Source organism: Amblyomma maculatum, chromosome 9, assembly GCF_055883805.1.
Source record: "Amblyomma maculatum isolate TAMU_Amacu chromosome 9, ASM5588380v1, whole genome shotgun sequence".
Classification (NCBI taxonomy): Eukaryota; Metazoa; Arthropoda; class Arachnida; order Ixodida; family Ixodidae; genus Amblyomma; species Amblyomma maculatum.
Genome location: NC_139352.1, coordinates 127,578,615 through 127,706,691, shown reverse-complemented (window position 1 = coordinate 127,706,691; position 128,077 = coordinate 127,578,615). Strand labels below are relative to the sequence as shown.

Here is a 128,077-nt window from a genome sequence, read left to right as displayed (position 1 = left end):
GCCTGCCTGCCTGCCTGCCTGCCTGCCTGCCTGCCTGCCTGCCTGCCTGCCTGCCTGCCTGCCTGCCTGCCTGCCTGCCTGCCTGCCTGCCTGCCTGCCTGCCTGCCTGCCTGCCTGCCTGCCTGCCTGCCTGCCTGCCTGCCTGCCTGCCTGCCTGCCTGCCTGCCTGCCTGCCTGCCTGCCTGCCTGCCTGCCTGCCTGCCTGCCTGCCTGCCTGCCTGCCTGCCTGCCTGCCTGCCTGCCTGCCTGCCTGCCTGCCTGCCTGCCTGCCTGCCTGCCTGCCTGCCTGCCTGCCTGCCTGCCTGCCTGCCTGCCTGCCTGCCTGCCTGCCTGCCTGCCTGCCTGCCTGCCTGCCTGCCTGCCTGCCTGCCTGCCTGCCTGCCTGCCTGCCTGCCTGCCTGCCTGCCTGCCTGCCTGCCTGCCTGCCTGCCTGCCTGCCTGCCTGCCTGCCTGCCTGCCTGCCTGCCTGCCTGCCTGCCTGCCTGCCTGCCTGCCTGCCTGCCTGCCTGCCTGCCTGCCTGCCTGCCTGCCTGCCTGCCTGCCTGCCTGCCTGCCTGCCTGCCTGCCTGCCTGCCTGCCTGCCTGCCTGCCTGCCTGCCTGCCTGCCTGCCTGCCTGCCTGCCTGCCTGCCTGCCTGCCTGCCTGCCTGCCTGCCTGCCTGCCTGCCTGCCTGCCTGCCTGCCTGCCTGCCTGCCTGCCTGCCTGCCTGCCTGCCTGCCTGCCTGCCTGCCTGCCTGCCTGCCTGCCTGCCTGCCTGCCTGCCTGCCTGCCTGCCTGCCTGCCTGCCTGCCTGCCTGCCTGCCTGCCTGCCTGCCTGCCTGCCTGCCTGCCTGCCTGCCTGCCTGCCTGCCTGCCTGCCTGCCTGCCTGCCTGCCTGCCTGCCTGCCTGCCTGCCTGCCTGCCTGCCTGCCTGCCTGCCTGCCTGCCTGCCTGCCTGCCTGCCTGCCTGCCTGCCTGCCTGCCTGCCTGCCTGCCTGCCTGCCTGCCTGCCTGCCTGCCTGCCTGCCTGCCTGCCTGCCTGCCTGCCTGCCTGCCTGCCTGCCTGCCTGCCTGCCTGCCTGCCTGCCTGCCTGCCTGCCTGCCTGCCTGCCTGCCTGCCTGCCTGCCTGCCTGCCTGCCTGCCTGCCTGCCTGCCTGCCTGCCTGCCTGCCTGCCTGCCTGCCTGCCTGCCTGCCTGCCTGCCTGCCTGCCTGCCTGCCTGCCTGCCTGCCTGCCTGCCTGCCTGCCTGCCTGCCTGCCTGCCTGCCTGCCTGCCTGCCTGCCTGCCTGCCTGCCTGCCTGCCTGCCTGCCTGCCTGCCTGCCTGCCTGCCTGCCTGCCTGCCTGCCTGCCTGCCTGCCTGCCTGCCTGCCTGCCTGCCTGCCTGCCTGCCTGCCTGCCTGCCTGCCTGCCTGCCTGCCTGCCTGCCTGCCTGCCTGCCTGCCTGCCTGCCTGCCTGCCTGCCTGCCTGCCTGCCTGCCTGCCTGCCTGCCTGCCTGCCTGCCTGCCTGCCTGCCTGCCTGCCTGCCTGCCTGCCTGCCTGCCTGCCTGCCTGCCTGCCTGCCTGCCTGCCTGCCTGCCTGCCTGCCTGCCTGCCTGCCTGCCTGCCTGCCTGCCTGCCTGCCTGCCTGCCTGCCTGCCTGCCTGCCTGCCTGCCTGCCTGCCTGCCTGCCTGCCTGCCTGCCTGCCTGCCTGCCTGCCTGCCTGCCTGCCTGCCTGCCTGCCTGCCTGCCTGCCTGCCTGCCTGCCTGCCTGCCTGCCTGCCTGCCTGCCTGCCTGCCTGCCTGCCTGCCTGCCTGCCTGCCTGCCTGCCTGCCTGCCTGCCTGCCTGCCTGCCTGCCTGCCTGCCTGCCTGCCTGCCTGCCTGCCTGCCTGCCTGCCTGCCTGCCTGCCTGCCTGCCTGCCTGCCTGCCTGCCTGCCTGCCTGCCTGCCTGCCTGCCTGCCTGCCTGCCTGCCTGCCTGCCTGCCTGCCTGCCTGCCTGCCTGCCTGCCTGCCTGCCTGCCTGCCTGCCTGCCTGCCTGCCTGCCTGCCTGCCTGCCTGCCTGCCTGCCTGCCTGCCTGCCTGCCTGCCTGCCTGCCTGCCTGCCTGCCTGCCTGCCTGCCTGAAGCGGAGAAGTGGACCGATCGTAACTGAAGCAGGTCGAAGGCGGAAATACCGACAAACGATCATGGACTTGTATTGGATGCGATGGTTGATGGTCGTAACTGAAGCAGTATGGATGCGATGGTTGATGGTCGTAACTGGTCGTAAGCGATGGTCGTAACTCAAGCAGGTACCATCGCTTACGAGTTACGACCATCAACCATCGCATCCAATACAAGTCCATGATCGTTTGTCGGTATTTCCACCTTCGACCTGAGTTGGTTGCACTGGCCGAAGGGATTAACGGATGCTGTTTTTGCTCCAGGCAAGTTGATGAACCGTTTTCCCGTGACCAGATGGGAGGGCATGAGAACCACTGGTTCTTCCGGTTCTGGACTGTGGCACAGTCGATATGTGAGGTTATTGAGTCCCAGCAGTGCGATATTTTTGTTTTCATTCAGTTTTTCAAATGCGTCTTTTCATGGCAAGGCAACTTCATAGCGCTGGCCTTTCTTTTTAAACTTTGCTTAGTGCTCTCATATTTTGGGTGTCTCTGGGTAATCCTTTATACCGATGGCATCTAGTTCCCAGAAATTCTGAAGAATAGTATGGAACTGGTCTGCCGTTTCTAAGCTTTTTCTTAGTATGCAAACATTGCGAGTACGAGATTAGAAGTCACACTGAACAGTCCCTGGATGACCCAACTTAACTTTCCCGCTGCTAATCCTTCATTATCGTCGCATCCTTGCAGCTCTACTGTTAGAGATTTCCAAAGGTGGTCGGCTCCAATTAGTTATCTGTAAAGAAGACGAAGAAGAAACAACGCTGCAGCATCGCCATCACCATCGCTGGTCTCCGGCGCCCATCTCTCTCGCGCTGAAGCTGTGCCCTGCGGCCGGTATTCCGATCCTGTTGTGCCCGAGTTACTGTCAGCGCTAGACATTCTAATCAACTATTAAATCCACATATCACTTGGTGGAGGTGAAGCTGAGGTTCCCTGTACCCATCTCGCCCTGGAACTTCGCAGCAGAACGTTAACTAAATCCACATATCATATCCAATACCTGGTACTGAAGACATGCTGGGACGGATAAGTTTGTCTGCGAGCAGTGCTCCTCGAACTTCCATCTTTTACATAAAACTGTAATCTGCGGGCACTTGCCTGGTGCCCTTGCATGTGAAGGGCACCTGAAAAGCCTCTACTGCTATTTCATGGTTTCCGTATTGGCTGCGTAGGCGAAGTTCTACCAGCCAAGCTTTGGACTTGCGCTGCCGCCATTCCAAAGGTGTTCAGATGAAGTCGGCCTTTCCAAAAACCTTCAAATCTAGCGTTTTTGACACATTCGAATGAATGTTTTTTTTACTTCCACCATCCATTAGGCCCCGGATGTAGCCGGATTTGGTGCTCCCCAAAGGAAAGGCACGAAACGTCTTGAAAGTTTTCTCCGGTAGATGATTCTCCAATTCGTCGTTGATCATCCACAGTTCTGACTTCCAGACTGTGAAGGAGAACTGCAGTCAACTCATTGGACATTGGAGAGAGGGCGCCGGATCACACGATTCATTTTGTCGCGAAGCTTTTTTTCTTGGGAAATCGGTGCTGAATCACTGTGTTGATTTTCGTAGAACTTCTAGTGCAGCCAACAAACAATACTAGCTACCACCCGTGTGAGCTGAGAGTGTGAGCTGAAACTAGTAATTCCAAAATCTATCCTCTTTACAAGCAAGCTGTCGGCCGTGTCTGCATCGTGCCAGGCTGTCTAAGTAGTGCCGAAATCGCCCTGCCCCTTGGAGGCAACGCCATACCGTAGAAGTCGCGCCCTGTAGTTGCATAGTGGTCGTCTGCTCAAAAAACACTGCACGACTGTGACGTCATCAAGCAGTGTTGGCCGTAAAAATTCCTCGTCAGGCAGCGCGAGTCACAGGTCCCGAAGCGTCATCTTTAAAATTACTTTGTGGGAAAACTAAAGCGCCCTCAACTGTACTTTTTGGAACACGTAATCTTGACGTTAAGAACGTCTGATGCAAATTTCGTTAATATCTGCGAGCTTCGAAAAATCGCCGCAGTTGCCCTGTAAAGCAGCACAATATTCACCATGTTTTATAATGTTCCCAACACTGTCAGAAAGCTGAATGGCATTTAGTTCTTTTGGTCTAAAAATGCTTCAGAATTTGATGAAATAGTGGAAAGGGGTGAAGGCAGTATGTTCAGAAATATATGCTTGGCTTCTTTGATAGCTAATCGATGAGTTCGGAAAACATCAAGGTTCCTGAGTTTTTAAGCGTTTTGCAAGGCAAAAGAAGAATTTCTTTTTAGAAGTCATTTCATGTCAACGGTGAACGAGGGCGATCATTTTTTGAAATTTTGGCGTATTGAGATGTATGTACTGGCTAGTGACGCGACTGTATATTTAAATAAAGTCCAGTTTCAGTGAACTATTCTCTCAAAGACAGGCATGGAGTTATAAATGAAAAGAGCAAGTTCGGTGTTGACTGATGTATGGTCACCTCTTGAATAGTCACAAATTATCTTGATACTGCTGTTTCTTGCAACAGGCGCTGTTACTTTTAAGTGAATAAGAAGTGATCACTCAAACCAGACATGTAAGTCATATCACCCAAGAGGTGAGAAGTGGTAAGAATTAGGTATTTCAAGTTAGAGGTACCGGAGCCAAACCTGTAGGTCTTGTAATAAGCTGTGAAAGATTAAACTGTATTAATATATTCAAAAAAAATTGGCGGACTGCGGAAGCTCCTCTGACAGTTTGAAAGGGCCACACCAATCTATTTTCGAAAAATTAGTCACTTAAGAATATAAAGGCAATGAAGGGATGCAACCAAAATATTCAATAAATCGTCCAAATCATCACAAAAAATGGTGTCTTGTTTGGTGACCTATAGCACACACAGAATAATACATTGGCAGTTAAGGTTTATGTGCACAAAGAGCAATTTAAGGGCAGCAGCAACAATGACATCTGATAACAGGTAATCAGCAATGGCAATCAATACACCACCTCCATATTTAGCAGTCCGGTCTTTGTGGTAGATAATTTTTTTCACAGTCAAGTAATTTTGTAGCATTATCATTCTAACTTATGCAAAAACAACTGATGCATTTAAAAAGGCGAAGCATTTATGGCACTGTTGGATCACAAATCCAATAGCACCGAAGTTTCTTTTGGTGCTCTAAATTGTGGCTTTAATGACAAACACGTTCATAGCAAGGAAAGCAAGTTCTGAGTAAGCAGCTTCTTTGTTTTTACAAAAGTGTACTAACTCTAAATCTAAACAAGGTACTGATTCTGTGGCCAAGTACTCAGTGAGCTCATCTGGATCATCGTGTGCCTTTCATGGGTGCTTTTCACAGTACCGTCAAGGCGTACTATGGCATTGCCTGTGTCAAGAAACAATTGGAAACTCTAACTGCGTATGCTTTGAGCTATACCTCACTTCAACCGAGGTCATGTTGAGGGAGAAGGCCACAACAAATCCAAGATAGGTGACAGCGTGGTGTCAATCTCAAGACAGATACCTAAAAATCTGTGCTGGAGTTACCAAAACCCTGCTGGAACTGCTCGGTCATTAACAGTTAGCAAAGGTTTGTTCATGGCGAGAAGGCACGAAGGAAAGGCGGGTCAACGAAAAGAAACACTAAAGCTCTCGCGTGGAGGACGTGGGAAAAAGCTGTGCATTCTAGATGCCTGTAGAAACATGGCCAGAATGAATGAACAAGAGTTTACCATATATAGCAGGAAGATGACAGCTCCACTTCTTTCATGCAGATGATTCCTGTACAAAAAACTGGCAAGCAGAATCTTGTAAAAATGTATATACTAGTGTTTAGTAGTGCATACACTTCTGTGCATTTCTAGTGTAATTCTATTTGCAAACACCACATGAAGTGTGATATAAACAAGATAAATAATGTTTGCTAATTTTTACTGATCAGATATTGAATATGATACTGAAAGACATTTTCAGCACATTTGCATTCAATTCTTAACCAAAAACTTCAATATTCACACACCCCTAGTTATAAGCTATCAAGGCTTCTTGTGTAATTGTCTTTTTCCTTTGCCACTGTCAGCATGATGGATGCCTTCTTTAATAAATACCAACCTACCCAACCTATGATGTCAGCAGAATTAAAGACTTGTCAAAGTTTTGCACTTTCCTTTAGATAATTTATTTGAGTTCGCCTCAGCAGCCAAGTGACCTAAGCGAGTACATACTAGGTCAGATACATCATAAAGACAAATTTAAAAACATCTAAAATGAGGCATGAAAACATAAATTAGGCAAATATATCCTTGTCAAAAATGTAGTGTTACATTGGATTTGCAAACAAGTTATCGGATAGATGGCATGCAAATCAGGGTAAAAGGTGCCAAAACATTTTGAGGCCTTTGCAAGCGGTTTTGATTTTTGAGAAGGTAGTTGCATAGTTTACAAAGTTAATGTATGCTATCACATGTATTAAGTTCATGCCCTTCGAATACTGTATTGAAGTTTTCACATTAACCGTCAGATAGTTAAAATTTAGTGATTATATGGTGCTAGTTTAAGTGCACAAAACATGAACAAGGTTTTGAAGAAATATTGTAGATTACATACATGCAGGTGTCACATAGCTCCACAACTGTCCCTCAAAGTGACCATTTGCCCGAATGCTGCATAACATGCTGCGAATCCATGGAACAGTTGGTGACTTTAAGTGAACTTTCTGTCCATGGCACAGGCGCTGTGTAAATTTCCAGAATAAAAGCAACACACAAATCATTTTTCCTTCTTGTGGCTTCGTAAATGACGATTTAAGTTTGTTCTCTCTGCAAAGACCATGGGACATAAGTTGCACCCATATGGCCTCTCGCCAGTGTGGATGCGACGGTGAACTGTTAAGTGACTTGAAGTAAAACTCTTGCTGCAATGTACGCACTTGTATGGTCTTTCACCTGTGTGGGTGCGAAGGTGATGCACCAGATGGCTCTTCTGTGTAAATGTCTTGCCACATTCACTACACTGAAAGGGGCGCTCTCCAGTATGCGTCCTCTGGTGGTTCTTGAAACAGTCTGATTTATCGGTGGCATACCCACACTCAGAACATGTGAACCGCCCTTTTCGTTCCAATTTCTCTTGATGAAGTGAGTTTCTCCAGCTTTCATTTGCAGGTGAGTCTACAAAATAGAAAAAGCATGAGTTAAAAAATACATGAGATAATTAGGAGCTGTCTACCCCACAGAAAGGATTCATGAATAGTGAGGATACTCTCAGCAGCAGTCTCTTAGGTTACTGGCATATGTGGTGTAAAAGTCATAAAATTCAAACTCGGGATTTCAGCTTTCAAATAACAGATAATCGAATCTGAAGCAAACAAGCATATCTCAAAATAAACATCAGACGGAAAAAAGACTGCAGTAGACAGAGTGACTCAGTAAGACCCTAAATGTTCAGAAGCACTTCATAACCTCACTAAAGTTAAAAAAATTGCAAGGACAAAGTGCATGCTGTTTTTAGCACTGTCACCTCACTGAAGTTAAAAAAATTGCAAGAACAAAGTACATGCTGTTTTTAGCACTGTCACCTCATAAATATAAAAGCCATGAAGCATATCAGAGAGCACTACTTTCAAGTACCCATGGCAGACCCATGGCAGACAATCAATCTTCATTCACCAAATACAAGTGATTGATAGGTGCACCATAGAAGGGGGAATATGTAAATGCTGTTCCACATTATTAGCAACAGCTGCACACTACTAAAAGCAAAGCAACATCCCTCACAACAATGTACCAACTAAATTCACACTGTCTTTGCATTGCAACCAGGGTAAGCCTGTTCCAAAAGCACAGCCCAGGAAATCAAACTGCAAAGATACACGCAGAAGCAAGGTAATAAAAAAGAACTCAATTTCTCAAAGCTAAAGATGCCATTAAAAATGGATGTCTATGTCGAGCCCACTTATAACGATACCGGTTATTACAATATATCGGCTATAACAATGAACAGCCATGTCGCCGTCAAATTTACTATGTATAAAAAATCCATTTACTACAACGATGGGTTGCCGCACTAACGGTTATAACGATTAAAACTGGCTACTGTGACCCAGCTTCAAAATAAAATACGCGTGATTCCGACGAAAACGCGAGCGTCCGCAATCGCGCATTTCGCTCCGCATGTCACCCTTCCACCCCTCGAGACGAGTGGACTGCGCCCACGATACGAAGAGTGGAGAGCACTCCGTTTCTCTACCCTTGCCCCCCTCCCCGCCCCCCCCCCTCCGTGCTCCGTCACATGGTCGCGTCCCCGCCGCCGTCCCGACCGACTCTCTGGGCCAGGGGGCGCTGCGCCGCTCTGTGCGTCAGCGCCCTCCATGGAGATCCCGTCAAAACCTACGCGCAGCTTGCGCGCAGTGCGGCCGCGTCGTCTGCTCCCCGCCGCATAGAAAAGCATGCTGTCGTCTGCTCCGCGCTGCTCTCCAGCACGTGTTTGCACGCGCGCGCTCGGTTCTTTCTCTCCTCCTCCGGCCGCGTTCTGGCCGCAGTCGCGCTCCAACAAACGGGGCAAAAGTAAAAAAAAAAGAACTGCAATGAAAAACTAACGGTGCGCTTTTTCGCAAAACTTGGGTTGAAACGGTAACGGGATGGTTGTCGGCTTTTTGTTTTTTTTAGGTATCTCGTACCGCTCGTATCTCGCACCTCTGTTTGTAACTAGCGGTGCCGCAGCAGCCATCACGGAACCAAGTCGACCTCAACAAACAGATATATGTCATTAATGCCATCACTTGGCGTTTATGAAGGAAAAACACATACGTCAATCTTTCTATCCTCATACGCGATCTTGCTTCGAGAGCTCAAAACTGCGCATTAGCTAGAGGAGATAACTGAAGGAATTGCACAGCGTAGCTGTGGAATTAAGAAAACAAAGGTTTACTTGGAGAGATGTCCCCGCCTGCATGGAAGGTCGTCAGGCATTTCCTCGCTCTTCGTCTCGTGGAGAGGAAACTGCCGCAAAAAATGGCATGCCGCGGCTTCTCATCAATGACCCAGGTCGTTAAGAAACCCGGCCCTCATCGTTAAAGGCAGATAGGTCATTGATTTCGGATGACAGCGCCGCAGCAGGGAACTCCCCCTGACCACTGTCAGCAGGAACCAAAGGGTAAGGCGACATGCTTTGTGCCTTTGTAGGGAACGCGTCCTAAACGCGCCGAAAACAGGCCGCACGGCGCCGGTAGCATCGCCTAAAACGTCTGTCCCCAAAGAGTTGAACAGGCCCCTTTCAAGTGCGCAGTCACAAATAGAAAGGAAGCTGCCCAACCAGCGCCCGGAGCACTCATCGCTGTGTACACGCGTATCAATTCTCAACGAGAAGGCTGGACCCTTCATTCTCTGAACAACATGGACAGAGATATCAAGAGGTGCCGCCTCAAGTCCTTCAAAATACCTGTCGCTTGCCTCTGCCTTCGAGTAGTGAATTCGCGTTCATGGTTTTTTTTCTTTTTAATGTCCGAGCTTGCCACCAAGCCTTCTTTGAAAACAATGTCCGCGGCGATCAATTAATAATAATTTCTCACTTTCGAAAGCACCGATAAAAAACGTGCCTCCAGCCAACCTCTATGTCAGCGGGGGCACAGAAAAAAGCGAAAATAAGAAACCCCACTGGCAATGAGCGCGCGCTTTGAGCGCCATTCCCCCTCGTCCTCACTCTCCTGCTCCCGCTCCGCGTGCACGTACGGCTGCCTGTAGCACGCGCTCCCGAGCGAGCGGGCTGCGCAGACTCCGGAGACAGCCGTGCCACCGTAGCCGTGCGCAGCGCGGGCGCGGATGCGCGTAGGTTTTGTAGTTCCTCTCCGCTCCTCTAGAAACCGAGCGCTGACGTCGCGGAGTTCCCTATAGCGGCGGCTGTGTGCGGGCGGGGCGGGCGTCGTACTGCTTATACGTGTGGGGTGCACGTGGTGTGTGTGCAACGCCTGTGGCGTTTTGCTTTCTCGTCGTACAATGGCAGATCCGTCTGCCGTACGCCCTTCACCGGATTGCCAGCAAAAAGAAAACGTACAGCGATTTCATTGGAAACGAAGCGCAGCATAGTTGAGGACCACAAGAATTGACAGGTGTCGGCCCTGGTGCTGAAGTACGGACTGCGTCAACCGACAGTTTCTACAATCATCAGCTCCGCAGATAAGCTGCTTCAAGAAGAATGCTCTGGTTCGAAGAACAACGAACGGAAAATGGCCCGGCAGGGCGCCTACAAGGAAATGGAGTAAGCCTTGTTCCAATGGTTTCTTAGCGCCCGTGCACAGAGCCTGCCCATTAGTGGGCCGATCCTAACGGCGAAGGAGAGTCATTTTGCCTTTTTTCTTCACGAGGACTTTCGTCCGGGAAATGGTTGGCTGCAACACTTTAAAGGCCCACTGTCCACCCTCCGGTCGAAAATATTTTCTTCCCCGGTGACTGTGAGACTTCGCCCCTGGAACGCAAGGCCGCAAAATATTTTTGAAAAGAGTAACTAATAACGCAGTTACAGCCACCGCAATCACCCGATTCTATCCTGCCTCTCTCCTTCCGTTCCCTCGCAAAGGTTTTTCACTCTCCTGCCCGAGGTCGTCTAGCCTCCGCAATACAAATTCCCCTTCCTCCTCCGCGTTTGGCGGGAGGTGGGGCGTGGCTCTCCGCGAGCGCGAAGAAAAAAAACGGTCGAGGGAGCGCGCGCCGCTGGATTCAGTCTGGCCGTGGCGAGGGAAAAGCGCGCTGCGAGCGGTAGACACCCATCCTTCTCCCGTCAGTCAGCGAGACGGACCAATGGACGTCGTTCGCGGTACGTACGTCAATAGAGAGATTTAGCATACCGTGATCCGCGATCCGCCACCGTGACACTCTACCACTCGTGGGCGGGGCGTACAAGCTGATTGGTTCCGATGCGCCAGGTCAATGTGCCGGGGCGAGAGAGAGCATCCAGGCACCCTACCGACATCAAGTATGTGGCGCCATCTATCGTCATGAAAGTGATCTGGGCATGCACAATGGAACGCGCGGTGACGGTTCACGGTAGCGGATCGCGGATCACGGTGTGCTAAATCTCTCTATTATCGGGGCCCGTCGGGCTAGCGCAGGAAATGGTGAAGCTGGCTTCTCAAAGGAGAGCATGAGGGAGCTTTGAATTGTATTTTCGATGCTTTGCGGCGCGCGTGTCGCTGTAGAATTTTGCACAGACTATCTCCGGTACCTGATCGAAACACTGGGCTCCTTTTCTTAAAAGGGCCTTCCCTGGACAGTGGCCCTTTAAGGATAGGCACGGGATTGTATATAAAGCAGTCACCGGCTAGGGAGCTTCACTCGACGTGGAAGCGAGACACCGTTGGGAAGAAGAAACCCTGCCACGTATCTTCGAGAAGTACGCCGACAGCGATATCTACAATGGTGATGAAACTGGACTTTTTTTTCAAATGCTTCCCGCGAAAACTCATGCGCTTCGAGGAGATCCATGCAAGGGTGGAAAGAACAGTAAGGTGCGTGTGACCGTATTTCTGTGCGCAAGCATGGACGGAAACGATAAATGTCCAGCATTTGTCATCGGAAAATCCAGGAATCCCCGCAGTTTTCGAGGTGCCGCCAGAATCCCCGTACGCTACCGCCACAATGGTAAGGCGTGGATGACACGAGCGCTTTTTCATGAGTGGCTCGTGGAATTCAATGACCGCATCGAACGCCAAAAGAGGAAGGTTGCATTGGTATTGGATAATTGCAGTGCGCATCATTCCATGCCAAAGCTTTCCAGCGTGGAAATCTTCCTTCCGCAGAACACCGCTTCAGGTTTGCAGCCTATGGATGCCGGCATTATCGCTAATTTTAAGGCCCTGTACCGCCGCCGCGTCCTGAACAGGTTAGTGCTTGCCATGGACATGGCTGCGCAGAGAAGTGATGAGCAGCCTGATTTTAAGATTAGCCTACTGATGGCAGTTCAGTTCATCTTCGGTCCATGGTCATAACTCAATGCTTCGACGGTGCAGAATTGTTTCAGGGAAGCAGGCTTCGTTCGGGATCGCACGACTGCCGCGGCTGATGCTTGCGTAGTTCCGACCAATGAAGGGATGCCAGAACTGTGGTCTGCGCTCAGCAATGATGCATCGGGACTAGATGAGGTTCTGCATGCAGATGATGATGTGGAAACGTCCGAAATCCTCACTGACGAGGCAATCGTGGAAAATGTGCGAGCGGCGGGCAACGACAGCGATGACGACGACACTGCAGATCAGCCTTTCCAAGTAGTGTCCTCACAGGAGGCCCTACATATGATTTATTCCCTCCGAGACTTCGTTTTTTCAAGGGGCCTTCCACTTGAGCACCAATAAGCTTTCTGTGAAGCAAGCGAAGCTCACGGACTATGCTTTTTTTGTTAAGTAGTGGACAACTTTTTTTTCTGCTTGATTAAAATTTTTGAACCTTATGCTGACTGCATTTTTGGCAAATCCGGTTATAACAATTATTGGTTATAACAATGACATTTTCATGGCACTTGAGCATTGTTATAATTGGGCTCGACGTACCACACTCAATCAACCTTGTATGTGACTCCTTAATTCTAACATTCATCAAGCGTGAGCAGACATGGAGAACTAGCCAGTACATAATGAAAAAAAAAGGTGACACAGCTTTCAAAACAAGTTTAAAGAAACTATCCTGTAGCAAGATATGTGATAGCAGCATCAAATTACAATAGCGATTGATATCATTATAAATTTTACAAACAATAATTACAAGCTAGTTTGATTCTATTAGCACTGCTTTTCAAGTGCAGCATATGCTGCAGACCTTTAACTTCACTCGAGATGTGAGTGAAAAACTGCACTTGACAGCTTATCCATAAATCTTAAATGCAGTAAAGGAGTCACTAAGAAAAAATATACAATTTATAAATGATAGCAGCAAAAACTGTGACACGCTAAATTAACTGCACGCACATGGGGGACAGAACTGCAACACCAAACAACAAAGCATCCAGCAGCTGCAAAAAAAATGTTGCTTTCTTCGGACATTGATAATACCCATTTGGCTTTCAACCAAAACCCTCAAGTTGGCTTTTGAATACCAAGTATACCATGATGCCCCTCTGAACAGCAAAACACTTTCAAAAAAAATGTGACCAAATCATTGCCCAGTGCCTTTTCAACACCACAGATGTTTGTTGGAAGCCTGCCCTACATGGCCGGATAAAATAGATATGGAAAGCACAGCCTTATTACTGGAAAAATGGGTAACCAGAATATCCATTATAAAAGTTTGGCTGAATGTTGTGCATTCAGGAATCCATAGCACCCAAACACGTCACTTTAATGAACAAATCATTTTACAGCCTTTTAACTTATAGCACGTCCAATCCCTTTTTGTGGGAATGCATAGAGCTGTGGCCACAAAAATTTGAGGTACAATATCTTGAAGAATGAAATGGGTGGACAGTATTCAGAGCTGGAAGGGTAACAGGAAATGCACAATATAAATGTATATATATATATATATATATAAGCAAACAATTCAAAGGGAATGAGGGGCTCGTTATTAAAGAATTTAAGGGAGCGAACAGTCTACGAGTGCAAGGCAAATATTGAGTTCCTTTTTCTTTTTTTTTTATACTGTTGGCATTGCAGGAATTAGTCTTATGGTGATTATCGGGATAAAGAACATTAAATGCAAAGCGGAAGAAAAAACAATGTGCCGATGATATATATATATATATATATATACACGCACACACACACACAGTTGCTGACCGTTTTTTGGGGGGGCTTGGTAGAACCTGGGAAATGGTCCGAATAATCGGGCAATCTGCGAAATTCGGAAATTAGAAAAGTCAGCTTTACAAATCCCTAATTTTGCCACTCCCCATGTTTCATTTATATGGTGATAATAGGAAGTTATAGCAGAACATAATCTGCTACTATGATCAGTTTCCATGAGCCACCCATGTGCATGTGCTAGTGTGATCCGATGAGACGGGAGCGGCCACCAGTGCGCGAAAGGTTGATAAGTGCCGATGCGACAAGTGTGCACGCTGCCGGGCAGCATACAACTTGCTCAGGCAGTCACTGCATGCGCAGTAGTGCCCCAAAGAAGTGAACCATGCTATGTTGTAACTACAGAATATCTCAGCCGGTCATGCTTTCATTATGTTAGCCACTTTACAACGTACTGTGACGCAGCTGCAGGCCATGCTCCTGCCGCGAACAAATGCATGAGCTGTATGAAACAATAACAATGTTTTCATGGTTAACGACAGTAGCGAGAACCGTGAGACGAAACTCGTGGGAAGAAAGCAAGTGGAACGAGAGCCTCCGTGAATGTACAGACCCGAATTCGAACAAGTCTGAATGATTGGAGTCCGAAAATTGGTTCGCTACTGTATACATTATGTAAAAGATTGGTAGACATACAGTAAAATCGAGAGCAATACAAGCATAGCAATTGTTACAAGGGTGTGTGAAAGTTGCAATGCATATAACAAGTGATGCTGAGAAATTCTTCAATTAGCTGTACTGCAGTACTGAGGGAAGGCAAGGAGCAATGGCTGGCCAAATAGAAAACCACAAATGGTAAAAGGTTCAGTTTGGTTTAGAGAGTTACTATCCCAAATACTTGGGCTATCAGGGTTGCTGTAGTGATGGGCTCAGGACATCTCAACCGCCGTGGGCTCTTTAACATGCATTGACATCACAGAGTACATGGCCACCTTGCTTTTCACCGCCGTTGGAAAGCGGCTCGGCTTGAGCAGCCGGGTGGCATGACCACTGAACTGCTGTTGCAGGGGAGATAGTAAAAAGTGGGAACTCAAATTTTTTAGAAGGAAACTGCGAGAAGGTAGAGCCGAACCTGCAAAATAATTAAAAAGAGAAAAGTTATTACTAGCCAAGAGGATTTTTCAAACTTGGTAATGAATTTTCCTGCAAACTCTTCTGTTCACACAAAAGAACAAGACATGACAAAAAAGGGGGCTTCTGGATGCCACTGCAGAGTGAAAAAGCAAAATATAAGGGGTAACTCGAATGCTTGTTCAAGAGTTTTACACTAAGCATGAATTTTGACATAAGCATGTGAATTATTCCTATGACTACAGAAGCATACACAGATACTTGTAATTGCTAGAAAGCAGCCTTATCTGCATTGTATATTTTTCTTTGGGACGATATGCAAAATGCATACAACAGACTGCAAGCTTGACTGTTCTGACATCAATTGGCATGCATAGCTAAAAAGAAAAAAAATTTCATCAAGCATTTTCTACAATACCTAAAAGCAGAACAAGCACTGCAAGCGAAACAGGTTTTCGTTGAAATAACTTGCGCTTGTCATTGAAGAGAGGTGTTTTAGCCATTGAGCAGAGAAAACACAAGCACCACACCAGGCGACAACAAAAGCATTCAAGAACAAAACCAAGGTGATCAGAGTAGCCTAGCACTGAGAGATATCCCCAGCATAGAAAGTTAGGTGGCTCCAAAGGTGCACAGTTCATAAATGTCGATATCTATGCGGAGGCGCAAATGACAATTTTGCATGTATGGTACAAAGCAAGCCTCTAGTGCTTCTTACATTATTCACACATCTAGACATCCACATATTGACATAATCAAATCCCAGGGCTCAAATATAGCGAGTGAAAAAAGTTACATATATGCCAGTGCATTTCAATGTGAAATGAACTGCTCCTTATGAAGACTTGAATTTAGAGGCACGAAGGCAGTGTGATCAAAGAGCATGCTCTGCCTAGTTTTGGCCACCATGGCACAAGGTGAAAAAATTTAAGCCAATCGCAGTGAAAAAAAAAACCCAGCACCTACTACACATATATGTGGTACTGGAAAAGTAAATCCCTTTTGCAGTTAGAGGGTCGAATAATCACAAGCAACCAGCTAGGCATGATTCTTGTGAAAATGGCAACAAAAAAATGGCAGGATTCGATGATACGGGGAAAATTCTGATACAAACCACTAGCAGCATGTGATTTTCTGTGACACTGTCACATGCAAATATTCACCGCTAAACTCGCACCTCCATTTCCACAACTAGTGAGTCGGAAGCCTTTAACTGTAGCTACGCTGAGACATGTGATATATGACAACGCATGGCACCGAATTGTGTGATAATACCGTTTGGTGTGAAAAAGCTTGATCCATTGCTGGCCAGTCTGACCATGTTGCGCAATAACGTTTAATAGTCAAACGAAACCGTGTCTAACCTTCTCAATTGAGCTATCGCTCAACACACTCGGTTCAGTCAGGCTGGACCCCTGAAATTTTTTTTTCTACTTTCTATTCGATTACCAATTACGTTATTTCACACTTACATACCTGCCAACTTAGCTATATCAAAATAAGGAGATTTTTCATTTGCATAAAGAGGGAGGGAGAAGGGCTGACCACACTTTCAGACAGTGATGATCAAGTCCTTTTTCACAGACGTTGAGGTAGCAGGCTTTGCTAGCTACAAAAATCTGTCGAAAGTAGTTTTGCTCAAAGCTGGTCGAGACTACTGGGCTTTCACCAGGTCGTGTTGTACAGTGATGAGTGGAATTCAGTTCTACTTTCAGTTTCAAGTCACCTTTGCCGCAGTGACACACTCACATTTCATCGACACATACGCAAAGTGTATGACTTCTTTTTTTGTCACAAAGCATAGAATTTCAAATATATAAGATTGCAAACATTTCTGCAGATACACCTTTGGCTCCGATAGCAACAATGCCTTTAAGCACATGAGAATTTTAACTTTACCCCGTGCACTACACACAGGCAGCCTATCTCACCATAAATGTACACAAAAGCAGCTGCAACTGACAACACATAATACAAACCGCCCCAGTTACTTCTGGCTTGATTTCACTTTGATCGGCTGTACAACCAATGATGCCAATGGTGTGGCTATACAGAGTGGCTGTTAACTGTAATGCTGACGAATACAATGCAGCTACAGGCTCAGCTGTGGCAGTTTGCAAAAACCCATTCTTGTGCAGTTGGAGACAGCTTTAGAAGAACTGCAGATTTGGCTGGTTGGTATTGCTTCATAATGGTGGTTTAACAATGCAAAACAGACACAGACCAAGAAATGACACAAGACGAACCAACGCTGGTTCATGTGTTGGGTTTCTTTCTTGGTCTGTGTCTGTTTTGTGCCGTTAAACCACCATTAGGAGGCAACTTATTGGGAGATATAGGTCAGCAGATGCACAATCGGAAAGTTCGGTGTAAAATCGGGAGGATTGGCTAGTATGAATTCATCAGCAAAAAAAAAAAGGAAAAGAAAAGCTATGCTTTTCTTGGAGACAGTGGCTGTTAAAGGTCCACTGAAAGGGGTCACAAAGAAGGGTAAACAACGCCATAACACTGATAGTTATTGAACCACCCATCATTCTCCCGCAAAAATTTTCGATCAAGCTTCTGCAACACCAGAGATATCGGCGATTAAAAATGACCCTTCCAATTTTCCCTCTCAACTCGTACGCCGAAGGGAGCCATAAAAAAACAAAGAATACAAGCAAGTTCAAAGCTCCGCCCAGACATACGTCACTTCGACGAACTTCCGGTTGCCGCGCGCTCGCTCGCTGGCGTACTCGCGCCAACCCGTCCTCCCTTCCAAGTTCCTCGCTTGCACACGCCTGAGGAGTTCACCAGTTCGCGCAGCGACGGTTAGTGTAACCGCGAACCCGTGGTTATCCTATGTTACACGGCGGACCAAACCATGGTTGCACCACTAACCGCGGTTACCGCAAACCGAGCTTGACGACCTCGGTTTGCGTCGTTAACCGAGGTTATGACGGCGTCTGTTGACGGAAGCTACTCGTCGGCGCCCGAGTGCGCGAAACGTACGAGCGGGTCTGCTTCACAAAGTTATTCATTTGCCACTGTATCACGTTTAAAGATCGATGTATAGATTATGGTGCCGCCCGACGTCTTCGATTACGGCCGACAGCGCAGCGACTGCGTACTGAAGCCTAGTCGTGCCTACAGTATCGTTTGAACGGCTTGTTGCTGAGCAGAACGCCAAAAAATACGCGGCCTTAGCAATGAAAGTACACGAGTTTGCAACGCTTGCAGCACGGGATGCCGCGAGCAGGCTGAGGTACGTTACACAATTACCGCGGGGGTGGAACGTGCGAGCGCGGCGAACGCCGGCGCCGTGCGTGACCGTCCCTAGTCGTCGCTAGGCCTATTGTTTCGCTTCGAAGCCGCGGCGGTCGACGCTTTGGAACATGATCAACGCTGTCGTGACTCGTCTACTTATGAAACTGCCTTATAGTGATTCCTATCCTGCCATAGTAAAATAATTATAGGATTAACTCTGCCGACGCATTAATCGCAGAGCTAGTACGAGCAGATCGGATCAGCCGAAATGCACCAGCGGCAGCTGGCTTGAGCAGAAACTAGCTTGTATCACAGCTATCGCTCTTACCAGCAATTTGCTGCTGGTCAGCGATCCTCACGAGGGCTTCATACTTGATATTCGGCTCAATATTCCAGACGCCAACAAATTTTAGCACGCTTTATTTCGGACATTGGTGCTAACGATCCGCCGTGTCGTTCGCGAACGGTATGCGGGAGGAGGGGCCACAGCGGCGATGTTTACGGCGGTCAAGGAGGTGCTGCCATCGTGCGGTGCTTGACCGTGCTGTTGACGCCTCGTCGGACGACACTCCGATACTCCTGAAACCACGTTATATAAATAAGATATTCGTAAATGCAGCTTCGTTCTGCCGATCCCTGCGTCGCTTCGGTTGTTGCACTTAATGGGCAATGGCCACCTAACCGATACGGGCGGCGAGCTGTAACAGCCCGCACAGAGTTCGAGCAGCGCACGAGCAGACGACTTTCCCAGCTACCGGAAGTGTGTTCGTGACGTCATGGTTGCAGTGACCGCAGCGAACGGCAGCTTCTAGCAAGCCTTGCCAGTCAACCGACCCGTGACGTCACGGGATTAGGAAATAGTTCCATGCGACACCGCCAAGCGACATTCCCTCTGCCCGCGAATTTCAAAAAACGCTGTTTTTAAAAATTTATAATAAATCGCTGGCTTTGTTCCAAGGAGTTATACTTTGCGTTAATGCTCAAAAGGATGTGTTCTACACACTGAACACTTTTATCACTGGTTTTTTGGGGGCCGTTTCCGTGGACCTCTGTTGGTATCTCATAATGAGCCCCTCGTTTCCTTTATATTTGTACATCATGTAAGGTACAGATCTCTACAAAAGAGTCTAGGAATGATGGATCATCCAATTCAAAGCTTACATCCATCTCTCTTCAGCGTGACAATTGACACTGAGCTTCCATAACAAGAAACAAAATCCACTGACAGTGTAGCTCAGTGAAAGCTTAGATATTCTGAAGCACTGTGTGCCATCCAATCCACTACATCCACAAAAATAAAGTGCATTAACAACTCATAAAAGTGAAAATCATAAGGATATCCGACAGAACCACTTTTCAGGCGAAAGGCCCAGAATTACAGTCATGTTCTCTAAAGCCATCTATTTGACAAGTGCAATACTGACAGATATGTAAACACAACGCACCCAAGAAACAGCAACTGCAACTCAATGTTTTAAAAAGGCTACTAACATGGGACCTTCAAGTTACGTAACCAGGTTATGAAAATATGATTGGTACTTTGCAAAAAATGCTGTCTAATAACAAGACTCACAAGTAAAAATTTGAGCCAGTTAATAACACTTACAATCCACGTTCAATGTAAATGGGCTTTGAGGACACACAGCACATGGCTTTTTTTATCAAGTAGACTAACCACGGTGATGTTATCAGGGATGCACGAAAATAGCGAATTTTGTTTTGCATGCAACCGGTAATTTTGCTCGGTTTGAAAGCAAAGTACATCCAGGAGCCTCTCAATGCCCTCATTAGGATAAAGGCTGAACTAGAAGGAAAGCAGTTACCAAAGAAAAGGTAACCTAGGCATATACGAGATAAACATGCACTGTGAAAAGAAACTGCTAACAAAGCACCTACTTTGTTAAATAGAGAGAAACTTCTGTCATTGCATGAACTGCTCGCTTATCCACCAAAAAAAGAGTTAACTGAGAATGCTTTCACATAGAGTTTATACTGCTGACATCCATTCACATTCAATATTAAGCTAGGCCTAAAGACAACTCGGCTCTGAAGCAGAAAATTCCTACTAACAAAGTTGGATCACCTATCACGATGACCAGCTGCAAACAGCTCGTAATAAGAAATATGAAAGACTGCTGAACAAGGGTTGAGTTGTCTGTCTGGGCAGTGCGATCATCACTGCTGCGGTTTAATGCACTTTTCCTTTCAAAGAAAAGCCAGGGAGGGGGAAGAAAGAATCAGGACATTGAGTGAAAGAGTGCTTCCTTGGGTATGAATTTCCAAAAGCCTGGAACCCTGATCCCGTGGCCTGAAAAGAAAGCAAAAAGCTGCAGCAGCAGGAAAAAAACAAAATGCTGGGTGGATGATGAGTCAGCAGCTAAAGCATGTTCCATGCTGACACACCTTTCCTGAAAGGGGACAGGCATTCTAAAGCGTCCTGATAAGGAATACAGGTGCAGGGGAATAGTTATCAAGAGCTTTCCAGAAGGAGAGAAGGATAATTAAAAGAAAAATTCAGAGGGCACTTTGATGATCTAAAGTGTGCAGAGGAGAAAGCCCATTGTGCAATTGTGACGTCACTGCGCGTGTGCAGTTGTGATGGCTACTAGGTGTCGGCTCAGGTTTGCACATGACGACAGTGTGCATGCACAGTGCCTGCCTTTAAGGCGTCTCAAAGAGCACTAATAAACTAGTTACAATTGACTAATTAACTAATCATCACTGACTAATTATTGTTAACCAATGTTCATATACCTAATCCTACATCACTGAATAACTATGCTGGACAACTGTTTTTAGGAGGTTTTTGCCTGTGTTTGCCCCATGACTGTCGTTCAGTGCTCTTTCATACTTCTTTAGTTCTACCCTACCCTGGATCCTTCACGATAAGAAAGGCTCTGGTGGAGTTGTAATCGACACAAAAACCTAGAAACATTTTGGGCCACTGCTTGAGTTCCCAAACCACTTAATCGCAAGAGCAAGTACAAACAACACACCAGGCAGTGTCTGACACACCTTTATCTTTCCATTAGACTCAATTTGCAGAAAACTGAGAACAATGTGTAACACATCTATTACTGTTACAGGTACAAGTTAACCCCTAGAACTCGGCACTCGAGGCATGCATGAGGAAACTCCATGGCAGTGAGGACAGCAAGCAAGACCTTAGCTTCATCAAGAAGAGTAAAAAATGTCATCTCCTGGCAGGATTTCCTTTCTGCACCATTTACTTTTATACAGGATGCATTCGGCCCAAATTTCCAGAAAACTCCAAAAAATGCACTGTGAAAATTTCAGCAAAACCTGAAGCGGTAAAAACTTCCTGGCCTTCAAATGTGGAGCTTCAGTGTCTGAGAAATTGCCCTTTTTTTTGTGAAGCTAGCTGCCATAAAAAGTGCAAAAGTGAAGACTGCTGCATCGGCCCGAAACAGCTAAAACCCACACATTTCAAGAAGGAGCTGCTATACGGCAGCACAAAAAAAATTGCGCAAAGCGCTTTAATAGATTAATAGCTCTGCATTCCACCTGCACATCCTAGATGGTTGCAACTCCTTTGGAGGGCCCATACACAAACCAGGTTGGTTTTCTGGCTGAGGCAGTTGACTTCTACAATGGGAGCACCTCACCTTTGAGGGAAGCTTTGTTTTTTGGGAAGAACACTCCAGTAAAAAGGCAAGGCTAAATACTCGTTACCCCATTTTCCCTGTGCTAACAACTACAGCTGGATCATGCTTACAATAAGCAGGCTTCTTTCCAGTGCCTTCTTCCCAGGTTCAGCAGGGCACCCAGAATGATTTCGCACATGTCGCCACAACATTGAAATTGGCATATGGCGTTGAAAAAGTGGCTCAACCACTGCAGATAAATATAAAAGATCTGAATTGTTGACACTTGCAAAAATTGAAAAACAAGCAATGCTAAACCCCATTTTTTTTCCGGCAATAGCAATGCTTCCTATGCATGAAAAATGGCTAAATTTCATCAAGGCATCAAAAACTGTCGCAACTCTGTAAAATATTTCATTTACGTTTGTATAAGGAAGCATATATTGAACTAATGCTTTAAGTTGAAGAACTTTGAAAAGGAAAATTTAGCCAAGGAAAAGTAAACCTTCAGAGCAATATCAACCTGCTTACTAAATAAAACCTCGATAATTCGAACTCGCTTAATTTAAAATCGCAGATAATTAAAGAATTTTTGTAGTACCGTAATTTGTAATGTAAAGTTACCATACAATTCAAAGCAGCCGCCTGCACCAGCACTGTTAGAATTGAAGTTGAAGTTGAAAGTTTATTTTCGAATAAAAAAAAAACAACGTACAAGAATATACAGTTGAATCCATTGTCAATAAAAACAGCGCGAACAGGAAGACACAAGACAAGATATAAGAAAGCTACAGGACAAGCGCTGGCTCACAACTCAGCCTCAGCTTTTACTCCAAGGCCCAGACAAAAACAAATGTGACAAAAAACGAAGCTTTCGCGTGAAACACCCCTGGGTTCATCTGCTATACAAAAAGTCACTCAAAAAAGAAATCTCTTTGCTTGAAAGAGCAAAAGCCTGGCTGACGCACTTAATGTCCCTTGAAATAAAATATGCTTCAACCAGTTCTCTCGTCAGCTTCTCTTTGTGCTGATACAAAATTCTAACAGGACATGTAGTGCGAAGAGAGGATAACCGATGGTCGCTGAGGGTAACAAACTGGATTCCAAGGGAAGGAAAGCGTAGCAGGAGGCGGCAGAAAGTTAGGTGGGCGGATGAGATTAAGAAGTTCGCGGGGGTCAAGTGGATGCAGCTAGCATAGAACTGGGTTAAGTGGAGAAATATGGAGGCCTTCGCCCTGCAGTGGGTATAATCAGGCTGATGATGATGATGATGATGATGATGAAAATTCTAACCTGGTCAAACAGGGGAGTAGAGTTCTTCACTGTCTCACAGGAATGGCAACCTGAGACCAGAAAGTCCAGACCAGACCACTTTCCAAGTTGTTTCGGTGTTCCTGTAGCCTCTCTGAAGTGGTATCCTTTTCCTGCTCAAGAAGAAACACCGAAAGTGACACATTGTGCATTGTGGGCGAAATCTTTGCGGCCCTCCAAAATGCTCTCTATTACAGTAGGGGAAGGAATATTGATCAATCCTACCATTGCAGAGGAAGTCACTAGTTTTGTAGGAGCTCGTAAATCAACTAAAAATGAAGCCTTTGCACCAGGAACATTGACAACTATGACATCGCAAAAGGGAGTAGGTTGGCATCGTGCAATGGCCTTGCACGAGATGTATGGTGATGAGACCCTCACCTCCGCTTCTGGAACTTCAATGCCAGTTCCATCTGCCAAGGACAACATTGCCTTTTTCCCTGTAAGCACATTTGCAGGTACGACAGCCTGACACACACAAAAGCTATTGCTGCCGGTGTCACGCAACACGAAAGTTGGCTGTCCGAACACCTAACCGTGCATCACGGGCATTTTGGCATCCATGGGGTTTGAAGCATAGACCACCTTTTTCAGCTGGCTTTCTGGGTACCTTATCCCTGGAGGTGCATTGGGGGAAGGACTCTGAGTAGTCAGGCAACAGGAAGATGCCCCACAGTTCCCTGAACTCTTACACCTGCATGACTGGGAATCATGTCCTGACCTAAAGCACAATTTGTAGTAAGCTTGCTTTGACTTCGTCCGGCAATCTGCGACTCTGTGTCCAGCTTTCTCAAAAATGAAGCACCGAACCTAGGACTGTGAGCGAGGAGCACAGGTTTTGGGTCTCACTTCATCTTATTCTAACTTCTCTTTGAAAACCAGTAGATTACTCGGCCGCTGTGCCTCGAGGAAGTGATCGGCTGCCTCCGTCAGTTTGCCAACCGTCTTGCAATCCTGTTCACGTAAAAACACAGCAAGACAGGAGTGACAGTTGTTTATGAACTGCTCGCCCACCATCATGTCACGAACATTCTCAAATGTGCAGCCCTGCCCCCGCATTTCGACCCAGTGGTCAAAGAAGCTGAAAAGCCTACTAGTGTATTGCGATGCTTTTTTGCCATCCTGGAGCTTGCTTTGGCAAAATTTCTCGTGATACATCTCAGCAGTAAAGCAAGCTTAGCCTTCTCAAAGTCAACCGAATCCCCAGACAACAGCCGACCAAATAGGGCTTCCACACCAATGCAAATGCTCAAAGCTGTGGCCTACTTTTAACTTGGCCAACCCTGTCCTGTGGCCACATGTTCAAATCTTTTCAAATAGGCATCTAAGTCATCCTAACTTTCATTTAACGACGGTATAAGGCTATGGGGGTTTATGGAGGGAGCCTGAATGACACTGCATGCTGCCTGTTGCTGAGAAGGAATTGCGCCACCATCCATGAGCCTTACTTGCAACTCCAAATTGCGTGCCTCTACCTCCTTCGTAGCTCGTTCTAACTCCAGTCTCTCCTTCGTAGCTTCATGCTCAGCGATTCCGTCTTCTCGATCCTTCCGAAGCTCTTCTTGCACCCACTCTCACAACTCAACATATTTTAATCCCTTGCGCTCACCTATAGCGACCAACTCCGAAGCGCCCATATTGCCTCCAAAAATCCTTTTCTTGTGTAGCCTAGAGACCGGCCTGGTCCTGCCTTGGAAGCCGAAATTGTGAGGAGGTTCTTTAAAACCCACCAATCAAAGGGCTGATTTAGTGGGACCAAATAAGCACATGACCAGACCAGTCAAACTGGGAACATATCTTCTTATACAAACACATTAGACTAGACACAAAACAACAAACAACAAATAACGAGCTTAACCCAAAACGAAGACGAGTACAAACTAGTAACAGTCACCGGAGACAAGAGGAGGAAGTCTATGCGAACACTCCCGGTCCCGTAGGCTCAAAGTACAAGGAACGCCCGGTGTCCACAGGTACTAGAGTCGGGCCAGCAGGTGGCTTGGCGACGGGAGACGCTCGGCCGAGGCCTCAGGTTGCCGTCACGTGGCAGAGACGCCCTATTTCCAGGTGCGTCCATCCAGCGCACCTAGCCCGACGCCGAACGTGCGCACTGCTTATGTGGCTCCAGGAACACAACAGGAGTCAGCCACTCCCAGGTATGGTCACCTGGATCATCGGACAGGTGGGATGCGATCAGCAGGACCTCCGTGGCCATTCCCAGGTCTGGTATCCCAGGCAGGACGCAATCAGCTGCCACTCTTTGACCACCCGTCTTCCAGCAATGCTGCTCTGCCGATCTCTCTCTTACGTGTCCCACCATGTTCTCCCCCGCATGCGCCACATACTTGCGTCGTCTTGTTCCTCGGTTCCCCCTCGTGCCTAGAGTTGCAGACGCTGTGTGGCGTCAGCTCCTTACACTGGCCACTGGAACTTGGCAGTCAAGGCAATCGTGAGGAAACTGCATGGCAGTGGGGACAGGATGCAAGTGACAAGGAATTAACAATGGGTAATCTATACTATGGTGCAGACAAGACTTTAGCTTCATCAAAAAGCTTGAAAACAAAAGTAAACAGCATCTCTAGTCGAAATTTCCCTTCCAAAGCAATTCTTTTTCACAGCATTCAACATAAATTTTGAGAAAACTGTGCGGAATGTACCATAAAATTTTCTGTAAAATTTGAGTAGAAAAAAAAAACACAGAGTTTGCCTTGAAGTTTGGAGTACATGAAGGTTTTTTTGTGAAATGACCTTCGCAGCATCCCCTAGTTGGCATGAAAAACGCATGTTTTTGCAAAAGTGAAGAATGCTGAATGAGTCCGAAACAACTAAATCACTGTTAGCTACAACCCACACATTTCAAGAAGCAGCTGCTATGTGGCAGTGTATGGAATTTTGTACAAAACAACATAATGGGTTAATAGCTCTCGCATTCCACACACACATCCTAAATTGTTGCAACTCCTTTGGAGGGCACATGAACGAGGAAGATTGCTTTCGCAGCTGAATTCTTTATCGTGAGCACTGCACCGACCCTTGAGAGAAGCCTTGTTTTTTGAGAAGAACACTTCTGTAAAAAACCAATGCTCAAGCTCGTAACGCCACTTCACCTGCGTTAACAACTGGATCATACTTATGATAAACAGTTTCCGTTCCATTGCTTTGCTTGAGTCATTGGAATGCTCAACTATTTCTCTGCGCTTAGCCATGGCAAATGATATGCAGTAGAAACAGTAGAGTTTCTTTTTGGCACCCCACCGATACTGCCACAACTCCTCAAATAACATTTGTCTAAGGGAGCATGTATTGAACTAATGCTCAAGTGACTTGCCTTTTGAGACCCTGCGGAGAGGATAATTTGCCTATAGCAAAAAATAAACCTTTACAGCAAAATTAATCTGCATACTACTTCAAAAAGAATACTTTCAAACCCTGAGGAACACGGGAAGTTTCCCACTGCTTATGGATTTGTATACGATGCAGCTATTGCCGTCTCCAGTGTAGTGAGCATGGGACTGCTGCTGCTTCCAACCACCAACGGCTGCACAAAACTGCCAAGCTGAATCCCCCTCCCACATGTAGCCATGTCTGAAGTGCATGCTTTGCATGGTCATGCATACAAAATAAGCCCTTAACAATGTTGTGGTTCTTGCCCTTTTAGAGATGAGTATGGACGCAAAGTATTGCCTGGAAATGCTGTAAAATGCAGACAAGCAAACACAACAATTCGTGTATGCATTAAAATAGCCGATGCCTTAAAGGCAGTAAGAACACAGGCTTATCAATGTGCTCTTTTCTAACCATCAAGGCAAGGTGTACCAAACATCCTGGAACAAAAAAAGAATAACACAAGAAGCCCACCCATAGTCTCGGGCATGATCACCCACTGCCCTGTCTGCAGTTCTGTCTGCATAAAACCTTGCCTGAGCTGTGCAATGAGTGGCATATTCGCAAAATTCCAAAGGCAGATTTGTGCTAATGTCCCTGCCACAGGGATAATGGCAGAACTCCCTCATTCTGGCCACATTCACCGCATGGTTCTCAAAACCAGGCAACCTATTTTACAGATTAACTCCCAAGACATAAAAAAACTGATGGGAAGGACTGTGCTAAAAGGGCTATTTTAGGCTAGTTCGTATAGATCCATTGCTACGGAGCAGCGCACACTGACGACGGACAAGAAAAGCACGGAGGACAAGGTGTGAGCACCTTGTTGTCTTTGTCCTTTGCTCATCTGTGGAGGTGGTAACAAGACAGTGTTAGCAATCCCATCCCATAAAAGAAAAATAGACTCTGAGCCCTGGCGTGAGCCGTTTGAAGCCTCACAGTCTTCAAAAATCACATGCATGGCTCTGGTAGGCTTTAAATGGCAGAATGCTACTAACCCCATGTTCTAACTGGCATCATATCATCATCAGAAGCAGCAGCAGCAGCCGGATTATACTCACTGCAGGGCAAAGGCCTCTCCCATATTCCTCCAATTCACCTCCGTCCTGTGCTAGCTGCAACCACATGAGCCCTGCGAATTTCTCAACCTCATCTGTCCCCCTAACTTTCTGCTATCCCCCGCTACATTTTCCTTCCCTTGATATCCCATTTGTTACCCTTTTCAACTTTTGGTTAACCTCTCTTTGCACTACATGCCCATTTCCTCTTCCTGATTTCCACTAGAATGTCATTAACTAGAGGTATTTCTCTGATCCACTCCACACGTTTCTGCCTGTTAACGTTACCCCTACCATTTTCCGTTCCACGGCTCTCTGTGTTGTCCCTAACTTAAGTAGAACCCTTTTCGTTTAGACACCATGTTTCAGCCCCATAGGTGAGTACAGGTAAAATGCAACTGTTGTAAATTTCCTCTTGAGCGATACCAGTAAGCAGCTAGTTATGACCTACTGCAAACTGCTGTTCCTTTCCAAGGCTGCCAGACATTAGTTTAGCCTTCTTCATATTAATTGAGGCTATCTCTCTGCCTTTGCTGTCTAGGTCATTAATCATTTTTTGCAATTCATCCCCTGAGTTACTTAGCAAGGCAATGTCACCTGCAATTGGCAGATTACTGAGATCTCCATCAACCCTGATCTTTAACTGCTCCCATACCATGTCTCTGAATACTTCCTTAAGCTAGCTTTGAACAGCACTGGGGGTGATCATTCTGCCCACGTGCTTCCTATGCGGATAATGCTTCATACCCGGAACCAGAAATAATAGAACTTTCAGCAAAAGGTATACAGAAACCCATAATGAAAAGATGCCCCCCCCCCCCCCCCCCCACACCCCACCTAATCTGACTATCACCTTACCTCCATGGCGTTTCGCACTGACTCAAGAAACTTGCAGCAAGGTACAACATTGACATTGTATTTACAGCGAAAAACAAGGTAGGAGGCTTGTGCGCCAGAGTTAGAAAGGGGCTCGACAATGATAGTTTTCATTGCACAGTGTCACACAAGAAAAGGTTCACCACCTGCAGAAAGAATGTGGTTTATCGCATTCCGCTCAATTGTGGCCGGTGCTACTATGGGCAGACAGGCAGCTGTCCAAATGTGCGCCTGACGGAGCACTCTAATTCTCTGGAAGGGAAGGTGAATTCTAATCTGGCGCTACATGTACAATCCCGGGAGTGTAAATCGGAGAATGACCCGTCTCTTTGTATGCCTGATTTCAGTAATACGGGTGTAGTTTACAGCAATGGTAAACAATTCTGTCGAGAGTTGGTTGAGACATATTACATTGCTAAGGCTGAGGACAAGTGTGTGGCTAAGGCATCGGTTAGCCTTCATTGTAAGGAATTCGCTCTATTAGAAAAGTCGTTAGTTAGGCCTTGACTTTGAATTTTCTTCTTCTTCTTCTCAATTGCCTGCATTTTCACCGGTGGGGTTGTGCGCGTGCTTTTCAGAAAGAGTCTTCATTGTCTTCTTTCGTTCAATAATCTGACTTTGTTTATCTGTTCAGGAAGACCTTGCAGAGCTGCAAAAACAGGAATTCCCCGCCACTCTCGGATGTCCCCTTTCTGTGAGCTGATCTCCACTTGCTTACAACTGGAGAAGACTTTTTAATGGTTAACTGTCAGCCCCTCCTTCCTGTGGCAGTCAGCAATGGCTAAAGAATGTAACTGGAACAACAGATGAGATAAGACGGAAAATCTTCTTCCACCACCCCATCACCCTCCATCTCTCATATAGTTCCATCGCTCTCTGACTGCCTCTTTGGGAGAAGAAAATAAGCCGTATCCTTTTAATTGCTATCTCCTCATCTGAGTGTTAATGGCTGCACTTATGATCGGCTGCCAAACTAATCATGACTCTCGCACTAGTCACAGTGCTCGTACCTTGTTCTTTTTCAGTCTGGTGTAGTTAAAATGAAACAGGGTATATTGCAGAAGAGTGCTATGGAAGTGAGGAGGGAGTGCTAAGGGGGCGGGGGCATTGCATGCACTTTACCCAGGGCCCCCATGCTTCTTAATCCGGCCTTGTGCATGAATCTAATTGATCTTCTGTGCATTTTTTCTTTTTCTTCTCAACAAAAGGTCTAATACGTTTGGAAACAAAGCAATGCGACATGTCTTACATGTCTTTGGCAATGATCCAATGTTAGAAGCAGCTGGGCAAATATAATTTATTTGCCTTCTCAGCATCTCTCATAGCCTGAGTTGCTTCGGGACGTTAGACCCCATACACCAAAACCTCTGTACCATCTTTATGCATACTCTGGGTACTTGTTATTTGTCTGGATGGCAGATTAGTGAGGTAAAATATAAGGGCTCCCAGGCTTCACTGGTAATGTAGCTGCGAGCACTAAACCTCGGTTATGTGCCGTTTTTTTAATTAGGCACCCTTGGGGCCTTCAGTGGAATGCTCCAAAAAAATGCCAATGTATTGAAAATTCACACAACTTGGTTCAAAAATCCCTGTTTCTCGCCCTTTTTTCTTTACATGGAAAATTAAAAAAATAAATATTTAGTCCTTGCCATTCTTTAAGAATCAGATTTTCTTTTGCTGAATTTTGCAATTCAAATTTTATCAAAAAGGAAATATGACTAAAAAAAAAAAACATTAATGGCAGAAACCCATTTTGTTGGTGCAAACAGCTAGCTGCTTCTCAGGGCTGCAATTATACCACCACCGCTGTCTTTTCTTTTGCACCATTTCCTTTTGTCCAGTTCTGTGCACAATTTTCAGATATGCTAAGGCACAACCAAATAGCCCGACTTCATGCCTTGACGACTTTCTCTTGGCTCCTGCACCCTTGAGACAACAGCAAAATTTAATGTGTACTGACACATCCGCTGGCTTGGCATTAGCAGGCAGTTGTGACATTTGAGAAAGTATGAGAGGTTTCATCGGCAGTAAACATTTAGAAATTACTGATACTTGTGCTTGGTATTATTTGATACTACTTGTACTCTATTACTGATACTTGTACTGCAGAAACGTCCCCGGTGACAAACCATCAGACAGCATAACGGATATGCAAGCGAACTGGTGCCACAGAATGTGTCCTCAGTAATGCAGATATGAATCTTGCGATCAGCTAGGCACGAGAAAATATTACAGCGGTTTCATTTGCCTGAGATGTTTACATGAACTGCGTAAAAGTATGGTGAAAGATCCATCTGGCTCTTTACACATTGCATGGTTTCTAGCTCCGCAGCTCGTTAAGTAATCATTAAGACAGGTCTAATCAGCTTGGTAATACTGCCCACTGAGAACAGAGGACACAAGTTCCAAATGATGATTACATTTAACTCAAAGCAAAGAAAGAATGGCATAAAATGTGTACTTTTTTTTTTTTTTATGCGAGTTCCCGAAGAAATCATATTTAGTTCCAGTTTTTGCCTTGGGGACGTTTTTTTCTAGTTGCTGCTTCTTCAAGGGCCGTTTCTTTCGGGGACGTTTTTACCTACACCCAGGGCACTTATGTTACTGCAATTGCTAAATATGATCCGTTTTGCTTTCGCCTCACGAAACTACGAGTGTGTACTCGTTTTGTAACGCTAGCTTTAACCATGATACAGCTCAACTATGTTACAACTAACCCTTTTTAATGCCTCCAGCCTTATTGTTGACCTCGGCGCCGATGCTTTGCTCGGAAAGTGCACTACAAATGAGCGCTCCTTCTGTCTCAGCCGTCCACGGCACAAGATTTAGCACGCGCTGGCGTGTTTTCCTCCCGCTCCAGTGTCGACTTTGCAATAAACACATAAACACAACCACTTTTCGACGTCGCTCACATAGTTCACTTTTTAAAATCTCAAGTATGAAGGAAGTTCAACTTGATTAAAATCATAGAAGGTAACTTTTCCACTTCCCATGCTTGAAGACTGAGGAATTGTTGTCACTGTCGATGCGTACTGCGCACTGGCGGCAGTTGCAGACTGGTACAAACGTTGGACGTTAGTAAGTTGCGAGCCGGCTTTACTGGGGCTACTGTCATAGAAAAAAATAAATAAAATTTAAACGGCAGCAAAATTTAAAAAAAAAGTACAGGCAAGTATCATATCAGATCTCACAACATCGCAAATACATGCCTCTTAATTTTATTTTTTTTTTTCGTTTTACGACAACTTAAGCTTTATTTCTTTTTTTCCAAGGCAGTAACCTCAGGAGAGACAGTGCTCAACTATATGGGTACAACTAACTTACGTTTATACCAGTCTGCAACTGCCGCCAGTGCGCAGTACGCATCGACAGTGACGACAACGATTTATTAAGCATGGAGGGTGGAAAAGTTGAACTTCCTTCATATGTCCTTCATGAATCATACTTGAAATTTTAAGAAGTGAACTTTGTGAGCGACGTGGAAAAGTGGTTGTCTTTTTGTTTATGTGTTTATGGCAAAGTGGACACTGCAGACGGAGGAAAACACGCCAGCGCATGCTAAAACTTGTGCCGTGGACTGCCATTGGACTGCCGTGGACGGCTGAGACAGAAGGAGCGCTTCTTTGCCGGGCAAAGCATCGCCGTCGAGGTCAACAATAAGGCTGAAGGCTTTAAAAATGGTTAGTTGTAACATAATTCAGCTGTATCACGGATAAGGCTAGCTTTACAAAATGAGTACAGTCCCTGAGTTTGAAACATTATTCGTGAGGCAGCAACGTAGACGCCCCAGCAAGATAAGATAACACTGATTCTCTGCATGGGTGGGGCAAACAGTTGCATGTGTTAAATTCCTGCTGTGACTTTCACTAATGAGGTGATGGAGCTGTGTTGACATTCATCCGCAACGGCTTTAACTGCTTGCAGCTTGCTAGTGGTATGCCCCTAATTTTTTTTATTTATATTTTTATTTCAACAGAGCAAATACAGCATCTGCTGCAGACGCAGAGGCCAAAGGCTGTGGCGCCTGACGAAGGCCTCTGTCCTGCAGTCGACTGAACTGCAGTCATGTTACCGCATAAAAGAACGTAATGTGCATAAATAGAAAATGTGTATAATGAAAACTAACAATCACATGACACTATATTACACCATAGCAATATGTACAACAGCAATGAATTGAAATTTAACAGAGATTTCCTTCAGTACAGCTATACAAGCTATAGCTAAACACTTATAACAAAATAAAGCAAAATAGATTAAATACCAGGTCAGTATGCAATGCTAGGATATGTTCAGCAGAATCATGGCCAAGATGATATTCAGTCCCCATACAGAACTCCAGATGTTACTAAGGCAGCTTTAATGTGCTTTTTAAACTTACCTGTACTAGTTTCGAAATTTATTGCACCATCTAATTACGAATAGCAACCTTTTGGTATGTGAATGTTTGTTTTGTATAGTTCATTTTTGTTTTTGTCGTGCGTCTTTTATTATGTCGGAATGGATAAACAGTATTTTCTTCCCTGTCGCAGACGTGCGTCTTTCGGTGTTTTATGAGCTGTAGTAATTTGTAGTAGTAAAGCTGGTCAGCCCTCAACATTTTGTAGTTTAAGAACAAAGGAGAAGTTCGTCAAAGCTGCAAAGACCCATGATAATTTTCATACCAACGCAATATTTTCTTCTGTAGTATTTTAATCTAATTGTAATTAGTATATGTTGTGGTTCCCCACACCATGATCCCATAGAACAGTTTCGAATAGAAAAGTGTATTATGCAAAAGTTGCTTTATCCATAGGGGGGCTGTATGAGCTACTTGTATAAGCAACCAACAGTTCTTGCTATTTCATTTTTTATTAAATTGTTCACATGTGGCATTAATGACAATTCTTCCTGGAACCACATGCCTAGGAGTTTTTCTCTTTAACCGAGGAAAGACATTAATAATCAAACTTCAGTGCTATTAGAGTCTGTAATGGTTTATTGACCAGGCAAAATACGATATAGGCTGTCTTTTTTTAATTCAGTTCCAGCATATTTTCCTTGGGCCACCGGGATAGGTGCATAAAGTAGTTGTTCATTTGGTTTTGAGTATATTTATATCATGCGATGTAGAAAAAATATTAGTATAATTTGCATACATGATAACCTCTGGTGATTCGGGTATTTTGACGATATCATTTTTATAAGTTAGGAAGAGCAGCGGTCCCAATATAGATCCCTGTGGAACACCCTGAGTTAGTTTTAGTTGCAATGAACTCGAGCTATTTATGCGTACCAAGTTAAGAAGAGAAACGTTGCAATGCAATACCACGTACACCTTACATCGATAATTTCTTTAGTAAGATGGTGTATTAGGTAGAATCGAATGCCCTTTTGATATCAAAAAAATGTCCCACTGTGTATTTGCTATCCTCTATGTTACAAATTATTTTATCGTTAATGTATAACTGTTTTACCTCTTTTTTTTATATCATTAGGTTTAGTTCTAACATTTTCTCGTACCTAGCTGTAATGTGAATTTTAGGTGCATTGGCATTTCATTGGAGCATTCCACTGGAAGCCCCAAGGGTGCCTAGTTAAACAATGGCACATAACTGAAGTTGAGTACTCGCAGCTACATTACCAGTGAAGCCTGGGAGTCCTTACATTTTATCTCACTAATCTGCCATCCAAACAAACAAGTACCCAGATTTTGCATAAAGAGGGCACAGGGGTTTTGATTTTTGGGGATTAACGTCCCAAAGCAACTCAGGCTATGACAGATGCTGAGAAGGCAAAGAGGTTATATTCACCTCAGCTGCTTCTAACATTGGGTCACTGCCAAAGACATGTAAGACATGTCGCATTGTTGTTTCGTTTCCACAGGTATTAGACTTTTTGTTGAGAAGTGAAAGAAAAAATGCACAGAAGATCAATGAGATTCATGCACAAGGCCGGATTAAGAAAAATGGGGGCCCTGGGCTGAAGTGCATGTAATGCCTTCCCACCCCCACTCCCTTAACAGTCCCTCCTCACTTCGATACCACTCTTCTGCAATATACCCTGTTTCATTTTAACTACACCAAACTGAAAAAGAACAAGGTACGATCATTGCCACAAGTGCAAGAGTCATGCATAGTTTGGCAGCACACAGAACATAAGTGTTGCCATTAACACTTAGACGAGGAGATAACAAGAGGACACGGCCTATTTTCTTCTCCCAAAGTGGCAGTCAGAGAGCGATGGAACTCTTTGAGAGATGGAGGGTGATGGGGGTGGTGAAAGATTTTCCTCCTTATCTCATCTGTTGTTCCAGTTACATTCTTTAGCCATTGCTCACCGCCACAGGGAGGAGGGGCTGACAGTTAACCAATAAAAACTCTTCTCCAACTCTAAGCAAGGGGAGATCAGCTCTCGGAAAGGGGACCTCCCAGAGTGATAGGGAATTTGTTTTTGCAGCTCTACAAGGTCTTCCTGAGCAGCTAAACAAAGTCAGATTAGGCGGGGGGCCCATCTCCTCGTTTTGGTTTTCTCGCTTCATATCTGTTGCTTAAAGTTCCATTATTTATGGTTCCCCGTATGAAGCATTATCCGCATAGTCATAATGATCGCCCCAGTGCTGTTCAGAGCTAGCTTAGAGGAAGTATTCAGAGACATGGAATGGGAGCAGTTAAAGACCAGGGTTGATGGAGAATATCTCAGTAATCTGCCAATTGCTGATGACATAGCTTTGCTGAGTAACTCAGGTGATGAACTGGAAAGATAATTAATGACCTAGACAGTAAAGGCAGAAAGGTAGGCCTAAATTAATATGCAGAAGACTAATACCCCTGTCACATGGTCATTTTCAAAGGCGATTGAGCAGATAGCCTTCGAGATTTTCAATCGCGATTGATCTCGAAGGAGTTGTGCTGCTGCTACACAACAAAACTCTAAGGCTGTTGAAATAACATATTTTCACGATTCTAAGCACCGCCCTCCCGAATCTAGGCCCCCCCCCCTCCCCATTTTAGTAAAAAATTTTGCATACGAAATCTAAGTACCCCCTTTTGTGCGAGGAAGTGCGCGTAGTCAAGACCGCCAATTGCGTTTGCTCACTTTTTCGTCGAGCCGCAGCCGTCGGAGTCCTGAAGTGACTCGGCATCCATGGTGCGATCTCCGGCTCCTTGTGCATGGCCTCTGCCACGGGCGCTCGATGGAAGCGCACTGGGTGCGGCCTGCTACGTCGCGCCGCCGTCAATGGGCAAGCGCGTCCTTGGGGAGTTTACAGTTGCGCCTGCTATTTCTGCTGAGGGCGCCACTGTTCGGGGACAGGTCGCCGCCTGGGTCGCCGGCTCTGAGCGCGCGGTTTGCTTCCTTTCTGGGGGCGTTCGCCTCGTGTCTGCGTGGTAAACGCAAACTTTTTAGTGTGCGTGTGTGCAAGCACGTTAACGTTGAGACGGGATGCGTTTGTTTTTTAAGGCGAAAGCCGCTCTAGGCTCACGGAGCGAAAATCTGTGCGCAGAAGCTGTGGCTGTAATCTGTGCGTCGCATCTGTGCACTGGTGTGTCAGTCGCAAAAGCGGACGTGCAAGGAGGGAGATTAAGAATGAAAATGATTGATAGTGAGAGGTAATCAATAAAAGTTATAAATAGACATTGATAGAGGTAATGACTAATGCTAATGACTAATAATGGTTAATAATGACTAAAATGATTTGTAATGACCGCAATTGATTAGAAATGAGTACAAGTGCTTAGCGATGTGTGGTAATGACTATAATAACTAGGCATGACTCATCATTACTGCTAATGACTGCAAAATGATCAATATGTGAAAGGATGACATGTAATGACCACTGCTGATTCTAAATGAGTAACCTGCTTAGTTATGAGTGGTAAGGGCTACAATGACTACGCAGGCAGACTCATCATGACTGGGAAACGACCAATATATCAGACTTGAAATGACGAACTGTGACAAACAATGAGAGGCAAATGATAGGACAAGGGTAGGCTTTCGCCGTCCTCCGCTTAAGAGACATCTAAGCGACCCTCAAATTTTATCTGCTGAGCTCGCTTCAGACAAAGGCAGTAGCGAGGAGTGGAAATGCACTCGCTTCCTCTGAAATGAAAGCGGCGCTGAGGTTAAAAGTCCAGATGCTGAAGCATAATACCCTATCAGCTGCCATTGAATTTGCTAGAAGGGACAGCAGATTCTACTTGTTGGTGTGTTGTGTTGTGAAGCAGATGAACACGATGAAGTAGCACCAGAAGCTTTTCTCGCAGGTTATGTTGCGAGGACATAGCAGAAAACGGTACGAAGCGTTTTTTTTTTTTTTAATATAAGCATACAATTTGTTCTAAATTTTGCCGCGCTAGTCTGAGCGGCCTTGCAAGCAAAGGAGCCTGTGCATACAACATTTGTTTATGCTCTTGAGACTGTTTGAGTCGACGCGATAAACTGAAAAGCCACGTTCCACAGAAAATCCGGCGCCCGCTCTGTCGGCGGAAAGTCGGAAAAATACCTCTCTGGTAAGAGGCACGTTCGTTGGTGATATGGCCAGTCCCTTTGGTGCAATGAGAACACATGACATGTTCAATGTTGCAGGAGCTGCCAAACCAGAGAGAGTCAATAAGATGTAAGGGTGAAATGGGAATTATTGAAAGTGGGACCCTTAGATCCCAAGTCAGGCACACTATACTCCTATAGGGCACGCTCGTACGGCTTCAGTAAAGAGGGGCTTTATACAGCTATGTGTCGGGTGCTATTTCATATAATGCGGTGGCTTAAGGCTGCATTCTAATGATATGCGACAGAGGCAGCAATTACGGGATACGGTGAATAAGCAGGTAGCAAAGAGCGGGTACTCTAACGAGGCTCTGCAAGGAGATTTAGGAACCCCAAGTTTTGTTTATCACTACCAGGTTGTTGCTTAATTTATGCGACATTTGGTAATGGTTTTGAGGCGACATGTCAGTCGCGCAAAAGCCTGTTGCAGGAAATATGAGTCAACTGTACCAGTTACAGGTTGATGAAAACCAAGGACAATGGAGGCTTGATGTACCCCGCAAAGGAAGTAATCAAGCTTTGTCAGCTTACGAGCACCTTCATTAACAGAATGATGAAGTCTTAAGAGGTCCGGCAAAGTAGCAAGCTGTGTAAACTTTTGATTTCATCATTGTTTTCTCACTGTACACAGTACCCGCAGCTAATCTATGAAAACAATGATCGTGCCCATGCTGAGGCGCTATGCAAGATATTAAGTTGCGACACCCACTGATAGCGAGCTGAGCTGGAAATGTCAACTCAACAGTCGAGCGACATTTATGGCTATGGCATAAACCGCTCTCATGAAAGGCTTTTCCATCTGCGATTGGTAATTTTCTTCCTTTTTTGTGTGGCCAATTAATAAGCGTACTCGGCTGCTCGCTGAATCTCTGCTGCAGTTGCGCTCTGGAGCGGGAACATTGTTGAGATCGCTGCTAAGAGTTTCACAACAGGAACACTCGATGTGCATTCTTCCATTGAAAATTACAAACCAGCAAAAATTGTACGAATTTGCGAGAAGCCAATAAAAATAGTAATCAAAACTTTCGGCGCATATACGTAGCAAGCTTGAGGCAGACCGGCTCTATGAAGCGCGCTTAGTTCGGTCATGCAATATGCGGGAAGCCATGACTGATAGCCTTCTGGCGTAAAAGGTTTAAGGTCTCCAACTGAGTCGAAGATCCCAGGTTATCATGTAGATTTAACCTAATAAACATCTTCATATTTCCAACGTAACATTTGTCAGAATGAGATAGAAAGGTTGGTTACATGTCGCATTTTCACAGAGGTTGTTCACAGTAGGACAATATATTTTTATTGGATAGCGCTGGTCAGCTTAGAACAGGTTGACATCAATTTGTGCATAAAAGTTGTATGCAGGAATGAGTAAATGGTATGAAAATGACACACGGAATTTGCGACATAGTTAAGTGGTTATGCATTAGGCTACCATGGCAGCTGAACAGCTTGGAGTTGTTCACAGCCGGGTGAGATTTTCATGTGACAAACAACTTGATCCGAATGCAACATCACGGTAATGCGAGCTCTCCAATCGAGTGGCCTTGACCCACCGTATACATCGTTGCCAAGCAAGCGCTAAGTGCTGACATGGTCACACTAGACATGACATTATATACTAATTCGTGTTGGCAAATGGTGTGAAGCGGAGCTCTTATATCCTTAAAATAAAAGGCTTCTACTATGCCGACGCCTCCCTGAAAGTGTAGCCAGGCACAGCTCCCCGCGCGCGGCTGTCCCCGAACGGTGGCGCCGCGGCGGTGGCGACGGGAAGTAGGCGCCTTCCGCCGGTTTCGGGTGACGTAGCAGGCCGCACCTAGTGCGCTTCCATCGAGCGGCCGTGCCTTTGCGATCAGCTCCAGCAGCTGCTGCAACCGATCGCGGAGACTATGCTATGCTGGTAAAACAGCACGTAATACGAAGGACAAAAAAGGAACACACAGACGAGATGAGCGCTCGTCTCGTCTGTGTGTTCCTTCTTTGTCCTTCGTATTACGCGCTGTTTTACCGTCATGAGCCACCAACTCGCCCAACAAGCATCACTACACTATGCGTTGTGTTCCGGCAATGCACGACAGATGGCAGTATAGAGCTCCAAATTGGTACCTCATGGTGAGAGATGTGTGGATGTGTCATCATCTTCAATCGGTCGAAGGCCACCCTGATAACTCCATCAGCGTGTTGTTGGGGTTGCCTCGTGAGCCTAGTCTCGGCGGCGTTCGGCAGGCTTCGAGGGTATTCGAGGGCATCACGGCCGCACGTTGCTTTGATTGGTGGCTGTTGTTTGACAGCCTTGACGAAAGTTGGTATGAGTTTGAGGAGGGCTGCCTGCAGCTTGAAGTTCAAGCGAACTGCAATCGAGTTTGCCGAAAATAATGGCAACCACAGTGCCGCCGTGGAATTCAGTGTGGGCCGAGCCTGCATGATCAGGTGGAGGAAGTAGCGGGGCCAGATTCTCAAAGGTGCCCCGACAAGCAAGAAGTTTATGGGACCTCGCAAGGGTCGACATCCGCGGATTGAAGAGTCTATGAGTTTGTTTGCAGCGAACAATGCAGGGGCTTTGCTGTCACTGCCGATGCAATTAAGATGAAGGTGATAGAGACTGAAACTAGAATGCAGATTACCCGTGCAGTGTTTCGCGCAAGCCAGGGCTGGGTGGAACGTAGGATGAAAAGAAATGGATTTTCTTTGAGGCGCCGGATAACAATATGCCAGAAGCTTCCAGCTGATTTTGAGGAAAAATTTGTCGCTTTTCAGCGGTATGTGATGAAGCTCCGCAGGGAGCACAGCTACCAGTTCAGCCAGATCGGCAACACGGATGAGACGCCGGTGTATTTTGACATGCCGAGGGCATGCACACTTAACGAAGTAGGAGCCCGAGAAGTCAAGGTGAAGACGACAGGGTACGAGAAGCAGCGTGTTACAGTGATGCTATGCATAACAGCTGATGGACAAAAGCTGCCACCATTCATCATCCTCAAAAAGAGAAATATGCCAAAAAAATGAAAATTTTCCTAAAGATGTCATCGTGAAATTACGAGAAAAGGGGTAGATGTTGGCAGACCTCACGCCCAACAGGATTCGAGTTGTGTGGCAGCAGCACTCGGCAGCACTGCTCGACGGGCCTGCAGGCACATGGTCTATGCTGCTGCTGGACGCGTTTCACTGTCATACCTCGGAGGTAAAGACCTAGCTTCACAACAGCAATTGTGACTTGGTTGTTATCCCAGGTGGCATGACCAGTGTTGCAACCCCTCGACGTTTCAGTCAACAAACCTTTTAAAGCCAATCTTCAACAGGAGTACGAAGAATATGGGTGTGGAACCCCAACCGGAAGAAGACGCTGACAGGAAAGCTCCAGAAAGCGTCCCCGTCAACCATCGCAAGGTGGATTTCTGATGCTTGGACCCAACCGGAAGAAGACGCTGACAGGAAAGCTCCAGAAAGCGTCCCCGTCAACCATCGCAAGGTGGATTTCTGATGCATGGAAGAAGGTCCAAGTCGACATTGTGAAGAAGTCGTTTAAGAAGCGTTCCATTATTAGCCACTTCAACGGAACGGAAGACGACCTGCTGTGGGATACTGAGAGCGGTGGCTCAAGCAGTGTGACGGACTCCTTGAGTGGCAGTGAGAGTGACTAATGAGACACAAGCGGTAGGTTCACTATGTTTGTTTTGAATGTTTGCCAAATAAAATGTTATTTCTCGAGCCTTTTCCTTCGAATATTTGTGCGAAAAGGGGGCTGCGAATCTAAGGCACCCCCCCCCCCCTCACTTTGGGCATCGCGATCGTGAAAGGGGGTGCTTAGAATCGGGTAAATACGGTAGTTCTGGTGTTTGCCGACAAACTTTTGTGGCGCCACATTGTTGCTTTAGGGTCTTGCTTCAAGAACTAAACTCTCTATGAATGCAAAATGAAGTACAACTGTTACCTTCATTTAGTAACTGCAGGTTTTTAGTTGTTATTAAAGAACAACTTTGTTTTTGTAGCGAAAGCTACACTGTTTTCAAGACCTCGGGTGGCCGCAGCTACGTCGTGAAGAGGCATAGCTACGGTCTCCTCATAAAAAAATCAGTCTGCCATGACATTTGAATTGACGCTACCCAATGCTATGGGCAGGAGCTACCAATTCGAGTCACTCCTTTTATATGGGAGGGTGACATCAGAATCAACCTGCCAGAACCGTTTGCATTCTCATTACCCCTACGACACGCAGGCACGTCCATACGGCTTGGTAGCTGATAGCTTGTGGCTGGTAGCTTACGCTCTCGCGTCATACCTTTGAAGGATGAGCTCAAGTGTTCCCAATAATGTAGCACCTTACACTGACAGGGCATGATAGTGGAATAATGTAGCAGGCAAAAGAAGCTTCCGCCGTTGCTTTCGCAATTCAGCTGGGGTTAACCAGAGCTAAAGCACAAAATAATAACCGCTTGAGGGGCGAGTTGGTGCTGCATAGTACCCAGAAATGTGGCGCAACGAACACAATCACGTGAATAGAAAACACAACACAGGTGCACACTACCAACTGTAATATGAAACTGCACACGCACTTCCTTTTCGCAACTCAGCTACAGCATCCTCTTCTACACCCAAGTACAGCTTCTTCGCACACCTCTTCTTTGTCAAGCAGATAGTAGCACAATCATCCCAGTACAACACTAACATCTTCTTTACACATCTTTTCTTTGCCAAGCAATTAGTAGCATAATCATCCCAGTACAACACTAACATAGTCTAATCATGACGGTCACAAATTCCACCGCAAAGATAAACACTAGAAAAAACCCCGACACATCTGTGTGACATATAACATTCACGTTCACTTCTAGTACGAATCCAGTCTTAAAAGATCCGAACTTGCCTCCATAACTCTAATTTGAAAACTCGGCAAACCCTCTGAACATTATAAACAGGCGCCTTGATGACAGCAAAAAAAAACAAAAAAACACTCACTTCTGCAGGAACCAGTCGCTACGTAAACAGAAAGAAATGCATCATGCCCGGCATGTGGAAGAAGCGGTATGAGCAATGAGCACACATACTTGAGCGTAGGTAGGATCAAAACACAAAACCGGGCCCACAGTACAAGAAAGGCATTTCAGAATAACAGCTTTAGGGGCTTAAACTCAAATCTTTCCATCAACTCAGTCAGATTCCTCAATAAAAGAAAATTCTTTCCTGCATTAAGACAGCGAAGCTTCACTAACGCATATGCCATCTTTCTTCTGAATCCAAAACGCTTCTAAGATTTCGCGGGCAATCTTGTCTCAACTACTCCCTAAAATCTTAAGCCTACTAAACAACTGCTCATACTTGCACTTCTGACAATGCAGGGCTAAATTTGACTCTTCTCCATCTCTGTGAACCTCTAATGTTTCCTTACTCTATGATTAATACATCTTCCAGTCTGGCCTATATATATACTTTTCCGCACGTCAATGGAATCTCATAAACCACACCCACCACACCGCCTATAAAACTCGTTACATGCTTCTTATCACATTGTGCCTTCTTTCTCCTCCCTATTCTCGCACACAAACCGCCCAGTTTTTTTGGCGCAAAAAACACAACTGGCACCTCATACCTGCCTGCCACCTTCTTCAGGCAATGCGCCACTCTGAATATAAGTAATTACTTGTAGGCGTTTATTTCCCAACTTAACTACAACCCTTCTTTTACCTTTCATTTCCTGAAGCAGAGTCTCTGCCACCTGAAGCCTTTGTATTTGGTTATTGAAGCTATCCTCAACCATATGTTCACATGACTAGCAGGGTTGACTCCAACCAAAGAGAAGCAATCGCTCTTTCAGCAGTTTTTGAATGGGCTGACCCATATGGAAGTAGCTCTTTCTTAGCCCAGAGAAAACACTTCCAACACGCCTCCCCATCACAAATTTTTATGTTTAGATCTAGGAACTCATAGGTAAAAGCAATTCCTTTCCCTTGTAGCCTAAAAATTGAAAGGACACTTTTTTTTCTATTCGGTGCCACAATTAGAAATGTTTGAATCGGTGCGGGGCTGTATTGAATGTAATAGCACTGTAGCTTTTCAGAACTCTGCTGGTGTTAATGTTGGCAATTTTCTTTTCCTACTTGAGTTTTACCTTAAGTCCACTGCTGTGTCATTTGGTACAGATATGTATGTGCAGAGAGGAGGCAAGAGGTATTGGGTCATGCGATGCTCCAGCCCTATGCAACATCTTTTTATCTTCAGTTGACAGCAATTTGTGCATCCCTTAATGGTCCAGGTGTTAAAATTTTTGGGTATGTTGATGATTTCTTGATGATTTTGGATAAGTGCTCTGCATTGATGCAAAGTGTGGAAAGTGTCCTTTCAATTTTTAGGCTACAAGGGAAAGGACTTGCTTTTGTGCATGAGCTACCTGTGGATAACAAGCTGCAGTTCCTAGATCTAAATATTAAGTATTTCCGCGGGCTAAAAAGCGCTACATTTATATGGGTCAGCCCATTCATAAGCTGTTAAAAGAGCTATTGCTTCTCTTTGGAGTCAGCCCTGTTAAAGTCATGTGAACATATGATTGAGGATAGCTTTAATAACCAAATACAAAGTCTTCATATGGCAGAGACTCTGCTTCAGAAAATGAAAGGCAAAAGAAGGGTTGCAGATAAGTTGGGAAATAAACGTTCACACGTAATTCCTTATATTCATAGAGTGGCGCACTGCCTGAAGAAGGTTGCAGGCAGGTATGAGGTGCCGGTTCTGTTTTCTGCGACAAAAAAACTGGGCGGTTTGTGTTCGAGAATAGGGAGGAGAAAGAAAGCACAATGTGATAAGAAGCATGTAAAGAGTTTTATAGGCTATGTGGTGGGTGTGGTTTACGAGATCCCACTGCTGTGCGGAAAAATATATATATAGGCCAGACTGGAAGATGTAATAATGATAGAGCAAGGGAACATGAGAAGTCCATAGAGAATGGGAAAGGGAAAAATTTACCCCTGCATTGTGAGAAGTGCAAGTGTGAACCGTTGTTTAGTAGGCTTACGATTTTAGGGAGTAGTCGGGACAAGATTGCCCTTGGATTCAGAAGAAAGATGGCATATGCGTTAGTGAAGCCTCACTGTCTTAACGCTGTCTTAAGAATTTTATTTTATGGAGGAATCCTACGGAGTTGATGGAAAGATTTGAATTTATTACTCTGAGATGCCTTTCTTGTACTGTGGGCCCGGTTTTGTGTTTTGATCCTACCTACGCTCAAGTATGTGTGCTTATTGCTCGCATCGCTTCTTAGACATGCCGGACATGATGCATTTCTTTCTGTTTACATGGGGACTGGTTCCTGCAGAAGTGAGTGGTTTTGGTGTCATCAAGGCCATGTTATGAGGGTTTGCCAAATTTTCAAATGAGAGTTATGGAGGCAAGTTCGCATCTTTAAAGACTGGATTCGTGCTAGAAGTGAACGTGAATATTATATGTGGTAGCCACATATGTGTCGGGGTTTTTTCTAGGTTGTACCTTTGTGGTGGAATTTGTGACTGTCATGATTAGACGATGTTAGTGCTGTACTGGAATGATTGTGCTACTAACTGCTTGGCAAAGAATAGGTGTGTGAAGATGTTAGTGTTGTACTGGGATGATTGTTCTCCTATCTGCTTGGCAAAGAACAGGTGTGTGAAGAAGATGTACTTCGGTGTAGAAGAAGATGTTGTAGCTGAATGCGGATAGGAAATGTGTGTTCAGTTACATAGTCTTACAGTTGTTAGTGTGCGCCTGTGTTGTTTTGTATTCACGTGATTGTGTTCGTTGCACCACATTTCTGGGTACCAAAACTAATTTTTTATATATATATATATATATATATATATATATATATATATATATATATATATATATAGTTCATGTGGACCGAATCAAGCCCTACTACGATCCGTCTGTCCTTTCGGCACCATGAGTCGCCAGGATGGCTCCTTCTCTGCCCGAGGGGAAACTGTAGTGTGGTAATCTTCATCGATATAACCACTGACATGCGTCGCGTGCTGCCGCTCTCAAGGACGAAGAAGTTGTTCGCTGCCTTGCTCTTTCGCCACGCCTGACGCTTCGCTGCGAGTCTCCCCTGAGCGGCTGGAATCATCTGGGTTCACCGAATAAACACACCCCTACAATATATATATATATATATATATATATATATATATATATATATATATATATAGCATTGACGTTCACAGGCTCATGTGGCTGTGTTTTTCCATTGCGTTTGCTTTTCTCAGAGGGCACAGTTACAGTGGCCGCCATAGCACAGGTAAAGTACAAAAATAATGCGTCTTGAAAAAGAGCGGTGCTGTATTTAAATTATTGCGCACACTAATATTTTACTTTATAAATTAAATATCGGAAATATGTTCATGTTTTCATGAACATATTGTTGTTCATGTTTTTGTATAGTAAATGCCCTGTGCACGAGAGTGCGCGTGGTGATGCTCCTCGGGTCAACGCTAGCAACCTTGTGCGATGTTCAAAGGCCTTCACGATCTCGATAGAGTTAAGAGCTGTTCCATTGACTTGATAGACTACCAACTCAATGGCATTTGAAAACGCCCGTGTGGCAGCATTCGAAAGCCTTCGAATTGATAGTCAATCAGTTCGAGGGCCTTTGAAATGCCCGTATGACAGCGATATAAGCTAATGTCTAACAACCTTGGAAAGGAACAGCACATTGCAGTAGGTCATGACTATCAGCTTACCGGTATCACTCAAGAGGAAACTTTACAACAGCTGCATTTTACCTGTACTCACCTATAGGGTTGAAACACGGAGTCTAATGAAAAGGGTTCTACTTCAGTTGCGGACAACACAGAGAGCTGTGGAACGGAAAATGGTAGATGTAACATTAACAGGCAGAATCATGTGGAGTGGATCAAAGAAATAACTCGAGTTAATGACATTCTAGTGGAAATCAAGAAGAAGAAATGGGCTTGGGCATGTAGTATGAAGAGAAGTTAACCAAAAGTTGAAAAGGGTAACAAATGAGATATCAAGGGAAGGAGAACGTAGCAGTGGGTGGCAGAAAGTCAGGGGGACAGATGAGGTTGAGAAATTCGCAGGGGTCATGTGGATGCAGCTAGCACAGGACCGGGGTTAGAAGATTATGGGAGAGGCCTTTGCCCTGCAGTGAGTGTAGTCTGGCTGCTGCTGCTGATGATGATACGATGCCGGCTAGAAGTGGGGTTAGCATTCTCCCATTGAAAGCCTACCAGAGGTACACATTTGATTTTTAAAGGCTGTGAGGCTTCAAATGGCTCACACCAGGGCCCAGGGTCGATTATTTTTTTTTATGGGATGGGTGTGCTAACACTCTCCAGTTAACACCTAACAGATGAGCAAAGGACACAGACAGACAACAAGGGGCTCACACCTTGTTTCCTGTGCTTTTCTTGTTCGTCGTCGGCGCGCTGCTCCGTAACAATGAATCTATACTGACTAGCATAAAAAGCCCTTCCACCACAGTCCCTCCCATCAGTTGACTTGGGAGTTAATCTGTAAAATAGGTTGCCTGGTTTTGAGCATCATGCTGTGTATGTGGCTAAAATGCCATTATCCCTTTGGCAGGGACATTAGCTCCAATCTGCTTTTGGAATTCTGTGAATGTGCCACTTGTTAGACAGCTCAGGCAAGACTTTATGCTGAGCTGCAGAGAGAGCAGTGGGCGTTATCTTGTGGCGATTTCCACTGGTCGCTCCCGAGCACGTTTTCTTGCTCTAGGATGGCGTTTTCGAATTCTACTGGTTGACCAAGATAGGTTACGCATATTCCGCTAGTCGTTTGGAGCAATGCGGGATGCTCTATCTCGATGCTCTGACCGAACTTCAATCTCGCCGGAAGTTGTAGTCGTTTATGTGGTCATTTCCAGAGGATGCTGGATTCTTTTGGCTGTTTTTGTCCGTTTTAGCAATATCGGCAGAGGACACTGGGCATCATTGTTTTTTTGTGCAAATTATTGAAGTGCGTTTATTGAAAAATGTCTGCAGCGTTAAAATAGTGCGAAAGCAAGTTGCAGAGGGCCGCACTCCTGCCTATTTGGCAACCGTGAAAATTTTGGCGCTGGGATCGACTTCAACTTTCGGAACCAGCTCGGCAATACTTCCGCCGCACGCTTTACGCGTTCCGTTGGGCGACCAACGCTGATGTTCCCATGTTCCCCCTTCTTCCTCCGGAGTAAAAGATGCCTTTTTGATGTAGTATGCCGACTAATTTTGCTTTTAAGGTTTATTTTTTGCTATTGTTAACTTTTCTTCTGAAGGATCTCAAAATGCAAGTTACTTGAGCTTTACATGCTCGCTCGCTTACACAAATACATGCTCGCTTAGACAAATGTCAGCAATATATTTTGAGGAGTTGCGATAGTATTGGTGCTATACCAAGAAGAAACTCCACTGTTTCTTCCGCATATCATTTGCCATGGCTAAGTGCAAGGAAATAGTTGAGCATTCTTTGTTTTTCTGTTCATACTGCGGGTGCTGACAGTTGAGGTTTACATTTGTTGCATTCATGCGCCATGATTGATCCACTTTTTAACGCCGCTTGCTAATGTAAAAAACGTGGTTGTACTGGCACCACATGGGAAACTATTCAGGGTGCCTCGATGACTCAAGCAAAGCAATGGAAAGGATACTGCTTATCATAAGTATGATCCAGTTGTTATCGCAGACAATGTGGTGTTACGAACTTTAGCATTGGCTTTTTACAGAAACGTTCTCAAAAAACAAGGCTTCTCTCAAGGGTGCAGTGCTCACAATAAAGAATTCAGCTGCGAAAGCAATCTTCCTTGTTAATGTGCCCTCCAAAGGAGTTGAAACAATCTAGGACGTGTGTGTGGAATGTAGAGAGCTATTAACCCATTGTTGTTTTGTACAAAATTCCATACACTGCCACATAGCATCTGCTTCTCGAAATGTGTGGGCACTAGCTAGCAGTGATTTAGTTGTTTCGGGCAGATTCAGCATCCTTCACTTTTGAAAAAGCATGCTTTTTTCATGCCAACTAGTGAATGCTGCAAAGGTCATTTCAAAAAAAAAAATTTCACTCTCTTAAAAAAACTCTTAAAGGCAAAGTGTGGGTTTTTCTACTCAAACATTACTGAAAATCTTAAGGTGCATTCCTACAGTTTTCTCAAAATTTGTGTTGAATGCTGTGAAAAAGAATTGCTCAAGAAGGGAAATTTCGACTAAATATGCTATTTACATTTGTTTGCAGGCTTCTTGATGAAACTAAAGTCTTGTCTGCACCTTAGCATAGATTACGCATTGTGAATTCCTTCTCACTTGCATCCTGTTCTCACTGCCATGCAGTTTCCTCATGATTGCCTCGACTGCCGAGTTCCAGTGACCAGTGTAAGGAGCTAACGCCACACGATGTCTGCAACTCTCGGCACGAGGGAGAACCGAGGAAGACGACGCAAGTATGTGGGCGTGCGGGGGAGAACACTGTGGAACACGTAAGAGAGAGATCGGCAGAGCAGCGTTGCTGGAGTGGTCAAAGAGTGGCGGCTGATTGCATCCTGCCTGGCTTACGACCCGGGATACCAAACCGGGGACTGGCCACAGAGCTCCTGCTGATCGCATCCCACCTGTCCTGTGACCCAGGTGACCAGACCTGGGAGTGGCCGACCCCTGTTGTGCTCCTGCAGCACGTAGCCAGCACGCACGTTTGGTATCATGCTGGGTGTGGTGGACAGACGCACCTGGAAATAGGGCGTCTCTGCCTTGTGACGGCAACGTGAGGCCTCTCACCTCTGCCGAGCACCTCCCACCGCCAAGCCACCTGCTGGCCTGATTCAAGCGCCTGTGGGCAGCAGGTGTTCCTTGCACTCCAAGCCCACACGACTGGGAGCATCTGCATGGATTGCATTCTTCTAGCGTCTGGTGACTGCTACTAGTTTGTGTTCGTCTTCGTTTTGTCTGTTAAGCTCGTTATTTCTTGCTTTTTTTTGTTTTTTTCTAGTCTAATAGGTTTGTATAAAAAGATATGTTCCTAGTTTGACCAGTCTGGTCGTGTGTTTGTTTGATCCCACTAAATCAGCCCTTTGATTGGTAGGTTTTAATGAGCCTCCTCACAGCCAGTTTGAAGTTTTGTCTATTGTACGTAAAAGGTTAACAAAAACACGTATACAGAAGGAGGTCCCAAAGTCAAGGACTGTGGACGGGACCTCCTATAATGAATATTGTAAAGAAATATATATTGACCAGTTGAAAATTTATACAATATTTCACATCAGTGGGATGGGGTGAACGAAACGGGAATTTATTACAGGCACTATTGTTGTAATGAAAACGGTTACACACCTAACCACATAATGAAAACATAAGAAACAATTCATAAAAAAATATAAAGAATAACAATGGAACAGTTTACCTTGAAAAATATGATTACTGTAATAACAAAAACTGACGAAGAATGGATTTAAAGGCATAAATAGTTGATGATTGTTTGATAGATACTGGTAAAGAATTCCAAAGAGTGGTACCAGAGAATCGGACTGTTTGTTTCCCATAATTAGTGCTTGGTTTAGGCAGCAAGAAGTTATTGTTGTTGGTGAAACATGTGTCTGTACGACGCGATATTTGATCATTGGTGGTTAGAGAAAATGGAAGTAGCTCTCTAACAGATTTATACATTAAGATACATAAACTGTAGTTGATTATTTTGTTCACAGAAAGAATACTGTGTGATTGGAGCAAACAAAGGGCATTTTCTGAGCGGTGACTGCAAGTAATAATGCGTATAGCTTGATTTTGGATAATTTGCAGGGAAGATAAATGCGAAGGGTACGTGTTTCCCCAAGATGAAATGCAGTACTGAATGTGAGTGTGGATGAACAAGTAATATAGAGAAATGAGCGTGGGAATATCAAAATACCGGCAAACTTTAATTAGTACTCTAATGCGATAAGCCATTTTGCTAGAAATAGATGTGATGTGAGTCTAAAATTTTAGATGTTTATCAAGTTCCACACCTAAAAATGACACATGATCAGAAGCAATGATAGAGTTTGAGCCGATGTTAACAGACGGGGTTTCGCAGATAATTTTATGAGGTGAGCTGAAAACTATTAAAATAGATTTCGATGCATTAATGGACAGCATATTACGCCGGCTCCAGCTGAATACAATGTCTGCATCAGCATTCAGTTTTTCTACCACCTTGTTTATGTGTGAACCCGAGGTTAAGATGGTCGTGTCATCTGCATAAAGAAAACAGTTAGAAATATTAAGGCACATAGGGAGATCACTTATGTATAATAAAAATAAGAGAGGACCAAGAAGGGAACCTTGTGGAACTCCAATGTTAGTAGTCTTGTATTTTGAATATGTCTCTGATAGGAATACCGCTTGTTTTCTTTCGAATAAATAGCTTTTGATTAGAGTAAGGGAAGGCCCAGTTATTCCGATAGCATCAAGCTCATTGAATAGAATAGTATGGTTAAGGGAATCAAATGCTTTGGAGAGGTCGATGAATAATGCACCAGCGATGTTACCCGCATCAATGAAGGATTTAATTTGATCCGTGAGAGCGATCACAGCTAATTCAGTAGAGAATCCCATTCTAAAACCAAGTTGGTTAGGCGAGAGAATGTCAAATTTTGACAAATAGCTGTTTAGTCGGACAACAATGGCTTTTTTGATGATTTTACTAAAAAATGACAAAATAGCGATTGGGCAGTAATTGGAAATGTTATGCTTATTTCCCTTTTTGAAGATGGGAATAAGCTTAGCCTTTTTCAACACAGTAGGAAAAATTCCGGATTTGAACACGAGGTTAATAATGTGAGCGAGGACAGCGCAAATGAGATGAGCAATCATCTTTATATGAGAAAAATGTATATTATCCAGACCTGGACTGGTGTTATTTAGATTGCGTATTATTTTGCAGATCTCGTCAGGTGACACAGGAAAAAGGAAAATGCTATGGGAAGATCGTTGTAATGATTGACTTGTAGCAATGTTTGAATTACCTGAAGGTAAATCAAAAGAATCACTAAATGCTTCAGCAATGTTTACCGGGTTGCTATATGTTTTCTCGCCTGAAGTAATTGTATTTATGGGAACTTCTGAGGTGGTTCTGTTTAGGAAGGCTTTAATAATTTTACACTTCTTGTTAACGTCATTTCCGGCTAGATTTAACTCTCCTTCATGGTACTTTTTCTTTGATTGGTAGGTTTTAATGATCCTCCTCACAGCCAGTTTGTGTGACATTATCTCTCTCAGATGTGCTTTATGCTGCTCTCACTTTTCTATGAAGGGAGTCTAGTGGAAAGATGAAGGTGTGAGACACTGCTTGATGTGCTGTTGTTCATACTTTCTTTCAGGAACAAATGTGATGGGAACTCAAACAGTGCTTTCAAATGTCTCTAGGTTTTCTGTCAGTTGCAACTCCAACTGTGCCTTTCTTATTGTGATCTCTTTGCTGCTTTTTATCTTGACAGGTAATCCCGCTTTCCCAACATTTTTTTTTTTTTTGTTTCTTCCGAAGCTTGGGTGGCTTTGAGCCCAGCAGTCAGTAAAAATGCGTGCAATACAGAACAATCTTGTTACAAGAGACATGGTTACAAGAGACACTCGGTTATAAGGAACACTTGAAAATGGTTTGGTTGGTTTCCTTATGTTTGCCATGTTAACAACATTGCATACAAGAGACATGGTTACAAGAGACACTCTGTTACTGAAGGCAACTTTTGCAGGTCCCTAAAGTAACTTCTTCACTATCTAGAAGAGACACAATTAACTCAGGTATGCTCATGCAACGCAGCTGACTCATATGAACTCGTATGTGTGGCAGTTTAGATTTCCTTATCTAAATTCTGTTCTATATCAGTGTCCTTTGTTTGTTGCATTACGTCAGGAATCAAGAAGGTGTGTCTCCTCTTGACTGGGAAGTCAAAATGTCCCTGTTGTTTCAGTCACGCAGGAATGTGATGGCAGTGGCTGAAACAATGGGGACATTTTGACTTCCCAGTCAAGAAGAGGCACTCCTTGGTTCCTGACATATTGCAACAAAACAGGACAGTGAAATGGAGCAGAATTTGGATAACGAAACCTAAACTGTCACACATACGAGTTGGTAAGAATTTTTGGTTACAAGAGACAACTTTTTCGAGTCTCTTGAGTGTCTCTTGTAATGAGGTTTTACTTATTTATTTATTTTAGCATACTGTCAACCTCAACAGGGGATTTTACAGAGTGTTTTTTACATTGCTACGGAGCAGCTCATTATAAACCCTGAGTGAATGCATCCTCAGTATATATACTGTCTCTTTTTTAGTGGATAAGCCAGCAGTTCTTGCACAGAAAAGTGTTCCTCTCAGATTAAGAAATGAGCTTTCTTCTTTTGGACAAGGTGTTTGTTACCGACCTTTGTTATGATGCTCATTTATCTTGTGTATTATTATGTTACCCTTTCCTTTGCAAGTTCTGTCCTTTCCTTTCATTCTTTTACTCTCTTCGAGATATTTCAACTGGTTTTTATGGCCTGCTGGCACCTAGTTTGCCACAGCTGCATATGCTAAAACAGAAATGGCTGTTCATTTCCATTTGAGAAAAGTGGCAAATTTTCTGTGGGCACTATTTTGTGGAACGCACATTTCACTGAATTTTATTCAGAAATGTTCTGGTGACTTTATTTTTCTGTGGGCAGGCTTCAAGCAGTATCTGTGCTGTTGGCAACACTTGTGACTCAATGCAACAATTGGTTCTAAACACCTTCAAAGCGGTGCTCCTTCTTAGAGGGGGCTTCAGGGTGTACTTTGAAACTGAGCGAAATTACTGGTGGCTTGCAAAACCAAGACCGGTATTTGTGTGCACCCAAGATAACATCAGGATGGTTGGTCTTTTCAAGACAAAAGCCCTTATCAATTTGTCCTCACAGTCCACTTACACTGAGTGCAGCTTCTCTTGCTAACTGGCTTGTATTTTTGCTGGTGAATTTCATTTTCTTGGCTACAATTTTTTAGTGATTCTGTCGGATATATTCATGATCTTGAAACCTTTGTGAGATTCTAATAGATGTGCTTTATTTTTGCGAATTTGGTGGATTGGAAGGCACACATTGCCACACATTTTGATATTGTTTACTGAGCTACATTGTCAGCTGCTTTTATATATATACACACCTTCTCAATTTCATGCTGATAAACAGATGTCAGCTTTGAATTAGGTGATCCTTTATTTCGTAGACTGTTTTTCCACAATCTGTTTATATTCCATGCCACATAGGATGTCTAACAAATGTAGAGGAAGGGAGGGGCTTGTTTAGAGCTTGTTTACATTAAATTTCTCTTGTGTTACCAACTGGCTCATATTGTTACTTGTGAGTCTTTACCAGACTGCATTCTGCACAAAGTAGCAATCATATTTCTGTGCCCTGGTTCGAAACTTGAAGAAAGAAAAAGATTTTGCATCAAGGCATTGTTGGCTGCGAGGTGTGTAGGCTGTTTTAAAACATTCAGTTGCTGTTGCTGTTTCTTGGGTGCAGTTGTGTTTACATATCTGTCAGTATTGCACTTGTCAAATGGATGGCTTTAGAGAACAGGGCTCTAATTATGGGCCTTTCACCTGAAAAGTGTTTCTGTCGGATATCCTTACGATTTTCACTTTTATGAGTTGTTAATGCACTTTATTTTTGTGAATGTGGTGGATTGGAAAGGACACAGTGCTTCGAAATATACAGTTAAGTAGTGCGTGTTGTCGGACTAGTTGGTTCTGCATATTTAAGAAGAAATTAGCTCTAATACTTGGACGGGGACAGAAGAAAACACACACGGCGAATTGACAAGTGCTGCTACCAACTGCTTATTGGAGTGTGAACACAAGGAATATAAAGGAAAATATGAGCATGCGCAGAGAGTACAGGCACACACGTCACGCAACTGCAACCAATTATGGCAGAAAAGAATTAAAAAAAGCACATTCAGCATCATAAATTTGCAAAGACTCGTCACTCGCACAGCGATCAGACAATTTTTTAACATGGAACACCTCTAGCCCAAGCCGAGCTTTTACATTGGCGCTCCTATCTAGAATCTTTGTATTCTCAAATCGTGTCGTACACAAGCTGACACAGGAAGAAACATGACGCTCAAGGTTGGAATTTCTGTCATTATTCTCAATATTTTTAGCATGCTTCTGTAGCCGGTCATTAATACAGCGGCCAGTTTGGCCTACATATGAGAACCCACATAAAAGGGGTATGCTATATACCACTCCTGTGGCGCAATTGACATGGGAGTTGCCATACCTCATTTTACAGCCCCCTTCGCAAGCGCCATAAATGCAACCGCAAAGCTTTGACAGTTTATTGAGGTCTGAAAACACCAACGGTACATGGTGCCTACTGGCCACTTTCTCGAGATTGTGCAACACCTGGTACACATATGGGACCACCACCGGCTTTGAAGACACGAGATCAGGTCCTCTTTTTTAGGGCGCTTTTTTGTCTCTTCAGGAGGGTTTCCGCGACTGCTGTTATAACCGGTCCAGGGAAGTCTACCACCAAGAGATGGGAAACCCGATTGTTGAGGCTATCCTGCATTCTATGAGGGCAGAATTTTTCAAGTGTATTCCTTGTGCTCAGACTCCAATAAACAGTTGGTAGTAGCACTTGTCAATTCGTCAAGTGTGTTTTCTTCTGTCCCCGTCCAAGTATTAGCGCTAATTTCTTCTATAAGCTTCAGAATATCTAAGCTTTCACTGAGCTACACTGTCAGTGGATTTTGTTTCTTGTTATGGAAGCTCAGCGTCAATTGTCACACTGAAGAGAGATGGATGTAAGCTTTGAATTGGGTGATCCATCATTCCTAGACTCTTTTGTAGAGATCTGTACCTTGCATGATGTACAAATATAAAGGAAACGAGGGGCTCATTATGAGATACCAACAGAGGAACTTAACAGCCACTGATTCCAAGGAAAGCATCGATTTTTTTTTCTATTTTTGCTGATGAATGAATACTATCCAATCCTCCCGATTTCACACTGAACTTTCCGATTGTACAACTGCTGACCTGTATCTCGCAATAAGTTGCCTCCTAATGATGGCTTAAAAGTGCAAAACAGACATAGACCAAGAAAGAAACGAGACACACGAGCCAGCGCTGGTTCGTATATCTTGTGTCTTTCTTGTCTGTGTCTGTTTTGCGTTGTTAAACCACCATTATGAAGCAACACCAACTAGCCCAATCTGCAGTTCTAAAGTTGTCTCCGCCTGCACAAGAAGGAGTTTTTGCAAATCGCTACAGCTGAGCCTGTAGCTGCATTCTATTCGTCAGCATTACAATTAACAGCCACTCTGTATAGCCACACCATTGGCATCATTGGTTGTACAGCCGATCATAGTGAAATCGAGCCGAAGCTGAAGTAACTGGAACTGTTTGCATTACGTGTTTGCAGTTGCAGCTGCTTTTGTATACATTTATGGTGTAATAGGCTGCCTGTGTGTAGTGTGCGGGGTAAAGTTAGAATTCTCATGTGCTTAAAGGCATGGTGCTATCGGAGCCAAAGATGTATCTGCAGAAATGTTTGCAATCTTATACATTTGAAAATCCATGCTTTGAGACAAAAAAAGAAGCCATACACTTTGCAAATGTGTCGATGAAATGTGAGTGTGTCACCGCGGCAAAGGTGACTTGAAACTGAAAGTAGAACTGAATTCCACTCATCACTGTACAACACGACCTGGTGAAAGCCCAGTAGTCTCGACCAGCTTTGAACAAAATCACTTTCGACAAATATTTGTAGCTAGCAAAGTCTGCTACCTCAACGTCTGTGAAAAAGGACTTGATCGTCACTGTCGGAAAGTGTGGTCAGCCCTTCTCCCCTCCTTCCCCCCACCCCCTCTTTATGCAAATGAAAAATCTTAATTTTGATATCGCTAAGTTGGCAGGTATATAAGTGTGAAATAACATAATTGGGGAGATGATCGATTAGAAAGTAGAAGAATAAAATGCAGGGGTTCAGCTCGGCCGAATCGAGTGTGTTGAGCGATAGCTCAGTTTACAAGGTTAGACACGGTTTCGCTTGACTGTTAAACGTTATTGCACAACATGGTCAGACTGCCCAGCAACGGAGGAAGCCTTTTCATGCCAAATGGTATTATCACACGATTCGGTGCCATCCGTTGAGACATATAACGTTTCATCAAAGCTGCAGTTGAAGAAGGCCAACTGTAGAAATGGGGGTGCGAGTTTAGCGGCGAACATTTGCATGAGACAGTATCACGGCAAAACGCATGCTGCTGATGGTTCGGATCAGAATTTTCCCCCGTATCATCGAATCCTACCGTTTTGTTTTGTTGCCATTTTCACAAGAAGCATGCCTAGCTGGTTGCTTGTGATTATTCTACCCCGTAACTGCAAAGGGTTTTGAGTAATATTTTCCAGTACAGCATATGCAGTGGGTGCAGGCTTTTTTCTTCCACTGCGAATGGCTTAAATTCTTTCATCTTGTCATAGTGGTCAAAACTAGGCTTGATTACACTGCCTGTGTGCCTCAAAATTCAAGTCTTCATAAGTATCAGTTCATTTCAGTTCGAAATGCACTGGCATATATGTAACTTTTTTCACTCATTATATTTGAGCCCTGGGCTTTGATTAAATCAATATGTGGATGTCTAGATGTGTGAATAATGTAAGAAGCACTAGAGGCTTGCTTTGTACCTTACATGCAAAATTGACATTTGTGCCTCGGCATAGATATCGACATTTATTATGAACTGTGTACCTTTGGAGCCACCTAACTTTCTATGCTGAGTATATCTCTCAGTGCTAGGCTATTCTGATTTCCTTGTTTTTGTTCTTGAATGCGTTTGTTGTCGCCTGGTGTGGTGCTTGTGTTTTCTCTGCTCAATGGCCAAAACACTTCTCCTCAGTGACAAGCGCAAGTTATTTTAAAGAAAGCCTGTCTTGCTTGCAGTACTTGTTCTGCTTTTGGGTATTGTAGAAAATGCTTGATGACCTTTTTTTCTTTTTAGCTATGCATGCCAATTGATGTCAGAACAGTCAAGCTTGCAGTCTGTTGTATGCATTTTGCATATCGTCCCAAAGAAAAATATACAATGCAGATAAGGCTGCTTTCTAGCAATTACAAGTATCTGTGTATGCTTCTGTAGTCATAGGAATAATCCACATGCTTATGTCAAAGTTCATGCCCAGTGTAAAACTCTGGAACAAGCATTCGAGTTACCCCTTATATTTTGCTTTTTCACTCTGCAGTGGCATCCAGAAGCCCCCTTTTTTGTCATGTCTTATTCTTTTGTGTGAGCAGGAATGTCTGTAGTAAAAAGTGCATTAGCAATATTGAAAAAATCATTCTGACTAGTGATAACTTTTCTTTTTCATTATTTTGCAGGTTCGGCACTACCTTCTCACATTTTGCTTCTTAAAACATTTAAGCTCCCACTTTTCACCTTCTGCCCTGCAACGGCAGTTCAGTGATCACACCACTAGGCTGCTCTACCCAAGGATGCAAGTTCGGCCCTGGCTACAGTGGCAGCTTTTTAATTGAGATGAAAAGCAAGGTGGCTGTGTACAGTGTGATGTCAATGCATGTTAAAGAGCCCACAACAGTCGAGATGTCCTGAGCCCACCACTACAGCATCCCTGATAGCCCAAGTATTTGGGATAGTAAACTCTCTTAGCCAAACCAAACTTTTTACCATCTGTGGTTTTCTACTTGGCCAGCCATTGCTCCTCGCCTTCCCTCAGTACTGCTGTACGGCTAATTGAAGAATTTCTCAGCATCATTTGTTATATGCATTGCAACTTTCACACACCCTTGTAACAATTGCTAGGCTTGTATTGCTCTCGATTTTACAGTATGTCTACCAGGCTTTTACATAATGTATACAGTAGCGAACCGATGTTCGGACTCCAATCATTCGGATTTGTGCAGTATTTTGAATGTCATTCAGGAGCCGTTGTGTCCCTTAAGAACGTGTAGCTTTTCACAATCCTATTATGTCCAAAAGTTCATTTTTCGGACCAAGTTTGGCGCCAGCAATAAGTTGGAGATCGTTGTTTCTAGGCATGTCATAGAGGCAAGTGGGCATTGTTGTTGCAAACAGCCAGTTTTGCGCGGCTGTGAAAGTAGGCAAAGCACTCATTCAGGCAGACTAGCTTGGCTCTGTTCATTGTTGCCGTTTGATACAATGGAATAAGAGAGCGCTTAACCTTGTCATCGTGGTAGCCTATGAAAAGAGTGCAGTCAGGCTGAAAATGGGATGTGAGCTCCGTCCACCACTCGGGGGGGGGGGGTCGGTGCATTCACTTAGGCTCTCGTTCCGCTTGCTTTCTTCCCGTGAGTTCCATCTCGTGGTTTTCGCTATCGTCATTCGCCATGAAAACTGAGTGTTACTGCTTCACGCAGCTCATGTATTTGCTCGCACAGGTGCATCACTGCACGTCGTGTAGTGGCAAACATGACGAAAGCATGACTGGCTGAGATATTTTGTGGCTACAGCATAGCACGATCCACTTCTACGGGGCACCAATACACATGCGGCGACTGCTTGAGCAAGTTGCATGTTTCCTGGCGGCGTGTACACCAGCTGTGTTGGCACTAGTCGGCACGTGCACGCTGGTGGTCGTGCCCACCACATCAAATCATGCTAGCATGTGCGTATGGGTAGCGTGTGGAAACTGATCATAGTATTAGATCATGTGATGCTATAACTCCCTATTATCGACATATAAACGAAACATGGAGAGCAGTGAAATTAGTGATTTGTAAAGCTGACTTTTCAAGTTTACTCATTTTTCATACTGCTCGATTATTCAGACCATTTCCCAGGTTCTACAAGCCTTAAAAAATGGTCAGCGACTGTATATATGTATATATGTGTGTGTATCAGTTTTCCGGAAGTGGCAATACAGAGCGGCGGCGTGGCGACAGTAAACGGTGTCACTGAGTAGGCGGTGTGGAACTGCAATCGGAAGCTGGTTAGTCATTTCGGAGTGGTCCTTATCGCAGCGACCGGGAACGAGGTGGGTTCCAGGGCTGGTAGTCGTGGAATGTCATTGAAGGGTGACCAAGAGTTGCGTACAAGCGCGGATGTTGGTCATGTTGCTCCCAACGCTGGCAGTACCGGGATATTTGCCCACGACAACCACAACAGTAACACAGTGGAGCCTCACAGTGAGCTGTTGGCCCGGAAAAGTTAGCTTTGGGATGGCAGTAGTGGCGAGACGCAGGAACGGCGAAGTCGTTTGAAGGGTGGTAATAGCATCACGGCCCTGCTACCTGATCTTCCACAGAGCGGCTTGAAAACGGGTCCTGGAGGAGGTCAGTGGCGGGATCGCTGCCGGTACTACGCCGCGGGTGGTTGTAGCTCGGTCCGGACCAGGAGGGCGGTGATTCAAAACGCAGTGGCTGGAGCACACATTCATAATGGACGGTGTGGGCTGCAGAATGTTGGAATTTCTTGACCAGTTCTTGGACAATTCGCTAGATGAAAGGCGCCGTGTCATCACAGTTGTAACTCTCGACACTGGCAATGGTTGGGACGTCATAAAGACAACCAAAGTTGGGGGCGATACGCCGAGTCTTTAACGATTCAAATGTCTGGCAATGATGGATGATGTCACGTGAAGTGGCGAGGTTTTTTTTTTCGTAATAAGGAAATTGTAAACATCCTCAGCAATTCTTTTCAGAAGGTGGCCAACTTTATTCTTTGTCATGGCACGGTTAATAGTGCTGCAAAGCTTAAGCACTTCTATGTACATGGTGCACGTCTCACCTAGTTGCTGGGCTCGTTGGGTTTGTTCGGCCTTTTTCTTGCGCGACGAGGAGTCCCCAAAGCACTTTCTCAGTTCCTCCATGAAACTTTCCCAAGTGGTAAGAGAATCTTTGTGGCTCTCAAACCACAAGAGTGCAGTGCCCGCAAGAAAGAATACTACATTCGCCAGCTGCATGGTTGTGTCTCGGCAGGTAATGCGTGAGCCACTCTTCAGCATCATCTGACGTTCCAGAAAATGTGCACGTTGATGTGGACAGTACCTTTTCTGTTCAGGACAGACCTGAGGCCGTTGGTGACTTGTCCCAGATGTGTCCGCAGGCTGGTTGTTCCCTCCCGAGGTGTTCATAGTGGGCAACGGTGGTAGCAGTCCGGCCAGGCGTCGGCTCTTTCGGATGCTGATGGGTCCAGGATAGATGCACAGCACCTACCACCAAATGTTACAAAGTAGCAATGGGAGAAACTAATTTACAGAGTAGGGGTACATCACAGAACGGTCAGCGAACAATCAGTTACTCAGCCAGCGTTCCTCCGCTCTTCAACTTCTTCATCTTCATCCCACTTCTTCTTAGTGCAGTGTATCAGTATATATATATATATACACACACATTTATATTGTGCGTCTCCTGCTACCCTTCCAACTGTAAATACTGTCCAGCCATTTTATTCTTCAGGATATTTTACCTCAAATTTTTCTGGTTGTAGCTCACTACATTCCCACAAAATGGGGTTGAATGTGCTATTAGGTAAAAGGCTGCAAAATGGCCTGTTAATTCAAGTGACATGTTAGGCCGCTATGTATTCTTGAATGCACAACATCCAGCCAAACTTTTATAGATAATCTGGTTGCCCTTTTTTTCAGTAATATGGCTGTGCTTTCAGTGTCTATTTCATCTAGCCATACAGGCCAGGCTTCCAACAAATATCTGTGGTGTTGGAAAGTCATTGAGTTCATGGCAATGATTGGGTCACATTTTTGGGAAAGTGCTGCTGTTCATAGGGGCATCATGGCAAATTTGGTATTCGAACACTAACATAAGGGTTTTCATGAAAAAGCCAAATGCATGTTATCTACATCCAAAAACGTTTTTTTGCAGCTGCTGGATGCTTTGTTGTTTGGTGTTGCAGTTCTGTCCCCCATGTGCCTGCAATTAATTTAGCTGGTCACAGTTCTTGCGGCTATCATTTATACATTGTATAGTTTTTCTTAGTGACTTCTGTACTGCATTTAAGGTTGATTGTTAAGCTGTCAAGTGCAGTTTTTCACTCACATCTTGAGTAAAGCTAAAGGTCTGCAGCATATGCTGCACTTGAAAAGCAGTGCTAATAGAATCAAACTAGCTTGTAATTAGTGTTTGTAAAATTTATAATGATATCAATTGTTATTGTAATTTTATGCTGCTGTCACATATCTTGCTATAGCATAGTTTCTTTAAACTTGTTTTGAAAGCTGTGTCACCTTTTCATTATACTGACTAGTTCTCCATGTCTGCTCACGCTTAATGAGTTTTACAATTGCATACATGCAAAATTAAGGAGCCACATGCAAGGTTGATTAAACGTGGGATATACGTCCATTTTTAATGGCATCTTTAGCTTTGAGAAGTGGAGTTCTTTCTTATTACCTTGCTTCTGCATGTATCTCTGCAGTTTGATTTTCTATGCTGTCCTTTTAGAACAGGCTTACCCTGGTTGCAATGCAAAAACAGTGTGAATTTAGTTGGCACATTGTTGGGAGTGATGTTGCTTTGCTTGTAGTAGTGTGCAGCCGTTGCTAATAGAGTGGAACTATATTTACATATTCCCCCTTCTATTCTGTACCTATCAATCACTTGTATTTGGTGAATGCAGATTGATTGCTACTGCCGTGGGTTCTTTTTACTATGAAAGTAGTGTTCACTGAGATGTGCTTCATGGCTTTTATATTTATGAGGTGACAGTGCTAAATACAGCATGTACTTTGTTTTTGCAATTTTTTTAACTTCAGTGAGGTTATGAAGTGCTTCTGAACGTTTAGGGGTTTACTGTGTCACTCTGTCAAATGCAGTATTTTTTTTATCTGGTGTTTATTTTGAGATATGCTAGTTTGCTTCAAATATGATAATCTGTTATTTGAAGGCTGAAATCTCGAATTTCTATTTTTCGAATTTCGCACTACATATGTTGGTAACCTAAGAGACTGGCGCTGAGAGTATCCTTACTATTCATGAATCCTTCCTGTGGGGTAGACAGCTCTAATTATATCATGCATTTAACTCATGCTTTTTTCTATTGTGCAGGCTCACCTGCAAATGAAAGCTGCAGCAACTCACTTCACCAAGAGAAATTGGAACGAAAAGGGCGGTTCACATGTTCCGAGTGTGGGTATGCCACCGATAAATTAGGCTTTTTCAAGAACCACCAGAAAACACATCCTGGAAAGCGCCCCTTTCAGTGTAGTGTATGTGGCTGGACCTTTGCACAGAAGAGCCATCTGGTGAATCACCTTCGCACTCACACAGGTGAAAGACCATACAAGTGCGTAAATTGCAGCAAGTGTTTTACTTCACAAAGTCGCTTAACAGTGCACCTTCGCGTACACACTGGCGAGAGGCCCTATAGATGCAACCTCTGTCCCATGGCCTTTACAGAGGGGACAGGCTTAAATCGTCATCTGCGAAGCCATAAGTACAAAGAGGACAAGCTTAAATCATTATCTACGAAGCCATAAGAAGGAAAGATGACATTTACACATTGCCTGAGGTGCCATGAACAAAGCTGACCTAAAGTCACAAACTGTTCCATGGAGTTGCTGCATGTTATTAAGCGTTCAGGTAAATGGGCGGTTTAAGGGACAGTTGTGGAGCTATGTGACACCTGCATGTATGTAATCTACCAGATTTCTTGAAAACCTTGTTCATGTTTTGTGCACTTAAGCTAACATTATATAATCACTTAATTCTAACTGCTGTCTATCTGACGATTGATGTGAAAATGTTGATGGAAATGTACAGCGCAAAGAAAGACCAGGACAAAATGAGGACTCGTTGGACACATGAGCGCTGACTTGCAACAGTTTATTTCATGCCTCGGAGCCGTATATATAGTTAAAAAAAAGAAGCCAACATCACACATGCGCAGTAGGTGAACCATTCCTATCTTGATGTATGTATACCAGCTCCTTACGAGTAAGAGCGATAGAAGGCTTGGCCACGCAGGACCCACCCAACCGATCATCTCACTTTCTATAATCTCACGAGTTTGTCATGGTCCTTCTTTGCGCTGTACACTTCTATCGTGAATAACCAACACGCCCAGACTGCTACGGTATTGAAAATATCAATAAAGTATTTGAAGGATATGAACTTAGTGCATGTGATTGCATACATTAATTTTGTGAACTATGCAACTGCCTTTTCAAAAACAAAAGGCTGCATGCAAAGGCCTCAAAATGTTTGACACCGTTTACCCTGATTTGCATGCCATCCGATCACTCGTTAACAAATTTGGTATAACGCAGAATTATTGACAAGGGTATATTTGCATAATTTATTTTTCATGCCTCATTTTAGATGTTTCTAAATTTGTCTTTATGATGTATCTCACCTAGTGTGTGCTCGTTTAGGCCACTTGTCTGATGAGGCACACTGAAATAAATTATCTGAAAATTAAAGTTCATAGCTTTGACAAGTCCTTTATTCTGCTGACATCACAGGTTAGGTAAGTCTTAATTCATTAAAGAAGGCATCCATCATGCTGACAGTGGCAAAGGAAGAAGACAGTAACACAAGAAGTCTTAATTGCTTATAACTATGGGTGTGGGAAGTTATTGCTTAGGAATTGAATGCAAATGTACTAAAAATGTCGTTCAGTATCATATTGAATATCTGATCAGTAAAAAAATAGCTAACATTTTTTGTCTTGTTCATATCAGAAAGCATGTGGTGTTTGCAAATAAAATTACAGTAGAAATGCACAGAAGTGAATGCACTACGAAAACACTAGTATACATTTTTACAGAATTCTGCTTGCCTGTTGTTTTTGCATAGGAATCATCTACATGAAAGAAGTGGAGCTGTCATCTTCCTGCTAAATAGGGTAAACTCTTGTTAATTCATTCTGTCCTAGTTTCTACAGGCGTCTAGAATACACAGCTTTTTCCCACGTCCTCCACGCGAGAGCCTTCGAGTTTTCTTTGCGCCGGCCCACCTTTCCCCCATGCCTTCTCGCCATGAATGAACCTTTATTAGCAGTTTTGGTAACTCCACCAGAGATTTTTAGATATGTTTCGAGATTGATGCCACGCTGTCACTTATCGTAGGTCATGTGGCTTTTTCCCTCCTCGACATGGCCTCGGTTGAAGCGGGACATAGCTCAAAGCATACAAATTGTTTGAGTTTCCTCTTATTTTGTCGCACAGGCAACCCCGTGGTACACATTGCCGGCACTGTGAAAAGCACTCGTGAAAGGCAAACGGTGGTACAGATGAGCTTGCTGAGTACACGGCCACAGAATCAAGCCCTTGTTTCGATTTAGAGCTAATGCACTTTTGGAAAAAGAAAAAATCTGCTTACTGAAAACTTCTTTTTCTTATTATGAACGTGTTAGTCATTCCAGCCACAAGTTAGAGCACCGAAGGAAACCAGTGCTACTGGGTTCATGATCCCAGATTGCCACAAATGCTTCAAGCCGTTATAAATGCATCAGTTGTTTTTGTATAAGTTATGGTGTCTCCGGCTGACGGCACTCGTAGAGTTTTCTGTGCACTCCTGCATGGCCTCCGAGACTCTTATATGTCTTGGAGGCTATCCTGTGTTCCTACAACTGACGTGTAGAGCTAGTGCTAACTAGAGACGCTGGCACATGCTGTGAAATGTTGCGATTGTGGCAGTGTTGCTTTGTCAGGCACTACAACAGTGCTCCACGAGTGCCATCAGCCGAAGACACCATTAGGTTGATAATAGTAGAGAATTGACTATGAAAAAATGCTTCTACCGCAAAGACCGGGCTGCTAAATATAGAGGCGGTGTACTTATTGCCATTGCTGATTACCTCGTATCAGATGTCTTTCTCGCTACTTCTCTTCAATTGCGGTCTGTGTGCATCAGCCATATCCGAAGACAAGCCCAGGTGCTGGTGACTAGCTTTTTTTTTGTTTTCATTTAATTTTACATGCTATTTTTAAATCAATATTTTTACGCGCTAACTTCACTCAAGAATACCGACATATCAACAGCATGACGATAGTTTTCCTTGACGCGCTATCAGACACCTGAGAAGCCTTCGCCCTCCCTGGCCAACCCTCACGATTCATGCACCCATGGAGATAAGCTTATGTACATCAACCTAGCATTACCCGGGGTGAGACAAGACTAGATTCACACTCTTCTTGAAAGGTACACCAAGTGCTTTTCGTCAGCGTCAAGGTGCGACAAACACCATTGATAAAGCACCAGTTTATTACGGACAAACGCACCAAACCTCTTCATGAACGTCCCTATCATGCATCACTGCGGGAATGCCTGGCCATCAACGATTAACTGGGGGAAATGCTTCACGACGACGTGACCCAACCATCAAAAAACCCCTGGGCGGGAATAGTTGTCTTATTGAAGAAAAAAGACTGGGCACTTCGCTTCTGCGTCGGTTACAGCCGCTTAAACAACGTCCCGAAGAAGGATGTCTACCCACTCGCATAAATGACACTGGACCGGCTCTGCAATGCAAGATACTTCTCAACGATAATCTTGAAGAGCGGCCACTGGCTTATTGCAGTTGATGAAGATACCGTGAGAAGACCATGTTCATCACACCAGATGGCCTCCTTGAGTTAAGGTAATGCCATTTGGCCTTTGCTCCGCACCAGCGAGTAATGGATACAGTACTGGCTAGCTTGAAGTAGCAGATATATCTAGTATACTTAGACATCTTCTCTTCGAATTTTGAAGACCATTTGGAAAGCTCTATACAGTGCTCGACACAATCAAGTTGTCAAGGCTGAAGTCGAAAGTAGAGAGGTGCCTCCCATATGAGTTGTTCCTGATTTGCTTTATATAAGCTAGGACAACGTTTGCTTAGACCCAAACAAAAGATGGGATCGGGCAGTTTCCACAGCCCAGGGGACAAAAAAGCGGTGTGACGATTCCTTGAACTGTGCGCATACTACCGGTGACTTGTGAGGACGTTTCATGCATCGCCGAGCCCTTTACACAGCTTACAAAGACTGACGTGCCATTTAAATGGAAGCGCTGCAAGTAGAAGCCTTCCATGAACAAAAGTGCCATTACAGTCACCTCCTGTCTTAGGCCACTTTGGGGAGAACACCGAGACTGAAATTCACACCGACACGAGCAGTGTGGGCATAGGTGCCGTTTTCGTTGAAAAGAGTGCCGAACAGAGGAGAATTATCACGCATGCTGCCAAGTCCTTTTCAAAAGCTGAAGCCAATTACTCGATGACTGAGAAGGAGTGTCTGGCGGTCATCTGGGCACTACGAAGTTCTATCCGTACATATGTGGTCAACCATTCAAGGTAGTAAGCGATCATCATGCGTTCTGCTAGCTCGCTGATTTGAAAGACCCTTCCAGCCGTCTTGATCGCCGCAGCTTATGTCTCCCAGAATCCGACATCCCAGTGGTCTACAAGCCTAGTCGCTAGCACCGATGGAGACTGCTTGTTACAGGCCCCTGTTACTCCCCCAAAAGACGACGATGCCTTCTTGGGACCAGCAAGCGACAGCAGTTTCACATAACAGCAGGGCTTGGATCCTTAGTTGAAACCTTCCGGATTACTTAGAAGCAGCGAGATCACTTCCCCTCCTATTGTGTTCAGGGATCGGGGGCCGTTCTCTTTGAGGATGCCGTCAATTTGACGTGGATGGATGGATGGAATATAGGAGCGTCCCCTTTGAAACGGGGTGGTAGCAGTCGCTATCATGCTCATTTTTCTCCATATACCTTAATTATTGATTTAGAATGGTTAACTATTTATTAAATTTTTGTTCCTACATTACTAACATTATGTCACTTCTCTGCTTTTAAGCCACCAATCTTCCAGTCGTTTTTTGCTAGTTTCCACCGCTGGTTTATTCACCCGGCCACTGGTATCTCTAAACCCCAGAGCTTCAGGAACAGTGATTGCGTCTGCATCAACTTCCGGACGGATACCTTTACATTCGAGTATAATATGGTCAATTGTTTCACTGGAGTTTCCACATATAGCACATGCGTCATCTCCATTGTTAAATTTCTTTTTGTAGCTGCGTGTTCTAAGGCACCCTGATCTAGATTCAAAGAGTAGGGCACTGCCTCTTGAGTTATCAAAGAAATCTTCCTTCCTGATCTGCATTTTCCACTTACGGTATAATTCCACACTCTGTTTCTTTTCCATCGAATTTATACAATTTTCACCTTCTGTGTTTGTCACCTGTTGCTTAATGCTCTTTATTTCTCCGTCCTTGTGACTAGCATACTTACTAGTTAGTTTCCTAGTTCTTTTTCTCCATTGTGAGTCCACGCGTTTTAAGTACAGGTATTTAAATACTTTAGCTGCCCATCTGTTACTGTCCAATTTCCTCAGGTGTTCCTCATATAATATTTTACTCTGAGCTTCCCGTACTTCGAAAGATGCCCAGCCCATATCTCCCTGTACCGCCTCGTTTGTAGTTTTGCCGTGGGCACCTAGTGCTAATCGTCCAACCGATCTCTGATTTATTTCTAATGTCGACTGTACCTCTGATTTTAGGCATAAAACCGCATTTCCGAAAGTAAGTCCGGGCACCATAATTCCTTTCCAAATACCCCTCAAAACCTCATACCTATTGTATCCCCACAATGCCTTATGCTTCATTATCCCGGCATTCCTTCGTCCTTTGGCTAAGTGATTGCTCATGCTTTCCAATATATGCCAATCCTTCGTTTACCCATACCCCCAGATATTTATATTCAGCTACTCTAGGTATTTCATGGCCTTGTATTTTAAGACCCTGATCAGTTAAGCCGTTGAAAATCATCAGCCCCGACTTAACTGCGCTGAAACTGAAGCCTAGAGAGTGTCCCCTTCGTCTCCGCAATACTTAACTTGAGTTTGCAATTCTTTCAGACTCTCAGCTAGCAGCACAATATCGTCTGCATACATCAAACCGGGGAGGCACTGCTCTACCGCCTTTCCACCTAATCTATATGACAGGTATAAACCTAGGTTACTGTCTTGTATCCTCCGTTCCAGGTTTATCAAATAAAGCATGAACAGCACCGGTGATAGAGGACAGCCTTGTCTTAGTCCTTTGCATACTTTGACATCCTCCGTACTTCTTATTCCGTCCCACGGAATTTCTACTTTGTTATCCCGGTATATTTCCTGTAGGAACTCTATTATCTCATAACCGATACCTTCTTCTTTTAATATGTTCCACAGGAGTTCCCTGCTTACGTTGTCGTATGCCCCGTTTATGTCCAGGAGGGCCAAATACAAAGGTCTATTTTCCACTCTAGATATTTCGATGCATTGGGTAAGCACGAACAGGCTATCATCTAAGCGCCTACCATTTCTAAAGCCGTTCTGAAGTTCTCCGAGTATCTTGTTACTTTCTACCCATGCTTGCACCTTTAATTTCACCGCCTGCATGGCCAACCTGTACGTATCGATGTTATGGTAATCGGCCTGTAGGATTTTATGTGCATCCTGTCTCCTTTCCCTTTATAAATCAAATTCATTTTACTCTGTCGCCAGCTGTCCGGAATTTGCTTATTCGTTATGACTGTTTCCAGAGCTTTTAAAAACGTTTCCTTACTTTTTGGACCGAGTTCATTAATCAGCTTGATCGGAATTCCATCTATTCCTGTAGATGTGTTTTTAGGAATATTTTTTCTGCCTTTTTCCAGTTTAGATTGGTCAGTTCTAAGCTGCTTTGTATTCTGCTACCTTGTGTTGCTTCCTGATTTGCGGAGATTGCCCTATCGTCGCTCTTAAATGACTCTGCTATAACTGATGTAATGTAGTTCACTGCGTTGTCTCCCTTTAAACAATTTCCCTCGTTATCTTGAATCCGATCCTGCTTTCTTTGATTCTTCTTCCCTAGCCAGCTTATACGGTTCCAGAAGTTTGTTGCTCCGCCTCTAGAGGCATCGTGTATGTCAGCCATCCAGCGATCGGTGGACTGCTTTATTTTACTTTGGACGAGGGCCTGTACCTCAAGTTTCTTTTGTCGATATGATTCCCATTTTTGGGAATCATATCGCCACCGCTGTCTTACTGACGTAAGACAGCGGGCGCCACCTCGCGGGGAGGACGAGAAAGACAGCGGCCAATCAGCGATGGCGCCAGATCGTAGGCTTGTCTACCAATAGCATCCTTCCTCCATGACCACAAGCATGTGGCTTTTTCTGGTACCAAATAATTGTCCCGAAGTGGTGTTAAGCACGAAATAAATGCAATGATTACATAGTACTGCAAACTAGTAAATTATAGACTGAAATATTCTTGGAAACTTCCTGCTATTAACTGCCGAGCAATTTTCTTGGCTCGTGAGTACGTTTTTCGCCGCTAGTTGGTGTCCTCTGATTTCTCGCTCGTGTCTTTCGCACAGAATAGGGACCTTGCGCTGGAGTTTTGATTAGGGTGGCGCCACCTCGTGGCAGCCAAGAAAAGCCTGACTGGGTAGTACAACGGCGGCTCTGCCTATGCTACAGCGCATATCTCGCAGGTTTTCTACGTCGATTCTTGCTTCTTTTTGCCGCTTCGTGAGCGTTAAAAGAGTCGTCATGTATCATAGACATCGTTGTGAACCAGCAATAGCCTAACATTAAAAAAAAAAAAAACGTTGCGGCTGCCTTCCGGCGAAATGTTCTAAGCATGCATTGATCTTGCCGTGTACCATCCGTCCCGAATCATCGTCACCGCTCCTTTTTTTCTTTTTTTGCTTTGCGTCGTAGGGTGCCACGGACAAGTTAACAATTTCATTGTTCAACTCTACTGCCTTCTTTCAAGCCGCACGAAACGGGGCTACGGTGGGATTGGTACGGGCGGTCATGTGCCTGCATGCACTGGCTAGAGAAACCGCGTTCGCTGGCCTCTCCGCCGGCTCATAGCTGAAATGTATAGAGTGCAGCTATATACGCGTGTTTATTTGTGATCGAGAGCGAAACCGTGCGTTATGCTACTGTTTTCGGCAGCTGTGCAAGAACTGCTCGTGCGTATGTCAAGCAACGAAGGGTGAGGACGATAAACTTTTTTACTGAAAACTTTTGCTATCTCGATGAAAGGAGCCATTCACTTTCAAGAGAAGCAGTAATAGACGTCATTTGGGGTATATTTATAATTACTAAGCAGCCGAAAATAGCATTTCGGTCATGCACTGCGCGTTCTTGATCTGGAGCGCTAATTCCAATATGCAAAGTCCCCATTGTCCCGAACAGGCAAAAACTTTGGCTCGAGAGCTGCAAGCACATTAATCATGTATCAGTTGAGCAGTAAAACGAGGTCAGCGTGCCTGATACCTGCACCTAACGACAAACAGAAGCGCCTGCCGCGGTGTAATTCGAACGTATCTGCAGTCCCAGCTTCAGCTTTCTGGGGGACTTTCCAGTACGTCGACTGTACTTCTAATCATTACGAGCGTGACTTGTCAACTAAACGGTGCGTAAAAAGCAAAAACCAGCTTAGGATCAACTTACAAGCTCACATGTATGCATTGTACGCAAACCCAAACGGCCCGTACGCGGCCGGCGTATTGACAATCCATATCCCGTAGGAGCACTCGAGCAGACGATGCTCTGACGCGGAAGCACGTGACAGAACGTCACTTCCGTGAGTAGCAGCAACGCTGTTTTCCTCTAGCGCCTTGTGACGGGACTACTAATGGTTTCAGTTTCGCTTCACGCAGGGCTCGCATTTGCATTTTTTTTTTTCCGCTGGTGTTTGTCAAAGGTACTCATGTTTCGGTGTCGTTTTCGCGCAGCGCCCGTATTTTTGCACGGCTGTGGCTGAAGTTCACGTAAAAATAAAGCGAATTGCCGTCGGCTAAAAGTTCGGGCGCGCCTTATGACGAGACTCCTCATGGTTTCAGTTTCGTTTCGCGCAGGGCTCGTCCGCACGGCTGTCAGCTGAAGTTCACGTAAAAGTCACGCAAATTGCCGTCGGCTAAAAGTTCGGTCACGCGATCACGTTAATTTCGGTCCAGTGACCACTGCGCGGGCTTTTTGCTCTAGTGTTCTGTAAACGTCGGTCGGTTACCGGTCACGTGTCACGTAAATTTCAGTCCAGTGGTCACTTGCGCGGCTGTTCTTGTTCTGATATGTTCTGGAATCGTCGCTCGGCTCGGCTACACCCAGAAGTTTGCACTTCTCCCCATCCGCATAGCTCCGCGCAGTTCGTCCGGTGCTTCTGGGTTGTACGCACGTGCACTTGACTCATCCGTGGCGCGCTGCGCTAACCAGGGTGCTTTTGTGCTTGGCGAACTTGTGTGTCAATTGCGGATAACTAGAGATGATGGACGAGCTCCCATTGCCGCTCGAGCTCGTAAAAGATGAGCGCGCGTTAAAAGGGCACGAATCAGTGTATCGCGCGAACCTGGCAAACGAGGCAGCCGTCAACGAATGGCTGGAAACCTACAGCGTCGAAACCAACACTTCTTGGATCGTGCAAAAGGTTCAAAAGGATGGAGAAAGGTACGTACGTTGCCGATCAGCTCGTATTGCTCTTAGCAGTATATTTCAATCATTGTCAAATAATTTATACTCGGCTAGGGCTATATGTGGGTTGGATTTATGTCAATTTAGTAAAAAGCGGAGCTACACTTCTTGCTTATACTAGAGTCGAAAGTACACGAGCGCAATATATTAGGCGATAGTTTCCATGCGGACCTATGCAGTTAGCTGAGAAGCGCGAGAGAAGAGACTTTTGAAGGAAGTCCTCACCTCGAAGTTAAATGACGAATTGCGGAAATGATGGCACAAAGTGCTTGTCACATGCCGTCAATCTGATAACTTTCAATTGTAAACGTTCGTAAAATCAGTTTACAAAAAAAAAAATCTTGGCCAAAGAACTTATACTCAGTGAACATCCAGTGAATATCTGCCGCAAATGTTAATAGTATACATTATAATGTCGTTGAAGAGAGTAGAAAGTGGACATGTACCGAATACCCACATATGCCGACACATCTCTTGATGAGATATTAAATGATATTGTGTAGATATGTAGCCAACATCTTTTTAGGGGTTGTGAGCTGTGTAGTAAGAGTACGTCACTTTATAATAAGAGCAATCAGAGCAATTGCTGAAAAATGCCAAAGAAGATAATTGTTTATCGAAGATAAAAATGTCCTACTGGTTTCTTGCTGGGATCCTACTAGTTCCAGTAGTACTTGTTTATTAACACATTCCCCCTAGCGGTAGCGGCTGGGTCTCCCGGCAGAAGGTCGGTTGGGTGCATTGGTTCTGGTGGGCCTGTTGATCTATGAAAATCTTGGTGCAGCTGCCTAGGGCCGCACTATCAAAAGGAAAACAAGGGCAAAGGTTTCATAAGTATAATATACTTTACTATTTTCCATGTCTACAAAAGTTCTGCAATCTGCGTGGACACTTTTCTCTTGCTGTCTGGTACTGCTGCAGGTGTTCCAGCTTCAATCAGATGCTGCAATGAAGTTAGCTGCACAGAAAGATTTTTTCAGAAAAACATGCTAGCAACACCACACTACTTTAATTTAAATATCAACAATCTGGAAAGCAGCCATTCAAGAACAATGCATTTGGATTACGTTTGTGTACTTGCATCGCCAAGGGCTTGGATTATTTCCAACCAAAGCCATCATCTCAGTTTTAGGCATTAGTTTATGGCATGGTACCCTGTCAATTTAACAGTCACACCATTCCATATGTGACACACCACAAATTGTTAGTGCTGTGCTTCGCGTGCCTATACAGCTGCTTACAGTGCGATCAATCATGTTTCAGTGTAGTTCTAGCTTTTTCAGAATCAGTATGTGGCGAGCCTGTGTATGCATTTGGACCAGAATATGAGAGTGAAAGTGTGTAGCTGCGCGGTGTATTTGTGCAATGACAACTGGTTCATGTGGAGAACATGCACTTCATGTGTTATACGTCGACTATGCGAGATGAGTACAATCCACTGTGAGCGTGGTCTCCTCTATAACTCGAATCAATTCACTGCACTATAACATTGTCATCAACCATTTGTATCCTCATTCTCCTTTTATTTCCCCTTTCCTCTCCTCTAGGGTGGAGCAGCACACTAGGGTCATATTGCTGCTGGCCGAACTCTCCACCTTTCTTTTCATTGAATTATATTAATCGCTATCTTGCTTATTCACTGTGCTTTGGGCCTGAATGAAGACTAAGGTTGTCCTGATTCTATTAGCGATTACTTTAGTAAATACCTTATACGTAACAGACAGTAAGCTGATTGGTCTGTAATTTTTAAGGTCCTTAGCGTCCCTTTTCTTATGAATGAGGATAATGTTTGTGTTCTTCCATGGTTCCGGTACCGTCGATGACACCAGGCACTGCGTATTGTTGTGCCGGTGGGGTTATCACACAGTAGCCCACCGTCAACAGCGTTGTGCCAAGGAGTTGGTAACGCAGCGCTCGTCACCCGTTTCGTGAACGAGGGCTGTCAGCTCCCTCGGCGGTAGCGATGAATCCGAGTCGGCGTTGGTGAGATGAAGAAAAGACTTTATACACTATTTACAGGTATTTAAACAACGAGTTCGGCTCTGGGGCCGAAAGCTAACATAGCCATACGCGACTGTTCTCGCGCAGCGACGGCCGGGGAGATTCCGCCGCGTCCTCACTGTCAGGGGGGGGCGAACTGCTCCCGATGGACGCTAAGTATTGACGAACTCACACTCGGAGTCTCGAACGGAAGCACTTGAGACTCCGTCGCCGAGAACCGTTGACGCTCAAAATGGTCCAATCCGACGGCAGCACTTTCGCAGGGCCAATGGGAGAGCTCGCTGCGCTCTCGCTTCAAATATGCCGCGGGGCGAGAAGGGTTTCACCGTCAGGGCCACGGCGCCGTGCTGTCTGGACGCTCAGCTCATGTTGAAACACGTCGCTTCACTCCCTTTGGTACGGCTCGCCTCCAGTGCATTGGTGCTTTGCAGAGAAGCATCCAGAGTTTGTGAAGGAGGCGTTCGCCGAAGAAGTTTGGCGTCCGGCTGAATTTCTGGGCGGTTTTGGCCAGGCACAACAGCACCCCCGCCATCAGACAATGCGCCGGGAAGACGAGCTGCTCGCATGTGGCTCGGATGCCGGGCGCGCTCGTTCGCCAGGTTCCTCCAAGCTCACGTACAGTGTCCGGGCGCCAGGTAGCCTCACGTGCCTTGGGTTCCACTCGCCAGGTCAGGATCTCTGCCGACAGCCTTGTTGCCGGGGCACGCCGATCAACTTCACTCGGGTCGCTCCGATGCCCTTGCAACTCGCCACTGGTAACGGTAGACTGTTCTGCTGCTTGCAAAACCGACCGACAACAGGCAACACCCAACACAAGCAAGTACCCTCGGTCACCCGTCAAACACCAGACAGAGGCAAAATTTCAAATTCAATTAGCTAAATTGTTGTCCCCTTTTTGCTCCCACTACAACAAGAGACAAGTGTATAGGATGCAGTACACAAGGTTCAAACAACAATTTTGCGCCTTAAGGATACATTAAATAGCAAAGAAGATTAATAATCAATAATGGAAAAAAGTCTCCTTGAAATCACTTGGGCCATAAACCACAACTGAGGAAGCAAGGAGGCTATTCAAATTTGCCCCGATCTGCCTAGAGCATTACCGTTAGCGACGAAACGCTCGTCGAAGGTAGGTATGTTTTGAATGCATAACTCAAAGCATTCGAGTTCGCATTGTGCTGCTCTCTTCGCAAGCGGCAGAACGCGAAGCAGTATTCGGGCGGTTTGGCTCTCCTCCCTCCGCTACAGCCTCGGCTGTCCATTTCTCTACGAGACCTTTCTTTCCACTTTGGGTGTGAAAGAACAGACGTGCACAATTTGCTCGCTTTGTTGAACGATCTGTCTCGTTCCTTCTTTGCGCACCAATCGAACATTTTCTCAGCACGGGTGCCTTTGTGCCGCTGAGATCGCCGCTTCCTTTTCCTTTCGCGATCGTTTGCGTTTTCTCACCTTTCGGTGACAGCACTCTTTCATGCACCTGCCTTTCCGCTCGTTTCTGCGGCTGCGCTTGAATGTTTGCTTTCTTTCTTTTGGTGCCAGCTCTTTCAAGCTGCCGGTAACCGGAGCTAGTATGGCGCCGACATCGTCGGAGTGCGGCGCTGCGCCTGCGTCGCGGCCAGTCGCGTCCGAACAAGGACAAGGCTCTCTCACGCCAGCCCCCGAGCTAGGCATATCCTCCGCAGGCTCGCCACTCAAGTTACACTGATCCGCCGGTGTGCAGCATCGCTCAGCGCTAACCGGCGCACGATCAAGGTCGTCTGATAGCTGGGCCGTTTCGGATCGCGTGAGGTCCATGTTCGCACCACGGTTATTGTTTTCGCCAATACAATTGAGCGCGTCAGGACAGGAAGATGCATGGCTCCAGTCTAGTCGCTCGCTGCACTTCACAGGTGTGGTTCTCGACAGCGTCCGCGTCATGGGCCTGCCTTCGCTGTTCACCACTCGTGGGCTGCGCAGTTTCCATGAACGGCACTTCGTCTTTCTGTGTGTCATGATCTACGACAACGCTGATTTCGGAAATCACTAATTTGTCGTCTCCTAGCCTGACTACATCCCCGCCACGCTGTACAACTGCTGCTTCTGAGTTGTCAGGCGGTTGATTTACTGCCAGGTCGCCACTCTCGATTTGTGGAATCGGATTGCTTACAGCAACGTGGGGCGGCGTGCAGGACGGTGTCACTGCGGATTTCTCGTCGATGGAGTCGGCTCCAACCGTCTCAGCGGCCAGTGGCTTGACCAAGGTAACCCTAGACGTTTCTGTTCGAGACTCGATCAGCTCGCTGCTGCCATCGCGTTGCTCGGCCGCTTCCCCGAGCTGTGACTCATTCTCTGGTGCAAGTACAATTTGCTCCGAGACTTCCTGACTGTCTAGCCATTCGGTTATATCGGCTTTCAACTGATACGCCAAATCGAAGTACGTTTTGGTACAGTTTTTCTCACGCTGATACCTGTCCCTAAGTTCCATTGGTGACAGCCGATGTCTCTTCAGTAAAGACTCTTTCAGGTAATCGTAGCTTTTCAAGTCAACGTCTATCACGCGCTTGATTTCTTCGGACGCCTCAGCGGAGAGAATAGCTACCAATGTTTGTGCCCAAGTATCTCGCTCGAAGCGCTTACTTTTGCAGACACGCTCGAAATCTGCCAAGTACTCTGCCATATCCTCGGCGATGAGGAACGGTTGCAGACTCTCCCGCGACTTCGAACTGTTACCTTGAATGGCAATTGAAGCTTTACGCCTTTCAACACTTTTTCGGTGTGCCGAAAGCTCGAGTTGCATAAGCTTCTTTAAGCGGGAAAACCGCTTTTCGCGTTCTAGACTTTTGGCTTCCTCCTCCCCTTTTCTTTCTTGAATATCATCCCAGGCCTCTGCGGCTTCCTCAACCGTCACTTCTTCTGCCTGCATGATCTCAAGAATATCCTTTTTTCTTTTCGCTGAGCCCAAATCGATGCCCAACTTATCACAAATTTGGAGAAGTTCTTTGACCTTGTAACTCTCCATCTTTTACACCGGCCTCTTGTTGATTGCCTTTTTAGAATAGTGTACTCTACGTTCGCTATCTCGCTCCTAGCAAGAGATGCGCAAGCCTTTCTCACACTGATTCCCCTCTCAGCATCCCTTGGTTTTCAAAACACTTCCTGTAGGCTTGAAACACGCAAGGTTAACACAATGCTACGCTCAGCCTTTCTCTAAGCTACCCTGTGTGTTAGAAAAGTCTGGCGTTTGAGGGAAACTTCAGGTGCTCACCGCGCCGAGGTGCCTGACGCCGGTCGATCCCGCAGCTGCCATCCAATATTGTGCCAGAGGACCCCACCGCTGCCACCAATGTTGTGCCGGTGGGGTTATCACACAGTAGCCCACCGTCAACAGCGTTGTGCCAAGGAGTTGGTAACGCAGCGCTCGTCACCCGTTTCGTGAACGAGGGCTGTCAGCTGCCTGGGTGGTAGCGATGAATCCGAGTCGGCGTTGGTGAGATGAAGAAAAGGCTTTATACACTATTTACAGGTATTTAAACAACGAGTTCGGCTCTGGGGCCGAAAGCTAACATAGCCATACGCGACTGTTCTCGCGCAGCGACGGCCGGGGAGATTCCGCCGCGTCCTCACTGTCAGGGGGGCGAACTGCCCCTGATGGACGCTATTGACGAACTCACACTCGGAGTCTCGAACGGAAGCACTTGACTTGAGACTCCGTCGCCGAGAACCGTTGACGCTCAAAATGGTCCAATCCGACGGCAGCACTTTCGCAGGGCCAATGGGAGAGCTCGCTGCGCTCTCGCTTCAAATATGCCGCGGGGCGAGAGGGGGTTCACCGTCAGGGCCACGGCGCCGTGCTGTCTGGACGCTCAGCTCATGTTGAAACAAGTCGCTTCACTCCCTTTGGTACGGCTCGCCTCCAGTGCACTGGTGCTTTGCAGAGAAGCATCCAGAGTTTGTGAAGGAGGCGTTCGCCGAAGAAGTTTGGCGTCCGGCTGAATTTCTGGGCGGCTTTGGCCAGGCACAACGGTATACAGGGTGGCCAGCTTTTCTAGCATGATATCCCCCCGTCCTCTAACAAACCTGTAGTAATCTGATCCTTTGCAGCTGATTTCTACCCCTTTTCATGATTTCTAATGCTTTCTTGACCTCGCCCTTCGTCCCTGGTGGAACGTCTGATTGTTTTTACCTTCCGCCAATCTCATTACGTTCCTGGCTACTTGGCTACTGTAGAGATCAGTATAGAACTCCTCGGCTACTTTGACTATCTTGTCAATATTCGTGATGACGTTGCCCGCCTTGTCCCTTAGCGCATACATCTGATTTTTGCCTATGTCTAATTTCTTCACCGCTTTAAGGCTTCCTCCGTTCTTTATAGCATGCTCAAATTTCTCCATGTTATACTTCCTTATATCGGCCAATTTGAACTTATTCATTAGCTTTGATTCTTCGTCAATTCGATCTGGTCTGTTGGATTGGAAGCTTTCATACTCTGGCGTTTCTTAATCAAGTCTTTCGTCTCCTTAGACAGCTTACCGGTATCCTCTCTAACTATCCTACCGCCTACTTCTACCGCGCACTCAGTAATGATATCTCTGAAATTATTGTTCCTTGCCTCTAGGGTAATGTCGCCATCCTCAGTTAGAGCTGAATACCTATTCTGTCGCGAGATCCTGAACTCTTCTGCCCTCCCTCCCACCGCTAATTCGTTGATGGGTTTCTTTCTTACTAATCTGTTGCTTTCCTTCTTCAGATTTAGGCTAATTTGGGACCTCACCATCCTGTGGTCACTGCATCGAATTTTCCCGATTACCTCTACATCCTGCACAATGGCGGGGGTTGGACACGTTATGAAGTCGATTTCATTTTTAGTCTCTCCGTTAGGACTTTTCCATGTCCATTTCCGGTTCTTCCGCTTGCTGAAGAAGGTATTCATGATTCGTAAGTTATTGCGCTCTGCAAGCTCAACTAGTAACTCCCCCCTGCTATTCCTAGAACCAATGCCATAGTCACCTACTGCCTTGTCTCCTGCCTGTTTTTTCCCTACCTTGACATTGAAGTCGCCCATTAGTACAGTATACTGCGTCTTTACTTTTCGCATTGCCGGTTCTACATCTTCATAGAGGCGCATAGGCATAGAGGCGCATACATGTAGGTGCATAGGCCTGTACAACCTTCAGTTTATACCGCTTATTAAGCCTAATTACGATGCCTGCAACCCTCTCATTAATACTATAGAGTTCATCTATATTACCCGCTATATACTTATTGACAAGGAAACCTAGTCCTAGTTGTCGCCTCTCTGGTAAACCTCGATAACACAGTACATGCCCATCCTCCAGTACAGTATATGCCTCATTCGGCCTCCTAACCTCACTAAGCCCTATGACATACCATTTCATGCCCTCTAGTTCCTCTAACAGCACTGCTAAACTTCTGCTAGCTTCACTAGCTAGGGTTCTAGCATTAAACGTTGCCAGGGTCAGTTCCCAATGGCGGCCTGTCCAGCGGAGCCAGGCTTTCTTAGCACCCCCTGCTGCGTCACAGGTCTGACCGCCGCCGTGGTCAGTTGTTCCGCAGCCGCTGGTGACTGAGGGCCGGGGTTTTATGGAGCTTATCATAGGAGGTTGTGGCCAATTACTGCACGAGGGTGGCCAACTCCTGTTCTGGTGAGGGAGTGCGTTGCCGGAGGTGTTCAACGTCATCAGGTCGCACCCCAAACCTGTTTATGCAATTCCATCGACACGCGGACTTTTTTTTTTTCATCCGGTGGAGAATTGCGCGGCACCGGGATTTGAACCCCGGTCCTCTTGCATGCGAGGCGGATGTTCTACCGCTATGCCACCGCTGCTCGGATCGAACTCAGGTTCCTCAAATTTAAATGCCTAAAACTGGTTGTTTCATACTATTTCCTAGACGCCTTCATCGAGGTAGCCTTGTGGTACCTAATTTACTATAGCCACATGTCCTTGTAGTACCTAATTGACTATAAACACACTTGTGGCATATGATGTTGACATTAACAAGCGTTTCTTGAAATGTTGGATTGCTAGCTGACCAGTGTGCAAACCATAAGGGAGTGATGTCAAAATACTCTGGTTCTCCCCTCTTCAAGTGTTGCTATAATTTGTGAGCTTGATCCTTTAATTTTGTAGCAATGCTTCCTTCTTCAAAAAGGTTGGTAGGCATAATGGGGCAAGTACAACATGTCACCTAATTCAGAAGGTTTTGAAGCGGCTGTAAGATAGTTTGGAATTCAAGTTAGCCAAGGTCACTTTGAGATGTATACAAGGAATAAACAGTTGTTGTGAAAGCCAGCACTTATTTATTTGACTCAATATTGAACTGCACCATCCTGCGTAAGCATGTTATGAGGTGCCCACGACTTCAAAAATAAACACTCTTGTTTCTTCTTGCCAGGACACTTGAGCATAATAGCAATCACATACATAAAGAGTTCCAAAAAACAAATTACACATCATGCTATGCCACTGCCTCTGCTTAACAGGTGCAGTTAAGTTAGCTATACTGTGCTCAACAAATGCCTATTCAACGCAGTGCTCTCAAACAAGCGTGAGTACTTTAAGAGGGTGGAAATTCTGGCTGGTTGGTGCATGATCTGTGGCTAAAAACAGCGCTAACACGAGACGAAGCAGACGAAACAGCATCGTGTCCCCTCTGCTTCGTCTCGTGACAGCGCTGTTTTTAGCCACAGAAGCATGAGTACTTGGTTATCGAGTTCACCTAATATCCCACTACTTTCAGAATCAATAGTTTGCCGTCGCCAGATTATGAGCTTCAGAAAAGGGCGGTCGCCGCTATGAACAGGGCGCCGTAATCATGCGTGCGTTCACAAAACGAGAGCATGTTTTCATTTCAAGGATCATTACTGCTATTTTCAGAAAACTGGCTTCGCTGTCCCAGCATGTTGCTATATAGAAACATTTCCGTATTTAAATGCCAGAAAAAAAGAAATAAAAAAAAAATCCTGAGTGCAAACAGCTGCTCACAAGGTAGCATAAAATGAGAGACGAATTTTGAGATGTAATTTAGCATCGGTAGTAGTCTACATACGCCCTTGGGTAGGCCAGCAGCTTTAGCATCCTTAGCGAAGACCCCCTCGAGCAGCGATGCAGCATCACAGCAAATGTTTCACTAATACACCACGTAACAAAGCTTTTTTTTTTTCTCTTTTTTTCCCCTCTTTTTACCCCACATATTCCTGCGGTGCTCATCCAAACACTGCAGTGCTACTAACCAAGGCGGCACTTTCAGCGACTAGTGGCTCCAAGGCGAGCATCCAACGGCGCTGCGCAGCTTTCTTGGAATCGACGCACTTGCACATCCAGCACCAGCACAGTCGGCATCCAGCATGCTTAGGCAGCAACAGTTCAGCAATCGTGGCTTCACAGAATCGCTTGCTGTGAGAGTCAAACACCAGACTTCGAGATGACGGCCAAAACACTTGTTTCGAACTGCAAGCATCAAAGTATCCAGCATCCAAATGGCACGGCTTGGGCCACTGCGTTTATAAAGCCTCAAAACTGCGGCCGCAGCACCCTTTAAGCCACAGGCACTACCACTCGCTCGGCCGGCTCATGGTGCCCATCGGAAAGACTTTTTGTGCCTCGGAGGGGTTATTCACACTGCCTATCCGTGTTGTGGTTTCGTGGATTCACTTGCTTAAGCTCAGCTGAGTGTAAAGCTTTCGTAGAGCTCCACGAATTCGCGCGACCCTCGCCTGCGCCGAGACTTCGCCTCCGATCGCTGCATGCCGTACAATGCCTGACCATTGGATTATTTATTGCCTTTGTTTACGTCGTGACAGCCCTAAAAGAATTTTCAGCGCCTTAAGTTCGTTGTAATTCATACATAGGAGAAATTAAAGCGGTGCATCCATACTGACTCATGCATTCGAATGCAGACGCCGGCGATTTGTACTACCCAGCAGACGCCTAGGGGGCGCTTTTTAGCACCGTTTTCGCGGCGCCCCCTGGGCAGCGCAAGGCTCCTATGGCAAATATCCTAAGAACAAGGTCTGCAACACCGCTAGTATGCAGTCCGAATCACGCTAGCTCTATGATTGAGGAGTTGCTGCCGCCGTTGCGAGTACGAATGAGCTGCTTGATACAGGCACCGTGCCGGCGCGTCCGCGCCTGCCTATGTAGCGGGGCAGCTAGCGTCCGTAGCCTTATCGGCCGCTCAAGCGTCGTGAGTGTGTGCGAACTTTCCGTGAATAGCTGTCAACGTAGGACGCAGCCGATGATACAGGGAATCCGACCGCACTCGATTTAGTCAGCCACCGTCTGCTCCCCTTCCGCTGATGTAGAAGGGGACAAAAACCCAGCCCGCACACTTACGGACGCGAATTATTTGTTCTGTGGAATTGCAACAAGTACCAGAAAGAAGCTAAGTCTGGGAGGATCCCGCCGCGACTGGAAGCAGCCGCAGGGAGCTACAAACAAGAGGAACAACTCTGGGCCGTCCAGCAGGTCATCAAGGCACCGGATGGCCCGGCAGGGAACCAGCGAGCCGGCCACGGCGAGCGGGGACCCAGGCCGCGCTGCCGGTGTCCAGAGGACGACGTAGGCCCCGTCCGGAGCGCGCGAGCGCGCGTTCTACTGCAGGCCATAAATAAACGTTTTACTAATCCAATCCAATCTCTACGACTGCCGGATTTAAAGGTCGCACGAGAGCTCTCGATCGCAAAGTAGCGATCGAAGCGCGTAGAGCATTTTCGCTTCTGACGGCAGCCCGGCCTACCCCTTCGTCCTGACTTCCCTTCGCAATCGGCACCAGCGTTGCCGCAAAACCTCCTCAGACATGTAGAAAGCGTAGTCGTCTTTTTTTCTTTTACTGCCCCCCCCCCCCCAAAAAAAAAAAAAAAAAAAAACGAATACCACGGTCGTACTCAAGCAGCTGGGGGGCGCGCCGTCGCTCGACTACGGCCATGAGGCGCCACAGCGAGCGCAGAGCGGTTCCTTCTCGAAGCGAACCAACTCGTCGCGGTTCCTGCGCCGGCCGGCAAAACGGTTCCTTTCGGAGCGGTGGCCCCGCCCCGTGACGTAGGCGAAAAATGCGGAGCCGCCTCCGGAAGTTTTGGAGGACACGCCGGATGTGACGCAGCAACCAATTAGGAGCGGCGAAAGGAACCAGTTCCCGAACAGAACCGTCGCAGGATCTGGCCCCCCAGTGGTGTCCTTTGCGTTGCCCGACGTCCTGAAGAACTTTGCGCCCGACAGGACCACATACCTCCTTGTCGTGCTTAAGGCATTCTGAAAGTATATTTTGCAGGCTTTCCACTATGAGCTGACAGCAGGGCACACTGGGAAAGCGCACATGTTGTATTGGATCCAAGAGAGGTATTGATAGCCGCGGTTACTTGCCAACGTTGCCCATTACGTGAAAACATACCGTGAGTGCCAGCGACGCAAGACCAGCTGGAATACTGAACCCAATACAGCCTTTGATTACGCCCTTTCAGCAAATCAGGATGGGTCTCAACCATTTCGGCACTTCACCGAGGAGCTCGAAAGCATTCTTCTGCGACGGTGCCCCCCAAAGGCTCACCACAAACAAAGGGACAGCGTTATCAGGGAACTGGAGCAAACCTGCCTGTCCTATAGTAATACAAGCCACCGACGTACAATAGCGTACCATCCCCAGAACAATGGACTCACGGAGCGTGTGAGCAAAACTTAACGGAGCATGCTCTTTCGTTCAAATTGCAATTACGCATTTAGTACTGGTAATACTAAACCATTATTTGTCCATATGAAAGCGCACTGGTGTCTACTACCGGTTTGTACAAAACACCAATTCCAGTATCGATTATGGAATGCGTGAAAAAATTTTAAAATGAAATAGCATGCTCCGTTTCTTTTCTCCGCACCGGTACGTCTGTGCCAAACAAGAGACTTGAGACATCATCCTGCCCTACGTGATATTCGCATACAATGCAACCGTTCAGGCCGCAACGAAAGTGATCCCATTCAAGCTTGTGTATGACAGGAAGCCCACGACAACGTTTGACGCAATACTGACGCACATGGCAAAAGAAGACCTCAACGTCGCCCCCTACCTGCACATGCAGAGAATGCCTGACGACATGCCAGGCTCTGAATTAGACCAGCAACGTACCGACGCCCGACGATCCAGTTTGCGAAGACGCAAAGTACAAGCCAGGAGACAAGTGTGGGTTTGGATGCCGATTCGCCGCCGTCGACACTGAAAAGTTTTTACGCCAATACTTTCACCAGTAGAAGGTCCTTCGTCCAGTCAAACAATTGGGCTAAGAGGTCATTCGTGACAATGCAAGAGCATCCAAGCGGCACCGTATACGAACAAAAATATTTTGCATGTACGCCTTAAGCCCTGTTACACGCGCGAAGTAGATGCTATTATGCTTTGTTTACACTTTTTATGCTTATTGTGGAAGCATCAGGACGATGCTTTTTTAAGCGTTGGTAAGCCCACGAACCTTTTTAAACTTTATTTATTGCTTTTTAACAGCCCCTAGCATCTGTCCTTATCACTTAGCACAGGGAACGACTTTACGCTCTTGTTTGTTCATGCTTCTCGCGAGACGGGGTGTTATTTTTATTTGTTGCGCAAAATGCGCGGAGAAGTATCGCGAAAGCTCCCAGCTCGCGCGTCTGTTTGTTTCTACATGTTCTCGGTTGTGCTAGTCACATATACGGCTTTATCTAGATGTTTCTGTGACGATTTAAAATTACGGCCTGACTTGTGCACCGGGAATTTGCAGTCCAACGACCACCGAGCACGATTGCTGCTATCGATCCCGCCATGTTTTTCTTAGTTCTTTTGCGTGCTCTAGCCATCCTAGTAAAGAGTTGATTCCAGTCTTACACCTGTCTCATCATTTGTCGTATACGGCATTGTCACCACCACGTGACAATATGGTCACCAAACCACTTATCTGTTCTCAAAGTTAGAATCAATACAAAACAGCTGCCAGGTTTATCTCAAACTATTAGTCTCCAATCCAATGCATCTGAAAAAAGAACATGTTCTTCCGCCCTTAGCTATTCGGCGCTCAGTTGCCCTTTTATGTCTGTTGCACAGGTTTGTATGCAGGGATAAGCCTTCGCCGCTGCAATTAACATCCACAGCACACATCTAGGCGCTTGCGCAATCGTGTTATTTCTTGCGCATCTTTGGGTGTATAAAGACCGTCAACTGATCCGCACTCCCCGATGTTATATTCTGGAATGACCTCCCCGAATCGATTATTTCATTAACTGGTCTTGCTGCATTCCGTAAGCATGGGCTGAACTTGTACTGTTATAATAATCCCACATTATTGTACAATCCTAGCCTTTTGTTTTGTTCTCTACGTTTTTTATGCATTTCATGTATTTTGTTACATGTAGCCATGGATATATATTTGCAAATTTCTTGGATTTGTGTTATGATTTGACATGCATTTCTTGTCAAACATTAATGGCAATGCTTTCTTATTGTAACCCCCCTTACACAATGCTTGCTGAGGCTTGTAGAGTTAAATAAATAAAATAACTTCTGACAGGCTCCTCCACATTTGAATAAAGTTGCGTACAGCAAACTCATTTGGGCGGAAATTAAAGATGCGTCGGTCATCTGTGATCCTGACCAGAATGAGAAGACTTGATATCGCCACAAACTCTCATGAATATTCCTTTTTCATAAACTGTCACCATCTATCGCTTCAAGATTTTTACGATCACGGTCGGCCTTCTGCTCGCAACCCGGCCGTCCACACAAAGTTAAGCGTATCGCATGTTGCTCGCCTGCATTTGTGAAATAGTAATTCATCAGTTCAGTTCAGTCTTGTCCGACTCTTCGTGACCCTATGGACCATGTCACGCCACGCTTTTCGGTTTCTCTATCTTCCTAACATCACATAACTTCATCTGCAGCGCCTCGAGGATGCCATCTAACCATCGCGTTCGCTGCCTACCCCTTCTCCGGCGACCCTCAACCTTTCCCAACATCAAATCTTTCTCCAGCGACTCCTCTCTTCTCATCAGATGACCAAAGTAGCTGAGCTTTAACTTTAGAATTTGACCCTCCGATGAGCAGTCAGGGTTTATGGTCGACAATATCGACTGATTTGATCTTCTGGCAGTCCAAGGAACTCTCAAGAGTCTCCGCCAGCACCACAACTCAAACGCGTCAGTTCTTCGGCGGTCAGCCTTCTCTACAGTCCAACTCTCGCATTCATACATCACAACTGGAAAGACCATAGCACGAGTTATACGGATCTTGGTTGGCAGACTATATGTCACTGCTCTTTACTAGGCGGTCAAGGCTAACCATGGCTCTCTTTCCCAGAAGCAGGCGTCTCCTAATTTCATGGCTGCAGTCTCCTTCCGGGGTAATCTGAGCCCAAAAAGAGAAAATCTGTCACAGCTTCCACTTCTTGTCCCTTGATGCTCCAGTACTTGATAGGGCAAGACGCAATGATCTTCGTCTTTTTAATGTTCAGTTTAAGCCCAAACTTCTCACTCTCTTCTTGTACGCGCATCAGAAGTCTCTTGAGTTCCACTTCACTTTCTGCCATTAAAGTGGTATCATCCGCATATACGCGTCCGTTGTTGATACGTTTTCCAGCAATCTTCACTCCAGCTGAAGACTCGTCCAGACCGGCCTTCCTCATGATGCACTCTGCATATAGACCGTTTTACCGAGAGCAAGCAGGAGAGGAGGAAAATACTCTCTAACCAGATTCCTTGCGCCGGCCCATTGTTGCCAGTACCGAGTGGGCTGTGCATTCGCGCGCTTCATGCATAGCAGAGTGGCCTTGCACCTCGGTGTATTGTCGTTTGAGAGACTTAAATACCTTGATTAGTGCCCATTTTAGTGGTAATGTCATCGGGACAGCAATGCGCGATCCTGGACTGCGCAAACAATCAAAGAAATCGTAAGATGATTGCCGAGAGCATGCGGTGAACATGCAACGACGGTCCGAGTGCGGCTGTGATAAGTTTCTGCTTCAATACTTTCAAGTCTATCTTAATTTAATTCGCCTATGAACGTTTTTTGTAAGCACGATAGACTTAGTACCAATGACGGACTCACGATTATGATGCCCATTTTAATTCCCCCCCCCCCCCCCCCGTAGGGCCGTAGTAAACACGCACGCCGAGCAAGCCGTGCCTCCCGCAAGCCCTCCGCGCGAACGATACGGTGGATCTCTCCCGCCAGCGCAAGAAGAGCGTGCTAAAATCTGTTCTTCACTTAAACAATAAGCCGACAGCAATAAAAAAAAAAAAATCTTTCTTGGGGATTTCTGTCCCATACCATGGTATTGATAATTGCAGTACAAATAAATTACGCAACACATTACCGCTGATGCGGCGCGCGGGTCATCGTCTGCACGCTGGCTCCGTTGCTAAGGCGTCACCGAAATTTACATCTTTCTTTTACAAAGCGCCGTCGGATGTGCCTTCGATGAGAAGCAATTTAGGCCTAGCGACGACTAGGGAGTAGTGCTTGACGAGAGTGCCGTAGTCCGCCGCGCCAGCGGGCGGCGCCACTTTCGTAAGCACTGCTGTATGCGTGCTGCGAATTTGTCGTCTTCGTTCATGGTGCAGCTGAGAGTGCACGTTTTACGACGTCTTGCTCAACAATACGTCGTGCAAACGATGCTGCTACGACGTACGGGACGGGGGTATACGATGTTGCGCCGCAGGACGAACACCAAGGCTGCATAAAAACGTCGACGGATGGTACTTTAGACACCACTTTTATGTGCTGGTCTTCAACCGTGGTTTAACTTGAAAGTATACATTATTGAAGCACGACAGCTCGATCGTATATTGAAATGGGTCGCACTTCACTTTAAATCAATGCGGCGATAACCGGAAAGCGTCTTTCGTAGTATCTGCATTCCGCGTTCGGTAACTGCCCGTACGGTTCATTCGCTGTGTGTTTGTGTGTACAGTTACCATTATGATTATAAAATATAATTGAAAATACATGTATCGTGAAAGATACAACAGATACACCCTCACTGCGGAAGTGGACCGCAGTCCTTTGCCGTCACCCCGGCCGGTTTCAAACAGCTGCCGTCATGCCAAACGGATGTTATACGGTTTGCTTGCGCGCTCAAACAAAGCACAAATAGCACCAAGGTGTCGGCTAGCTTTCACGAGCACCGCGAAACAGCACTTTTACACTACCGCACCGCAGCATCAACACGAACAGCTCAGCCCAACATGGCGTCAAGAGGAGCCGGAGCGGACTTTCCAAGTTAGGCTCATACGGGGCACCACCATCAGACTAAGATAGCTGCACCCAGGCACCGAAACCTAAAAGGTCTATAGGTTAAATAGGCAGGGCGACAGTATGCAGCCTCGTCTCACTCCTTTCTCAATCGGAAACCAATCAGTAAGACCATGCGCAGTTCTGACTGTGGCCTCTTGCCCTTCATACAGGTTCCTGAGGAGACAGATTAGGTGAATTGGAACTCCCATCTCTTGGAGAGCTTGCCACAATCTGCTGTGATCTACGCAGTCAAACGCTTTCGCATAATCAATAAAGCAGAAGTAGATGGGTTTCTGGAACTCTCTTGCTTTTTCCATGATCCAGCGAAGTTTGGCAATCTGGTCTCTAGTTCCTCTGCCCTTGCGAAACCCAGCTTGCACGTCCGGAAGCTTCCGATCCATGCACATACCTCTGCAGCCTACCTTGGAGGATTTTCAACATCACCTTGCTAGCATGCGAAATAAGCGCGATCGTGCGGTAGTTGGAACAATCTTTGGCACTGCCTTTCTTTGGAATGGGAATGTAACTGACCTCCTCCAATCCTGTGGCCACTGCAGTGTTGTCCAAATCTTCTGACATAATGTATGCAGAATGTTAACACGTCATGGTTGAGGTTTTGAAGTAACTCAGCTGGAATTCCATCAATTCCGCTAACTTTGTTCTTAGCAGTACAGCAACTGTGAAAAAAGAACATTCCACATGCCATCATTGGATGAGAGCATGAAATTTAGAGGATTCAATCCTATAATTCATACCACGCATAATAATGAAGTGGCTCAGTTTACCTACATAAATAGGACTTAATCCTCCCAATTTCATGCTCTCATCCAATGATGGCATGTGGAATGTTCTTTTTTCGCAGTTGCTGTACTTCTGTTCTTTCTCTATTATTTTCGTGCCTAATGCGTATACTGCAGTATTTAATTTTAGCAATGTGCTGTCACTTCCTGCAAATCTATAATTTGTATATGTTTCCTATCGCCTGCTTTTTATTTAATACTCTTATTCCAACTCTTATTCCGCCTTGTAATCCGGCGTTTTTTCGATGCTCACAGATATCAACAAAATTTGCATCAAATGTTCTTCTCAACCTCAAGTTTGCGTGTTCCAAGAAGCACAGTTGAGAACGCTTCAGTTTTCCCACAAAATAATGTTATATATAGCGCTCCGGGACCCGCGACTCGCACTGCCAGACAGGAAAAGTTTATGGCTAACATTGTGCTTGATGACGTCACAGTCGGGAAGGGGTTGTCGAGCAGACGACAGCGACAATGCAACAGCCCTACTGGGCGCGACGTGTATGTGGCACGGGGCAGGACGATGGTGGGCTACTCAGAAACAGCCTGGCACAACGCATACACGGCCGACAGCTTGCTTGCAAACAGAATAGATCTTGGAATCACTGTCAGTTTCAGCTCACACTTTAATGCATTTCTTTGCAGCGATGGTTGGCTTGGTGTATGGGGCTTAACGTCCCAAAGCGACTCAGGCTATGAGAAGCCGCAGTGGAGGACTCCGGAAATTTCGACCACCTGGGGTTTTTTTAACGTGCACTGACATCGCACAGCACACGGACGCCTCGACCGAAAAGCGGCCGGGCCGTGATTCGATCTCTCATCTTTAAGCACAGCAGTCGAACGCCCTAACCACTGCACCACCCCGACGGAGCTTTGCAGCTATTGCAGTGGCAGCTATTGTTGTGTTGTTGGTTGCACGATCGTTATTCTATGAAAAACAACATGGTGATTTACCACCGATTTCCCGAGAAAAAGAGCTCCGTGACAAATTGAATATTGCGATCCGGTGCACCTTCTGTACCTGAGAACGCATGCATGCCCGGAACATTTCACGTGGGCCTGCTACTAACACAGGATGCTTCTGAAAGAGTTTGCCATCTTGAGTGCTAGGAGTCGGTTGAAATCGGATGCTGCGTCGACGACCTTTCCGCACACGACATAAGCCAAACCGCCTGCCGCAGTCAGCCAGTGCCGGCACGGCGGATTGTTTCCGAGCCACCATCAGAAGAAAACTCGCTAAAATTTTTTGATCTCCTCTAATACGGGGCTGGATAAATTATTAATTAAAAACCCCGTACTGAGGATCGCTGATCTGAAACGAGTTTCTGGGAATAACTGCAATACAGGCGATTACATCTTTTGCTTTAAGACAGGTTGACAGGCTGTTCCACGAATATTCCATTTTACTATATAGCGCTGATCTAAAGCCGCTGTTCAATTCCGAAGCGTCGTACAGAGTAGTCCTAGCGACGACTAGGGCGCAGCGCACGGCCAGAATGCCGTTATCTACCGCTCTTTCAGGCAGAATCGTTGCGGTAAGCTCGCTGTATTCAGTGCGACAAGTGGTGCGAATTGTCTACTTTCTTGATGCGGCTGGGGTCGATTATATTTTCATGTACCGCTCAGCATTGATTACGCTGAGCAAACGATCCTTCGCAGACGGAACGAGGCTACATGCTGCGCCGTCGGGGTATCCGTAGGTCGACACTGCAGGCAATGCCTCTATGACTTGTTACTCTTGAAACTTGCTTTAGGTGCGAAGTGCACGTCGTTGAAACTGCCAACCCGTGCGCTTTAAAATTTTGCACCTGCAGGCTCGATGCACCTTCCATAAAAAACGCCGACACCGCCGCTGAGCTTCGTATGGATGGTCATGATCAGTAGGTTGGGTATACGTAAGACGTCAACGGTAATTTGAAAACTGTTTTCGCTCAGAGCGCAATCATTTTCGTAACATAATCGATGGCCTATATAATTTAGGTTTGGTTTGTGGGGTTTAACATCACGAAGCGACTCGGGCTATGATCGGGAGACGCCGTAGTGGAGGTCTCCGGAAATTTCGACCACCTAGGGTTCTTTAACGTGCACTGACATCGCATAGCACACAGGCGCCTTGCTTGTCGCCCTCACCGAAAAGCGGCCGTGAAGGCTGGGATGCGATCCCACACCCTTGGGAACAGTAGTCGAGCGCCCTAACCATTGCGCCACCTTGGCGGGGTTATGAAATTTTGGGTACGCTCCAGTTTTTATCCATGGCAATCGCCATTATTTGCACAAGACATTAGTTTTGGTCGTGTAGCAGCGCGTATAAAAATATTAAATTAAACAAATGCCATTCCATGGAAGTGAAATTAAATTTCACACGTGGAAGGGACAATCTCATTCGCAGCGAGGCGGATGGTCGGTATTGAGAAAAAAATGGAAATTTGTAGTAACGATTAGTCGCCCTCATATATGCCAGCCACTTGCATCAGGGTTTATGAGTGCATAAGTGGCTCGCAAATTAGTTCCATACGGCACTAATTTAGCCGCATTCAAGCTCGCTCGCTCGTTTTGCCCTCGTTTGCCATGCATGCTAAATATTGCTTATGTTTTTATATTGAATTTTAGTGACTATACTCCTAGCTGTCCCTATCCATTGACATCGAGGGCGCCTCACCGACATCACGTAGTATGTTTCACATGATGCCGTACGCGCCAGCGATTGATGCTTCCACATCTGGGCAGAACGGCAGCGAGTGCGTGTGGGGCAGTGGCACGCCTGTATCGTGATGTGACGTCACGCAAGGCAGTGAGATGGTCGGGTTCCGACCGGGCCTGTGCACACAGGATGTAATCCTCCGATTACAACATGACATAATTGACTCGAAATCCAGAGACGCGAAGGTAATTCTAGCACTAGATCTAACAAAAGCATTTGACAACGTAAAACACCAGGCAATTCTCGCGGGACTACAGGAATTAGGAGTCGGCGAGAGGACATATAATTACGTAATGGATTTCCTGACAAACAGGACGTTGAAACTAAAGTTTCAGGGCCTAGAATCCCCCACTGTCCACCTGGGAAGTAAAGGAACTCCGCAAGGCTCGGTGCTCTCCCCCTTCCTTTTTAACGTGGTGATGAGAGGCCTTCCTGCCGCTCTTAAAGTCATAAAAGACCTGAAGTTCAGCATTTACGCGGACGACGTTAATCTCTGGATGAACAACGGCAGCGATGGCAGCATAGAGGAACGCCTACAGGCGGCGGCGGACACCGTTGTGTCCTACGCGGCCGAAAGGGGTCTTTTGTGCTCTCCGCAAAAATCCGAACTTTTCATATATAATCCAAAATCAATGAGGTGCAAGGGCGACGGCGAAACCGTACCAAGAGTCCAGCAAATCAGAATCCTCGGTCTTTTTATTCAAGAGGACGGGTATAATGACGGAACGATAAAAAAACTCACTACCTACGCGACGCAAGTAACAGGAATATTTAGGAGGATTGCATTCAAAGGCAGAGGCCTCAAAGAGAGAAGCCTCTTGATACTGATGCAGGCGTACATAATAAGTCGAATATGCTATGCCACACCGTTCCTCAACATCAGGAGCAATGAAAAAGATAAGATAGACGCACTCATCAGGCGTTGCGTCAAGAGGGCGCTGGGTCTACCCATCTCCTCTTCTAAGGAACGCCTGATAGAAATGGGAGTGCATAATAGCTGGACGGAACTTGCTGAAGCGGTGAGAATCGCCCAACATGAAAGATTAAGTAGGTCGAGCATGGGTCGAACCATCTTAGAATGGGTGGGTCGAAAAATAGATAGGGGCACAGCCGACAAGGTTGCCCTACCACCACAATGTGGCGAGAACATCATTGTCCGTCCTCTCCCCCGCAACATGCACCCAGAATACCACAAGGAGAGACGGGAGAAGAGAGCAGAAGCACTGGTTAAAAGTGCAAAAGAATTCAGAGTAAAAGAAGTTGCCTACGTAGACGCTGCAAGCGGCCTATCGGGGCGGCAGTCGCCGCGGTAGTCGATGGTAGCGGCGCACCAGTCGTATCCGCCACCATCCGAAGTAGAAACATAGACACGGCTGAAGAGGTCGCAATAGCGCTCGCTTGCGTCGGAACGAAGGCTAGATTGATTTTTAGCGACAGTAAAACTGCTCTCTGGAATATCGGAAAAGGCAGGGTCTCACAAGAAGCCGCCCGAATTCTAAAAGCTGTAACTAAAATCGATCGCAAAATCACCCTAATTTGGGTCCCAGCACACACGTCCGTCCCCGGCAACGAGGCGGCCCATGATTTAGCCCGAGATCTCTACTTCCGGGCAAAAGCGGAGCCGCCCGACTGCCAGGCGATGGACGAACGTTTGCAAACCTATAAAGAAATAATCGAAAATTATAGATTAGGAAGACGTCTGATGCCGCCACCGGATCCTAGCTAAAATAATAAAGAGGCCATAGCCTGGCGGCGATTACAAGCCGGAAATTTCCCGAACCCTGTCTGGTTGTTTCACACCCAGATAGAGGAGAGAAAAAACGATAAATGTAAAGCCTGCGAAGCGAGGGGGACCCTCGACCATATAATTTGGGAATGCCCTAAGTCTACGGGCGCTAGGGACAACATTAAAAGTAGAGAAGCCTGGGTAACCCTGCTTCGAAGCGACGTCCCCGCTGACCAGCAGAAAGCCGTCCGCCTGGCGGCTGAGGCCGCGAATAACCAATGTATATTCGCCAGTCCTCAGTCGCGGAGGTTCCAGCCCCCGTTCCTCAGGCCTGCGTGCCAGGAGCGGGAAGTAGGGGGCCTCCTAAATCGGTGGAAATTAAAGTTTTAATCAATCAATCAATGCTCTCCGGGCTACGCGCAGGAGTTTCAATTTTGATTCACGTTTTTTGCTTATTTAAAGTTATTGCTTGCGTATTGCAAAAAATGTAATCGCGTACTGGGGTGACCAAGCCCTCACAAATACAAAACAATCATTAACTCAGTACAATCGAAAAATCGCCGGAGTTGTCCTTTAACTGTTCATTTACCTTTGCTTGTTCTTGTACATGCTCTTACACTGACCCCTCGAATACCCTCGTATGGCCATTAGCGGAAAGATGAATAAATAAATATTAGTGAGACCTAATGATGTTACCAATGTTTTTGTTATGACATACTACACCACTGCTATCACGGTACTCTACACGTCACCGCTCGGACTAGGATAGCTGGGGGAGCGGATGACGGATTTCATCTGATTCTATCGCTGTGCGGTGCCAGGCATGATTTGTTTTTTATTTGTTCTTTTTGCGCTCGTTTTCATGGAGTATGAGGACATCTCAAAGAACTTAGTAACATTTACACTGTGTCACGGCAAATATCGAACTGGTCATGTGTCCTTATGGCTCAGGTCTAGCTTTTTTCCCCTTAACTACGACTGACCGAAACGTTAACAGAGAGGACATTCCAAGTCCATTTTTGAATATTTCTGCTCATATACAGGCTTGTTTCATCCGACAGTTCACATTCCAATAATTTCGCTTCTTGGGATTGTGATAGAAACATGTAGAAACATCTGTGTCATGCGTGTGCATGTTGCCTTAAGAAATGAAGCATTGTTCAGAATGTCTTGTGAACTGCGTTTTGAAACATGCAAAAAGATATACTCACTGAAATAATATTCTTTATTCGAAATTCAAGTTCTTAATTTGTGGAACATGCAGCCAAAAATGCTACTATATATTCAAAAACGTGTTCGAAAACAAATACACACGTAAACAAAAAATAATCTAGCAATGTACGCAAGACAGCAAAAAAAAAAAAAAAAAGAAAAGAAACATGCACACACACACACACACACACACACACATCTGCAAATTGTCCTTAATTCATTTAACGACAGGTAACAAGAGGCCCAAACTGAAAACGTTTGTTCACTGACAAGGTTTTTAAAAGCCGGAAGGGCGTGCAACAACACTGGAAAGAAAAATGCGACAGCTATGAATAAAATCAAGAAGAGACTGATACTGATTGGTTTTCTAGCACAATTACTCATAGCTAATTAGGCTGGGGGCACCTTTTCGTTGGTGACCCCTTATGGGAAGCCTGGCCCGGCTGCCAATTTATTAACCGATAGCTTATGCAGCTCGTTCGATTAAAAAGCCGTCGACGTCTTAGTAGTAGTAGTTGTAGTTGGCGGCACCGCGTGTCGGAAATAATCGGGGGCTGCGCAAAAGAATTGTATCATGGTAATTTGGGGTTACAGAGGTCAATGACTTGATTGGTGTGTCATAGGGAATGACGAGTTAACGAAATCATTGCAGTTAATTCATTAAGAAATAAAAATTAAAATATTAAAGAAAAAAGGGTTCAAAGTGGTAAAATGCTCAGAATGAAAAGCCAATGCTTTCTAATGTTGAGCAAACTTAGTGTAATTGCTCAAATAATTAACCTAAATACTTGAATATATAAATGAAAAATTGAAAAAAGAGAAACCAAAAGCGCAAATGCTCAGAATAAAAAAGCAATGCTTGATGATGCTAATCAAGAAAGTTTAGAGTAATGTATCAGTGAATTTAATTATTTGAAAAAAAAAATAAAACATGAGAAAAAGGAGGGTAAAATGTGTCAAAATGTTTGGCATGTTTGCTGATGCTGAGTATCGGCGTATAACAAAATAAAACTAAAGATATAGAAATGGGAAGGAAACGTCTGAAAAAATGAATTTTGTCGCCATCCAACTGGCAAGGCAGTGCGCGGCAACATGCCTGCCATGCGCTGGCCCGAGCAGCGGCGGTCGGAAAAGTCCTCTATGGCACACCCGTCCTCCAAATGTCGAAGACAGGCTTCGCTGAGGTCGAACGCCTTCATCGCGCAACACTACACATTATTACCGGTCTATCTAAGCATACCCCTATAGCTGAACTTCAGCATTTGGCTGCTCTTACACCACTCGCTACCATCGTTTCCGAGTCACAGACGCGTCATCGAATACGTCTAGAGAACACTCTCCAAGGGCGTCGCCTGCTGGCCTGGGATGAGCAGCGCAACGACAAAACACCAGCCCTGTATGCATCCCTTCCCCCTTGGGAGATGCCAGTGGTCACACGCCTCCATCGCCGACATATAAACCGTAACTTTGTAATTCCACGGGAGCTCCTCGCTGCCCATCACCGACAAGAGCGAATGCCTGATATGATTGAAATATACACTGACGCTTCAATTACAAGCGAATTTGCATCTATGGGCTGGGTATGCGATGACAACCCTTCCCTTTCAGGCGCTTATGCCTGCCACCTATCTCAAGGTACCCCTCTTCATGCAGAACGCCTCGCGATTTGGGGAGCATTGTCAGGAATGCCTTGAACCGTAACTGATTCAATATGTATTCTTACTGATTCCTATGAAGCATACAAGGAGATCGCTACTCAGGGTTCGCAAGATGCAACAGCTACGGCCCCACAGCGCCTCTTTAAAAGCCACCAACTCGCGACCGGAACTGTCGTTATTCAGTGGACCTCGGTTCACTCGGACAAATCAGGTGGCAATGCGGCGGTACAAGCCACGGCTGCTTTGGCAGGTGGGATGTCCACATTTACTTCCCCACCGCCCTTGCTTCAGGGCGGGCAACACACCCCTTCTCTTGCCCTTATGCACTATACACGGACCAGTATTCGTAGTCTCAGTCAGCATCGCATGCAGGTGGCCACACCAGACCCATCTTTTACACGAAAAATCCATCTCACCCGAAGTCAAGAAGTCTTCTACAATAAGCTCATCGCCTATGCGGTTTCAGTTCAGTTCAGTTCAGTCGTTCAGTCGTGTCCGACTCTTCGTGACCCTGTGGACCATATCACGCCACGCTTTCCAGTCTCTCACTATCTTCCTAACACCACATAACTTCATCTGCAGCGCCTCGAGGAAGCCATCTAACCATCGCGTTCACTGCCTACCCCTTCTCCGGTGACCCTCAACCTTTCCTAACATCAAATCTTTCTCCAGCGACTCCTCTCTTCTCATCAGATGACCAAAGTACCTGAGCTTTAACTTTAGAATTTGACCCTCCAGTGAGCAGTCAGGGTTTATGGTCGACAGTATCGACTGATTTGATCTTCTGGCAGTCCAAGGAACTCTCAAGAGTCTCCGCCAGCACCACAATTCAAACGCGTCTATTCTTCGGCGGTCAGCCTTCTTCACAGTCCAACTCTCACATCCATACATCACAACTGGAAAGACCATAGCACGAGTTATACGGATCTTAGTTGGCAGACTAATGTCTCTGCTCTTTACTAGGCGGTCAAGGCTAACCATTGCTCTCTTTCCCAGAAGCAGGCGTCTCCTAATTTCATGGCTGCAGTCTCCTTCCGAGGTAATCTTGGAGCCCAAGAAGAGAAAATCTGTCACAGCTTCCACTTCTTGTCCATTGATGCTCCAGGACTTGATAGGGCAAGACGCCATGATCTTTGTCTTTTTAATGTTTAGTTTAAACCCAAACATCTCACTCTCTTCTTGTACGCGCATCAGAAGTCTCTTGATTTCCACTTCACTTTCTGCCACTAAAGTGGTATGATCCGTGTATCTAAGGTGGTTGATACTTTTCCCAGCAATCTTCACTCCAGCTGAAGACTCGTCCAGACCGGCCTTCCTCACGATGCACTCAGCATATAGGTTAAATAGGCAGGGCGACAGTATGCAGCCTTGTCTCACTCCTTTCTCAATCGGAAACCAGTCAGTAAGACCGTGCCCAGTTCAGACTGTGGCCTCTTGCCCTTCATACAGGTTCCTGAGGAGACAGATGAGGTGATTTGGAACTCCCATCTCTTGAAGAGTTTGCCACAATCTGCTGTGATCTACGCAGTCAAACGCTTTCGCATAATCAATAAAGAAGAAGTAAATGGGTTTCTGGAACTCTCTTGCTTTTTCCATGATCCAGCGAAGGTTGGCTATCTGGTATCTAGTTCCTTTGCCCTTGAGAAACCCAGCTTGCACGTCCGGAAGCTCCCGATTTACATACTGCTGCAGCCTACCTAGGAGGATTTTCAACATCACCTTGCTAGCATGCGAAATAAGCGCGATCGTGCGGTAGTTGGAGCAATCTTTGGCACTGCCTTTCTTTGGAATAGGGATGTAAACTGACCTCCTCCAATCCTGTGGCCACTGCAGGGTTGTCCAAATTTGCTGACATAATGTATACAGAACGTTAACAGCGTCGTCATGGTTGAGGTTTTGAAGCAACTCAGCTGGAATGCCATCAATTCCGCTAGCTTTGACCTTAGCAAGGGTGGCTAAGGCCCATTCAACTTCTCTCTTCAGGATGCCCGGCTCGAGATCAGTTATCACAGCCGTATTGCGTTGGGTTTCCACATCCGGGTCCTTCTTGTACAGTTCTTCTGTGTATTCCTGCCACCTCTTCTTTATCTCTAAGGCTTCAGTGAGGTCCTTGCCTCGTTTGTCCTTTATCACGCCCAGCTTACCACAGAAGCTTCCTTTGATATCTGTGATTGTTTTATACAGAGCTCTTGTGTTCCTCAATTGGCTGCTGTCCTCAACTGCTTGGCACTGTATGTTCAGGAATGTATTCTTATCACTTCTTGCTATTTTCTGAAAGTTAGCATTGAGAGCCTTGTATCTTTCGTTTTCCCCCTTAACTTTTGCCATCCTCCTTTCCTCAGCTATTTGCAAAGCCTCTTCAGATAACCAGTTTGCTTTCTTGCATTTCTTTTGCTTTGGAACTACCTTAGTAGCAACTTCTTGTATTATATCATGCACATCAGTCCACATCTCTTCAGGCTCTCTGTCGTCTAGATCTAATTCTTGAAATCGATTCCTCACTTCAACAGCATATTCTGATGGAACTTGATCCAGATCATACCTGAAAGGCCTTCTAGTTTTCTGCGTTTTCCTCAATCGAAGCTTAAATTTGGCAACAAGAAGCTGATGATCGGTGCCACAATCGGCCCCAGGCCTTGTTTTTACTGCTTGTACAGCGCTTCTCCATCTCTGCCGGCAAAAAATATAATCACTCTGATTCCTGTACAGACCGTCCGGTGAAGTCCATGTGTACAGGCACCTCTTGTGCTGTTGAAAATGAGTATTCGCTATGGTCAGGTTATTTTCTTGACAAAATTCTACTAACCTCTGCCCAGCTTTATTTGCCTCACCGAGACCTAACTTGCCTATAATTCCGGATATTTCTTCACTCCCCACCTTAGCAATCCAGTCTCCAATGAGAAAAAGGACGTCTGATGAGGGAGTGCGGTCTAAAAGGCATTGCAGGTTAGCATAAAATCTCTCAACGTCAGCTTCTTCAGCAGTAGTGGTTGGTGCATAGACTTGGATAACTCTTACGTTGAAAGGCTGACCTTGGATCTGAAGTGAAATCATTCGTTAGTTTTTGGGGTTGTACCCTAGCACTGCTTTGCCCATTCTTCTGTTTACTATGAGAGCGACCCCATTCCTTCTCCTGGATTCGTGCCCACAATAAAAGACATAATGTTCGCCGGAATTAAATTCTCCCATTCCGGTCCACTTGAGCTCGCAGATACCCAATATATCAATGTTCAGTCTGTCCATTTCTCGCTTGACGACATCCAGTTTACCTTGTGTCATAGATCTTACATTCCATGTTGCTATGTGATATATCTCCTTGCACCATCGAACTTTCCGGTCGCTTCCTTACACATCCACAACTGAGCGTCCTTTTGGCTTTAGCCCAGCCGCTTTATTCGTCCTGGAGCTACTAGGAATCGCCCTTTGTTCATCCCCAGTAACATGTGGGACGCCTTCCAACCTGGGGGAGGGGGGGGGGCTCATCTTCCGGCGCCATATCATTAATGCTATTGTGACTGGTCATAGGGTCTTCTTGGCAGGAAATACTGGAGTGGGTTGCCATTACCTTCTCCAGTGAATCACATTTTGTCAGAACTCTCTGCCGTGACCTGTCTATCTTGGGTGGCCCTACACAGCAGAGCTCACGACTTCATCGAGTTTCGCAAGCCCCTCCGCCACGACAAGGCAGTGATCCATGAAGGGGCTATGCGGCTTACACGCCCCGTATTATGGCCCGCTGGCGTCATTATACAGAGGAAATGATTGTGTGCCCCCACTGTACGACTCTGACGCGCGGCGGCATATCTACTTTGGGACTGACCTGCTTTTTCTACTAGACGCTCAGAGATCGAACCCTACCGCCTGAACTACCGTTCCCTTCTAGAAACTGACGCTAAAACACAAATGATATTTGCCAAGCATGGCTCCCTTAGTGGCCTGGTCAGAGCAATATGATTTGAGTGACGACCTGTGCAAACAATGAAGATTCTACCTACTCCCCTTTATCCCCATCCATGGCCTTGAGCCTTAATAAAGAACGTTCAAATCAAATCAATCAAGAAGCGGCGTCCCAACTAATCAGTGAAGTCATTGCCCCGCAGGCTACAACAAAAATACATAAAAAAAAATTAAAAAGCTGAAAAAACGTCTGTGTTTCTGAAACGCTTTCGCGTCATATTCTTAGGAGCTTGTGTCCCCCTGATTTCTCCTGGAAAGCAGTCCGAAATAAATCCTTAATTTCAAGCAACGCTTCAACCCGATGAAATGAAAAATATGCAAATCTTACAATGACGCTGCGTGATGTTTAGCCCATATAGGTAGTTTTTAGGAAGTGAAAGGAAAGACCAACCTTGATAAAATTTGAAAACAGCCTAGAAATTCTCACAGGGTTATGTATGCTTGGAAAAATCAAAGAAAAAAACCCAGTGGTTTGATAGAATAAACTGTGTGTGCAGTGTTATCAGCCCTCTCGGAGAGAACAAAAAATTTCCCTTCGACAGGCAGCTTATTTATGTCGGCACGCGTGTACTCCTCGACAGTCTCCTAAATATATTTTAATAATGTTACATGGCCAGCCGTGAGGATAACTGGGATATTTGCACTGTATTGTCCGTACAACGATTATTGTCTCATTAAGGATTAGTGAAATTTATGTTCATTGTCAGGCAAACTATGCGCAAGAAACGTTATAAAGGAAGTAAGCGACCGCTTCCCGCTGGCGCCCTTAATATAGTGTCCCTTAAGCACCCTATTCTGTTCCTCAATGCCGTTGTTTATTGTGATCAAATCGAATTCAAGCCGGTAGAGCAAGACAAAAAGCTCCTTCACAGAGGGCCATTGTTTCGAAGTTCGGAATTTTTCACTCGCACAACATTCTGAACGCATATATAAGGGCGTCCAGTGCCTTCTCAACACGACTAGAATCGTTAGCCATGTGTTACATTTGGGCAAGGGGGTCATCAGGATGTGATATGCGGTTTTCTCTCCTATGGAGCCATTTCTGCCATGCTTGGGCCTTATGGAAATCGCAGATAGATATTTTACTGTCTGGAAATGCTTGGCAGATGCCGCCCGTCTCTGCTTGACTGTAATCTGCCATCCAGTATACTGCAGAGCAAGATTGACTTCACTTTCTGAACACACATAATGCTTCAGAGATAGAGGAAATCATCTCTAATTTCACGATAAAATGTGTTTCAAACGTGCATGAATGCACGTGATTGCGCAGGCAGATGTAACTGTGCACAATACATGAAAAAAAAAAAACGGATTGGCTATACGTAAACGGCCAAGGCTAGTGAAGCTAGTGAATTGTTATAGTTATTTCAGCAGCAGCGCCGATTTGCTCTCGTGAGTTAATGACGCAGCATAATTAAATTCCCGTGATTCAGAATTTGCGGCAGCGAGTTTTCTATCCCCTGCAAGATATTCTTAAATGTTTACAAACACTACCAATAGCTAACGCTATTTCACTTTGCTCATCATAAATATATTGCATATGGAACAACATTTCAACGAAACGAACGCCTATTATTTGCTACTCTTTCACACACAATAACCATTTATAAAACTGGAAGTAGTAGGCGAATATGTCTACTTAGGATAGGTAGTAACCGCAGATCCGGACCATGAAAAGGAAATAACAAGAAGAATAAGATTAGGATGGAGCGCACTTGGCAAGCACTCGCAGATTATGAATAGCAGCTTACCGGTATCGCTCAGGAGGAAAGTATACAACAGTTGCATCTTGCCTGTACTCACCTATGGGGCTGAAACGTGGAGGCTAACCAAGCGAGTTCTACTTAAGTTGTGGACAACTCAGAGGGCTATGGAACGAATAATGCTAGGGGTAACATTAAGAGATAGAAAGCGTGCAGAGTGGGTCAGAGAAATAACTCAAGTTACCGACATTCTAGTGGAAATTAAGAAGAAGAAATGGACATGGGCAGGACATGTAGTGCGAAGAGAGGATAACCGATGGTCGCTGAGGGGAACAAACTGGATTCCAAGGGAAGGAAAGCGTAGCAGGGGGCGGTAGAAAGTTAGGTGGGCGGATGAGATTAAGAAGTTCGCAGGGGCCAAGTGGATGCAGCTAGCACAGAACCGGGTCAATTGGAGAAATATGGGAGAGGCCTTCGCCCTGCAGTGGGTATAATCAGGCTGCTGCTGCTGCTGCTGCTGATGATGATGATGATGATGAAAACTTGACATATTTCGCTTAATCATCTCAGAAGGGGAATCCAACGTTTTCATCCAATCTAAACGATGATCGAGCTAAAACAGATTGAAGCGCTCGTCCAGCTTCAGCCCTGTTTTACGGAATACACGATTGTCCTAACTGGCCGTAAGGTGACTGAGACCTGCACAAGAAAATAAGTTTTATCGGGTCCTTTATTCCGCCTATCTCAGCTGTTGAACAAATACTGTTGCCTTTTGGCGATACGCGTTACGTCCTGTTTCCATTTTACGTAAAAATATTAAGGCGCCTTTCTTGGCTCATGAGTGGAGTAGTGCTCCAGAAGAATCAGTGACGTGAGCCGAGAGTGTCTGTCCGCAGAATAAGTGATCAAAAGGCAGATTCAAAGCCAATCGGATACAATCCACATAGGAAGCAAAAAAAAAAAAAAAAGGCAAAATATCGAATCCAGAAAAGATTAATTTTGCAATAAAACCTTAAAGGGCCTGCAAGGCTTATCCGCTATACTGAAGATGAAATATTTATTTCGCGCATATAATGAATAAAAAGAATCACAGGAATCGGTGCACTAGAACCGGAGTTATTAAGGAATTTTCAACATACAAGAAAACCAAAAGTTGCCCTCAACTCAATTTTTCCGGTATTTCCCATTTTACTCGTCCAGTGGCGAAACGTGTGGGACCAATCGAAACAGCTTACACGAGGACGTTAGTACCATGTTGCGGAAATTGACGGGAGTTTTTCCATGGCGCCTCGTAGAAATAGAATGAGGAACAAAGAGAGTGGGTTAAGGGGTCCCAAATAGTTCCGCCGATGGGACAGTGTGATCCGTTCTGCCATCGGACACCAATAAGTCCACTGCGCACGGCAAAGGCCCAGTATGTGGCCCTTTTCCCACGCATTACACCCCAAAGAGCCGAGCACCAGGCCGGGGTAAAGCTCGTACCCATTTAAAAAACCGGTAGGTACTCGGCGGCACCAGAGATCGAACTTGGTACCTCCCGAGCGCGAGGCGGATCCTCTACCACAAGGCCACGTTTCGGTAGGGGAAAGAGGGTATTTTGTCGCCATGCACCCCAAACTATTGTGCTTTTCTTGTGAGCACGCTCCTTGACCGCTCTTTCCCTCTGCGCAGGCGCTGCAAAGCCACTGGTCCACGAAAACAAAGCAGTGAAAGTCTGCAACGGGCGGACGGACGGACGGACGGAGACGGGCGGACGGACGGACGGACGGACGGACGGACGGACGGACGGACGGACGGACGGACGGACGGACGGACGGACGGACGGACGGAAGGATGGATTGGGCGGATGGATGGATGGATGGATGGATGGATGGATGGATGGATGGATGGATGGATGGATGGATGGATGGATGGATGGATGGATGGATGGATGGATGGATGGATGGATGGATGGACGGACGGACGGACGGACGGACGGACGGACGGACGGACGGACGGACGGGAGCGCACGCTCAATCACTTTTGAAACGGAGTGCTGGTAGTTATCATCATGCTCAACCTTTCTCCTTTATACTTAGGGCCTGGTCTACGTTCTTCCTTGTTGATATCAGTTACCTCGAAACGCATTTCTCGGCTTAATTCTCATTTCCTGGTTGACCCTAGCCATTTCCATTTCAATCTCCTTAATGAAGCAGAGGTGATTATGGGGGTACAGCAGATATGAAGTACTTAAAAGTTTTTGGAAAGAAATGATGACACCAGGGCTTACCTTCGGGTCACGATTTTGTGCTTATAAAGGCAAAAGTCCAGTCCGAGTTAGAAAAAAAAAATCAAAGATCTGTGGGAAGGTTAGCACTTGAGCCCACGGCAAAACTACAAACGAAGCAGAACAGGGAGACATTGGCTGGGCGTCTTTCGAGGCTCAGAGCAAAATATTGTACGAAGACGCCTTAGGAAAACTGACAAAAATAGGTATAGGCGGCTAAATTATATAAATGTTTATACCAAAAGGGCATTGGACTCGCGGTGGCGAAAAATGAGCAGAAATTTAACCAGAAAATATGTAGGGAGGCAGGACGGAGAGATCATTAAAAGAGAGATAAAGAACGCAGAGGCTAAACACTTGAATAATTCAATGGAAAAGAAGCCGACCCATGACATATATAGAAAATGGAAAACTCGGATTATGAAGGAAACCTTCTATTATGAGGGCACATAAAGGCCATAGGAAGGCGTCTCTTGAGTACTTGAACCGTCGGTGAATATGTGGGTGTACTGTGTATATTCTTTAGCTAAGTAGGCGCGAGTGGCTTGCAGAAGTGCCGCCTACTGCAGGGGCTCTTCGCGTCCACGCCAGCTAGGAACAGACGTATTCACCTTTAGAGGCGATAGTGTCCATGGGGGTGAGAGGTTGTACGTTTCTTGGCTGAATAATAGTAGAGGGGGGCAGAAACTGTACAGCTTGACCAAAGCCACAGTTGCAGTGAGTTAGGTGGACACGGTGTAAGAAGTGCTCCTTCCTTTGGAGGACATGTCGGAGATGGGGGCGCATAGTTTCTTGGGCGACAATTACATCTAGCGGGAGACATCTTGCTTCTGCAAGTGTTCCTGGTGCAGAGGATATCCCTTCTGGTGTCCAAGGCGTATCCGTAAGCAGTTCAGAGTAGCTTCCAGAATATTTTCTTGGAGATAATCTTTGAAGCACTGGTAAATAGTAGCGTAACGTTCCTTCAACGTAGGCTTTTTCAACTAGAACCATCGACCGGTAGTTGCTGCCCCATCTTGTTCCCGTTATAAATAAGAAAACCTGCGATCCTGCAGTGATCCTCTCGCGGAGTTTTTTTTTTTTAATACGAAGTGCCCAATATAGATTACTGTCAATCATAAGACAAACGAATCGGCGTGATCGTAAAGACGATAGTGACCGTCCACCCAGGAGGAGCAGGTATCAGTCATTATTTTTCTTGTGAAAGTCATAGCCACATTCTTTTCTGATGAGAGGCGACGACCCCGGGAAGCCAGGTACATTGAGATGTGCAGTAACGCTCTCTGAATATGTTGCTGCGTAATATAACGCGAACATGGTGGACTCCAGATGCCGATATCATCTGAAAAAATTATGTGTACTTCTCGCGGAAGGTTTCTTGTTTTATGTGTAAGGACAATATTGAACAGCAGAGGCTGAACACTGCTTCCTGAGTTACGCCCCTCTTCACTGCGTGAAAGAGAGTTTGACCATGTGTTCTGCAAGTGTTCCTGATGCAGAGGATATCCCTTCTGGTGTCCAAGGCATATCCGCAAGCAGTTCAGAGTAGCTTCCAGAATATTTTCTTGGAGATAATCTTTGAAGCACTGCTAAATAGTAGCGTGGAGTGGTCATAAAATGTGCCGCTCTTGTAAATAGTGTCCAGTCAAGTTGTAAAGCTTTCCTCCGAGGCCAAGGCTGGCCAAGGCTGCGAGAATTACATGCTGAAACAGTCAAAAGCGGCCTTGATGTCAAGGAAAACGGCTATGGGGATGTGTGAAGGTGCTCTTCAAGTGATGAGACAAGGGTAATGACATTATCAGTCGCAGACGTCGGCGAAACCCGTTCATTTCTTGAGGATATTCAATTCGGCTCTCGAGGAACCAGGTGACGCGTTTTGAAGATTATTCGCTCCATAAGCTTACCTATGCAGCTCAGGGTCGGAAAGATGCGTAACTTGTTGGCTGTTTAGAAGGTTACAAAACGGGCATAATTTCCGCCAAATTCCATTCCGTGGGGACCTCACGAGACATCCAGGAAGAATTGTAATATTCCAGGAGTTGAAGATGGGAATTGGGAGGTAGCTTTGCGATTACGTCATAGGTCACTTCATCATGAGGCAGAGACGTCCGTCTGTTTAATTCCGCGATAGCTGTGGATTAATTGCTCTTCAATTGTGAAAGGTAGGTCCATCGCTAGCACTGCCGCCTGAAGGATTCCTGATAGATCATTTGTGGAGTGTGCGGAAGGCCTTGAACCCGCTGACAGTAGTCTGCAGTATTCTTCTGAGACTTATTTATTTGATTTTCGTTCATGCAGAGATAATACTGCGAATGGGTGAGGCTGTTGAAGTGGCATACCACGAACTATCCACCAAATTTTGGCTACTGATTGGCGCACATCCAGTGTAGGACAAAAGTCACGTTATCTTTGCCCACTAAGCTTATCCAGATAGCGTCGAATGTGACGTTGTGCCCGTCGACCAGCATGAAGGCCTTCAAAGTTTTTTGTCAAATATTTTCTTTCAGCTCGCCTGCGAATAGCGAGCAGCCTTTGAAATGTCTCAGAGACATTCCCTTCCTATAAATCAATCAGTCAACGTTAGAGGATAAGCTATTGCTTTTAGCTGTGATTCGTGTGCTTTGTCTCAGGTAATTGATAAGCCATTGTCGATATTAGTTCCTTTCGGGCTGAGGCAATAATTCCTCTGCTTGCAGCATCTTTGTATGCATCCAAGTCTGTAGATTTTATAAAAGTATATCTTTGACGCCATCTGCGCAAGGAAAGCTCATATGGGGACTGGGTAATGGTCACTTCCACGTGTTTCCAAATCGGGGCAGCAGCCAAAGTTGTGGGCAGCTGAACTTGTCGCAAAGGTAACGTCAGTGCTGCTGACAGTCGTCAGGCCTCGAAGATAGGTTATGCTTCCGTCACTAGGCGGCTCAGTTGAATGTTTTGTGAGAAGTTCTGCAAGCTTGACACCTCGGGCACATGTATGTGAGCTTCCTCAAATCTCATTGTGAGCGTTGAAGTCTCCGCAAATTATATGTGTAGTGGGCGTCCTTGTTATCAAGTTTTCCAGCCTCGAAGCATCGAATGGCCTGCCTGGCTCAAGATATACTCCAATAAGAGTGTACTCATGTCTCCCAATTACTGTTACGGCTTTCTCTATCTAACTGCAGTTCCACACAGCCGAGGATAACTCTGCCCGTGCTGGTTTTGCTCAATATTCCTAGTTGTGCCATGCGCACCGCTTTCACCAGTTCCAATTGTTGTGCACCCCCATTTAGAGCAGGCTTTCAGTCGAGGTCCAGATAAGTAGACCCAGCGCCCACTTCGCGTATCATCCGATGAGTGCGTCTATTCTCTGTCTTTCGTCTGATATGGTGTTTAGGAATGATTTGGCGCAACGTATCTAGGTAGTGACGTACGCCTGCATTAGATTTAGGAGGCTATGTTCTTTAAGGCTCGAACCCTCCCGGCCTCGGCGGCCGCTTTTCGATGGAGGCGAAAAGCAAGGTGCCCGTGTACTGTGCGATGTCAGTGCACGTTAAAGAACCCCAGGTGATCGAAATTTCCGGAGTCCTCCACTACGGCGTCTCTCATAGCCTGAGTCGCTCGGGACGTTAAACCCCACAAACCAACCAACCTTGAGTGCGATTCTCCTGGACAGTCCCGTGACATGTGTGGCGTACGCCTTCAGCTTCTTTACCATTGTATCGTTGTACCCATCTGCGTGTAGAAACAGCCCCAGGATCCTAATTTGATCACTTTTGGAATTGCTTGGTCGTCGTCTACTGTTACGTTTACGTTTATCTGGCGTTTGTACCTGAGCGCCTTCGGGTTGTAGATAAACAGTTCCGATTTTTGTGGAGAACACGAGAAGCCCATTTTGGCCGCCACTGCCGCCGCCTGCAGCATGCAGGCGCTCCTCGATGCTCGCGTTATTCTCCTGGTTTAGCCAGAGGTTAACGTCGTTCGAGCATATGCTTAATTTCAAGTTTTCCACCTTCCTCAGTTCTGCAGGGAGATTTCGCATGTCCCAATAAAGAGGAGGATTCCGCGGGAAACGCCACAACCTGGTGACCTCATCATGACGCCACATTCGGTCATGACCAATGACATCACCAGACGATTCGCGCATATACGGAGCCCATCCTGCCGGGTGTCCAGTCCAAGCGTCTGTACTGCCGCTTTAAAGTGGCGCTTCTTTTAATGCTGCACCATTTGACCTTAAAAAAAAAACGTGCTCCAGCGGGAATTGAACTCCTACTCCCCCGATAAGAAACTTAGCGCGTTAACAGATTAAACCACGCCGGGTTTTTATTCTTTATTGTCTGGCTTTGTAAGAATTGCAGGGTTAGCGGGCAGAGGGGTACCCTGAACCACATAATATGGGAATGTTTGCATTCCCCAGGCAGGGCAAACAACATTGATAGTAGAGAAGACTGGGAGGCTTTGCTGGAAAGCCCAACTCCGGAACACCAGCTGCTAGCAGTTCGACTGGCTGAGGAGGCCGCCGAGATCCAAGGGATTTTGGCCAGCATCTGAAGAAAATTCCCACCTGCCCCGAAGCGCCTCTCCTCTAGAGTGGAGGGCCTGGGGTAGTAAAGGGCCCTTTTGTGTCGGGCAATAAATTTGACCTACTCATTCACTCTGGCTTTGTCAGCGCCACGCAGGGCACTCGAGGAACCTTAGTTCTCCTTGTCTGGCGACATGCCAACGCAGTTACTACGGAGACAACTTTGCTGACGTCATGGCGTATCTTAGCAATAACCTGACGTCATGGGAGAAGGCGACGGCGCGATGAGTCTCGGGGGGGGGGGGGAGAGCGGTGGCGCGATGGAAGAACTCAGAGCCGTATATCCCCTTTGGGAGAGTTCGGTGGTTCCTTGATTTCGCCGCCATTCAGGATACCACTGCAGTGGCGTCGGGCAAAGTAGCACCTCCACCACGCCGAAATTTTGTGCCGAGACCCCTCTATGGTGGCTGGCTCCACATTTACCGAGACCCCTCTATGGTGGCTAGCTCTACATTTTGCGCCGAGACTACTTTATGGTGGCTATACTTCGTCTCTCAAGATATCTGCAGCACTGCGAAAGGCAGAGGAGCCCTTGCAATTGCTCCTAAGTGCATCTCGCCCCTGCGCACTCTAATAGAGAATTGTGCTCCTACTGTCATCCCCACCAATTTGGGGGGCGAGAGGCGCGTAGGAGCACAATTGCCTATTGTAGTGCGCGTGATCCTGATTGGGCCGGGATGTCTCTGCCTTTCGCAGTACTGCAAACATCTTGTGAGACGAAGTATAGCTCCTCGTGCTGTGCTTGTTGAGTTGCAATCGGCAGTTGTGCTCTTTGTGACCGACTTTTTACAGCTTTGCTGCTATTCGTGCACGTTGGATAATATTGTTAGCTAACGTGCATTGTTGTCCAACGTTGAACATAAGTTGTATAATACTGTTAAGGCTTTTTTTGCAAGAGCAGATAAAAATTTGATAGATACAAATGACAACCAACACTGCTAACGAAATGCAGTATTGCTTGCAGTGTTCATATCAAAGGGGATAGACATATGAGCATTTCAATTATTGTACACAGCTTTTAATTTGAAATGGTGTGTGCCATTTTGTTACTGCATTTTATTATTCAGCCATCAAACAGCCCCTTTTCATATCTTGCAATTAGCCCAGTTTATTTGGCCGTCTATTGAAAGTCACTTTAGGTTTAGTCCATAAATGAATAAGCAAATAAACATGTCAGTCTCGTTCATGCATAAGCCATGAATACGACCAAAATAGCCAGGTGATAGACCACAAAATGTAGCACAATACTTGTTACAAACTGCTAATTATAATTTTTACTTAGACCACAGACGATTGAATCAAGCAGCTCTCAATGAGACAAGCCACAATTATCGTTCTTTACCAGCATTTAATTTATAGATAAGACACGTTAACAAGCAAGGAGTGCACAAGGACGATGCTGGAACACAAGTGAATTTTACTACATAGAAATGGTCAAACAGAGCAAGGTGCACACGTGCGTCAGCACCAACCCCACAAGGAGAAAAAAAAAACAGCACATGGCTCGCAATGAAGAAATGTGATGCCAGAAACCGAGACCGGCTGCAATACCGTACATCCACAAAATATTACATAATGTGCAAAAGGTTGCCATGAGATACGGAGTCAACACTGTCTTTTCTGCTCCCATAAAACTTTCGTCACTGTGTGCCCGTATCCCTGCAAATAAGGGCACAAATAAGATCTGCAACGTCAAGCACCGAACTATGTTCACCAGATGTACAACCGATGTTGTATACTCTCTACCCTTGTCATGTGGTAAGGCCTACATCGGCCAAACTGGCCAGTGCATTAATGACAGCTTGAGGCAGCACCGCACCTCACTGAAGCCGGATAACACAGCCAATCTAGCGAAACATAACAGTTGTGATAACTGTACCCCCTCTTTAGTAATGTCAGCATGGTCGGCCGTGGAAAAACACAGATGGATCAAGAGATCTTGGAAGCCTTCAAAATCAAGAAGATAGGCACTGAATGCACCAGTGACAGCTCCGTCAAGTTTTCATAACTGTACCCCCTCTTTAGTAATGTCAGCATGGTCGGCCGTGGAAAAACACAGATGGATCAAGAGATCTTGGAAGCCTTCAAAATCAAGAAGATAGGCACTGAATGCACCAGTGACAGCTCCGTCAAGTTTTCTGAAAGAGAATATAAGTTTACTAATGGGACATATTTTTGCCACTTGCAAGGTAGCAGCACCTGCACTGTCAGTGAATTGAGTTTTTTTTTTCCTCCTTGTGCGTTGGTGCTGACACACGTGTGCGCCCGTGTGCTGTGCGATGTCAGTGCACGTTAAAGAACCCCAGGTGGTCGAAATTTCCGGAGTCCTCCACTACGGCGTCTCTCATAGCCTGAGTCGCTTTGGGACGTTAAACCCCACAAACCAACCAACCAACCAAATGTGGAACACAGCGAGGTGCAGCGCACAGCGGCATTTCTATTGCGAACCACCGCGCACAGTGCATTTTGCCACACGCAAATGCAGGCCTGCATTTGACGCATGGAAGCTTTTGTTTCTCTAAACGTGCCTTTCTGTGAACATGTTGAAATACGCACGTTATCTGCGGCTATTTCCTTCCATAAAAGCTAGCCAGAGACCCAGCGCTAGCTTGGTCGCCAAGGCGAGCTTCGGGTGCCTCGGCACAAAATGGCGGACAGCGCCGCCGCTACATTTGGGTGGTTGTGGGCCCCACCTCTCCGCCAAACTCTCCCGAAGGTGATATACGGCTCTGAAAAAACCTCTCTAGCTCTCTCTTTCTCTTAGATGTCTCATAAGAGAATGGCGAAAACCTACTCTTCCTCTCCTATCATTTACCTTTTAACGGCGTTCGTTGCAGTGCTACATATAATTATAATTGGCTTAGAGGAAAGGAAAGGCGCAGTATCCGTCACATTCTCCGGCAAGTGCGAGTTTGGACGGTACACCATCGCTCCTGTCGCAGGGCGTTCCTTGGCGCGCGTTAAGTGTGGGATTGCAGATGGTAGGGACGCTCGACAACAACACATCTCGCGGAATCTCGCAGAATATGACAGATCTCGCACACAAATCTCACGAACAGCTCCCGCGCACGCTATTTCGTTCCATGAGCCTAGACAGGCTTTCGCCTTAAAAAACCTAGAAACGTCTTGCGCTGCAAATCCATTTCAGGCGCTTCCGGCTTTTGTCATAACGTCACGTGGTTATGAGAACGCTACAGATACAGAGTAGGAGCGACACCGTATGTTCAATACCACACTGGAAAGAGCACTGCAACAAAAGCGCTCCAAGGAATGCCAAGGCGAAAGGCTTTATAGGCTCATGAGTGTGCGTGTGTGCATGCGTCCGTCCGCAGGCTGTCACATATATGAATAACCGTTATACACCTCTAATGTCAGATTTTGTCAAATTATTTAACAGGCACTAAAGAGTCAGTAAGTAGTCAGTCACAGTTGTGTAAAGATTGCGCGAAAGACAACAACCGCGCTATAAAGGCTTTTGTTTCAACCGCAGTTTAGTGGTCCAAAGTGCGCACTCCATTCTTTAAAAAGTCAGGTGCAGCGAGCTTTCCATACCATATGCTTCTTTTCTGTTGTACTGGCGAGTGCCTTGTGGCCATTGTTTAATTGTTGTTTGTCCTAAAAACACCTCTGACGCGCTGGGAGCAAACAATAAAAATGATGGGGGTTTAAGGATGGCTTCAACCTATAGTTACACGAGCGAATTAAAGCTCTGTTAAGCTTGGCTTTGAGGTGTTTGACAAAGTTTGTACTTGATTAAACGTTATTTTGCTTTGCGACGACTTCACCTGTAAGAGCCACCGGTGGCGTTGCCGTTTTCATGGTAAGAAGGGCTAAGAACTAGCGCATCGCCGGCAGCAGCCTCCATGTTGACGGCACTCCTTGTCCTCGTCTCACTGTTCCTGATTTGTCTCCACTTCCTGTTGCCGGAATTCTGCGTCCTGGGTTCACTTTTGCTGCATCCCTCAACTACCGATTGGGCATGCCGAGTGCTATCGGAGACAAGACCACTTTGTTAGCAGTGAGCGCTGCTCTCTTCGCGCGCCTGGCTGCAATGTTGCGATGTACTGATTCCCGAAGCACACGCTCTGTCTCTTCGTAGTCCAAGAATTTGCGATACCTTCCCTATGGAGCCTTGCTTGGTGATAGTTTACTTTCCCGTGCGCATACATAACTATTTGCGAAGAACTAACATTTCAGAGGAATTTTGAGACCCAGCCGACTTCCTTCCTGACTCCTATACTAATAACTCCGTGTGGTTCGTCCCCAGCGCGGAACCAGTTCAGCCGCAGTCATCCTCCTTCAGTGCGGCGAGACTTGTTACCAGTCGCTTCTCCGCAGCCCTCTCTTTCACCTGTTATGCCGCTCGTCTCCATTATTATGCCATTTTAACCTTGCCAAGCGCTTCAAGGTCATTCATGCCCTACAAGGCGAAATCCGAAAGTTACACTACAAGGTGTACAACACACGCTCTCAAATGCAAATACAACTGCTGAAAGCTCTTAAGTTGCTCAGTAAGACACGAGATGGACGTAATTAGATATTTCATAAGTTACAGAGTACAAGAGACAACAACGCCTCAGAAGGAGGTAATGTATATAGAAATTATTGCAAATATCGTCAATTTAATTTATATGATGTGTGAGTTTGTTCAAAGTCTTGACTTATACAGGAAATAAACTTGTTTATTGACTATATTAAGTATACTTAGAAATTAATGAATGCATTGCTGTTTATTTAAGCAGAGTCTTGTCCATAGTGGCTAAAACTGTTTGAAGTCGCGCCAACATCTAAGGTTCTTGGTATTGGAGAGTAGCAAACCAGTTTCTTTTACCGGTTAACCTCCCTGCCTTTCCTACTCATCTTCCTCCTCCTCCTCTTGCCATTGGAAAGGTCGGAACACCCGAATTTCTTGATACGAGAAAATATAGCCGCGCATGTTGCTTCACGCTAAATATGTATTTATTTATTTATTTTTCATACCCTCAATCACCGAAGCATTGAAGAGGGAAGTGGAATACAGTGATACAAATAAAATGAATATGCGGTGACATCTGCTAGAATTGTGAACACTTGACGCAGATCGCATTAGACAAATCAGTGCTAATGACCAAATGACAACAATTTTTAACAAAAAATATAGGCATTAAAAAAGACGTACTTATAGCAACAAACGCATGGGTATGAAAAAAAAAAACTAAATAATAGACACAGTTCGAACACGCTGTTTAACACGCACAAAATACTAAATAGTACACAGCATAAGAAAAAATAGCAAAATACAGAACCAACTGCATAAGCAGATTGTTATATGGTATAGCAGAACACGTAAGCAAGATCTAAACGTGATCACTTTGATCCAAAAGTATAAACACACACAAAACAAGGCACTTCACCGGCTAGTCTGCGCCATCGACAAACATAAAAGCTGATAATGCCTTCCTGTAAAGGATGCAATCATTGATGCATGCGATATCAGCCAGGAGGTGGCTCCAGTCGTTGCATGTATGTGACAAAAATGAGTAAGAGAATCTGCGCGAGTTACAAAGAATACATCCTATTTTGTGTCTGTGGTCTACTCGTGATGAGCGATAGTAGGGTTCTTGAATGAGCTGCGTTCTTAAAGGTGAATGATTGTATATTTTGTAAAAGAGACATAAAGAAAGAAAATTCTACGCAGAGACAGGCAGGGCAATGAAAGACTGGACTTCATGCTTGGTATGCTTGATGTGCGATGATAGTTGGACAGAATGAACCGAGCCACATTGTTCTGCACAAGTTCGAGAGACTGACAGAGGTTAGATTGATTAGGGTCCCATATTGAAGATGCATATTCGAGTTTGGACCGCATGATCGAGTGTCTTATAAAAAAGCGTTTTTGGTAAAACTGAGGCCTTGCTGAAATCACGTCGTAGATACCCGAGCATGCGGTTAGTGTTGCAAATTATCGAATCAATGTGCGGTTGCCATGACAGCGTTGAGGTTACGATCAGTCCTAAGTATCGATACGATGATATGGCTTCCAGTTCCGCATTATTTAGGTGGTACTTTGGTGGCGCGTGCCGCGACGAGAAACACTGATTATCTTGCATTTGTTAGCGTCAAACTCCATTTTCCATGTCTTTCACCAGTTAACAATGCCGTTAATGTCCGACTGCAGTCTCGTCATTTTCGGTGGCAATCTCACGATAAACAACGCAGTCGTCCGCGTACAGGTGCATCGAAGATGTCACATGATTAGGGAGGTCATTAACGAATATCAGGAAGAGCAACAGACCTAAGACGGAACCCTGAGGAACACCACACATTACTTTTGTTAACTTTGAGTCATAGCCGTCAAGTGTTACACATTGGCAGTGGTTAGAAAGACAGCACTCAATCCAAGTAAGAAATTTAAAAGACAGCTAATACATTAATAACGTATGGTTAACCGTATCAAATGCTTTGGAAAAGACAAGAAAAGCGACGTCAATGTCAGAGTGTATATGCGTAAAGACAAGTAACTGCGTTTCGCAGGAATATAAACTCCTGAAGTCATGTTGCGCGCTTGTGAAAAAAGGAGTTGTCTTCTAAGAAGTTCCCGCCTGCATCGTCTCCATTTCCGAACCCGAAGCGTTCAAATCTGCGCTTCTTCATCGCCTATGTTAAAAAATTCTTAGTTCTAATGTTTGTATAAGTAGTTAAACCACTCCTATCTGTAACGCCTCAACGGGCCTGATAGTAACCAAATAAAAATTAAAAAAGTTAAAGATATGCGAATACAGCATATGGTCCATTTTACACGGAATGCTTGTTAATGAAATGCGTTTTTATACTCTCGCTAGCTGCGCAGTGCCCGGGTCAAGAACGCGCGGTCGCTACCCCGATCGTCATGTCGAAGCCTTCAGAGGAGCGGGGAGATCCCGTGAGTTCCGCTCTATATGTCAGGCAGGAGATCCTGCAAATTCCGCTGTATAGGTGAGACAGCTTGTGACAGGTGTCATGCAGTACTTTGCGTTGAGTTGCCGCAGAACTCGTCGTTCTGATCACTGCCAACAAGCTGTTTCTCTGTCTCAACTACGCTATCAGAAAATGCGTCATACACATAGCACTTGTGTTCCACATGAAGTTTATCAAAGCTTAGCTTGAATGCGCAGTTTTTGGATTAAATGAATTTTATCAATTTCGAGCGAGCAAGCCGCGTGGCAAAGGCAAAATTTTCTCTAATGGCGTAGTTTGTGTCTTTTAGTTTAAGTCAACAGGCTAGGGTACTTTCTTTAGTTGTGAAGTGTGCCAACTTTACGATGATCGGATGCTTGTCATCAGAATCGACTTTACCCAACCGGTGAGCCCGTTCAATACTGCTTGGGTCTATTGTGATCTCAAGCTGATTCGAACAGAATTAGGCAATTTGCAAAAAATTTGTTTCTGATTCGGTCCAGGTTTCATTTTCAATGTTTTTCACTGGCCTAGAAAGAGCAAGTTGTCAAGATGCATCCTATTGCTGACGTCATTCCTAGCGGCCTTTCGAACAGCTAATTCACGCTTAATCTCACATGTCTCATTTTAGCTTCGACGTTTCAGTTCTGTTGCGATAATTCCAGCGCAGCTGCACTGTTTGATCATAAAGACATCAAATTTCCAACATGAAGCTGGGCAGAACGGATTTTGTTTAACTCAGTGCTCATGGCTGCTTGTTCCTTTTCGAGGCGCTGCAGAGTATCCAAAATTAATTTTTTTGGGGAGGTTCAGGGTTAAGCTAGACATCTCCCGACACCAATAGAGCAAATTGTAAAGAAGCTGAACCGCAAGCGCGTCACGACAAAAATATACAATTCTACACCAATTGACAACATGGGGCACGGCAACGCGACAAGGCAGCGATTGCTACCACGATATTCTTTACTGGAGTTTAATTCACCAACCTGGAACATGAAGATGGGCGTAAACATGGTGCGGCGAGATGTCATGACCAAAGTGATCGGCTAATCGGCGTGGAATATGTAGCGTTATGGTTCTCTAGGTAGCGTGCTCTCTGGTCCTGTAACTGGTGACGTTGGTGATGCCATATGTTGCCAGGCGACTTGTTCAACTTGCGCTGGATCCGTGACCGCTGCGACTGAAGGCGATGCCACCCAGGGCGGGTTCTAGGGTTCGGTTACAGGCCCGGCGAAGGCAGGAGTTGAGGGTCGGTGATCCGGGGAAGGCCACGCACTATACCAACGTTACTAGATCCTTTCCAGTTCTCAAACTCCCTCCGCGGCTGCCGTCGATGCGTGGCCCCTTGGCGTTTCCTCTCACCAGGTGGCGCGGCGGCCACGGTTAGCCCGACGCCCCGAGCAGCGCAACGCGAAGCGCTTACGGCTTGCCTGGCAAATCGCGTAGTTGCCTTAACATTGTGACATACATTGCGTTGCGCATATTTTTGCTACTCATTAGGGCTCTATTCAGACATCGGGGAGAGGCTATAATTGAGCGGAATGAACTAGAGAAAGCATGTGCTGCGAAGCTGCCTGGAACAAACTTTCACTGCCGCTCTTTGCGTGCAGTAATTGCTGAAAACAAGAAATAACCAAGGGAAACTGCTTCTATGAGTGGTGCAAGCGCATTTATTGTGAGGCACAAAGGACACACAAACATATTTCACTTGGTCAACAGCCCTTTACACTGACGAGCTTTCTTACTCGTGATGGCGGCTTTCACACATGCACGGTTTATAGGCGGCGGTTCACATCCCTCGCATAAAAGTGAATGCGCGTTACGATAAAAAAAAAATACAAGGCAATACAAAATACAAATACAAGGAACGTGTACTTGTGCTGATCGCAACCCAGCCGCGTTAGACTACAGTCATCCAGGACCTTTTAAAATAGGTCGCCACAGAGACCTTCCTCATCATTTGAAAGCAAAATTGCCTCATTTGCAACTCTTATAAAATGCAGAATCTTCCTGCTAGGTTGCCTCAGGCTTCCTTCTTTGAAGCGCCGATGTTTGGTGAAATATGCATCGGTACCTAACTACTGAAGCTTCTGAACTTCTGTCGTCCTGCTGCCAAAACTGACAATCTGCGCGCTTGCCGACTTTATATACTACATATCGAGCTAAGCAGTATACAACACTGTCCTCTACAGGACCTCTGTAGTAGCTGTTCATCACTCGTTTGTTCAGGAAGGAACAATTGAAACGAAGTAAATTCTAACAACCTAGCCTCAATTTCACTTTGAAATTGCAAAGCCTATTCGAGCTATATGCCTTTTCACCGGTCTTCAATATTTCTTCCACACCTACAAGTACAGCCCTTAGTTCCCCTTGAACACTTTTTACACTTTTTCACGCAATGCTGCTTTTATAGCTGTGTACAAGCTCAGAAGGCGAAATATCGGCGATAGATTCACGACTGTAATATGGGATTCATCAACTCAAGTCAACGTGCCAGGCCAAAATGCTGCTGAAAACGAAAACAAGCATTATATAGTAAACGTGCGCATCTGTAACTTTAAAGGCAAACTGAAACAAAGTCATTCTGTTACCCCAACGAGCAGTGGTTAAGCTTGACGGTCAATATGTAAATTGCGCCCTTGTTGAATAGGCAACTGATAATGTCTAGCGTCGATGACAATGTGCCACGTATGAACTTCGTTGTCATTTGCGAGGCAAGCAGCTTCGTGCCCTTTTCGACTGCGTTTTTCTCAGTCGTGTTCGAAAGGTTTCGAAAGGTACTTCGGACAATTTGGGAAGAGACTAGGCATTGCATCGTCTTTTATTGTCCGTTTTTTCACGTGGTATTGTCACCAAATTCCCACAAATTTTGTACTTGAACGCTTACGAAATATCCGCGTCGTGGAAATGGAGGTCGCAAATTGAACACGAGCTCGAAAGCTTTTTGTCCTGCCTTGGTACTGCGCGCTCCCATAGCTACAGGCGTCCTGCGTTGCGGGGAGGCCTGAAAAAAAAATTTCTCTTCTCTCCAACAGATTGCACAGAACCGTAGCCGTTTTTAACCCCGCACGAAACAGCGCGGCATGATTCACTGTCACACACTGCGCGAAAACCGCGCATTCAAAAGCAAACGTTCCCAGACGGGCACGCTGCCGCAGGACAAGCCCGGCACTCACCACAACGTGCTGTTCGCTACGTTCGCTGCGCTTAGTAGCACGTTGGTGTTAAAAACAACGCTATGCCGATATTCGCCGGGCCGCGACCCGTCTGGAGGCACGCACGCGCGCTTTGAAAAGAGCGCGCGCCGCTGTGTTCAGTCCGGCCGTGTCCGGGCAAACTGCGTCGCGCGCGCCCCCGCGCGGAGCGCAACGAAGAAGCGTCAGGCGGCGCGCCGGAGTTTGAGAACTGGAAAAGTATCTAGTAACGTTGCACTATACGGAGGACAGCACGCCAGCATCTGGAACACGAAGATGAGCGTAAACATGATGCGGCGAGCGGCGTCATGCCCCAAGTGGTCGGCGAAGCGGCGCGGCTTATGTAGTATGCTCTCTGGTCTTATGACTGGTGACGTTGGTGATGCCATATGTTGCTAGGCGAACTGCTCAACTTGCGGTGGATTCGTGACCACGGCAACTGATGGGTGATGCCACCCAGAGCGGGTTCAGCAACAGGTACGGTGAAGACAGGAGTTGAGGGTCGGTAATCCACGCACTAGAAGGAAGACAGCACGCCAGCATCTGGAACATGAAGGTGGGCGTAAACATGGTGCGGCAAGTGCATGGTGTCATCCCATAACGAAAGAAGTGAAAAGAAGATTCCCTTACGTATTTCAACGTCAAAGCATAATCCATCATGCGAACATTCCGGCAGCCGGGTAATCTGTAGGCGTACCACTAACCTCTAACCATCACGACGCTGTTAACATTCTGTATACTTTATGTCAGCAAATCTGGACAACCCTGCAGTGGCCACAGGATTGGAGGAGGTCAGTTTACATCCCTATTCCAAAGAAAGGCAGTGCCAAAGATTGTTCCAACTACCGCACGATCATGCTTATTTCGCATGCTAGCAAGATGATGTTGAAAATCCTCCAAAGTGGGCTGATGCAGTATGTGGATCGGGAGCTTCCGGACGTGCAAGCTGGGTTTCGCAAGGACAGAGGAACTAGAGACCAGATTGCCAACCTTCGCTGGATCATGGAAAAAGCAAGAGAGTTCCAGAAGCCCATCTACTTCGGCTTTATTGATTATGCGAAAGCGTTTAGCTGCGTAGATCACAACAGATTGTGGCAAGCTCTCCAAGAGATGGCAGTTCCAGTTCACCTCATCTGTCTCCTCAGGAACCTGTATAAAGGGCAAGAGACTACAGTCAGAACTGGGCATGGTCTTACTGATTGGTTTCCAATTGAGAAAGGAGTGAGACAAGGCTGCATACTGTCGCCCTGCCTATTTAACCTATATGCCGAGTGCATCATGAGAAAGGCCGGTCTGGACGAGTCTTCAGCTGGAGTGAAGATTGCTGGGAAACGCATCAACAACCTTAGATATGCGGATGATACCACTTTAATGGCAGAAAGTGAAGTGGAACTCAAGAAACTTCTGACGCGCGTACGTACAAGACGAGAGTGAGAAGTTTGGGATTAAACTGAACCTTAAAAAGACAAAGATCATGCGTCTTGCCCTATCAAGTCCTAGGGCATCAAGGACAAGAAGTGGAAGCTGTGACAGATTTTCTCTTCTTGGGCTCCAAGATTACCCCGGAAGGAGACTGCAGCCATGAAATTAGGAGACGCCTGCTTCTGGGAAAGAGAGCCATGGCTAGTTTTGACCGCTTAGTAAAGAGCAGAGACATTACACTGCCAACCAAGATCCGTATAACTCGTGTTATGGTCTTTCCAGTTGTGATGTATGGATGCGAGAGTTGGACTGTGAAGAAGGCTGACCGCAGAAGAATTGACGCGTTTGAATTGTGGTGCTGGCGGAGGCTCTTGAGAGCTCCTTGGACGGCCAGAAGATCAAATCAGTCGATACTGCCTACCATAAACTTTGACTGCTCCTTGGAGGGTAAAATTCTAAAGTTAAAGCTCAGCTACTTTGGTCATCTGATGAGAAGAGAGGAGTCGCTGGAGAAAGATTTGATGTTGGGAAAGGTTGAGGGTCACCGGAGAAGGGGTAGGCAGCGAACGCGATGGTTAGATGGCATCCTCGAGGCGCTGCAGATGAAGTTATGTGAGGTTACGAAGGTGGTGAGAGATCGGAAAGCGTGGCGTGATATGGTCCATAGGGTCACGAAGAGTCGGACACGACTGAACGACTGAACTGAACTGACCACTAATTCTGCTGGAATTATTTTTGTTCTTTCAGCTCTTATTCTATCTGTATGCGCGGTCATACCCTGTGTTTTCAATTTGGGCATACACTTGAGTGCCGTAGGATGATTGGTAATGGACTAATGGTTAATATATCTATACATTTGCCTCCAAAAAAGATTGCTTGGTGGGTTTAGACCCTTCCGTTTCCGAAAAAGCGGACTTTTCGTCCACACGCTCGAGAAATCACTTGTAACGTTGCGCGCCAGAGATCTTTCTCAGTACCTGCTGCCCTGAACTGTTTAGCGTTTGCTCCGCCATTGCCCCTGCAAAGGAGGCGTCAGCCATGCTCGCCATCCGGTTTTGTCAGGTTTGTAGTCAACTCGGACGATAGAGCTCTCCCTCACCAATTTTTTGCTTCAAAAAAGAGTTGCGTATGGCGTCGTCATTGAACTATTTTTTTTCCTCCACGCCTAATCATGAAAATGAATATTGGCATTACATGACAGCTCTTAAAACAGTTTAATAACCGGGAGCATGGCTCCCACTTGGAGCAGACTGTGTCGTTATCGGAGACCGAGTAAATGGAACAGTTTTTGAGCTGCCTGAGTTATCATGTAATAGGAGTGTGAAATATCTCTTGCTGTCTGAAGTCACCGGTCACCCGCCAAATCCGCAGTTGACTCAAGCTTAGTGTCATCCATTTTAATGTGAAATCATTTGTTACCTCATTAGCAGCGGTACACAGTTTTCATCCCAGCGTGTCCTCACGAAGAAGAAAAAAGAAGGATAAATGAATCGCGTCCAAGACTCAAATCATCAGCCTTACGTTTGCCAGCCGAGTGTGCACACACAGTTACCGAGACAAGTAGAAGAGGAGGAAAATACTCTCTAACCAGATTCATAGCGCCGGCCCATGTAGCCAGTACCGAGTGGGCTGTGCATTCGCACGCTTCATGCATAGCAGAGCGGCCTTGCATCTCAGTATATTGTTATTTGAGAGCCTTAACTGCCTTTATTAGCGCCCCTTTTAATGTCATCGGGACAGCAATGCGTGTTTGTGGACTGCACAAAAAACAACAAAGAAATCGCAAGATGATTGCCGAGAGCGTATGCGGGAAGCATGCAACGACCGTGAGAGTGAGGCTGTGATACGTTTCTGCTTCACCGCTTTCCAGCTTATCCCGATTTAATTCGCCTACGAACGTTTTGTGTAAGCCAGACTTAGTACCTATGACGGACTCACGAATATGGTGCCCAGTTTAGTTCCTCCACTGTAGTAAACACGCACGCCGGACAAGCCGTGACTCCCGCAAGCCCTCCGCGCCAACAATACGGTAAATCATCTGCTAGCGCCAGAAGAGCGTGCTAAAATCTCTTCTTCACCTAAAGAATAAGCCGACAGAAAAAAAAAGCTCTTTCTTGCAGATCTCTGCCCATAGCGTGTTGAGAAACTTGTGCAATACAAACAAGTTTCTCAACACAGCCAACTGCCGCTGGTGCGGCGCGCGGCTCATCGTCTGCACGCTGGCTCCGCTGCTAAGGCGTCATAAAAATTTACATCTTCATTTTACTGATACAATGAAATCGGCAGTAAGGGAGTTCCACGAGAGACTATTTACTCTAGCGCTGAGCAACTACAAAGCGCCGTTGGATATGCCTTCGATGCGAAACAATTTAGGCCTAGTGACGACTAGGGAGTAGCGCTCGGCGAGAGTGCCGTCGTCCGCCGCTTTCGTAAGCGCTACTGGTGCGGCTGAGAGCGCACGTTTTTCTATGTTTTGCTCAACAATACGGCGTCGCCGCCGGACGTACACCAAGGTTGCATAAAAACGTCAAACGGATGGTACTTTAGGCCCTACTTCTTTTATGTGCTGTTCTTGATCCGTGATATAACTTCTTGAAGCAGGTATACATTCTTGAAGCAGGAAAGCTCGATCGTACGCTTTTCGCACTCGATCGCCGGCGCACCACAGACACGCATGCATTCGCCAAGCTCGGTACACGATAGCAGCGGTTAGCGGCGTAACCGCGGTGAACACTGGCCGTGCCTTTAATGTGAAATGAAAACAGCGCAACATTGAATATAAATATACAGTGTCGAGAGGAAATACATGACATCAAACGGGTCGCACTTCACGTTAAATCAATGCGGCGATGATGGAAAGCATCTTTCGTAGTATCATGTATTCCGCGCTCGGTAGCTGCCCGTATACGGTTCATTCGATGTGTGTTTGTGTGTACAGTTACCATTGCGATTATAAAATATAATTGAAAATACATGTATCGTGAAAGATAAACAGATACATCCTCACAGCTAACTCTGGCGAGTTCAGCCTGCGGAAGCGGAGTGCAGTCCTTCGCAGCCGCCCCGGCCGCTGCTGCTGTTTCCAACCGCTGCCGCCGTGCCAAGGGGATGTATGGTATAGGGGGTATTCACTGACGCGCTGTGCGCGGTGCATTGTGGGTAATTGAGGCACTGTCGGCCATTTTTGTGTCCACGGAACGAACAGGGCGAACGTACGTATCAAGTGCTGTCGTACGGTTCTACAAGCAGTGGCACCCGCAGCTATACGTTGTTTATTGAGCTATCGTAGACTGTAATAGACGCGTGCACAGTGTGAACAACGGAAGCTGAAGAGCTGCGCGAAAGACCGGCATTTTAAGGTTCCGGAAGTACACACGAACAACTCCACCCGAACGAGGCACTTCCCCGAGATGCGACGCCACGTATGGTTGGCACGGCACAACCGCAAAGTTATCATGGAATATGAGAAATGTATGTCAAAATGGGCTGGACTGGAATCTTCCGGATGTGCCCTAGCAGCCAGCTCTAGTCACTATCTGTGCACGACTGTTCTTCACGCACTCGGAAGACGCATTCCCGGTAAAAGAGCAGCGCGGCAATGTATCGCTTGCAGTCATGCGCATGCCACGCATGCATTCAGCGCGCCGCCAACACCTCCTCGTCGTGTTTTGTTGCAATAAAATCCTTCAAAGAGGACTCGCTAAACTTTGTGTTGCCGTACTTGCCTCATTCGATCAGAAGAAGGCGGTTGTTCGCATCGTCTGTGTCGGCTGCTGATCAAAGCAGACCGCATGCAGATTCGGCGAAGGAACGTAGGCGGGCAGAGTTGTTTTGCAGAAGGTTTGAAGAACTTTATAAACAAGTTTATCTCTAATAACAAATCAAGTTTAGCTTGGCCAAAACTCGCTGTATTTCAAGAGTTTTGTTGCAAAAGGTTATTTCGAGCCCGCAAGGCAACGAGGTGGCGCTACCGGTGTCATCGCTGTGGCGTGTGGCAGCGGTTTCTTTTGCTTCCTGACCGCCACAGACGATGCAAACATCCGACTTCTGATCGGTTGAGGCAAGTTGCCACGAAATCGGCGCCCATTTTCATCAAGCCGGCACGGCGCGAGGCCCGCGCGGCGTCGCGTGGAAAGCATGTAGAGAAAGCCCCCTTCCCCGCGCGGGAGAGCGCGTAGCTTTGTACGCGTTGCCGTCACCCTCTTTTCCATTGCCCGGGGAGGACGGTGATTCATCGGACTGGAATCAGCCAGAAAATTCTAGCATCCTCTATGGGACCTAGCCAATGACGACGCGCGGCTCGACGGGAGGAGAAGAGGGAGCTATAACCAGCGAAGCTATGTGTGTGTGCGCACTAGCTTTGGCGCGTGTTAACAAACAGACGCGGCGCGCCCTATTTAAAGCGACCGCGCCGCTTGTTGAGTCAGTCAGTCAGTCAGTTCGTCAGTGTTTTGCGACGTGTGCGCCTGCGCTTCGGCTGGACTCCCGGGGATCACCCGCTGCTGGCAAGCCCACGAACTTTCAAGGGAGCGGCGCTCGTCTCGTATGGCGGACACATCGTGACTCTTGAAGCGTCGGACTGCAACAGTGCCCGGTGAACAATTTGGTGTTTATGTCTCTCTCGTGTTTGATCTGTTGTAAAGCCTGTGTTATTGAATCATTCTGTAGTTGCATGCTTAGCGTTTGTATTCTGTAAACCTCTCGTCTGTTGTATTTCAAGTGATCTTGTGCGTTTCGTTGTATCGTCTCTTGCTGTGCATAAATTGTGTTTTGTTTGTTACTTCTGACTCCGATCCTTTCTCTGGTTTGAACCGGCGACCGCTGGGCACCAAACGACCACCCCCTTCTGTCACTACAAGGTAGTCGAATTCCGGCTGAGCTTGCCACGCAGGTCGAGGGCATCTCCTTTGCGACCGGAACAGCTACCCCCACTCACTCTAAGGGTGTCTGGGAGTGTGCGCACCATTAAGGGCGCATCGTTAATAATACCCCCATAATTTTAACGGGTGACACAAGTACACCAAACAAGTTTTGTATAAAAGATGCTGACTATCAAACGCCATTTCTATGCAGAATATCAGCTACAAAAACTCAGCGGTTTAGTTGGTATAAACGTTGGACGGCACGCACGTAATTGCACAAAGAACGAGTTCGTCTGCTTCAACCGCGGCTCTTAACCCAGCCGCTTGTAACGTAGTGGCGTTCTTCGAGAGGTCGGTAGGCTTTCTTGTGATGAAGCTCGTCTGTAGGACAAGGAATTCATGAATGTCGCACATATTTATGCGTGGGCATAGGTCGACGCTTACCGTGCAGTTGCGCATATCGACTGCACACGGGTTGGGACCAAAGTTTTGTTTCGTACAGGTCTCTGTCCGCATCGCGCCCACTTTGCTGATAAATCGAACTGTCACTCATGATACCGATTGAGTTTTCATAACAACGGTGCTGGCATGAGGCAGAGTGACAGAGCAAACGGACGCGCACGAACAGCTAACCTAACCGGCGCCCCGTACTAGTACTAGTCAAAACAGGACGCAAAGATGGCGTCGGCTGTATACTGACGTCAGCTGCGACGTCATGTGAATACCTCCTGTACGGTTTGCTGGCGCGCTCTAACAAAACAAAATAACACTAAGATGTCGGATAGCTTTCACGAGCACTGGGAACCAGCACTTTTACCCTGCCGCATCGCAGCATCAACACGCACAGCACAGCCCAAGATGGCGTCTAGAGGAGCCGGAGCGGACTTTCCCAATTTGGCTCATACCCACAAACTAAGATGGCTGCGCCCAGGCATCGAAACTAAAATCGTCTATAGGCCGACCTCCTGGAACAGAGTCATTAATTCTCTTTGTCTAGCCTAATTAAAGACGCCGGAGGGTGCTGAGGGAAAGGACGTACAAGAGGGGTAGTAATTAAAAGTAAAATAAAAGGAAAAACAAGAGGAAGTAAAAATGCAAGAATAAAAATACGGAAGTAATAGAAACAAAACTCAATAAACAAAGGATTGAAGAAGTAAGTTCGCAAAAGTCGAAATAGCAACGACACGCAAACGACCTCATAACGAAACTAGGCGCGTAACCCCAAATGCTTTCGCATTTCTGCACGTAAAGAGACTTAAGTTCACTCCTCTAAATTTTTGAACTGAAAGCTTCAATACGTATCTCGGTCCAAGTTTGGTGACGGCTCGCTTTCGACCACTGTGCTTTTGACCTTTAATAAAACCTTCGCTGCGCTGGTTCCGCTGGCGCCGGCGCGCGCGGTCTCCGCAGCGGGAAAAGCCACGCATGCGCTCATCCACTGGCGTCGCGCGCCTGGCAGCGGTTTAAAGAGGAGCGCACCCGTCGCCGAAGCAGTGCGCGCTTCGCCATGGATACAAGCGAAGCTGTGACATCTCGGAACGTTACACAGAGGACTTTACAAGGTGGTCAGCAAGCAACATGCTTTCGCTTTGTTTAATCAGGTTTATAGAAGAGTTAGGCCTTCAACAATTTTTTTTTTTTTTAATTCAAGCAGTGTAGAAGGACGCCCCTCTTTTCAGTTTCGGTGGAGGTAGTGGTGAAAGCAGAGTTCGCAGCAGGCCACAACAGTGGAAACAGCACAGCCGACCAGCAGGGTGCCAAAGGCCACGGCGAAGCGCTGCAGTGTGAAGGCTGACACAGCTTTGCTCCCGTCGCCATGAGGCGCCGACGCGTCGTCCCGCGACAGACGGCGCAGCCGGCGTAGGCGCTGGGATGCGCTCACGTTTCGGGCGTCGATGAGACGCTCGTGCCACAGCGTGTGCCCCGCTTCGAAGACGCGCGACGTAAGTCGGTACATGTGCTCGGCATGCGGCCAACCCACGGGGGCCACTGGGGCCCCGAAGAACGTCACCAGGGAGTCCCTGCGTGGGTCAGGGAGAGTTTCATAACAAGTGCTGTTACTTACGCTTAACAACGGGTCAATACAAATGCCGAAAAAACAGCGAATATTTGATTAAACATGCGCCATCACTCGCCACGTGCACCCTTTCGGTGTTTTCTGCGGATTTATAGGCCGGTATCACGTTCGTCTTTCTCAAACTATTTTGGTTTTAAGGCCGTTTTGGATAGCGTAGCCGTTTTGGATAGCAGTGTGTCCACCGCCGATAGAGGGGAAGATTATGGAAGATGGGTTTTTATTTAGGCTTTGGGCAAGGAAGTAGCTAGGCCTTAGCTTTTGGAAAGGCCGCGATGAGCAAACACTGAGATTGGGAATCATGTGGTGTGCGAGCTCTTATAGCTGAATTCTAAGTGTGGTTCAAGTTGAGTAGTTACAAGTGAAGCGGGTTGTATAATTCGTCTGTAAACAGAGAACCTTTTCTCGCAGGCTTCGTCTCTGCTACTCGTCCTCTGCCAAATCGAGGCGTACTCAAAGGAACGAGGTGAAAGAGAAGACGAACGTGACGCTTAGTCTCGTCTATGTCGGCTTGCCGGCTGAGAAGAGAAATATTGCTCAAGTTTGTCTGAAAAGCTGAGTTTTCATGCCAGGCTCTTGCTTGCCGACTGGGTTCACTATCATATTTTACGCCGCGCCATTTAATATCAAACCTGCAGGCAGAGATAGATGCTCCTGGCATTTGTAAGTTAGCGATATTGTAAACGGTAGACTCAACCTTGCGGAAGCTTCCCGAAAATTTTGCTGTCATCTTCAAATTCCGAAGTCACACTACATATGGTCAAATCTAGGGACACTTGCAAGACACCAGACTCAGCTGCGACCCAATTGCGATGCAGACACGAGTAATTACCCTCTCACACACGCGCGTTTTTTTTTCTCGGCGCATTGTGACTCGCCGGCCCAGCAGAGTCACCTGCCATGCAATTCCGTCCCACCTGGATGTGTCGACGCGGCAGCGGAAAGGCGCTTCCTTGTTCCAACGGAGAAGTGTGAGTGCGGCGCGGTAGTCGACGTACACATATGAACCACTTTCTACCTTGGCCAGGCAGCCAAGCTGGTTTTGCACCGTGCTCTCCGTGCGATTCTTGTTCGCCGAACGGCGCAGCAGGCCCATCACGCCCTCCTCGGTATCCTGGATTCAGGCAGAAAACGATACGTTCAGTTTAGAGGACCGTTCATGGACAGGTACCAGCGGTCGCGACGGAAGTCATGGAGACGGCACTTTCGCGCCATTCTTCGCAGGTGAGTGCCATTTCTAAATGCAAAAGGACTTCTTGGCTCATGAATGGTGTGGACAAGATGTATGACCACGACATGCGTAGAAAAGACAGCACAGCGATAATAACTAACAATAACCAGTCAATTAACAGATGAGCATCACTGATATTGAGATCGGTCATAGCAACGTTGTGCACAGGTTACTAGTTAGTCTTGACAGGCATGGAATGAAAATGAGAAACAACTCTG

At 46.1% G+C, this 128,077-nt stretch overlaps 1 protein-coding gene and 1 long non-coding RNA gene across 6 annotated transcripts; one reads left to right on the top strand and one right to left on the bottom strand.

Annotated features, from left to right (window-relative positions):
* Positions 1-6,977: 6,977 nt before the first annotated feature.
* Positions 6,978-31,429, bottom strand: LOC146180356 (uncharacterized). Of its 5 annotated transcripts, none has more exons than XM_084579549.1 (5): positions 31,123-31,429; positions 25,254-25,545; positions 23,070-23,200; positions 21,908-22,026; positions 6,978-7,240 (listed from the first exon to the last, which is right to left on the bottom strand). In XM_084579549.1, exons 2-5 carry the CDS (start codon positions 25,405-25,407, stop codon positions 7,225-7,227), a joined length of 420 nt encoding a protein of 139 aa, XP_084435675.1. In that variant the 5' UTR covers positions 25,408-25,545; positions 31,123-31,429; the 3' UTR covers positions 6,978-7,224. The 5 variants fall into 5 exon arrangements, 2 of the variants coding, with proteins under 2 accessions (XP_084435675.1, XP_084435674.1); XM_084579548.1 differs by lacking the exon at positions 6,978-7,240 and adding an exon at positions 18,614-20,479; XR_014700844.1 differs by lacking the exon at positions 6,978-7,240 and having other exon boundaries at positions 18,614-23,200; positions 24,969-25,545.
* Positions 31,430-31,689: 260 nt separating this feature from the next.
* On the top strand, positions 31,690-62,088 carry LOC146180355 (uncharacterized). Its single transcript, XR_014700848.1, has 3 exons — positions 31,690-32,085; positions 48,241-48,832; positions 61,949-62,088. It is a non-coding gene; the product is annotated as an uncharacterized LOC146180355 (long non-coding RNA).
* Positions 62,089-128,077: the final 65,989 nt, after the last annotated feature.

Excerpts from the sequence above, each read along its gene's own strand:
- LOC146180356 (XM_084579548.1), bottom strand. The coding sequence starts at position 25,407 with ATGGTGGGACACGTAAGAGAGAGATCGGCAGAGCAGCATTGCTGGAAG. Across the intron at positions 23,201-25,253 it reads CCACCTGTCCGATGATCCAG|GAAAAGGATACCACTTCAGA; the intron begins GTGACCATACCT and ends CTTCTTGAGCAG. Across the intron at positions 20,480-21,907 it reads TGGAAAGAAGCCTGCTTATT|GCCACGGGATCAGGGTTCCA; the intron begins GTAAGCATGATC and ends CTTTCTTTTCAG.